At 47.0% G+C, this 140,827-nt stretch overlaps 4 protein-coding genes across 7 annotated transcripts; 2 read left to right on the plus strand and 2 right to left on the minus strand.

Annotated features, from left to right (window-relative positions):
- The first annotated feature begins 20,522 nt into the window (after positions 1-20,522).
- On the plus strand, positions 20,523-45,152 carry LFNG (LFNG O-fucosylpeptide 3-beta-N-acetylglucosaminyltransferase). The gene is given in 9 exon segments (XM_026704356.2): positions 20,523-20,868; positions 20,870-21,032; positions 37,092-37,140; positions 38,611-38,710; positions 39,058-39,211; positions 39,446-39,531; positions 40,041-40,206; positions 40,902-40,987; positions 41,989-45,152. Coding segments are annotated over 9 exon segments (1,146 nt in total). The 5' UTR covers positions 20,523-20,593; the 3' UTR covers positions 42,056-45,152.
- Positions 45,153-46,482: 1,330 nt separating this feature from the next.
- TTYH3 (tweety family member 3) lies at positions 46,483-99,468 on the minus strand. Of its 3 annotated transcripts, XR_015739577.1 has the most exons (16): positions 99,065-99,407; positions 78,234-78,403; positions 74,478-74,589; positions 72,610-72,830; positions 71,638-71,733; positions 70,179-70,251; positions 68,608-68,683; positions 65,762-65,817; positions 63,522-63,614; positions 63,317-63,409; positions 61,567-61,703; positions 59,783-59,959; positions 58,508-58,583; positions 56,203-56,306; positions 48,826-52,985; positions 46,483-48,785 (listed from the first exon to the last, which is right to left on the minus strand). XR_015739577.1 is itself a non-coding variant. In XM_087912899.1 (15 exons), exons 1-14 carry the CDS (start codon positions 99,206-99,208, stop codon positions 56,226-56,228), a joined length of 1,605 nt encoding a protein of 534 aa, XP_087769025.1. In that variant the 5' UTR covers positions 99,209-99,407; the 3' UTR covers positions 46,483-52,985; positions 56,203-56,225. The 3 variants fall into 3 exon arrangements, 2 of the variants coding, with proteins under 2 accessions (XP_087769025.1, XP_087769026.1); XM_087912899.1 differs by having other exon boundaries at positions 46,483-52,985; XM_087912900.1 differs by lacking the exon at positions 56,203-56,306 and having other exon boundaries at positions 46,483-52,985; positions 99,065-99,468.
- An 8,404-nt stretch (positions 99,469-107,872) lies between these two features.
- On the minus strand, positions 107,873-126,864 carry IQCE (IQ motif containing E). Its single transcript, XM_087912902.1, is given in 19 exon segments — positions 107,873-107,980; positions 107,983-108,083; positions 109,563-109,663; positions 111,059-111,258; positions 112,244-112,376; positions 113,287-113,480; positions 114,750-114,805; positions 116,356-116,504; positions 118,986-119,035; positions 119,655-119,727; positions 120,069-120,139; positions 120,266-120,316; positions 120,626-120,739; positions 121,418-121,488; positions 123,046-123,180; positions 123,911-124,051; positions 124,450-124,489; positions 124,830-124,877; positions 126,457-126,864. Coding segments are annotated over 19 exon segments (2,226 nt in total). The 5' UTR covers positions 126,862-126,864; the 3' UTR covers positions 107,873-107,887.
- BRAT1 (BRCA1 associated ATM activator 1) lies at positions 126,852-140,573 on the plus strand. Of its 2 annotated transcripts, none has more exons than XM_026723757.2 (13): positions 126,852-127,530; positions 128,081-128,235; positions 129,309-129,456; positions 130,722-131,094; positions 131,754-131,873; positions 132,950-133,041; positions 133,848-133,930; positions 134,617-134,803; positions 135,597-135,676; positions 136,892-136,994; positions 137,221-137,319; positions 138,701-138,882; positions 139,635-140,573. In XM_026723757.2, exons 1-13 carry the CDS (start codon positions 127,404-127,406, stop codon positions 140,334-140,336), a joined length of 2,451 nt encoding a protein of 816 aa, XP_026579542.1. In that variant the 5' UTR covers positions 126,852-127,403; the 3' UTR covers positions 140,337-140,573. The 2 variants fall into 2 exon arrangements, with proteins under 2 accessions (XP_026579542.1, XP_087769027.1); XM_087912901.1 differs by having other exon boundaries at positions 126,926-127,530; positions 129,305-129,456.
- Positions 140,574-140,827: the final 254 nt, after the last annotated feature.

The following is a 140,827-nucleotide window of genomic DNA, read 5'->3' on the forward strand; positions in this document are numbered from 1 at the left end:
CCTGATGGTCACGGAAAACAAACACAATTCTGCACGATAACAGCACTCCAGCCTGATAGCGAAGTGATAATTATTGGAACCGAGTCAAAAAAAAAAACGAGTCGAGGACTTAGCAAGCGAAATCTTCCCAGCATCCAGTCCAAGCAATTTTATTCGATTATCCCCTTTGTAGCTGGTCCAGTGAGTTGTTGTGGTTTTTATTAAAAAAATCGTTTTTTCAGTTTGCCAACTTACCAGAAATCAGATTTATTCCAGATGCCTCTCTTGTTGAGCGACTCTGGAAACACTTAACTTTTTTTTTTTTCCCCTCTACTTCTTGCACACTGGGTGCAAGCGTGTGCATGTATTTGTACATGGCCCATGTTCAGAATGTGCCATAGTCTGGGGTTGGAGGTTTATTTTGAAGGTGGCTGTGTTATGTTTGTCTAGGTTTTTCTTTGCCTGGAAACGTATTTCTCCACTTTTTGGTGTGTGTTTTAATTGGCCAAAGAGAGGCCAATTGCAGCACAAAATCTTGGAAATGATGATTTCCCAATGTGATGTTCCTTCCTTCATAGAAGCCAATTTCAATTTCCTGCGAAGGTTGTTTAAAATAGAATAGGATAATGGGATTAAAAAGCCAGATTTAAGCTATGATAATGTTACTGGGAATATGATTCACTGTGCAACATCAGCCAAGGGATTTAAGATCTGAGTTCCTTTTCTCCATCTAGTCTTCCCCTTCCTTCCACCTCCCCCAGAAATATTTTTTTTGGGTGCGGGGGGAGGAGTGGAAGTTTAGCCTGGTCACTTCTGCCTTTTGCCACCGAAATGTCACACGTCTCTGAATATCTTACGGTGTTATTCACTGTCCTTCCCTAATGTGGTGACTCGATTTGTAAATCCCCAAAGCCTTGTGTGGAAATTGCTGCGAGTGCCATCACCTTGACTAGCCCTGAGAAACAATGTGCACAGCTAAAGAGCCAGAACTTTGACACTTTGGAAGTTAAAGTCAACAACTCGACACTTTGTAGGTTGACCAACATCTTCTCGCTGGTGTTGACAGAACTGTATGAAGATATGAAGCAGATGGCCCCTTGTGACTTCCAAAGGCGCAGCTCAGGCCTGTAAATGCTCTTTCTCTCTCTCACACACACACATATAAAAAAAGGGGGAGAAATTGGGTGCCAAATATTTGGAGGTCTAAATGTCCAATTTTGACCTTAGAACATTCTACCCCAAGCTCAGGAAAATGTGAACCTAGAACTAAGGAGAAAATTTCCCTGATGGTGGGAACAATTAACTAGTGCAACAACTTGCCACCAGAAGTTGTGGGGTCTCCAACTCCAGAGGCTTTGAAAGGAGGGATTGGACAACCCTTTGTCTGAAATGGTATAGAGTCTACAGCCTCAGCAGGGGGCTGGATTGGAAGACCTCCAAGGTGCCTTCCAAGTCTGTTAGTCTGTTTCTTTTGAGCCTCTTCCCGGGCCCATTATCCAAATCTGGGCCATGCTGTCTCAGATCTAACTGTTCTCTAGACAACGTTAGGAGCCGCAAGGGTTAGAATGTGGTATTGCAGGTTAACTCACTGCTCACTGTCAGCAGTTCAATCCTGACCAGCTCAAGGTTGACTCAGCCTTCCATCCATCCAAGGTGAATAAAATGAGGACTCAGGGGGCAAGGTGCTGACTCTGTAAATCACTTAAAGAGGGCTGTAAAGCCCTCTGAAGTGCTGTATAAGTGCGATTGCTATTGCAGGCAGACTCTGCCTTACTGCTTGGAGTTCGATCCTGACCGGCTCAAAGTCGACTCAGCCTTCCATCCTTCCGAGGTCAGTAAAACGAGGACCCAGATTGTTGGGAAAGATATCTCACTCGGTCTCCCAAGGTCTTTCCCACAGGCCATTAATCTGTCCTATCTGCCAGGAAGGGAAGTTGGCAACCCCAAAAGGTGGCTGGACTTCGTAGGAACTGGGTAGATCCCTCCTGTCCCTTTGAGAGCCGCCTACTCATCATCAGAAGGAGAACAACCCTCATTAGGATGCTAGTCGTGTGCTTCCCTTTGGCAGGTTTCCCTCGTGCACTTGGACGCCACACCAGTTCTCACCATTCTGCCAGTCTCTTCCAGGCGGATGTAACCTTCTATTCTTCTGCCCGGCTTCTCACTGGAGTATCTGTCCCAATTAAGAGCCTCCTGGCACCATTGCCCTGGCAAGGCAGATCTCTGCTGGCCAGCTCCCCCTTCCTCGTCTCCTTGCATGGCTCTCAAGACCAAGGACGCCCGAACAAAGAGGTCTCAGTCCTCCTTTTGTGCAGAGAGTTTCTGGCTGATTAACTGTAACATGGTGGCACTTTCCACTCGACTGGAATGGTGAATACAATAAAGGATTCAGGAGGAATGGGGGTATTCCTCTCCCCAAGTTGTTGTTCTCGGGGTAATTGACCACTTTTGCCCTTCCATGAGAGGGAGATGTTGCTTTGGAAACAGCCTAGGTTCTTAGAGGCCTTGTTTTTGGGGGAGAGCTTTTTCTTCTGTCGGAGGAGATCAACGTTTGGTGTTCTTTCATGGCTAAGACTAATTAGGAATCCTGAAGGCGATGTGGAAATTCCTGACTGATTCATCCAGAAGGAGATTTGCATCAGGGACGGGAAGCAGCCCAACGGAGAAGGAAGAAACTGGGTTCAGGAATCCAGTCCATTGAAGCAGAAAGTTGGGACAATAGTGACTCAGCCCGTTGAGCAGTATTGGTGACATGTTGAGGTCCACCATGTCAGCTTGGAAGCCATTTTTCTTTGGAGGCTGCTGGCCTGCCACATTCAGTGCCTGGGAATTTGGGGAGGGGGATTTCCAAGAGCGATGGAAGAATAGCCGCAACAACATTCCTTTCTCAGAAAGTTAAGGACATGTTACCCTGCACCTGGAGGGGAGTGCTTGGGGATAGTCTCCAGTTGGAATGAAGTAATGATGGGACCATCTGATGAACTATTTAGGGCACAGGGGTTGGATTTTGGATTCTCTTTTTAAAAAATTATTACTTTTTAAATATATACATACAACAAACCATTCCATTTCAATTGTGCATCGACTTGGGTACATATTTCAATTATTTGAGCATTATGAGTAATGTTCTTCTTATCAAATCTAACAATACAACAATAATCATATTCCCATATACATAGTAAGATCACACATGATAACTTTGCTTAAATTTCTCTAATTGCTCTATAAATACATCAAATCTTTTTTAAGTTGTTCTATTCTCCGTCCATTGATAAAACACATTCCATACCATGTAATATTCCGTTTCTTCTTTTTCTTTTACGACTTTTCTTCCCACAGTGTTAAAGTGAATCCCTGCAGTTGTGATGTTAGCAACACGGTTGTACTGTAAAGGGATTTTAGCGTCTCTGTTGACTTTACTGGTCAGAAGGTCGACAAAAAAAAAAAAAAAAGGATCCCTTAACAACCCCACCCCCACCGGGATGCTGCAACCGTCATAAAGGTGAACCAGTTGCCAAGAATCCAAATTTTGATCATGTGATCCTGGGGAAGCTGCAACGAAACGATCGTAAGGGTGAAAAACGGTCATAAGTCACATTTTTTTTCCCAAAGTTTTGTTGCAACTTTCCTCGCTAAACGAAAAGTTGTAAGGGTGAAACCCACTTTGAGCTTAGCTGGGATACCTGCTTTCTCCCTGCAAACTGCAGCCAGGAAGGGTGGGGGGATCCCTTGGGGATCTTTGGATCCCCAAAAAACCCCATCCTTGTTCATGGCACTTTGCAAGGGCAGGAAGTCTGTAGGTGGGTTGCTGGATTCCGCAATTCCGCTGCAATTTTCGGCGGGTATGTTTTCTTTTTAAAAGAGGACAGGAGGGTCATGTCTGTTGACTGTAGTCAGTCTGTTTAATCTGCCATTGGAATCTGTTTCCTGCCTAAAAAACAAGGGGAAAGGACAACACCTATTTCTGGCAGACAACCTGCCCTGTTCCAGCTGGAGGGGGTTTGGGGAATTGGACAGGAAGTTCTTGGCGGGAACATGCAGGGAACCATAGGCTCCCTTTCCCCCCCCATTTTTCGGGTGGGTGGGATGGTAGGAGACCTCAAGCATTCTGAAGATATCCAGAGTTGAAACTTAGAATCATACAGCTGTAGGGCTCGAAGATAGATGATAGATAGATAGATAGATAGATAGATAGATAGATAGATAGATGATAGATAGATGATAGATAGATAGATAGATAGATAGATTGACTGATAGATAGATGATAGATGGATGGATAGATAGATAGATAGATAGATAGATAGATAGATAATAGATAGATGATAGATGGATGGATGGATAGATAGATAGATGATAGATAGATAGATAGATAGATAGATGATAGATGATAGATAGATAGATAGATAGATAGATAGATAGATAGATAGATAGATAGATGATAGATAGATAGAATTCTTTATTGGCCAAGTGTGATTGGACACACAAGGAATTTGTCTTGATGCAAATACTCTCAGTATACATAAAAGAAAAGATACATTCACCAAGAGTCAGGAATCATAAGGTACAACACTTAATGATAATCATAGGGTATCAAGCAAGGGACCTTGGAGGTCTTCTAGTCCAACCTCTGCCCAAGGAAAGAGTCCTGATACAATCCCAGTGCCAGGATTCCAGCAATCGCTCTAATTAAATCATGATTCTCCAGCCAAACTTCCAATAAGCTTCCAAGGATTCATTAGAGGTGACTTACTGGCACTGCCCTTTATGAAATCAACTCTGGCATATATAATTTACTGCCCCCTGTGACCCTGTTTCTCTCATCCCCCCCACCAGGTGTGTCATAAATCAGATTCTCCAATTGAGCACGTTCATGGGCTGGGTGTCACCATTCGCATTCTCCAATTAAATATATTCGTGGGCAAAAGCTCTGGTAGTTTAGTTACAATCTTTTAAAGATAAAGAGTTGGAATATACTTTTGCTCCCCCCCCCCTTTTATGGCACCTACTAAAACAGGCATGGGAATGTTTTATGAGTTGACCCCCCCAGACAAAAGGTTCTCCTGTCTCTTCTTGAAAACCTCCAGGGTTGGAGCGCCCACAACTTCCGAAGGCCTCCACTCATTCATTTTCCTCATTGTCAGGAAATTTCTTCACTCATTCATTTTCCTCATTGTCAGGAAATTTCTTCATTTAAGGTTGGATCTCTCCTGAACAAACTTCCACCCATGATTTCTTCCTTGCCCTCAGAAGCTTTGGCGAAGAAGTCAACCTCTTCATCTCTGTGACGGCCCCTCAAGGACTGGAAGACATCTCTTGTTGTCCAGTCTTTATTTGTGGTGGTCATCGAACATCTCACAGAATAAACAGAGTTGGAAGGGATCTTGGAGGTCTTCTAGTCCAGCCCCCAGCTCAAACAGGAGACCCTGCACCACTTCAGACAAATGGTTCTCTAATATCTCTTTTTGAAAACCTCCAGTGTTGGAGCATTCTCAACTTCTGGAGGCAAGCTATTCCACTGATTAATTGTTCGTCCTTTCAGGAAATGTCTCCTTAATTCCAGGTTGGTTCTCTCCTTGATTAGTTTCCAACTATTACTTCCTGTCCTGCCTTCAGGTGCTTTGGAGTAAAAGTTTACCCTCTCTTTTTTTTGTAGCAACCCTCAAATATTGGAACATTGCTACCACGTCACCCCTAGTCCTAATCATGACCAATTCCTACAACCGTTCTTATATTTTAGCCTCCAGCCCGCTGATCATCTTTGTTGCTCTTCTCTGCACTTTTTCCAGACTCTCAACAACTTCTTTATATTGTGTCCACCAAAATTGCATTTTCCTTTTATTGCATTTTCCTTTATTTATTTCACTTTTATTAGCAATTGCTAATTGACAGACAGGATTCTGTTTAACAGCAACTGAGCTGGGATGGGAGATTGGCTGTCTTTCAAAAACTGGATGCACGGAGAATGCTGCCCTCTCAAACCTTCTGCAACTTCACAGCCTCAACTTACCCGTTGGTGAAAAGCTTCTCTCTGTTGTCTCTCCCTCCCTCTTTAATGCAGCTCTCTGTGTCATCGGAGCATCGTGGAGAAACCGTTGCAATGTGCAACTCGAAGGCTTTTTTTTTTGAAAAAAAACAAACCACGCACCATCAAGAAAGAGTAATGAGCTGTCGCTGCAATTTTTGCAGATTGCGTATTGTTGGGAGAACTTCCACGAGACGAGGCTGAGCTATACGGCTGGTATGTATACATTGTTTATCCTCCCATCAATTGCACATACCAGGCATGGATGAAGGATCTCCAGATGGGGGAAAACCTCTGTAGAGCACATCTGGTCTAAGGCTTGGAGGTCTCCCATCCATGGAAAAGAATGGAGCTCCATTAATGCACCAGTGACATCACTCGGTGTACGGTAACTGCAGATGTGGCAGCTTCGGGGGTGGGTGGGTTTCCCCTCATCCATCTGACAGGGAATAAATTACACATGGCAAGTTGATGGATGATGCCAATCACACATCAGGCATGTTTAAGTCCCAGGGATTGTGTCTGATTTCATCCAAGCTTGCAGGCAGCAAATTGCAGATTGATTCTGGATCAGTTAAGGGGATGGTATTTAACAGAAAGAATTGTCATGTTCTGTATCTGGTTAGGAATAGTGTGAGTAACGTACGGCTGTGGAAATTGGACCATAAGGAAGGCTGAGGGCTGAAGAATGAATGCTTTCAAATTGTGGTGTCGGAGAAAATGCTTGAGAGGAGCCCAACTCATCATCATTCATCATTGTCTATCCACTGCAGGATGTTTTCAACCCAAATGGCCTTGAACTTCCCTTTGCCAGCTAGGCCCACCATACTTGCTTGATGCCATCAATCCACCTTGTTTTAGGCCTCTTTAGGCCTTTTTAATCAAGTGGAATCGATTAAGTTTGTATTGCTTGGATTGGATCGATTGTGAAGACTCTTGAGCGTCCCTTGGCCTGAAAGGAGATCCAACCAGTCGATCCTGAAGGAAACCAACCCCCAATTGTTCTTCAGATGATGAAGCTGAAGCTCAATTAACTTTGGCCACCAAATGAGAAGAGAGGAACTCCTTGGAGGAGACCCAGATGTTGGAGGAGACCCCCCCCCCCGGCTGTGTCATGAATCGGATTCTCCAAAGAAACACTGGCTGGGTGTCATCCATCACACTCTCCAATGAAGGTTTTTCGTGGGCAGAAGATCTGGTAGCCTAGGCTACAATCTCCACAAGATAAGCGTGGAATGTGCTTCTGCCCTTCATCTGCTGCACTGCTCCCTCAGGCCTTTCCGCCCCTCTTTCTTATGGCAACTCGGAAGCAAGTATAGGAATGATTTACGAGTTGACACCTAATGACTTTATGAAACTTTCAAGATTTATTCAGTGGTAAGTCCCACTGAGATCTAAGTGACATGTGGATGGCAGCCTCAGCCAAGTTTTAACCTGAGTTGCTTCGGAGTTTGCTATCCATCTCTATTGTTTTGATTTGATTTTTTGCTAGGGCTCACACAGATAAGCAGAGCCGACATCGATGCGGGCGATTCCTAGACCTCTGAATTGCACATTCTCTACAGAAAACAAAAGTAGGCCCAATTCATTCAGATTCCTTTAAGAGCCAAGAAGCCAAGCTTCTTTTAACCCCAACGGGAAAAACCAAATTGGAAGATTGCTCCACAGGACTCGGTCCTCTCCCAGCAACACGTCGCATGGACACACCGCCTGGGTAACACGCCCGGGTCAAAAAGTGGGGAATATTTTAAACCGGATTAAAAGCCAGCTGGGCCTCTTGAACCCTGAGTTGAAAAGGACTCGGAGAAGAAGAAAACCCGTTTCTCTCTGGCAACGCCTGGATGAGAGATACCCTTTCTCTATTGTTCGTTGACTTGGAGGCCTTTCAATTCCCAGAGCCAGAAGGATAATCGAGGCCCAACTGAGTCCTCGGGGAGAAAACCTAATCTCAGATACCGAGTCCTTTTTGAAAAGCGCCTCCTCCAAACAAGAGAGAAACGGAGAGCCAAAAGAAAGGGAAAAAAAAAAGAAAAGAAAAGAACTCAGTGTAAAAGAGTTTTGGGTCCCCTGAATCGGCGGACACCTGATTCCCATGCTTGGGGCACCGATTGTGAATGTGTCATTTTGTTTCCTGAAAGGCTAATGGAAAGAGAGGGTGCAGGGCTTCGTTTTTGACTCTCTCTCTCTCTCTCTCTCTGTCTCTCTCCAGCAATGCCAAAGTCTTCGCTTTGTTCCAAGCCAGGAAAGACTCAAAAGCAGAGGGGGAAATTAAAAAAAAAACGAACGGCATGGGGGCAGGAGGGAATGAGAGAACAAGAGGCTACGGCTGCCTTTGGCCCCCGGTGGAAGAGAAAATGGGTCAGTGGGTCTAGGATGACCAGGAGGGGTGGCAGCTCATCAGGGCCCGCCATCCCCTTCATCTTTGCCCCAGTAGCTGCAATCCTGTCACTTTGCTCTAAGGGTTCTGGCATTTTGCAACCTGGCTCCTTCCTTCCGCCCGTTTTCCTTTTCAAGAGGAGACATTGGACGCCTTGGTGCTCCCTGAGCCTGGTTGTTTTCTTGCAGATGTTTCGTTACCAAGCTTGATAACGTCATCAGTGCTAGAAGGGAGTGGGGGGTATGAGGAGGAGAAGGAGGAGGAGGAAGAAGACTGTTGGGGTCTTTGGTGCTCTCTGAGCTTAGTTGATTTCTTGTAGATGTTTCATGACCCAACTGGGTAACATCATCCATGCTAGAAGGGAATGGAGTTTGCAAGGGGGAGGAGGGGGAGGAGGAGGAGGAGGAGGAGGAAGAAGAAGGAGGAGGAGGAGAAGGAAGGAATGAAGGAAGAGGAGGAGGAGGAGGAGGGGGAAGAAGAAGAAGAAGAAGAAGAAGAAGAAGAAGAAGAAGAAGAAGAAGAAGAAGAAGAAGAAGAAGAAGAAGAAGAAGAAGAAGAAGAAACAACAACAACAACAACAATAATTAATAATAATAATAATAATAATAATAATAATAATAATAATAATAATAATAATAATAATAATATGGAGTCCCTGGTGCTCTCTGAGCTTGGTTGGTTTCTTGCAGACGTTTCATGACCCAACTAGGTAGCATCATCAGTGCTAGAAGGGAGGGAGGATTGCGAAATGTAGAAGAAAGAGAATGGGGGGAGGAGAAAGAGGACTGTGAGGTCCTTGGGGCTCTCTGAGCTTGGTGGTTTTCTTGCAGACGTTTCATGACCCAACTAGGGAACATCATCAGTGCTAGAAGGCAGTGGGATTTGCAGAGTTAATTTAATTCTTCCACTGCTTTCCTTGGTTTTCCTTTTCAGCATTTATCGAGTCTGAAGCAATTCAGCAGCTTTAGCCTAGCTGAGGCATCCCTTTGCATACTAGGCAGTCAGTCACTGTTTCTAATAATAATAATTATTAGATGATGTGTCCCTTAGAGAGAGAGTTACTTCAGTTTTTAATCCTGAATTCTTCAAGACAGTAACTCAATAATTCTACCAAAGTGGTCTACCTACCATGGGGAATCAGAACCGTTGTCATTTATTTTATAGAGGGCTTTTTTCTTTTTCTGAGGAAAAGACTTTTAAAAAAATTCCTGGGTTTTTACTTCTTTCTTCTTTCAGTGATTTGTCTCCTGCTGTTATACTGCTCTCATTTTTTGGCCTGTTTCTTTGAGTTAATTAGTTGTTATTGGACTGCTAAATTTATTCTTAAATGGAAGACAGATGTTTGTTTATGGAAAAATCTGCTTTCTGTGTTACGTTGGGTGTCGCTTGAAATGCAAAATGCAGATGGCGGGATAGAACTGCATTTCCTTCAATGCTTAGATCAGCAAACAGGGCTTTTTAGAGGAATAAGTTTAGAAAGAAAGCTGTGAGAAGTTCTGGAGGAGGAGGAGGAGGAGGAGGAGGAGGAGGAGGAGGAGAAGGAGAAGGAGAAGAAGAAGAAGAAGAAGAAGAAGAAGAAGAAGAAGAAGAAGAAGAAGAAGAAGAAGAAGAAGAAGAAGAAGAAGAAGAAGAAGAAGAAGAAGAAGTAGTAGTAGTAGTAGTAGTAGTAGTAGTAGTCTGGAAGTATTTTCTCTAAAAAAATTGATGGAAAGGTGGCTATTTTCATGAGCTACAGCTCACTTCATCAAGGTTTGGGAACTGCAGCCAACAAAATGTGGTGCCTTTGATTAAAATTATTTGAATGCAACCGAGGAAATAAACTGCAACTTACAAAAATTGTTACATTTGATTAAAATGTGGATGCATCAGAGGAAGTGAGTCGCAGATCACGAATGTTGTTGCCTTTGATTAAAATTCAGGTGCATCCGAGGAAGTAACCTGCAACTTACAAAAACTTTGGATTGAAACCTGGATGCATTCAAGGATGTAAGTGCATCTTACAAAAACTGATACCTTGGATGAAAATTTGGGTGCATCTGGGGAAGTGAGTTGCGGGTCAGAAACGCTAGTGCCCCCATTAGTTGGAAAAAGTGTGATTTTGATTGTAGAAATCACATACAGACCAAATCTTCTTAATTTACTGGCTATTTGGATTAAAGTGAGTTATAAACCAATTAGGAGTTTTGGAAGATTCCTTGTATCATTGGAAACAGCACCAAATTATTATTATTTAAACGTTTGAATTCTGACCCAATTAAAAGCACACAGATAACTTAGACTGGGTTAGGAATGTTAAGCAAAACAATGTTATAATAGCACTAGCACTTAGTCTTATATACCGCTTCACAGTGCTTTACAGACCCCTCTAAGTGGTTTACAGAGTCAGCCTCTTGCCCCCAACAATCTGGGTCATTATAATGATAATTCTTTATTTTGGAGAGATGGGTAAAATCTTATTTGTTTTCTTCTTTTCAAATATAAGCCGCCCCCTGGTCGCTCTGGGGGTCGGCAGCCTTGAAATCAAATCAAATGGATCAATGAATAAAAATGAAGAAGTCAAATCCCATCCCTTCTTGGAAGCCTGTTTGCTAGACTTTCTTTATCCCTTCCCAATACAGATTTTTTTTTTCCAAGTGTTTATTTGTATGTGGTTAAAAGATTAAATAACCTTTTCCTCAGGGAAAAAGTAGGAGGGATTTTTATCCTTGGTTAGCCCTGAGGGACACATTCCATCACAATGACAAGTTTGTACGCTTGGGGTTTTCTAAATGGTCTTTTCAGCAAAATGTATATATGTAATTATATATATATAAACCTGAAGAAACACTTTTTAGAAAACCAGCCAACCACCATGGCGCTCTACCCACAGCGATGGAGGATTTGAAACTGGTTGTATCTTGGAACGGTCAATTCCATCACGAAATAATTTCAGTTCAGTTCAACAGGCCTCCTGCATCTTTGCAAATCTCAAGGCCTCCCGTTCGCCCAACATGTTAAAGACATATTACTGCTTAGTTAGGGCTTAAGGCATTGAAATGAGAACAACCCTTGTCGCTTGGTTAACAGTCCAGGAGCTAGTTTGGTGTAGTGATTAAGATGTTGGCGGAAAAACCAGGAGACATGAGTTCTAGTCCTTTTCTTAAGCATGAAAGCCAGCTGAGTGACTTTGAGCCAATGACTAGGAGGCGGTGAATTCTAGTTCTGTGCTAGCCATCAACTCTGGCTGGGTATCTTTTGGCCAATGACTAGGAGACAGTGAATTCTAGTTCTCTAAGCCATAAAAGCTGTCTGGGTAACTTTTCGCCAATCATCAGGAGACAGTAAGTTCTAGTTCCTCCTTATATATGAAAGCCGAGTGACTTTGAGCCAGTCACTAGGAGGCGGTGAATTCTAGTTCTGCCCTAGCCATAAAAACTGGCTGGGTAACTTTTGGCCAATCATTAGGAGATAATGAATTCTAGTTCCACCTTAGATGTGAAAACAGGCTGGGTGAGCTTTGGCCAATCACCAGGAGACGGTGAGTTCTAGTCCTTTTCTTAAGTATGAAAGACAGCTGGGTGGCTTTGAGCCAATCAAACGTTTATTGTCAATGCACAACATGCGTATAATGAAATTGAGAATCACTAGGAGATGGTGAATTCTAGTTGTGAAAAGTCAGCTTGGGTGACATGCATGAAAAAGGAATCCCCTCCCACTGCCGGCTTTCACAGACCCTCAAAGCTTTCTCTCTGACACCTTGTGCTCCTGACACCAGGGGTGGGATTCAAATTTTTTAACAACCGGTTCTGTGGGGTGGCTAAGTTGGTGGGCGTGGCTTGGTGGTCATGTGAGTGGCTGGGCATGGCCAACTCCATATCACTCACATCAAGGCACGCATCTCCTCTCCTGGCCTCTCATGACTGTGGGGATGCTGCAACAGTCGTAAGTGTGAAAAATGGTCATAAGTCACTTTTTTTCAGTTCCATTGTAACTTTGAATGGTCCCTCCACACAAGCAAAGTACCAGCAAAGGAGGGGAAAAAAACCTCCAGAGAAGTTTCAGAGACAGGAAGTCTAGTCCTGCCAAGAATGCAATAAGGGTTAACGGAGAGGCAGTTTCTGTGAGCAACACCAGAATGTTTCCTTCCTGCCTTCCTTACAGGATTAGCCCTGTAATTTCTTCTAACAACCAGTTCTCCAAACTGCTTAGGTTAACAACCAGTTCTAGCGAATAGGTGCGAACTGGTAGAATCCCACCCCTGCCTGACACCCATCTCTCTGGGGTTACTAAGAAGTTTGGGGGTGTTGCTGGGGACGGAAGAATACCACAAGGGGAAGAGAGAGAGAAAAAAGAGAGAGAGAGAGAGAGAGAGAGAGAGAAAGAGGGAATTCCTGCAGGAGTTGCCACAAAACTCCATTCAACCGAGCAGAAAAGAAGAAATAAAATCTTTTTAATGGGAAATCAGCTTTTCTGAAAAGAAAACTGCCCCCTTCCTTTGTCCCACGCCTTTGCTGTCTTATAACTGGGCGAAGTGATAAGCCCCCCCCAATGCATTAACCAGCTTTCACTTTGTAGGGCCCACAGTAGGGGTCTTCAGATGAGCTGCCCCCTCCCCGCCTCTTTCTTCTTCAGCAAAGCTCTTTTTTCATTCTTCCTTTCTTGTCCTCTCTCCCTCCATTTTCCCCCGCTGCTCCTTTCAAAGGCCCGATTCAGCTCGAAGAGGCTCTGTCGCCATTGTTCCTGAATTAAAAGCTTAATTTATTTGCTATTTATCTACAACGTATTGGATTCTTTGTATCCTATCTTTATTATTTTTACAAATAACTCAAGGGGGAGGACTTACCCAACTCAATTTCCTCCCATTCAGCCCACAACAACCACCCTGTGAGGTGGGTTGGCTGAGGGAGAGGGACTGGCCTCTAGTTACCCAACTGGCTTTCATGCCTAAAGCAGAACTCGAACTCCTCATCTCCTGGCGATTGGTTATGATTAAGAATGTCAGGACTTCAGAAGACCCTGGTTAGGTCAACCCAAGCTTGCAATCTGGCTGGTCTATGTTCTTCTCAACCAAAGCCTCCCATCCCTGGAGGTTTTTAAGAAGAGACGGGTCAGCCCTGTGTCTGGAACGGTAGAGGGTCTCCTGCTTTGAGCAAGGGGGTTAGACTAGAAGACCTCCAAGGTCCCTTCCAGCTCTATTCTGATTGATGGATTGATTGAAATGGCCAAGTGAAACCCACAGGCCCATTCTGAGCGCCATCATCTTCTACCGACTGCCATGATCCAACGTCCCTCTTTGCTTCGGTCCTGCTGGCCGGGGATCCTGGGCCTGTCTCCAGAACTCCGGAGCTCACCTTGAAGGAAAGAGGTTGTCGTTAAGGGGGAACTTCGAGAAACGTTGACTCATCCCCAAGAACAGAAAGCGTGGGAAGAGAAACTCGGAACAAGCCTGTCCTTGGTTTTATTGAGTGTCAAGAAGAGAGAAACCCAACGGGGGTGTTAAGTGTTATTCTATCCGACGGCAGCGAAAAGCAGAGGTGTCCGCAGAAGGGGGTCAAAGAAAACAGAGGTAGTGCTCAGCTTACAACAGAGTTCGCTTAGTGACTGTTCGAAGTTACAATGACCCTGGAAAAAGGATCGTTTTTTCACACTTTACGACCGTTTTGCAGCATCCTCGGGGCCACAGGGCTTCCATTCAGATGCTTGGCAACTGACTCGCACTTATGACAGTTGCTAAGTTTGTTTTTTTTCTCCAAAAGGGCGAGATTTCAACTGCGTTATTGGGACTCCCCCTGGGGACCCCTGATAAAGACCCCTTCCTTTGGAACCCATGCCTGGCTTCCATCTTGACCAGGGGTGGGGTTCAAATTTCTTTACTGCCAATTCTGTGGGCCTGGCTTGGTGGGCGTAGCAGGGGAAGGACACTGTAAAATCCCTCTTCCTTCCCCACGCCCCACTAGCCTGCTTTCCAGCTCCGTTCTCCTGGGCAGGGCAACCAAAGGAGACCCAGCCGATCCGCAGGGACTCCATGGGAGGCAGAGAAGAGATGGGCTTGGCGGGGCCAGTCGGAGGCGGGATTGGCCGGGTCTCCCAACTACTCAAAATTTCTGCTCCTGGTTCTCCAGAACCGGTCCGAACCGGCTGAAGGCCACCTCTGATCTTGACCTGAAAGGGATCAGCAGATCCAGGCCAGGGTCAAGGAACTGAACGGTGGCCCAGCCAGCAAGCCAAGATCTACCCTGTTGACGTCCCTCAAACCAACTGTACACTTCCATCCTGAGATAGGAGGGGTGGGGGGAAGAGGGGAGAAGAGAAAATAAATAAATAAATACAACAAACCAGGCTTGGCCCATGTCTTGCGAACCTATTGTTCCTTCCTCCCCCTCTTCCCTCCTTTGCATTGTTTCCACACACACACACACACACCCCACACACACACCTGTTCCTCCTAATCCCGGGGTTTGCAAAGTTTCTGAAGTCAGCCGAGCGGCGAGTGGCGCAAGGGATGAAATATGAAATATGCAGCCCCCTTTCCGCCCGTTGAAGAGGGAGGGGGCCACCAGCAGGGCAGAGGGGCTTCCGAGCCAGCCCCAAAAATAACCCCAGGGACACGGGCCTTGGGAGGGAGGGGAGGGGGGTGCTGGAAGGGGAGCACAGAGAAGCGGGTGGGGGCTCCGGGGTGTGAGATTTCGAAGGCCACCGCCGGGTGGGAGAGAGGCCGGCTTGCCCCTTTGACTTGCAAAGCGTGCTTCCCAGGCCCTGCGCGGGCTGCAAAAGGAAGTCCCCCCCCTCCCCGCCCTCCCCCCTCAGTCGCACGTCCTTCATTAAGGCTGCCACCTTCCTGGCCCCACGGGCAGGAGGGCTAATCGCCCGGCGGGTGAAAAGTCTCACCTGAAAGGAGAAGAGGAAGGAGAAGAAGGAGGAGGAGTAGAAGAAGGGCCGTTTGGCTCCTGGGGGATCTGCGGAGGGTTCCCATCGGCACAACTGACAACCCCCCAACCCACCCACCCCGAAAGAAGACAAACGGGCATCTTTACTTCATGGCCCCCATTTCACCCCTCGGCCCTGCTGGGTCGCATTTTCCCAGTGGAATCCACTGGGCCAGTTTGATGGATGACACCCCCTCCCCAAATAATAGAAGTGACCCTCTTTATGTAAGCGACGGTTGTTCGGGGATAGCAATTTTGTTTTGAAGAGATGTTCATGATTCTATATCTCTCTATTTCTATCTATCCATTCGTCCATCCATCTCTGTACATATCTCTACCTCTGTATTTATCATCTATCGATCATCAATCCATCCATCCATCTCTATCTATCTATCTATCTATCTATCTATCTATCTATCTATCTATCTATCTATCTATCTATCTATCATCTCTCTATCTATCTATCTATCTATCTATCTATCTATCATCTCTCTCTCTCTCTCTATCTATCATCTATCATATCTATCTATCTATCTATCTATCTATCTATCTATCTATCTATCAATCTCTCTCTCTCTCTCTCTCTCTCTCATCTCTATCTCTATCTATCTATCTATCTATCTATCTATCTATCTATCTATCTATCTATCTATCTATCTATCTATCTATCTATCTATCTATCTTTCTCTCTCTCTCTCTATCTATCTATCTATCTATCTATCTATCTATCTATCTATCTATCTATCTATCTATCTATCTATCTATCTATCTATCTATCTCTCCTTGATTAGTTTCCACCCGTTTCCTCTTGTCCCGAATTCAGGTGCTTTGGAGGAAGAGCTTGACCCACTTATTCTCGATGGGATCCCTTTAGATATTGCAAGGGGAACCTATATCTCTTCCGAACAAACCCTGCTCGGGAAGGGAACGGGGCAGCCTTTGGCCCCTCGATGCTTTGGCTCTGGGTTCAGCAGACAGTCATATCCCACAGCCCCAGCCAAAATCCCAAAGTGACGCCTGGAGGGGAAGTCTGAGGGGAGGGGACAGCCAGCTGGGATCCAGCGCCTTCTCGGGGGAGCTGTACTCGAATGAAACAATTAGTCCAAGCGGAAGTTTTCTTTCTGTCCCGCTCAAGTGGCGGGCGGCGTGGTTGGCAACCACGCTTTCCTTCCCAAGGCCCGTGCCACCGAGGACTGAATGCCCAACGTCCAGCCCACCCCCGCCCTCCCCCCTTGCAGGATTCTGCCTCCAGCCAAAGGGAAAAGAGAGGGGGGGAGGGCTGTTGTCTGAGATCCATTTTTAGAGAGAGGGAGGCTTTGTGGCGGGGAGAACTCCTCAGGCCTGGATTCCTCAGAGCTTGATAGACCAACCATTGTTGGCAAGCTGGTGCGGCCATGGCTAAGAGCTGGTCAGCGGGACAGGAAATGGGGGAGCAGCTGGCCTGCCGGAGAAGCTAACATCTGCCTGGTGGATCTGCAGGCTCTTGAGAGGAGTCTTGGAGGAGTCAAGGCGCCAAGATATAGCCTGGCCTTACGTTGGGACACACTTGCGTTTAACAGAGTAACAGAGTTGTTGGAAGGTCCCTTGGAGGTCTTCTAGTCCAACCCTCCCCCCTGCACAAGCAGGAGATCCTATACCAGTCTGGACAAATGGCTGTCCAGTCTCTTCTTGAAAGCCTCCAGGGATGAAAGGCCCACCACTTCTGGAGATCAGCCCTTCCACTGTTTAATTGTGCTCTCACTGTCAGGACATTTCTCCGTCGTTCTAAGTTGCTTCTCTCCGTAGATGGTTTCCGTCCGTTGCTTCTCATCCGACATGATAGCAATCTTCCAATGTTTGAGGGGCTGCCCCAAAGAAGAGGGAGTCAAGCTACTCTCCAAAGCACTTGAAAGGCAGGACAAGAAGCAACGGATGGAAACTCATCAAGGAGAGAAGCCACTTAGAACCGAGGAGGAATTTCCTAACATTTAGAACAATAAATTAGTGGAACAACTTGCCTCCAGAACATCAAAGTTGGGTTAGATATTCTACTGTGGTCAAAGGAATCCATCCGATCCTTGCATGGCTTGCAAAGATTTTGCTTGGTACCTTGATGGACCGTGTCCCGGGCACAGCGAGGGGAGCCGACTTCAAGGCCAGCTCAGCTCCTGGCTGAACTTTCGGAGGGGAACCGTGGGAAAATGGCTGGCCAGAAGGCTTTGTGCCAGCTTCCCCCCCCAATTCAGTTTCAGGTGTTTTCAAAACCGTTGACAATAATCCCCCATCAATCTTACGAACTCTCCCACCCGCCGTTATACTACTCCGCGTAACAACCGGCTACCTTAAGGAAGCCGCATCTGTTCATCCAGCTGCTGTATGCAAATGTCTGGCTTTACAAGCGAGCGGCCGGCACTTCAGACAGGATGGCACGGGCTCAGAAGGATGCCAGCTCCAGGGGGGCGGACTGGCAACGCCTCAGGAACCCCCTCCCCTTGCAAGCTGGCCCATGGACAACCTCCTTCTCCAGCAGGCCTGGCGCCACCCTTTCCCATTTGGCATCAGGCCTGATAGACAACACACACTTTCTCTCTTTTTTCCCCCCTCCTTTTCTTTCTCTCTCGCTCTCTCTTTTACTTTCTCTCTCTTTCTCCTTTGTCTTCCTTTCTTTTTCTTTCTTTCTCTTTCTCCCTTTTTTCTCTTTCTTGCTGTCTTTTCTTTCTTTTTCTTTCTCTCTTTCTCCTTTTCTTTCTTGCTCTCGGTCTTTTACTTTCTCTTTCTTCTTTTCTTTGTCTTCCTTTCTTTTTCTTTCTTTTGCTTTCTCTCTCTCTCTTCTTTCTTTTGCTTTCTCTCTTTCTTCCTCTTTCCCCTTTTCTTTCTTGCTCTCTTTTGGTTTCTCTTTTTCTCCCTTTTTCTTCCACTCTTTCTCTCTTTTTCTCTTTTTCTTTCTTTCTTTTTCTTTTCCTCTTCCCCTCTCTTATTCTCTCTCTCTCTCTCTGCCTCTGCCTCTCTCTCTTTCAATCCATCCATCCATCCATCCATCCATCCATCCATCCATCCATCCATCCATCCATCAGAATAGAGCTGGAAGGGACCTTAGAGGTCTTCTAGTCCAACCCCTGCTCAAGCAGGAGACCCTATACCACGGCTGTCCAATCTCTTCTCGAAAGCCTCCAGGGATGGCGCGCCCACAAGGTCTGGTGGCCAACCGTTCCACTGGCTAATGGTTCTCATTATGAAGAAGTGAATCCTTCATTTCTCTTTCATTTCTCCTTTCTCTCTTTCTCTCTCTCAAGGGCAGGTAAGGGAGGGGGGGAGGGACATGCCCCAAAGGCTGGATGGGGAGGGCAGGGAAAGGACAGTTACGGCCACGTTGATTCCCATCCCCCACAGCTGTCCTGCTGGGATGACCAAAGGCCACTGCAATTTTGCAGCCGGCTGGGATAGTGGGGAGGGGGGAACCTCTGGCGTGGGAAACAAACGCTCCTTGACACCTCGGGACCCTCTTCTCTGCGTGCTCAGGTGCCAAACCCCCTTCATGGGGTTACTTGACAGGGGTATGACACCTTCTTGTCCCAGCTGCTCCGGCACCCGGAGCGAGTTTGCATAACAATCCAGGCCCGAGTTTGGCCGGTTGTCTTGCCAATAAACCCCAGTGGCGTCGCACCCCAGAAGGAAGACCAAGTCAAAGGTCCCATTGCTTCCCTCCTCTAGTTAGGACGCTAACTGAAGCTGCGTGATTAACGCGGGTGAAGTGCTTAGGGGTGCTCCTTGCCTGCCCGTTCTTGCTTCACAGGAAGGCAGAAAAAAGCAGCTCTGTGGATTTGGAAGCTGGCTGGGCAGGAGATGGGGGGGGGCAGCATTTTTTTTTTGCATTTCCCGCCCCCCCTGGCCTTGGAATTGGGGTCCACCAGCATCTGGAAGGCTGCAGCCCCCAAACCCTGAGAGGAAGGGAGCCGTGATTGGGTTCTGGGGCTCAGCTCCGAGGGTGGGCTTAGCCAGAGAGGCTCAGCCAGCTCTGGGTCAGGATCAGACCCCCTGGCTAAAATGGGGCCGGTGGGTTTGGGGGCTCCCTGTGCCTTGGAATACAGACGAAGCATATTCCAGCAATGGCAGGTGGGCTCCTAGGAAGGGAACACTCTGGGCGTGAGATGGGAGGATGCCTGGATTTGACCTATGAATAAAAAGGAGGGTTTAGACGAGTGTTTTTCAATCCTGGCAAATGGAAGTTGGTTGGATTGCAATTCCAGGAAGGAAGGAAGGAAGGAAGGAAGGAAGGAAGGAAAAGGGAGCATAGGAAAGGAAAGGAATAGGAGGAAGGAAAGAAAAGGAAGAATAGAAGGAAGGAAGGAAGAAGGAAGGAAGGAAAGAAGGAAGCAAGGAAGGAAGGAAAGAAGAGAGAGAATAGAAGGAAGGAACGAAGGAAAGAAAAGGGAGAATAGGAAGGAGGGAGGGAATAGGAGGAAGGAAAGAAAAGGGAGAATAGAAGGAAGGAAGGAAGGAAAGACGGAAGCAAGGAAGGAAGGAAAGAAGAGGGAGAATAGAAGGAAGGAAGGAAGGAAGGAAGGAAGGAAGGAAGGAAGGAAGGAAGGAAGGAAAAGGGAGAATAGGAAGGAAGGAAAGAAGGAAAGAAGGAAGGAAGGAAAGAAGGAAAGAAGGAAGGAAGGAAAGAAGGAAGCAAGGAAGGAAGGAAGAGGGAGAATAGAAGGAATGAAGGAAGGAAAGAAAAGGGAGAATAGAAGGAAGGAAGGAAGGAAAGAAAGAAAAGGGAGAGTAGGAAGGAGGGAGGGAATAGGAGGAAAGAAAGAAAAGGGAGAATAGAAGGAAGGAAGGGAAAGAGACAGAGAGACAGAGAGAGAAACGAGGAAGGGAGGAAAGTGGAGAAAGGGAGAAAGAAAGAGAGAGAAGGAAGATAGGAAGGAAGAAAAAGAAAGAATGAATGAAAGAAAGAGAAAGAAAGAAAAGACCGTTGCTCTCTTTTCCCCGCCCCTTTCACACTTCCCTCCTTCCACACTCTCCCCCACCCAAGCCAAGCCACGTGGAGACCCGCGGCGAGCCCCAAAGCCGGAGTCCCCCTTCCTCCCTCCTCTTGCCCGGTCCCAAGCCCTCCCCTTCCCTTTTATCTGTGGGCGGGCGGGGGCCTGGCAAACCCTTCCCGGCCTCCTCCCTCTTCCAGCGCGGGCAGGGAGGAGGAGGAGGGGGGCGCGGGCGGAGGGAGGTTTTAAAGCCGGGCGGAGCCGAGCCAGGACGCGGGTCCGGCCGAAACGCGGCGCGGGAGGGACGGGTCCTTTGGAGGCTGAGGCTGAGGCTGCTGAGGCTGCTGCTGCCGCCGCGATGCTGCACGGCTGCGGGCAGAAGCTGCTGCTCTCGCTGGTGGGCTCCACGCTGACCTGCCTGCTGGTGCTGATGGGGAGCCGCCCAAAGGGCCTCAGGGACTCAGCCTGGGGGCGACGGGGGCGACGGCCGGGGCTCCCTCCTGCTCCAGCGGGGACGCAGGGCTGGCTGCGGCGCTGGAGGAACGACCCTCGGCCGGACCTCGGCGGCTCTTTCAGCGGCTACTTCAGCCAGCTCGGCCGGGCTAAGAGAGAAGGCGGCGGCGGGGGCGGGGGCCAGCGAGGAAGCCGGGAAGCAGCGGCGTCCCCAGCAACCGGCCCCCGCCCGGGAAGAGATTTCGCCCCGGGACGTTTTCATCGCCGTCAAGACCACCAAGAAGTTCCATAAGGCGCGGCTGGAGCTGCTCCTGGACACCTGGATCTCGCGCCACAAGGAGATGGTAAGCCGCCTTGGCGGGGTTCCTCCTCCTTTTTTGGGGTGGGGGTGGGGGCTTGGGGGATCAGCGGGGTCTTGCTTTGAAGCCCCCTCTTTGGAAGCCCGCCAGGCCGCTATCCAGGTGCTGGAAGAAGCGGCGCTCGCGGGCCTCCCTTTCCCGGCCAGGCGGGCCCTCTGCACGAGGACAGAGGCACTCTGGCTCGCCTCTCTCCGGGCCCGCCAAGGTGCCCGGGCGCTCGCAAAAGCGCGGGTGCCTGCAGCGATGGGGAGGAGGGCGGAGGGAGGAAGCGGCTGCTTGCGGGCCCGCCGCCGTGCCACGGGGGAGGCGGGCGGCGGTGGGTGGGTGGGCGAGTCGAGGCAGGCTCGGCGCCTTGATCTCCGCCCGCCCCGCCTCTGGCCCCGGGGCTGGAAAGCGAGCAGGCACGCTCCGTCCCGCGCTGCCTGCCTGCCGCCTCTCGGGCCCTTTCTGCGCGGCAGGCACGCCGGCGGGTGTTGGGGAATCCGGCGCTGGCTTTGCACTCTGTGCATGCTCAGAGAGGTCTCCCGGGAAAGACTTTCTTGGCCGGGGGTGGGGAATCGGAGCTTCGCCTTCTGGAGTCCCGTGGAGGGTGGGTGGAGAGGGACTTCTCCTGTAAGAGAGGAGGGGGCGACCTAAACCCCTGGTTGTGGGAATGCAGTTGGAACTCGGGAATGGGGTTGAGGTGTTGTGTGAATGCAGCCAGGGCTGCCTTTAAATCAGGGGTGTCAAAACTCGAGGCCTGTGGGCCTCACCTGGCCCAGCCTGGAAACAGGGAAGGACTGGCCCGCAGTGCCCTAGCCAGAGAAAATTGACTTGGGTCGGGGGTTGCAGGGAGCCATCCTGGCCAAAAACAGAACCCAAGAGCCCCCTTTTCCTAACTCAGGCCACCAGAGGTGTCCCCCCCACCGACACAAGCGATGTCGACTGGCCATGCCCCCCCCAGCCCTCCCCCCCCAAATCCTGATGCATCCCTCAATGAAGTCAAGTTTGACACCCCTGCACTAAATGCATGAATTGGGCAACAGGGACGGGGCCGCTGAACTTGGGCTCGTATCCTCCTCCTGGGCTCTGGAGTGGCTCTTTCCTAATTCTCTTCCTTGCTAGTTGGTAAAAGTTGCTGTATGTTCACACACACCCTCACTGTGCCTAGTGTTATGTCCCCTCCTTAATTCCTAGTGACATTGTAGGGCCGCCTCCCTTGGCTGGTAGCAGCAGGAAAGCTGACTTAAACTCTCTCTCTCTCTCTCTCTCTCTGAATGTGGTTTGCAATATCAAAGCTTTAAACTGGTTTTTAAAATAAAACACACAACCTAACGGCATCTCCTTTAGGACCTCAAAAAGAGGCATTAAAAAAATCACGATAAATCAAATGGACCCTGTTTGCATTTTGCACCAGAAAGCCTTCTGTTTACAAAGTCAGTCTATTGTCATGCAGATTAAAAAAAAGAAAGAAAAGCAACAGGATTTCTGCCCCCACCTTGACTTTTTAACTTGGTCTGATAGTCCTTCCTCCCTCCTTACAGCCGTGAAACCATGCTCCTCCTCCTCCTCCTCCTCCCAAAACGGGGACCATGTGTATTGGAGAAGGAGGGGTCATGTGTGGAAAGGACTCTGATTGACCTCTTGGGGTGCTGATTTAAGATTTGAGATCATGGGTGAAATTTAATCTCAGACTGGTCTTTCTCTCGACCTTAAAATCCACATTTCCACCGCGGGCTAAATAAGCTACATAGTTTGTTTAGCTAAGGTTTAGTCTATCAGCTGCTGTTGTTTAGGTTCAGGTGTTGTACGCTCCACAAGCAAACCGTCTTACGACTGGGCGTGCCCTGGGTTCAACAACTCAGGGTTGCACGCACAAAGCAAACAAACACAGCGGCGCAGGTGCGCTAGTGTTTTATCTGTTTGCGCTGTCCAAGTTGAACAGATGTTCAAGACTCGGCCAGGGCCGTGGATCTGAAATCAGCTGGATTTTATCGCATCCCAACTCTGATAAAAGAAGCTAAAAATTTCACTGTGCTTTTTGCAAGTAGGGTTTGCAGGGAACTGACCTGTTTCAAAGAGGTTTATCAGAAGGAGCAGCGGTTAATAAACCCTTTCCCGGCTGTTTAGCAAACATCACCTAAAGATACAGTGACCTTTATTCTAAAGGACGGCCCTTTAATCGTTTTTATAAAGTTTTGCTTTGGTGTTTTTTTTATGCTCGTGAATTTTTCCTCTGAGAAACAAAAGTTGTAAACAAAAGCGATTCGTTTTTTGTAGCCTTATAAAACTTAGGTCAAATCTGCCCCCTCTTTAAGTTTGTCCTTTATTCCACACACCCCCCCCCCAAAAAAATACAGTCATTGTGACTACAAGACTGTTAAAAAGAACATGGCTGGTTTCTCTTAAGGTAGGAGAATCAGAATAATTGTTTTTTTTAAAAAAAGACAAAAAAAAAACAGAATAAAATGAGGAACAATAAGAATGGGAAGGACATCAGCATCCTCCCCCTCTGTGGCCTGAGCTTTAAGGAGTCACTGAATTGTTTAAAACCAGTTTACCTCGGGATCCCAGCCATGAGAATTACACATTCTCCTTTTGTCTGTGGCCTGTTTTGCAATTCCTCCTGGGCCCCCTCTCCTCCTTTTTCTCCCCAAGGAGACGAGGAGGCTGGGGGACCATGAAATGGCCTTTCGATCGCTAGACTGAGCTTGTCAAATTAGAAACGGGAATTCTTTCTTTAACTTCAAAGAAGAAGAAAAAGTTCTCAGGCTGGTTTAAGGGCAAAGAAGGAGGGTAACTTTTCTAAGCCTACTTTTGATTCACCTTTCGTTGGCCTTCGTCCGTAAAGCGGTTTTGGGGCCTTCTTGTGAGCTCTCAGAAAGGAAGAAATAGATGTTGGCCCACAGTCTGTTCCCTGTGGGATGCTTGGTGCTGTTTGAGCTTGGTGGCTTTCTTGCAGACGTTTCATTATCCAGCTAGGTAACGCCATCAAGTTAGAAAGGAGTACGGTATACAGGGAGGAAGAGGAGGAGGAAGGAGGGAGGGAGGAGAACAACAATGACAGTGGGGCCCTTGTGTTCTCTGACTTGGGTGGTCGTCTTGCAGACGTTTCATTATCCAGCTAGGTAACGCCATCAAGTTAGAAAGGAGTACGGTATACAGGGAGGAAGAGGAGGAGGAGGGTGGGAGGGAGGGAGGAGGAACAACAATGACAGTGGGGCCCTTGTGTTCTCTGAGTTAGCGGGTCGTCTTGCAGACGTTTCATTATCCAGCTAGGTAACGCCGTCAGTGCTAGAAGAGAGTGTAGTTTGAAGTTGCAGAGATGCTCCTAGAAGTACCAATTTTATCGCGCGTCTCCCCTGCCGAATGGTAGGACTACAGACCCGCCATAATGGGGAGAGGTTGAGAATTGGGGGTTTGGTACTCAGAGGAGGCCAACCTGGAGATGTTTCTGAGCCTTGTAGGGTTGCTTTACATCCGTCCCACACCTGATCGGGTTGGTAGACTTGGAGAAAGCTTCGACAGGCCCAGTTCAGTGAAAAAAGCTGGATTTTCGCGGCCAGCCCAGACCTTCAGCTACTACAGTCCTGGGAGGCAGCAATAGGCCCCATCTTGGGCAGGACTCCCCCCCCTTTTTTCCCAGCCATTCTGCCTTGTTTTATGGGGGGGGGAGGGAGTGGGGGGGGGAGAAGGGAGTTTGTTCCACCTCGTTTGTCCTTTGGGCTTCCCAGCGCTTGGTGGCTCCGCTCTCACGCTGTCTCCCTTAGGCAGGCTAACAAAGCCTCTTTTCTCTCGGGGAGCCGAGGAAAGAGTCCCCGGCTGCCGCTTGTGTGGTACTTTGGCCGTGGGAACGCCGGGGTGTGGGGAGGGGGCTGTTGAGGAGTGGCAGGGGGGAGGTAAGCTGGAGCTAGCAGGATCCAGGTCAGGTTGCATGGGGCTGAAGGGAGAGGCTGGGAGTACCGGCGAGCAGACGGCCCCACGTTTATTTATTTTATATTTATTTTATTCATTTTAGTTTGTCAAGCATGTATGAGAAAACAACTGTGGACATAACGTATAAACCTATAGGAATAAACAGGTGTATAAGTGTGCACATAATCAATGAGTACGAATCAATGGGAACTTCAGGACAGGGACAGCAGGCACACTGGTGCCACTTATACACGCTCCCGTACAGACCTCTTAGGAACGGAGTGAGGTCCGTGGTGGACAGTTTAATCTACTAATAAATCTCATGTCCTGGAATATCTCTTACGGGGTAAGCAGGAGAGAGGGGATAAAATGGAGGTCGGTATTCAGCCGGTTTGGACCAGTTCTCTAGAACCGGTAGCAGAAAGTTTGAGTATTTCGGAGATCCGGCCAATCCCACCACTGACTGGCCCTGCCAACCCCATCTCTTCTCTGCCTCCCATGGAGTAACCCAGCTGATCGGCTGGGTCTCCTTTGGTTGCCCTGCACAGGAGAACGGAGCTGGAAAGCAGGCTAGTGGGGTGGGGGAGGGAAGGGGGCTTTTGCAGGATACTTCCCCTGCCACGCCCACCAAGCCACGCCCACAGAACCGGTAGTAAAAAAAAAATTGAATCCCACCACTGGGCTAAACTCCCCCAATAGCATTTGCAGGTAGCCCTCAACTTACAACGTTTTGTTTAGGGACCGTTCGAAGTGACTGGGAAAAGGGGAACTTTTGGACCGCTTTTCACAGGGACAGCCTCTTGCAGCATTCCTGCTATCCACATTCAGATGCTTGGCCACTGGTTCATAGTTATGACGGTCACCTTTTGTGACCTTCTGAGGACCAAAGTCAACGGGGAGGCCAGGTTTACTTCGGCAACGGACGACTAACTTATCCGTGGCGGCAATTCGGTTCACAACAGCAGCAAGCGAGGTCGTAAAATGGGGCACATCGTGTTTCACTTACCAGAAATTTGGGGCTCACTTGTGGTCGTAAGTCGACCTGTATTTTATTTTCTCTCCTGAGGCTGCTGTCCTCATCCTCTAGTGAATTTCCCCTCAACTCATCGCTATGAACCATTTCCCCTCTTCTACTCATTTCCTCCTAAGTGGTGTTAATCGGCTAGACTTTGTCTTTTAGCCCTTTGCGGTGGAGGCAACTTTCCGTAGAAACTGGAGTTGCCAGCTAATGCAAGCTTGGTGCGTAAGGGTTTGTCCCTTATAGCTTTCCCCCATCCCAAAGATGCACACGGTGTGTGTACACACAACAAGCCCTAATCGTGGCTTTCCAAAGCAATGCAGTCGGTGCTTCTCTCCTTGACGGAAGAAATTCTTTGGAAAAAGCATTTGAGGATCGTAGAACCCCACAGCCATTGGGTGAAGAAAGTAGCAGGGTGGGAGGGAGAGGTTGATTAATTGCTTTAATGAAGCTGGGATTTTTAATTATCTCTCTCCAGGCCCCTTAGGTGAATGCCCATCAATGAGAGGCTATCTTTCTTCCCCTTCCTGGTTTTAATTTTCCCCCGGCGACACTGGAAGACAGGTGAATTTCAAATCCCAGATTGGACTGCCATTTGTCAGAAATGGCGTAGGGTCTCCTGCTTTGGCGGGGGGTTGGGCTAGATGACCTACAAGGTCCCTCCCAACTCTATTAATCTAATCTAATCCCAGAATTCCCCAGCCAGCTATGCTGGTTGGAAGTCCAACAATCGTAGCTGGCTGGGGAATTCTGGGAGTTGAATTCCAGTTGTCCTAGCTTGAGAACCAGATCGAGGTGTTTCTCTCAGCACTGGGGGGGCGGGGGGGATAAAAGTTGAAGCATTGCGGGTTATTTTTCACGGCTCCCCAAATCCACGGGTTAAAGGACATCTGAACGCTGCCCAGCCCGTCGCCAATTTTGGGGAAGCAGACAAGCGTGCTGTGCAATCTATCTGTATCCCGGAAAAGCATCATCTCCAGCCAGTTCAAAGATTGCCAAAGAGGACTCAAACTTTTGACCTCTGCTGAATTTTGCAAAGGGCTGAGCAGTTAAGCATCGAAGAACTCATTCTCGTTGAGCTGAGCTGCTTCTTTTTCCGCCCCCGTCCTCTTGTTCTTCCTCTTTTGGGTCCTTTCAGATTGAGAAGGTAGAGATTTTGAGGCGCTTTGGAAATTCCCAAGGCACTGCCATCTGTGACGGGTATCATCTTCCCCCTGGTTTTTCAACCTTTTAAATCAATCTTTCCTCCCCTTCTGTTAAGGCACAGATCATTACCAGGCAGCCATCGTTATTTGGCAGTTAAATATTAAATTGCTTGCCCCGTAGGTTAACACTGTTTCCCACCTGGACTGCACCTCTTTAATCTGTTATCTCACGCTTCATTTATTTGGATCAGCCAACTGGAATTAGGCGTCCTAAACCTTGGATTGTCCTTCTGACTTGTTCTGCAAACCACAAAGAAAACTGAGGCTTTTTAGCCCAACGTGGGAATGCAGCCTCTTTTCTGATCCTTCTGGGGAAACTAACCAACGTCAAGCAAACCTTGCTAGTTTGCAACAGGATCCCCGTTGCAACCTGGTGCAACCATTCAGAACAAACATTGAGTGTTTGTGTGCAGACTTGAGCCTGGGATGGAGGGGAGGGATGAGCCTGTTTTGTGCTGAATTGGTGAAATTAACCAGAGTTTCCTTCCTTTGGCCCACAAAGGCATTAAGCATTAAAGAAAGACGTGCGCTGTGTAAGTTACTAGCAGATGTAGAGGTGAGGGGTGGTCAGAGCAACGACAGACTTTGCCGTTTGCAAGGGTGCAAATGCCAGATGGATTCTGGGCTCAAGGCAAAATGCATTGTGTCTGTTCTGCAACCTTTCCTGTTTAAGTCTTTAAAAGTTATCTTCCTTTTCGGTTGCTCCGAGCACTTTGAAAAACAGTTATTACAAGAAGTGGAACCTCAGCTTACGTTCTTCCTTCCTGTGGTCTTTGCTCGAGCTGTAGGCAGAAGTCTCTGCTGGGAGCAGTTCTGCAAAACCACAAATCAGCAAAACAGATGAAGACTAGCTGCCCAAAATCTTTGGTCAAGTTGACAAAAAAAGGCATTTCTTTTCCTTCTAAGAAGGAAGGCCGATCGTGGATATCTTTCAGGACATCTGGGGAGATTGAATTGATGGGTTAGTTAGGAAGATCCACTCTACTCCTGGGTGGTGGTGGTGTTTTAATTCTTCTTTTTTTAAAAAAAAATCCCTGGCTGGTTTGGAGACCGGCGTTGGCATTTTAGAATTTGAACTGTGCCGTTTAGAAAAGTCAGGTGAGGATGATGGGAAAGATAATGAGGATAGTAAGGATGGAAAGGCAGACCTGAAAATCTCGAACTTTTAAAGGGAGTTTGCAAGAGGATTTTTTTTTTAAAAAAATATTATATAGGGTGATTCACTTAAGAAGCATAACAAAACTTGTAAAATCAAGGTGACTCACTTAAGAACAGAGTTGCTTAGTGATGGGAGATTCTGGTAGATAGATAGAATCTATATCTCTCTATTTCTATCTATCTATCTATCTATCTATCTATCTATCTATCTATCTATCTATCTATCTATCTATCCATCCATCCATCCATCCATCTCTGTATATATATCTCTATCTCTGTATTTATCATCTATCAATCATGCGTCCATCCATATCTATCTATCTATCTATCTATCTATCTATCTATCTATCTATCTATCTATCTATCTATCTATCTATCTATCATCTATCATCCATCCATCCATCTATCTCCTCCTCTCTTTAAAAACAGGGAGAGAATGGTTTCTTTTCCTCCTCCTCCTCCTCCTCCTCCTCCTCCTCCTCGCAGAAATAACTTTCCTCCTCCTCCTCCTCCTCCTCCTCCTCCTCCTCCTCCTCCTCCTCCTCCTCGCAGAAATAACTTCTGACAGCTAACTCAGAGCTCCAAAACTTGGCCAGCCAGAGAGGGGAACTGGGGCAAACGGGGAAAGTGGCGGGAAGCTCCCTTGCCAAATTCCTCATGCAGTGAAAACTTTGCCCCAACAGGATCCCACAAGAAAACCGATCCTCCTCCTGGCATTAGGGAGCATTAAGAGCCGGGAGGTTCTTCCTTCCCAAGGAAGCTGGTGGGTGGCCGGGTGTTTCTGCAGCCTTTCGGTGGCCGAAGCTGCCCGAGGTGCTGGAGGCCCAAATGCCCAGTGCGAAGTTCTGCAGAAACATTTCTTGGGGAGGGAGGGAGGGAGGGAGCGGGCCTCTTTTTCTAAGGGGATCCAAGTGGGATGAGCCCAGGCTTTGCTTTTTGCCTTAGAGAAGGAAGAGCAGAGGAAACTTTTTAAAAATGAGCAGACTTACATCCCTGGAAAGTTCAGGTTTGCTCTCTCTTTCTCTCTCTCTCTCTCTCTCCTCCCTCCCTCCCTCCCTCCTTTCTTTCTTTCTTTCTTTCTTTCTTTCTTTCTTTCTTTCTTTCTTTCTCTTTCTTTTTTCTTTTTCTTTTATCTCTTTTCCTTTTCTTTCTTCCTCTCTCTCTCTCTTAGTCTTTTATCTTTCTTTTCTCTCTTTCTTTCTCTCTCTCTCTCTCTCCTTTCTTTTTGTTCTTCTGTGTTTATTATTTCCTTCCACCCTTCCTCTTTTCCTTGTTTCTTTCTCCCACCTTTATTATTTCTTCCTTTCCTTTCCTTTCCTTTCCTTTCCTTTCCTTTCCTTTCCTTTCCTTTCCTTTCCTTTCCTTTCCTTTCCTTTCCTTTCCTTTCCTTTTCCTTTTCCTTCCCTTCCCTTTCCTTCCCTTCCTCACACCTTTATTATTTTTACAAATAACTCGAGGCATATCCGACCTGCCTTCCTCCTCCTCTTTTCAGGTGCTTGCCAACCGGCCTGTATCTATGACATTTGCAGCATCCCGAGTTCACCTGCCCGTCGTTGGCCCCCTTCCCAGCCGGCTTCCGGCGAGGAAAAGGGAAACAGGAGTCACTTAACGAGACGCATGGTTCGCTTAATGACCGTGGCAAAAAAAGGGGAGGAGGGCTGTGACATCAGGGGCACGCTCGCTTTAACCACCTCTTTGGGGCTGCAGCAGTCTCCCGAAAGATGAGGACTAGGAGCTTGAGCTGAGAAGGACTCGGCTGCCGTGAATGTTTGACACAGGTTCGTTCGCAGGTTAGGTTAGGGTGGCCAACTCATCCTAACGCAACAATCCTTTTGTCCTTGGGGTGTGTGTGTGTGTGTGTGTGTGTCTGGATTTGCAAGCCCCTTTCTTGTCAGACCCCTTGTTTTTTTTTCCCCCTCCTTCTTGGGGAGGGGCTTGGGGGGGCATTTTTTTCAGAGCAGTGCATTCCAACACCCATTTTTTCTGGAATTTCTGCCCTGGGGCAGGCAGGCAGGCAGGCAGGCAGGGGTGCATGTTGCAGTGCAGTCGGTCCATGCCCCCCCACCCCCCCTAAAAAAAAAGGCAGCAGCCCCGGTGGCTTCTGTGTACAGTATAAACACGGCTTGGCTTACTGTTTATACTCCAAACACAGGTGGAGGGCTGGTTTGGGCCACTTGGCTACGGCGGCAGCCGGATTTTGGGTGGGTGCCAGAGTCTTCTGCCTTGGCAAAGATTTGAAGGGGGGAGGCTTATTCCACCCCACCCCACTCATGTTCCTGGGGAGTTCTGGGGCTCACCCCGGAAAAGTGATGGCTGGTGGGGGTTTCTGGATTGGGTGGGGGAGTACTGTGCTCCTCTTCTGAGCCCCCTCCCCACAAAGGGACCTTCTACTTGTTCTTTCAACAGTTCTCAGGGGGAGAGTATGGCAAATGGCGGGGAGGGTTAGCCTCATGCTGGGAAGCCCCACCCCCACCCCCAGGAGGACCCCAACCTCTTCCTGGGATTTTCAACCACTTTTGTAGTACTTCATTGGTCTTCCTTCCTTCGTTCCTTCTTCCTGCATTCTTCCTTCCTTTCTTTCTCTTTCCTTCCTTCCTTCCTTTCTCCCTTCCTTCCTTCCTTCGTTCCTTCTTCCTGCCTTCTTCCTTTCTTTCTTTCTCTTTCCTTCCTTCCTTCCTTCCTTCCTTCCTTCCTTCCTTTCCTTCCTTCCTTCCTTCTTTCTATTTCCTTCCTTCCTGCCTTCTGTCTTTCTTTTTTTCTTCTTTCTTTCTTTCTTTCTTTCTTTCTTTCTTTCTTTCTTTCTTTCTTTCTTTCTTTCTTTCTTTCTATGGGGAAAGCCCAGCCTAATACAGGCAATCCTCAACTTACAACAGTTCGCTTAGTGACCGTTGATAGTTACGACACTGAAAAAAGCGACTTACAGCTATTTTTCACACTTACGACCGTCGCAGCATCCCCACAGTCGTGTGAGTTACATTTGGATTTTTGGCGAGGGGTTGACAAGATCTGTTGAAGGTCCTAAACCTGGGACATCTGGAGCAGAGGTGGGATTCAGCAGGTTCTGACTGGTTCTATAGAACCGGTAGCGGAAATTTTGAGCAGTTCGGAGAACCGGCCCATCCCACTTCTGACTGGCCCCGCCCACCCCACCTCTTCTCTGCCTCCCATTGAGTCCCAGCTGATCGGCTGGGTCTCCTTTGGTTGCCCTGGACAGGAGAACAGAGCTGGAAAGCAGGCTAGTGGGGTAGGGAGGGAAAGGGGGCTTTGCAGTAACCTTCCTCTGCCACGCCATGCCCACCAAGCCACGCCCACAGAACCAGTAGTAAACACTATTGAATCCCACCACTGATTGGAGGACTGCAGACGGAGGAGAAATAACCAAGGTTTAAAAACAAGCAAAAACAAACCAGGTTAGCGAGCAGGAGGAAATAGGAGCTAGCTAGAATAGGAGGTTTCCGGCTCCATTTTTTCCCCAAGAAGACCAACCTTGGGGTGCCACCCGCAAAGTTCTGAGTGGAAGACAAGGGTTAATTGTCTCACCGGTGTTTATGGCAGTTCCTTAAAATCAGATTGCTGTTGGTGCAAAGGTCAGCGGGAGGAGATGTTAGGAGATGTTACGTATTTTTGTGTGTGTGTGGGTGTGTGTGGGTGTTGTACTTGATGCCGAAAGGGCAAACTTGTGCTCTCTGAGGCCAGTTTTCCAGAGGGGTTTCTGCCAAGGGCCACCGGCAGGAAAGGCGGGGAAACTTCTATCCCGGGACTCAACCGGTTTTGGCTTCTTGCTAGGAGGCCCTAAACCCAGCCCCTTGGAGAAAGTTTTGCATTTTACGGGCCCCTTTTGGGGTGAACAGGAAGGGGGAAATGAGTCACCAAAGCGCTGGGGGAATTCAGGGCAGAAAGAGAAGAACTCCTGGTGACCACCAAGGGGGCCTCAGCAACCATCTCATGGTCTTTCTCTGGGGAGGATACGGGGATCCCCGTTTCTACAATCCGAGCCTGGAGAGAACTGCTGGGTTGTTTTCTGATGGGACTGGCTATTGTTCTCCAGGACTCCATACATCCTGTGTTTCTTTCAGCTGCAGCCTTTTTAGAAACAATGAGGTTTCCTGTCTATCCTCCAAGCTGGGCTCTTTGGGCAGAGTCAAGCTTAGAGAGAGAGAGAGAGAAACCGTCTTGTCCCCTCCTTTCATTTGCAAAAGCTCGTTTCGGAAGAGACCAGGAAGCAGGAGCGGCCATGTCTAGTTGTGTCGCTGGTACGGAGCGAACTTCAGCTTCAAAGAGCGCGAGGAGTAGCTCCCGCTTGGAGGGACATCATTGTTCTTCCGAGGAGGGTTAGAAGATCTACAGAAGAAGCGTGGTGTAGGACCGTGATGGTGAACCGATGCCAGTGGGATGCAGAGCCATCTCTCTGGACATGCCAGCCATCGCCCGTGACTCTTCCGGGTTCCGTCACATGCACGCGCACCAGCCAGCTGGTCTTTGCACACATGGGAGCTCCAGAAACCGGAAGAGCAGCTCCCCAGCGTGCATGCGTGCACTGGGAAGCTGAGTTTCTGGTTTCCAGTGCATGCATGCATGCCGGCCAGCTGGTCTTCATGCATGCATGCACACCAGAAACCGGAAGACTAGGTGGCCACCACGCATGTGTACCAGAGAGCTGCTCTTCCCCCTTTCTGGATGCTCACGCACACAGACTCCCATTTTGGCACTGGGCGCCGAAAAGGTTTGCCAACACTGGTGTAGGAGAAGGAGTGACAGAAGCTGCAGGTGGAGTGAAAAGAGCAACCGGCCTAAGGATCCACAAGTGAACTATAAATCTAGCCACCTTGAGTGCCGTCGACTCCTATCTAATCCCAAGCATGTATCTACTGTTAGTTGAGAAGATTCCTGCACGTTGGCTTTTAGCAATAAAGCAGTTTAGCTGAATCTTTGACTGGGACTGGTCTTCAGTGCCGGACCGAGGTTGGCCAAGGGTGTTGACCAGATGTCGACCAAGGGTTGACTCTGGTGTAGCATCTTGGCACATGCGTGGAGAATAACAGAGTTAGAAGGGACCTTGAAGGTGTTCTAATCCAACCTCCTGCTTAAGCATTTCAGACAAATCGTTGTCTAATCTCTTCTTTAAAAACCTCCAGTGACGGAGCATCCACAGCATCTGGAGACAAGTCCCAATTGCCACCATCACGCATCTCCTCAAAAGGAGACGTTTCTGGGGCAGTTCCCTAATTTCAGCGACTTTATAGTTTCGGGGGGAGGGAAGCCCATTTTTCTGGGGGCCTCTCGCCAAGGCGGGCTCTCTTCCTGTCGGAAAAGCTCAGCTGGGCTTCTCCTGCTTCCGAGAAGAGGCGTTGGCTCGATTCTTGGCATCTTCCGGAGAAGCAGCCTGGGTATTAATCAAATAAAAATATAATGCTCTCCCTTTTGGGCTATTTTTAGCAGGCTGTGGATGAGCAAAAGGCTATTTTTGGGTGCGGAGTTGCTAGCGACGGCAGGCCTGATCTAATCTAGTAAATATGATGGGGGTTTTTCCCCCCCTTTCCTCCTTTTTATGACACTCCCTTTCGAGGGTTTCCAGGGTTTCTGACCTTTTCCTTGTTAAGCAGGCCGGCCGCGATTCCAACGAAGTCAGGTTCCTCTCTTGTTCCTTAGTTTCTCGAGGCCTGGTTGCTTCGAGAAACTCTGAAATAACCAGGAAGGTGTAGGGTCTCCTGCTTGGGCAGGGGGTTGGACTAGGTGACCTACAAGGTCCCTTCCAACTCTGATTATCTATTATTTGTTATCAGTTTAATCCTTGACTCGGTATACTGGATTTAGACGCAAAACTCCTGATGACCACAAGGGGAGCTGAGGGGTTCGGTTGCCTTCTGGAGTTGTGTGTAGCCAGGGACGTAGACCTTTCATGGCTTATCTACCTGGCAAAAAAAGAAAAAAAAGCAAAGTTGCAATGAAGCCAGGGATGGGCCAGGATTTTATCCTTTCTTCTTCTTCTTCTTCTTCTTCTTCTTCTTCTTCTTCTTCTTCTTCTTCTTCTTCTTCTTCTTCTTCTTCTTCTTCTTCTTCTTCTTCTTCTTCTTCTTCTTCTTCTTCTTCTTCTTCTTCTTCTTCTTCTTCTTCTTCTTCTTCTTCTTCTTCTTCTTCTTCTCCTCCTCCTCCTCCTCCTCCTCCTCCTCCTCCTCCTCCTCCTCCTCCTCCTCCTCCTCCTCCTTCTCCTTCTCCTTCTCCTTCTTTTGTAAAATAAAGTTTTGTTTTCTTTATACCCCTGAGCTGCTTCTCTGCAAGATGCCAGAGCTCAACCACCAGCCCCAGATATTGGCAAGGGGGTGCAATTGTTTGGGGCAAGAGAGGGAAAGAAGGTTTTTCCTTCTCCCCTGTCTGGACACCCGTCGCAAGTTTGCTGGGTTTGTGGTTTCCTTAAAACATGCAAAACCTGGGATACAGTTTTATGGCTTATTTAAAGACGGTGCAACACAATTATCTCGGTTTGCAGGACAATAGACTTTTCTGTGTTCCTTTTCCTGCACATACTTATGGGTTTTTAAAAAAAATTCTTTTCTTTTTTATGGAAAGACACATTATAAATCATGGTGGTGGGATTGACCTCTGAGTCTGCAGGGCATCGAGGGTCTTCTACAAAGGGCCAGGAGGAGGGGAGAGAGAGGAGGAGGAGGAGGAGGGAAATCTCTGTGCGTCTCCCCCCGGTTTCTCTTCTCTTTGTCTCGGCGATTAAACCAAGTTTTGGCTGTAGACACCCTTCCCAAACATCTCAGGCCTCCCTCTGGTTAACCAATCCAGCTGTATGCTAATTGAGGGCAAGTTTCAGGCTCCCCTCTTGCGTTAAGTTGGCTGCAAGACTATTGTTCAAAATCGCTTTGCTTCCTTGGCGGAAACTTTTTTTTTAATGGAATGGGAATGAGGGGAGAGGGGGAAGAATAGCCCACAGTCCAAGTTAGAGAGAACAGCACTCTTTCTTTCTTTCTTTCTTTCTTTCTTTCTTTCTTTCTTTCTTTCTTTCTTTCTTTCTTTCTTTCTTTCTTTTCTTTCTTTCCTTCTTTCTTCCTTCTGACTTCCTTCCTTCCTTCCCTTTCTTTTTCTCCTTTATTCCTTCCTTCCCTTTTTCTCCTTCCTTTCTTCCTTTTCTTTTTCTCTCTTTTTCTTCCTCCCTTCTTCCTTCCTTCCTTCCTTCCTTTCTTTCCTTCCTTTCTTTCTTTCTTTTCTTTCTTTCTTTCTTTCTTTTCTTTCTTTCCTTCCTTCCTTCCTTCCTTCCTTTCTTTCTTCTTTCTTTCTTCTGCCTTCCTTCCTTCCCTTTCTTTCTCTCCTTTATTCCTTCCTACCCTTTTTCTCCTTCCTTTCTTCCTTTTCTTTTTCTCTCTTTTTCTTCCTCCCTTCCTCCTTCCTTCCTTTCTTTCTTTCCTTTCTTTCTTTCTTTCTTCTGCCTTCCTTCCTTCCCTTTCTTTTTCTCCTTTATTCCTTCCTTCCTTTTTTCTCCTTCCTTTCTTCCTTTTCTTTTTCTCTCTTTTCTTCCTCCCTCCCTCCCTCCCTCCCTTCCTTCCTTCCTTTCCTTTCCTTTCTTTCTTTCTTCTGCCTTCCTTCCTTCCCTTTCTTTTTTTTCCTTTATTCCTTCCTTCCCTTTTTCTCCTTCCTTTCTTCCTTTTCTTTTTCTCTTTCTTCCTCCCTCCCTTCCTCCTCCCTTCCTTTCCTTTCTTTCTTTCTTTTTCTCCTTCCTTTCCCTTTTCTCTTTTTCTTCCTCCATCCCTTCCTCCTCCTCCCTTCCTCTCGCTTTGTCTTGCTTTGGCACGGCCGTCCTCTCTTCTCTCCCAACCAGATCTTGAACAATCTCCCTCCTTGCCACCCTTGCCAGCCCTCCCAGACAGGCAGCAGATGCCAGGCTCTCCCCTCCCTGCCTCTGTCAATAAGAAAGTGCAGCCAGGCAGGTGGTGGAGATGGCAGGGCGGGGCGGCCTTCACCCGTTTTGGCTCCTGTTCAGGTGGCCGTTGGAGGCCAACTACTTCCAGGCAAGGATGGGTGGTGTTCCAGCTGTTATCAGGCAAACCTAAGGGGCAGGTGTGGTCGGGGATGAAGACCGGAGCTGGCAACCCCTGGATTTGTGGTGGTCACAGCAGCTTCCTAGATAGACGGACCCTGAAGACCTTGGGAAAAGGTTGGGGGAACCAGAGCAGGTGTGAAAAATCATTCATGCCAATTCTCAATGCATTATTCCATCGGGCAACAGATGGACAGGTGAACATCACCTGGTGAAGGTGCTCCCCTCTTAGTTTCTCCCCTGACCTTCCCAGGCTCTCGAAATGTTTTTAATCAATAATCTCTTTGCAATGCAAATGAAGCGTTGGCTCCAGGCTGGGTTTATATTTTCGCTTTTATCTTCCTCTTTTTATCTTCCCAAAGTTCTCCTGCGCCTGGTGCAAAAAACTTGAGATCTTCCCTGAAAAAAATCAGCAAACTCAACCTTGTGACCCAATGCTTAGCCCGGAGGTGGGGGCGGGTGGGTGGGTGGGGGCGGGCACCAAACAGGCTTGCTTTTTAAAAGCCCCATGGCATTTGCCAAAAACAAAAGCTAGGCCTCGGTTTGCGCCCTGTTGTAAACTTTGAACCGTGATGCATGCAACGGAATGTTTATGCAAATCTCCATCAAGGGCTGCGATTTGCATGGGGGTTTGAACGAATGCAAATCTAGATTTGCAACCCATCCGGTGGCTTGGCATGATTGAAAAGCAGCACATTCCTAAATATTTCTCCCCCTCTTCTTTCTAGACCTACATCTTCACCGATGGCGAAGACCAAGAGCTCAAACAGAGAATTGGTGAGTTGGTGGGATTTCCTCTTGGACAAGTGTCGAAAATGCCCCTTTCTTACAGACCCCGATGGTGCGATTCGATTCCCAGGGAATGTGGCGATTAACTTTCCCTAGGGGAGGGAGGGAAGGTGGATACTTACTCAGTGAGTGTTTAATGAGAGCCCCCCCTCCTCCTCTCCTCCTCCCAGGCTAGTTCAGACCCTCCTATTCTTCTGATGCTAATGGGCTCTATTCATGCTTTCAATGGATTCCTCTCCAGACAACCAAAAGGAGTAGCAGGTGGCAAATGATGAGAAAAGATTGGCATGAATAGCCAGACAAAGACTGTTAAAAGGGGGGCTGGAAAGATCCAGTTTTCTGTTCCACTTCCCACATTTTCCTTTCTGAGTTAACACTTGGCTGGGTTAAGTCTGGGAACAAAGGAATTTCCTTTTGGTCAGCAAGGAGGAGAGGAGAACGCATCTGCATTTGTCTTGGCTAACAGTTAAACATCTGCAGAAGGTTGCTCCGCGTCCACATTTGGGGTGGGAATATTCAGGGGATTACTTGAAGCTATTATAAAGGCACAGAGATTCTCCATCATCCTGGTCATGGTTGTCCCAAAGCTGCTTTTCCAAAAGACAATTGGTTTTTTTGGTTCTTTGAAAACATTTAGCTTCTCATCCAAGCAGCTCCTTCAGAACTAAAGAAGCTTCTTTGGAGAAGTAAAATGTTTCCAAGGAAGAAACCAAGAAAGTCCAGTTGCCTTTTGGAAAAGCACCTTGGGATGGTTTTCTTGTTGGTTACTCAAGTTATCTTCTGGTCTTGAGGAATTGGGAGATAGGGAAGTGTGACTCTAAAGCAAGGGTCTTCTTGAACTTGGCAAGTTTAAGACTTGTGGACTTCAACTCCCAAAATTCCTGAGCTAACATGACTGGAAGAGGAAGAATTCTGGGAGTTGAAGTCCACAAGTCTTAAAGCTGTCAAGTTTGAAAACCCTTGCTCTAAAGATACCAAAATCCTTGGACAGACATGGTGGTTGTATGTTCCTCCACCGATCTTCTGGGTGAACTTTCCAATTTCAGCCTGCAATTTTCAGAAGGATGTCCTGTGCCTGAATATTGAGCTAATCAGCTCAATACAGTATGAGAACAGGGTATAACCTGAAGTGATCTTGTAGGGTTCTGATTCAGAATCTTGGTCACGGGGCTGGATCAAACCTCTAGCTGAGATCTTAAGCAATGACCTAAGCTGCTCAAGATGGATTGATAGATGTAGGACAATGGAGACCATCATAAACCAAATCGATCCATAGGGGGAAAAATATCCATAGTTGGGCACCACAATGTCATCAAAGAGTATGCAAAACTTTTGGGAAGTATCCCCTTAGCTGGGCCTAATGAAGATCCTTCTCATGTTATGGATTTTTTGAATTCAGTTGTAGTAACTTTGTCTTTTAATGCATTTTGACCATTTTCCCCCCTTGTCTCTCTTCAGGAAATGTCATCAACACCAATTGTTCTTCTGCTCACAGCCGGCAAGCCTTATCCTGCAAGATGGCGGTCGAATATGACCAGTTCATTGAATCCGGACGAAAGTAAGAACAGAGAAAAGAGGGTAGTTGGGGAGGGAGATTCACAGCTGTGTGAATTCACAGCTGTATTTCCAAAGCTGTAGGATCTGGATACTCTCCTTTTGGAAGGGAAGAGAGTTCAGATGTAGAACATCTGGATGTTCTACAACGCTTAAATGGAGAGCTGAATTCTTCTCCTTTGTCTGAATATATCTGAATTCAGATGATCCTGCCCACTGAGGTTCAGCTGAAATGTTTGAAGGCTAGACTTCTTGGGTTGATGTCCTAACAGATCGAAGATCAGTAATCCAAGCACCTTTGAATTCCTCGGTTCCTGACCTAATCCAGTCTTGTTTTCGCTCTTGCGTTAGGTGGTTTTGCCACGTGGACGATGATAATTATGTAAATGTCCAGATGTTGGTCAAACTGCTCTCCAGCTATGCTCACACGCAGGATATCTACATTGGAAAACCCAGTCTGGACAAGCCAATCCAGGCCACCGAGAGAATCAGCGAGAACAAGATGGTAAGCCAGCAAGGAGAACGAGTGGACTTGATGGTGAACATTTGGGGTTGTCCAACTATGCATCTCCTGGTTCAAAGGAGGCATCCCTTTCTTGGAGAAGACCTTGGATGGGATTCCCTCCCTGGGTTCCAACTGTCTCTGGGAAATTGGCCAAACCTTTGACTCCAGGTGCTCTTCTGTGTCAAAAAAAGACCCTTCTTGAGTCTTCATCTCTTGTTTCTTCTCACCCCACAGCATCCGGTCCACTTCTGGTTTGCCACCGGTGGTGCTGGGTTCTGCATCAGTCGTGGTCTGGCACTGAAGATGACCCCTTGGGCCAGGTAAGAGACTTGGTTTTGTTGAGTGTATAGTTGTTGCAATATGAAAACTGGAGGATTAAAAACATAGAGTATACACATCAACCATCCCTGACACATCTCAACGGTGGTTACAGATCAAACTCCATAATATTTATGGGCTACATTTTAGCACCTTTGATGCAGAAGGTCGTTTCTTAAATGTATAAAGCAAGATAGGTATTGGGACTCCAAAATTTTAGCAAACTTACCCCTTAATTTTCCAAATTTCCCTGCTTTTAACCTGCTGGAGACCCAGTCATGACTTATTCAAACCATGCTTAGCACATCTGAATTCGACACATGAATCCATCACCTGACAGTTGGAAAACCACATTAACAAATTGTGTTTTCCCTTACACATAAATGTGAGGGCTTTTAATGTTAGAGTTTAATCCTTTGGGTGTTTTCAAATTGGGAACAGATGGAATAATAACGAAGCCTGCTTTTTTTTTCTTACTCTCTTCCAATTCTCGTCCCTTTCTCTCCTCCAGCGGTGGGCACTTCATGAGCACCGCGGAAAAGATTCGCCTCCCCGATGATTGCACCATTGGGTACATTATAGAATCTGTCCTGGGGGTGAAACTCATCCGAAGTAATCTTTTCCACTCACATCTTGAGAATCTCCATCAAGTACCCAAGTCTGAGATCCACAAACAGGTAAAAACACTGAAGGATTTAAGTCACCCAGGCCCAGAAACAAAGCATTAAAAAATTCAGACTTTATAGGAGGTTGGAAATCTGCATCAAATGTAACCCATCTGGAATCATCCTGGGAGGAAGGTTACAAAGTTAGCCAGGAGACCCCATCTCCCCACTCCCAAAATCAATGTTCTGATGAATTGATATTTGGGAATTGACAAACCCATCTTGGCAGTCACTTGGGGAGAGTTGCCAAAAGAGTAAGAGAGTTGGAAGAAACTTTGATGGTCTTCTAGTCTAATCCCATGCTCAACTAGAGACCTATCCCATTTCAGATAAATGTCTGTCTGCTCTATTCTTAAATACCTCCAGTGTTGGAGCATCCACAACTTCTGGTGGCAAGTTGTTCCACTGGTTAATTCTTCTCACTGGTAGGAAATTCCTCCTTAGTTCTAAGTTGCTTCTCTCCTTGATTAGTTTCCACCCATTGCTTCTTGCCCTGCCTTCAGGTGCTTTGGAGAAGAGCTTGACTCCTTCTTCTTTGGAGCAGCCCCTGAGATACTGGAACACTGCTATCTTGTCTCCCCAGGTCCTTCTTTTCATGAAACTAGACATCGCCAACTCCAGCAACCGTTCTTTGTGTGTGTTTTAAAGAGGAGCATCACTTTGTTGCATTTGTAGCTCAATCTTGCATTTCCCCTTTTTTTCCCAAGGTCACTTTGAGTTATGGGATGTTTGAAAATAAGAGGAATTCCATCCATATGAAGGGGGCTTTCTCAGTGGAGGAAGATCCTTCCAGGTAAGAATCGCATCTGTCTGTCGTCTGAATTAGCTGAAATTTACACTGTGTGAAGGAAAGAAGTTAGAAATGACCGAAAGGAAAGTCTATAATATTTTGGAGTGGGGGAAGAAAAGGGAGAGGGAGATAGATAGATAGATAGATAGATAGATAGATAGATAGATAGATAGATAGATAGATAGATAGATAGATTTTGTCGGAAGTCCCTCTGGCTTCAGAGGATTTACTTCCAAATTGTGAGATGTAATTCTGCAACCTTAAACAGTTGGGCATCCACAGGTATTTGCAGAGTCATTTCACACAACACAGGCAGTATTTACCTTACGGCTGCAACTGAGCCCATTTCCATGGTTGACCTAGATGGTTGTTAAGCAAGACTTGCCCCATTCTGCAACCTTCCTTGCTGCCGTTGTTAAGCTAGTAACGTGGCCCTTAAGCGAATGTGGCTTCCCTTCGTTGACTCTGCTTGTCAGAAGATCCCACCCAGGCATCACATCATCCCGACACGTTGCAATTTAGATCACAAATTGTACGCTGATGGTGATCTGCTTGTGTCTTCCTTGACCTTCATCCCAACCCTTGTGTCAGGATTCCACCACTTAACCCCATTTAAATCATCTCGAGCCAAATTTCCAAAACTTCAGAAGGATTTATTGGGAGTTAACACGCCAGCACTGCCTGGGTGGTAGCCGACTCTGAGACACGTCATTCATTGTCACCCTTAACCCTGGTTTTCCCTCCACCCCTTGGGTGCATCATAATTCATATTCTCCAGTGGGACACATCCATAGCCCAGAGTCATCAATCATGCTGTCCTGTGAGAATTTTTTGCTGTAGAAACTTCAGTCACCTAGTTACTATCTTTGAAAACATTTATGGAATGCACTTTCAGTTTGCAAGCTGCTGCATTGCTCCCCACTCCCTTTCTGTTGGTCACTCTAAAAAGACCATAGAAATATTTTATGAGTTGACACCTTGTTTTCTTCTTCTTCTTCTTCTAGGTTTCGCTCCATCCATTGCTTGCTCTACCCGGATACGCCTTGGTGTCCTTCCAACATCGCCTACTAAAAATCTCGACGTCCCTTTAACCTCGTCCCGAGTTCTCCGGTATCCGAAGAGCTTTCGGGACCCGTAGTTTTATTAGCGTGTCTGTATGCGTGCGTCCTTCGCTTGCTGTGAAGCAATGAGATCCTAATTACTGTGGTTAGTTCACAGTGTGTTGTGTATGTTTCCACCAGCTGCGGTGTGGTCTTGTGCGCCTCGCTGTGTCCCTCTCCCGGTGACGATCAGGGTATAGATATTTTAGAAGCTCCCAATGCGAGAACAATTGCGATATTTTTTCTCTCTCTCTCCAGCCTTCCCTTCCTTTGCAAGGGTTTCAAGGCTGGTGGTGATGACAAAGACCTTTGTCTACCTGCCACCTGCTGAAGGCAATGCTGCAGGTCTTCCTTGCTCCAGAATATTTTGAGAGGTGGACCCTTTGCTGCTTCTTCTTCATCCATTTCTGCAAAGCCCAAAACACTTCTGCAAACTGCCAAATCTTAAGCACTTTTAAAACCATGCGTTGTGGCAGATGCTAAGCTGGTATGGGATTGCCCCCATTTTAACCGGTCAAAAGAAAGATCCAGTAAGCATTGCTCAAACTCGCAACTTTAAGGTGGGTGGATTTCGATTCCCAGAATTCCCCAGTCAGCTTCCACATCAAGCATGCTGGCTGGGGAATTCTGGGAGTTGAAGTCCAGCCGTTGTAATTTGGGGGAATTTGGTGAGCGGAAGTCCACTCGTCTTAAAGTTGCCCACTTTGAGAAACACTGGATTAAAGCTTAGCCTGGTTGTGTCGTGGTTTGGGCTGTTTGAGGCTATCAACACTTCCAAGATCACGTTCACAGCATTGTAATTAAAGCCAGGATGCCATTTTACAGATTTTTTTTCACCCCCCTCAAAAACCTGGTCTTTTTTTCAGCTGGAGTCTTTTAACTTTGTGGTGTTCCAGTTCCAATCATTTTTCTGGCTGGGAACTATTGGAGTTTGAATCTAAAATAGCTAGAAAAAAAAAAAAAGCTACTTTTGGCCACTGGCTGTCTTTCTTCCTATTTTTGACATATCTTTTCCCCGCTCCTTCCTTCCTGCTTTTTCAGGCTCCGCATAATTTTTCAGATGAAGGTTTACATAGGAAACAAGTTTTTTTTTTGCTGATTTGCTCTGTGTGTGTTTTTGTAAAAAATTTTGTTGATGTTGTTTCGGGGTTGTTCCTTTCCCTCGTGCTATATGTAGACTTTCCTCTGAGACAGAAAGCCTTTTTCTCCCCTAAATTCATTTAGAGCTGGTCTCTTGTTGAACACTCACGTTTTGCAGTTGCACTGAAGGAAGACTCAAACGATAGGGGATTTTTTTTTTGGCACGGAGATATTATCTAATCCTTTTCATCCCGGCCTCCTTGCCTTTACAGAAGTTTGGTGGGCTTCTTATGAGTAAACAGGCAAAGGGTTGTAAAACTGCACCTAAGTCCAGAATTGTGGAATGCACCTGTAGTTGCGTAGCTGCATTTAATTCTGATTTAATTAAATTAAATCAATATTCAATACCAAATGTAAGCAAAGAGTTGATAGCAGATTGGCTGGCTACAGCTCCAGAAATCCTCAATTCCAATATATATATATAATATGTATATATATATACATATATACATATACACATATACACACACACATATATATATATGTATGTATGTGTATATATATATATATATAGGCAAAATGTTATATGTATGTGTATATATATATATGTATATATATAACATTCTGCCTTGTTGTATTCTTAGATCTGTTTTGTTGCCCGAATGTTGGTAAGAATGACAACAGAAGCCTATGTAGGTTCAGAATTTTAGACCCTTTGAAGATGCAATTATTTTGATTCTACTAAATATAATTTATAAATATATATATATAATAAGCAATCCTCTGTGGAGTTTACTCAGGAGGAAATCCTACCCTATTAAATGGGATTTGTTCCCAGCAAAGCACAAAATGTTGGCTCACGACTTTGGGCCCCACCTGAATTAATATTTAAGTAAGTAATTTAAGTAATATTTAATTTTACTTACTGTAAGTAAGTCTTTTAATTTTATGGACCAATTGGGAGGAACCAGTGTCCGTTAAAGCCAAATGTTAATTAAATCCAACTTTATGTAACACCCGTGAATGTTACATGATGTTCATAATATTTATGTCATACACCCATGTACTTTACAAAAAAATATGTATCCACATGGTCTGATTTACCACGCTGTTTGCTGAAGCCACCCAAATTCAGATATTGTCTGTTAAATCCAAAGTCTGTTGAATCAGGGTCTGTAAAATCGAGATGGGATCGTAGCAACATCCAGACTCAAATTTTTGCAGTTGGTAGGAATGACTTGTGTATTAATTTAAAAGGGGTTTAAAGATGTTGGAAGCAATGAGGGATCCTTGTATTTCTCTTATAAGTTGGACATGGTGTTGATTCGCCATCTCCCGTCGCTGCAACCTCTCAGTCTCTGGGCCAGGGAGATTTGGCTGTAGCATTTTCACCCCAAGAGTTGAATTTCATTCTCCTGCAAAATGCCGAATGGCTTTTTCTTCCTAAGTCCCAGAGGCAGAGACGGAGAGGCGAATGCTTCCCTCGCAAACAAAAATAAAAGTAAAAACAAAAAACCAACAACAACAAGGCCCATAGTGGGTAGTGTTTGTAAATATTTTATTGCAACAGTGTTATTTACTGTGCCTTTTGTGTGTGTGTGAAAAATGTCAAGTCCTGTGTGATTTTTGTCGAGGGTGGGTTTAAAAGTGAAGAGCAAAAAAAAAAAGAAAAAAAAAGGAAAAACTATTTTTTTTTCCTGATCTCGGGAAACAACAAGAAAAATGGAAAAAGTTTTGTGTCGTTTGTTACTTATCTGTAATTTATAAATCCCAGTATCTGGGATGTGGCTTTCTGTAAAGTAGTGTACATATATATATATATATAATGTGACTCTCGCTATAAATATATATATATATTAAAGAAGAAAAATGTGTGGGAGGGAAATAATGATTTAATATTCTCAGGGAATTAAACCTGATCTGCCACAGACTGCCTGTGGCCCGTGTCTTCTCTGTGCTTTCAATAAAAGAATTTGTTGGCTAATTAATTACTGGAAGCTCTTTTTTTGGGGGGGGGGGTATTTATTGCTTTCTTGGCTTTCCTGGGGGGATTCTGGGAGTTGAAGTCCACACGTCTTCAAGTTGTCAAGGCCCCTTCTAACTTTGTTACTCGTTCTAAATTAGAACTAACCTAGAGGGACATGGTGGCTCAGTGGCTAAGATGCTGAGCTTATCGATCAGAAAGGCCGGCAGTTCGGCAGTTCGAATCCCCAGCACCGCGTAACGGAGTGAGCTCCCATCACTTGTCCCGGCTTCTGCCAACGTAGCAGTTTGAAAGCAGGTAAAAAAAATGCAAGTAGGAAAAGAGGGACCCCTTTGGTGGGAAGGTAAACTGCATTCCATACGCCTTCAAAGGCATTTAGTCCTGCCAGCCACATGACCACGGAGACGTCTTTGGACAGCGCTGGCTCTTCTTCGGCTTTGTCATGGAGATGAGCACCGGCGCCCCCTAGAGCCAGAAACAACTAGCACGGATGTGCGAGAGGGAACCTTTAGCTTTTTTTAGCTTGTGTGTAGAGCCTTGAGATCCAGGAAGACCAGCGGGTTGGACTAGAAGACCTCTAAGGTCCCTTCCAGGCTCCAGCCCTGTGATTTGATGAGTCTGAAAGCTAGGGGGTCCTCGACTTAGGACCACAAACGAGCCCCAAAATTATGGGTGCTAAGGCAGACATTTGTGAAGCAAACTTTGTCCCATTTTACAACCTCTCTTGCTTCAGCTGTTAAATGAATCACCACACTAATGTTAGTAGGACAGTTGTTAAATGAATCCTGCTCACCCCGTTGACTTGGCTTGTCGTAAGGTCGCAAAACGCAACCATCATAAATACGAGGCAAGTTGCCAAAGCATCTGAATTTTGACCACATGGCAGCAGGAAGGGTGCAGGGGTCACCAGTGTGAAAAACGAGCATGCCGTGTGTTTTTTTTTCCCCAATGCTGTTGTAATTTGGAACCGTCACTAAAGGAACGGTCGTAAATCAAGGAATACCTGTATGCTAATTCGATCTGATTTTTTAAGGGAAACAATTCTCCCTTTGTCCATGGAAAATGCAGACAGGTGCTGCCCCCTTGTGGAAGGAGTAGGTACAACCCGCCAGGCAAATTTTCAATCTCGGGTAAAGCCACTAAGTCGGGGGTCCCCAAACTTGGCAACTTTTAAAGATTTCAACTCCCAGAATTCCTCAGCCAGCTATGAATTCTGGGAGTTGACATCCACACGTCTTAAAAGTTGCCAAGTTTGGAGACCTCTGTGCTAAATGGTGAATAATGAAATCGATGAAATCTTATCCGTATATAAACCATTCATTACTCGGAGCGGAGCCTTTTCAAAGTTGTTTATTTTAAAACATAAAACCCAAGCGGAATAGAAACCACAGGAATTACACTTAGAATCGTTTCTGCAGAACAGAAAGAACACAAACCAATAAAAAAAAAAGGGGGAAAAACAAGCTACAGTACAATGTCGTAAAATCAACCAAAAGTCCAAAGAAAAGTTTTACAAAAATAATCATCATCAGGCTGACACCCCCCCCCCTCCGTTTAAACCCCCGTGAAATTTCAAAAATGGGTTTTTTTTGGGGGGGGGGGTCCAGTGGAGAACTTTGAAAGAAGCTAGTCACGTCTAAAGGCTTAAAAAAATTATATTTATATATATATTTCATATACATATATTATATATGTATACATAAAAGTAGAAGGCTGTTATTAACCATTGTGGTTTGAAGCAAAACCCGGTTTGAAAACGCCAGTTCAGAGTTTGACTTGGTAGAGTTTGCCACATCTCTCAAAACAATAACAATAAAAATAATAAAATTGGGAGATGGGACAAAATTAAAGTCACAAACAGGTTTGTGTCTCTAATGAATGGAGGAGAAGGGAATACAAATTGCTGGTTGCCAACCGACCACAGCGCCAAACTCCACCGAGGCTCGTGTGCCTTTCCTAGTCACAGGCAGGCAGAAATTCAGAAGGTGAAGCTTGGCCCTGTGTCATAAGAGGTGGCATTACCTGCCCAATTTAGGCTGTGTGTTGGATGGGTAATAAATGGGTGGGATTCAACCGCGATCGCTGGAACTACCGGTTCGCCCGAACCAGTCCAAAACGGATGAATACCACCCTTGGTAATAAACCAGGATTCTTTGTAACTGGGTTTTTAATGGACTTGCTTGTTTTGGGGGGCGAAGTGTGGGTCATGAAAGATGCACCCACAATACTGGCAACTCTTGCATTGAAACTTCAACGCAAAATTGTTTGAAGGGTGGAGAAGAGAATAAACAGGCCCAGTTCTTGACCACAACATCAATACTCCTGGGAATCAATCAGGAAGTTCCAAGGGACTACAATTCCCAGAATCCCCATCCAACCTCCCTGGGAAGCTGGGTTGATTCAGGGGGGATGCAAGTCCAACCCCCAACTAGACTGGGGAAGCCTGAGAGATGGATCTGGGTTATCAGAGAGGGAGGAGTGAAAACAGGAGGAATCTCCACCTTGCATAGAGACAAAAGTGTGGTTGTTGAATACACAAAGCACCAAGAACTAGCCTGATGCTAGTCCAGCAGCTGCCACTGGTGGCTGTGGTTGTTGTTGTTGTGTTGTTGAAAGGTAAGAACATGTTTGTCCCTGCTTACTGCGGTCCAAGGTACAGACGGCTCTGCTAAAACAGATTCTACGGTTGGCCTCTGAGCGTGTCGGTGGGTAGCTGTGTCTGTTTGGTCCCAGGTGCACCGTTTTCTCTCTCTCAGAAGCTCCTTGAGGTTGGGACATGGTCTACAGGGGTAATCCGAGGACTAACTGACAAGGATTGGGTGGTCTCCCACCACTGCACCTTAGCTGATGGTGGAGAGAAGTCCCATCAGTTTCTTAGCACCTCTCCTTAGTGGCAAAAGGAGTCACCTCTCTCAACTAGAACTCATTAGCTACAAGCAGGAGAATCTGCCGTAGATTGAACCAAAGCACTTAGTCCTCTTAACATAGTCCTCTTACTAACAGCTGGTGGTAACATTTTCTGCTCCATTTGGAAATAATAAAGACTGGATCCCTTGCCTCCAAGGCATATGCCAATCCACTGAGCAGTGGGGACCATAAGTCCTGGCCAACAACCTGCCTTATTACGTGGAAGAGCTGGTTCCACCTACCAATGCTCCAAGGATCTCAAAGCTAGCTACGCATCACCATGACATACTCACAACACCTAGGACCTAGGGATCTAACACTGGGCCTGTCTCAATTCCTTCAGCTCTGAGAGGTTCACGCTTAAAGAACCTTGGTGATCATGCATGGTCTGAAGCACCTCTCTTGAGGAACACGCCTCAAAAATGAGACCTACGTGGGGTTGGTTTTTTTTTTTGAGTCCTTGTCTACCTACTTGGCCATCAGTTACAGGATGAAGCAGGACAGAAACAGAAGGCTGAAAGCTCAATTTTTTTCTCCTGAAGAAAAGGGTTTTTTAACCCAACGTGGTCTACGCCAAGGACTCTTGAAGACAACAGCTTGCAAGCTGCAGGAAGCTGCGATCCACATTTCTCTATTGTCCCTCATCAGAGATGCCTGTACTGGTTTGATACTTCAAACTTCACACTTCCCGGAGGAAGATGGACGGGGGAGGCAGCCAATAGAGCACTTCCTCTTAAACAACAAGCTCAGGAAAAGGTGGGATAAAGGACCAAAGCTACACAACAGCAGCCTTGTTTCATCGCTATGGCTTTTAAAAGACTTATTATTTTTGGCACAGATATGGTTGAACAATGTCCAGAACCTTCACCGCAAGAAGCTTTTGGCATGGCCTGATGTACTTAAGTCCTAGGTCTTTCAAAGAAGAAATGGGCACAGTTGGTCAAGGGTGCGTCAACGCAGACGTACCCAAAAGCCACGTTCCTTCTGCCCCAGTGGCCTCCATCCACAGTCAAAACTGAACTATGGACCGGACCCATCATTCAACCTTCTCTTGGCCTTGCGCACCCCACATATACCTTCCTCTCTGCTCAAGCTGATAACACAGAGACCACAAGAACACGTCTTAGCATCTTCTCAAACACATTAAGCACCCTAAGAGAAACACCAATCAATATTTCCAACTACTCAACTTTCCGGTAGATCTTGGGAAGCACCAGCATGCTTTGGTGGAAAATATAGGTCTTGGGTCCTCGATGGGCCACAGATAGGACAAGCACAACAGATCTACGCGGCAAGTGTGCTGGATCGGAGCAGCAACTGAATTTAACACACGCGTGCGAGTTGCGCAAAGTTTTTGCGATGCTCCAGGAATTTGCCCTCAGTAAAATTATTCCAAGTTTAGGCCAGGTTTAAGCTACTCGTTCCTCTTTCTTCCAGTTAAACTGGCCACACCTGAGGTATTTAATTCACACATACCCATCAGATTTGCTTTTTTTTTTTTTTTTTTTTAAAGGAGGCTAGCTGAGAAGAATCTAACCTTCAAGTCTTGGATACATGGAGGAACGTCAATTTTTCCTCCCCACCTTAAAACCTTTTCTCATCTTAAGAAGCCAAAGAAAATTCAAAAACGAAGTGAGCTAATATTATACATACAGGATACAAAACACAACACATTTTTTTGTTTGTTTTTTTGGACAGCACACACAAAAATAAATTCACATCCAAGTCTTGATTCGATATTTTTTTTTTTTTTAAACAATTACAATGCAGTCTTCAACATCGGACGGGAGAAATTCCATCCCCATGCTGCTATATACAGGTCACATTGTGGAGATGCCTGGTGAACTGGAATGGTCCCTAGTTTCCTTTCGGATTGTTTTTCAGGAAAGGGCGTGTGATGGTTGTCGCGGGAAAAAACCCAATCCCCTTGCAAATGGCTCTCAGGAAGGAAGGGTTTTAGGGCTCCATTTTTCCACGCCAACCTAAGGTCCCCTTACTTCAGGTTCTGGCTAAGAGATCTTAGCGACCTGCCACTCAACGTCTCTTGAATTTCTTAGGCCAAAAAATCCACAGGGATGGTGGCCGGAAAAGTCTACCGCGCCCGTCCTGAGACGTTCTTGACTTGCAAAAATAAACCAAAGAGAGAGAGAGAGAGAAAGCTAAGAGAACAGGAAATTATAATATTTCGTGGGGTTTGCCTGCTATGCCAACGAAGCTGGTGCAGAAGCCCTAATGAAGACACCAAGCCAGCCAAACGTCAACACTCTTGCCAGCCAATAATTGAGGGAGGAGGGGGGAAAAAACTTGGGACAAGCTGTTTTGGGAAGAGAGGACAGCCAGCGGTGAACAGCCCTTAGCAGTCGAAATGGTTGCCACGGATGCTTGGCACGAAGGAGAAGGCGGGGAAAGTGACCCCTGCTTCTCTTTGAAGGCAAACAAGTGACCATGCAAACACTCACATTTTCTGAAAGAGAGCCATTCAGACATGCCCCACGAGAACTGCACGTGCTCTTGGCGTCCCCAACAATCCATATTTACATGGGGCGGGTGCCTGGGTGCGTAGACACACACCCGGTTGGCTCTTGAGATAGAAGCATGCACCATAGTTTGAGATGATTCTGTATCTCGGTTAGTTGAAAAGCCGAGCCGAGTTCAAAGTCCCCGGAGAAGATTCACCCTGCGCCAAACTCTGGTCTGATAGCTTGGTCTTCTCCACCAGGTTGTCTTCTGCTGGTTGGAAAAGGCAGAGGACCTCTTCGATTTGTGCAGGACACCCCAAGCTGAAGCTCCATCACCATCTAAGCAATGGCGACTTCTCAGGAGAAAGTCAAGTTTCTATAGTGGCTATTACAACGTACGTTGCTGGTCCCTTCCTTAAGATGATCATACCCAAGTTTTCTTCTGCCTGGAGAAGACTGAGCAGGACAGGGTTGTCTTCCTGCTCTTGGCAAACTAAGCTACCAAGAATGTTCTTCTGAAGATCTGTGATTATCTGCAGATGTTTCAGAGGGCTGAATTTTGTTTTTAAGGGCACACTTCAAAAGGTGGTCTGTGAAGGAATGTATTTTTTTTGGGGGGGGAGGTGTCACTTTTGTACAAATATCTCCATGGTTGGAAGCAGGTCCAATGCCTCTCCCAACACCACTGATTGCTGAGCTGTGTTTTTGGGGAATCTAGAGATAAGATTGCAAAGCTGAGTAGGCTCCCTGCACTTCCACACAAACAATGGCTTACTGATGCTCAAGAAAGACCTAACAGTGGTTTTAGTATCTACTCATTCTGCTGCAAGCTGCACCTCAGGACCTCAGAGCCTTCTGATAGTCTAGGTTTTCAAAGCAAGCAAGCAACTATGGTGGAGGGATGTGTGGGTGTGGATCTCGCAAGAGCGAAAGCAAGCAAGACTTCCTCTCAAATGTGCAAAACTTGAAAAGGAAATCTCTGTGCTTTCAAAATGAGGAGACCCAAGAATTCAACAAGAATAGGGTGCAACTATTCAATATTCTAATCATCTCACATAGCAGGAACACCAGTAGATGTCCTACAGCAATTGTTCTTCCTCCCAATTTGCTGTTGACCTTTACTGTCAACAAGTTAAGAAGCAACTGATCCACAGGTGGCCTTCAAATTAAGAGGAGAGCCTATCCATTTCAAAAATGTCTTCCCATAAGAGTATTTTATCTTTGCTTCCTGGTTTAAGGATACAGGACCAGTGACAATCCTCCCTTCTCCATCTAATATCCACACTTCCAGGGATTCGTCTGTCCTAACTCCCCAAAGGAGCCCAAATGAGACATTGAGAAGTCTAACCTAGGAGGACACTTTGGGAAGAAGCTCAGTTTTACTGGTGTTTCCTTGACCTGTCCAATCCTTCTCCCAAAATTTGATATTTCACAGCCCTCCCCTCTAATCTACAATGCTCCTTAAATATTTTCCTGGAATATTTTGGCACCGAAAGAGTGGTAGTTTCCAGTTTGATGACTTCACATCAACTCAAGAGATGTTTGGTGAGAGCTAGTAGGAAGTACAGATATAAAGGAGGAAGGCAGAGATAGAGCGCAAACACACAAGTATGTGTTCATATAAGGCTGTGTTTGTATGTGTGTGCAAACAAGCACATACATCCAACCACATATAAGCTGGTGCAGGAAGCCTTCCCCTTCTCTCCAGGACTTTAAACCCAGATAGTAAAAGAGAGGAGTAAACTTGTAGTAGAGGTATCCAAGATATCACAAAGGGTTAAATTGGCAGACCACGTTGTAACAGGCAAGGAACCTAGGACTCGCCAAGATCCCAAGTTGGAGATCCACCAATGCTGGCAGGAGAACCAAGGATGCCCCTATGGCAACTCCAAGAGATCTTCAGGCAAAGCTTGGAGATATCTGAGCTTCATGGCAGAGTGGACATTCAAGATGGCTTTTGTTTCGGTGTGCCACATCAAGAGCACTTCCACCCCACGATCCAGTTTGAAGTCATCTGGTTCATCCAATCATTGGACAGAAGACTTGGGGAGGAGGTGGTCCACTTGACAATTTATGGGCATCCAAAGCGTATTCCCCGTACAGCGAAGGAACACATGAGGACCAGTACGTGGACATGAGCATGTGGAGATGTTGCCCCTCTCTGTAGAGAGAGAACCGCAAGGGAACGGAGCCTGGAACTGCAATAAGCTTCTACGGAGGTGTCTTCACGTGGACATGGGCCGGGTCAAGCTGGGGAGGAAGCAGCAGGAAATGCAACACTGAGCTGGATCCCTGGACTTGGGGAGAAAAGCAGGATAGGCCTGCGAGGACAACAGAGGCTCACAGCATTGGCCCATTTCGTTCCGTTGTTTTTTTTCCGCTTCCAGGTGTCCTCGTTTTCAGTGCACGCTTCCAGAATCCGGCCGAGGCTGGTTGGTGGCGAGGTATTTGGCTCTCATGCTGGAGGTGTACTAGAGGGACAACAGAAAGCAAAAGAAGAAAACAAGAGGACCATCAACTCGCAGGCCTGTGACAAGAGATAGTTCAGAAGCACTTCAGAGTTGAAAGGGATCTTGGAGACCTTCTAGCCTCTAGTTCAACCCACCCGTCCATTTCAGACAAATGGAATCTCCTGTGTCTTCCTGAAGGCCTCCGGTGATGGAGCACCCCAATCACTTCTGAAGGCAAAACGTTACCCTGGTTAATTGTTCTCACTGTTGGGAAAGTTCTGCTTACTTCAGAGATACAGTGATGGTCTGATGGACCTTTGGAGAACTTAGGTTTGGACAGAGTTACAAATTAGGGAGCTGACACTCAACCGGAGATCACAAACCCAAGAAAACATTGGCTTTGCAGGTGGGCTAAAGAGTCTTGATGAAGGGTTTGGGGGCAGAACTGCTAAGATCCCATTCCAAAGGTTCGGAGAAACCCAGGGCAGAAAAATATCATCCTACAGATTCCGGTCCCACAGAGCAGAGAACACAGCCTTAAAATGTGATTCTAAGTTCTCAACTTACGACCTCTTCTGAGTTATGATCCGCCTCCCCAAAGCTCCTTACGACCCATTTTTGGTGTTATGATGGCCGTACGCGCATACACACCCATGGTGACATGATCACATTTGAGTGCTTGGCTACTGGCTCACGTTTACGGACGTCTGCGGCATCCTAAGTCACCTGGCCTTGACTGGTGATATATTTTTTTTCCCCTCTCTGGTGTTTATTTCCAGTTTCCAGCAAAAAACATCCAGACTTTAGTAAATGTATCACGAATTTGAAAAGACTGTCCCCGTGTAGGTTTCATCCCTCTGATACAATTTCTGGGTTCTACAGATACCTCTTCATCTTTCGTTTTATGTGGTTTAGTCATGAGGGTGAACCTTGCATCGCCATGCTAAGGAACCACCTCTGGTGTGTCCTTCCCCTTGAAGCCACACGGGCCACCTGGCCCTCCCAACCCCAAAATATAACTGGTCTTGGCTTCCCTGCTTTTCAAGAGGCGTTGGCACTCCTTGTCTCCACATGGAGCAGACAAATTAAGGTGGAGAACATCTGCTGGCACTTCAGACCCTAGCAAAAAATGGTTTGGTCTTAAGACTACATTCCGCCCCTGTCAAGTTCTCTTCCAGAGGGGGGGAAAAAAAAGAGAGAGAGATGTCTGAAAAACAAAGTTTATAATACAGAACATTGAGAAAGAAACGAGAACGCAGTGAACCAACAGCCACGGGAGCCTGGAATTCCTGCCCCACAGTGGGACCAAGCGATGCACAAATAGGCACCATCCCAGGAGCAAAAAAGGACGAACCCTTGGAAGAGCACAGGCAAGCATGCACCCGGTCACATACGCAGCTCCTCCTCATGCGCTTGGCCCATGCACCCCAAGCAAAGCACGTGTCTTTTTGACAATTCACGCTAGAGCAGGTTTGCCAAGAAGCAGGGGGAAAAAAAACCCCAAACTCTTAAAAGAGATTCTCAAAGCATACGATGAAGCAAGAAAGCCAGGATGGAGAAATTGGGCAAATGGCAACAAGCAAGAAGCCAGGATGGAGAAACCAAGCAAATGGCGGCAGAGATAAGGTAGGTGTAGCCTGTTCTTGGGGTGGGTGTGGGGGGGTGGTTGTGTACTGAACGCTTCACAAAAGTTAGGATACGTCTCTTCCCAGTCCTCTAGATGTTCATCAGCTCAGAGATATTTTTGCACCAGTCTGGTTTAACCAGGTTTGAGCAGAAGGCTAGCAAAGCTAGCCTTTGCTGGTTGAAGACTACTGTTTTCTGGTAGGGGCCTGGAGGTTTATTGCTATGGGATCCTGAACTCATCTGGATTGAGGGGTATAGCTGAAGGACTACGTCTAACTCTTGGTGGAATTCCCCAGCATCTGGGTGCATTGAGGGGATGTTACTTGCTGTATTGTGGAGGTCCACCACAATCCAGGGAGCTGTGTCCTATTATCAGTGGTGGAGCTTGGAGGTTTAGCAAGCTGTTGGTAGCTCCCATATTCAAGGTTTACTTCTACTTTACTGGAAGGTGGAGCTAGGAGGCAGCATCCACCCGAGAGAGATGGAATTGGTCAGCTTCATGAACAAAACCAGGATAGAATTAGACCAGCCCAGACCAATAACTGCTATCTATTCCACGTTAGAAATAGGGGGGGTTGTTTTTATTCCCTTAGCTACTATTCTTAAATAAATAAGAACAGAGGTTAACTTTGCCAATAGGTTAGCTAGTTTCTTTAAAGCGGGTGCGGTGGGGTGAAACCTGAGCCTGATTAAACTCTATCCCAGTTTAACCTAGGGATGAGATTCAAAATGACAAGCAGCAATATCTCAACGTTGCCGCACGTGAAGCTGGCTCGCCCACAGCCAAATCAGGTGGCCGGAAAAAGCTGTTTCGAAGCTTATGAAACTCTGCTTGCAAACAAAAAGAGGGGATTTCAACTCAGCTGGCTGAATCTCAAGGCCTCTGGGTTGACAATCTGTCCGGAGGCGCTTCGGTTAGCAACTTCACGGCACCCGCTCCGGCATCCTGGGGTCCTGGTTTAACAGGGGTCGTTTTTCAGCTTTGCACGCTGTGCAGAATCTCTTGTTACGAGATGGGCAGCTACAGACACGCCATCCATTTTCTTAAAAACCAACCAACCAACCCCCCCAAAACACAGAAACTGCGACACGAAGGGAAAGAGAAATGGAGGGAGACAAAAAAAAACGGGTTTGGCGAGAGAGATCTGCTTATCTGTGTATGTTTCAGTGAGCTCAGCTAGCTAAAACTCCACTGGGTGGGATGGGGGAATTCGAAAGAAGGACATGCCTATCCAATCTGGTTTCAGATCCTTGGTGGCGGTCTCCATCTTGACGTTCCCAGAAGCGCTAAAGAGAGAGGTCCTTTCTCGATTCCGAAACTTCCTGGGGTGGGGAGGCTCTGTTTTGGGAGTTTGGCTGGAGACTCATGATTTAACGGGAATAATTGTTGAAATCCTGACAGCCTACGAGGATTGCCGGAAAGCGTCGCCATGAAAAGATGGAGGTGCCTCCGCGACGGAGGAGCGGGGCGTAGAGGGAGCCTGGTTGGGAGAAGGACGGGGGTGGGGGAAGTGCAGGGAGAGGATACGTGGAGTCTCGGGCCTTAAGTGCAGGATGGCAGGATCGGGTGGGTGAGTGGGGCGTTCAGCGAGAAGGACCTTCGTTTCAGTACCTGTTCCGTTTGTGCGGGCGCTGCTACCAGTACGTCCGAGCACTGTCCGAGGGCTTAAACTGCCAGCTCATATGGCTGCTACTGTCCATGGCAGCCAAATACAACTGTGATGATGCAGGAAAAGAGAGAGAGAAAAAGAGAGAGAGAGAGAAGAGTGCAGCCTCAACGTGCATGAAAAAAAAACACACCACAAACTGCAAGCATGTGAACCGTTGTGGTAGGGATGTCAATGATTGGATGGGGGGGGTCATCCTTGGGAGAACAGACCTCGGAGCCAGGGAGGGGAGGGAAACGAAAGAAGGGATGACTCGGGGAGACAAAAAAAAAAAAAGAGAGAGAGAGAGAGACAAACGATGAAGAAGACAACTCTTGCCCTACTGGAGAAGTTGACTCGGTTTCTACCAGTGTTGAGCCCAAAAGGAACGAATCTTGAGAGCACTACTGGATTCTGCTTTGGTTCAGAGCCCTCTCATGACTTGGGATTGTTGTCAGCCAACACCAACTTGGATCTGAGTCCAGTTCTCTGGGTTTTGGGGCAGCCTTAGCCAACTCTGATCTCATCAGAGACTCTGGCGGGACATGGTTTGGCCAAGTCACCCGTTGATTACTCTTGACAAGGTAGAGTGGTGTGAAACAGGTAGACACCATTAAAAAAATGGGACTGGAATCTCCTTTCTTAGTAGGCAACCCTTTGCCTTGTGGAAAGTAGCCTTGTCAAGAGTAATCATGGGGTGACTTGGCCAAACCATGTCCCACCAGGTCTCTGATGAGATCAGAGTTGGCTAAGACTGCCCCAAAACCCAGAGAATTGGACCCAAATCCAAGTTGGTGTTGGCTGGACATTTCCATTTTTATAAGCAGTGAGTGCTCTTCCCCTCAACTTCCAAAGCATGGACCATCCTAACTCCTAAGATAAAACCCAAACATGCTGGTGTTACACCTTCTATCCTGGTGGCAGTGCCTGCCTTGTTCAATGTTGAGGTAGGACACCAAATGTAACTCTACATTCCAGGTCCTGAACTAAGACACGGCGTTCCCATTATATCAAATTGAAGCTCCTTTGTCTTTTGAAATCCAGATCTCTACCCTTCCAGATCTAGAACACAACACTGCTAGAGATATCTTGAAGGCCACAACTGCTTCTTTTCAATCTTCTGAGAATTAGGTTTTTTGTCAAAGGAAAAAAGTAGAAAAAAACTCTACCACTATGTTCTGCCCATAAGGAACCGTGATACTTAATAATAGGTTGTATTGAAGGTGTCCAAACACCTGTAAGCAACAGATTCCATCACCAGATGCATAGTCAGAAGAATAAACATTTTCCCCCCAAAAGAATTTGCTCTAAAAATCTAACAGCTTGAATCTTTCTGAAATCAAAACATTTTGGAATAACTACACATATTTCTAATTACGGCTTCAAATGCTGGTATAAGCATCTGTTTTCTCTTAACAACGCTAAAATCTCTTCTACAAGACCAGCCATTTTTTCCCTTTAAAAAAAACACTGTTTTTTGTTCTTTTAATATACTGAAGACATAAAATATAACCGATCCCTTTGAAGATATTCCATGCTGGCAGAAGACTATTGTATCGAGACCAGCAATACACAGACTAGAATAAATCGAGATGTAAGATTGCAACTCAGGAAATTAAAGAAATAAACCCAGGATTTTTTTTTTTTAAAAAATATAAAATAGCTTCTTGTTCAAAGAGATTCTTCCATAAAATGCATAGTTTTCTTTCTGGAAATCAGATTCTCCCTTCCCTCCCAAAGAAGGAAATTATGAATATTAAAGACCCAAATTGAGAACAGAACACATTGGTATCTTTCCTTCAAGGTGGATTTTGGTGTCACCATAATCAGGGTGTGATTCAACCGGTGCAACAACCGGTTCGGTGAGTGCGCAGGGGCAGGTGGATGGGGCGAAGTGATCACCGGAACTACCGGTTCACCTGAATCAGTAGGAACCGGCAGAATCCCACCACTGACCCTAATGACCCATGGTCAACCATTACCATCTCTTTCCAGGATATGAGACCTCTGCAGGAGTTTGCTCGTGGTCCACAACTCCCTGATGCCCTGTTGTCACAATAATGTATGTTTTCTGGGTGTGTTTTTGCAGGTGACTTAATGCCAGCCTGCCCCGCCATAAGACTCCATACTTAATGAGGAGAATTGGGCGGGTGGGCTTGTCTCTTCGATGGATTTGTGACTGGGGGTGAGAAGGACCCCCGCAGCTCTTTGTCAAGATCTTCAGAGCAAATTGTGGCTTTACCCTTTCAAAAAAGGAAGACCAGAACTTACAGAAGGAGGAGGGGATTCGCGGCCGATCAAAGGGGTGTTCTCGCAACGGGGATTCTGGAAATTGGCATTCTGGGTCCTGGGGTCAAAAGTAAAAAAATATATATATTGAGAACTTGGAGATGTGATGATATACAAAATCTCTTTATTTATTTTTTTAAATAATTTTTAATACTTTATTGTCATCGTACATATATACACAGTATACACATATAACGAAATTCACATAACACCCAGAGACCAGATTCAACATGCATACACACACGACAATCCCCAAACACACACACCCTACCCAAGGTTCCCCACCCGCTAAAAACACACAAGCATCCACACAACAGACCGAGTAACCCTGTCCAACAGCTCACTGATGGTGGTCTTTAAGTTCATTGTTAAAAGGACAATTATAGCTCTGGGATCAAAAACGTGTGATCTGAGTTTTAATGGTTCTGTATCTTCTGCCAGAAGGCAGCAGTTCACAAAGATTGTGAGCAGGATGGGAAGAGTCTTTGAGGATGTTGTGCATCTTCCTCAAACAACAAGACGCGAAAATGTCGTCCAGGGCTGGTAGCTGGAGCCCAATGATATTCTGGGAGTTTGAATGATTCTCTGGGAAAACCCGAATCTGAAAGGTTCCCTCCAATAAGTAAAATATTAAAAATCTGCCCCCTTAAACCCATCATTCCATCACATGCCCCAATCCACCATCCATTCCAACCTGAGACATCCCTTCAACCACTCCTCACCCAGGTGCAGAAATAACATGACCTTGACTCTGAAGAAGAATGCTATTATGTCTAACCATATACGCTCCATGAAATTCCCCCCTCCCAACTTCCCAGACTCAAGATTGTGGCAGCACGGAAGATCCTGGTGCTAATATGGCTTCCAAAACTGACACACCTAATATCCGCTGATGTTCTTGTCCTATTTTTTTGGAGTCGGTGGACGGTGGCAGCCACAAATGAGGCTGAGGATTCTGAGGATCCGCAAACCACTCAGAATAATTTAGATCGGGGTGTCCAACCATGGCAACTTTTAAGAACCTCTGTGGACTTCAACTCCCAGAATTCCCCAGCCAGCATGAAGTCCGCAGGTCTTAGAAAGTGCCAAGGTTGGGCACCCCCGATCTGGATCGAGAAAGATGCTAACCGGCGGGAATCGGGGGGTCTTCTGATGCGGTTCATTTGCTCTGCATGCTGCATTGGGGGTCAACCCCAGCCAGATGCCACTTTCTAAGGCTGGGACCTCAGCTGCCAAACCCCACATGCTCCCACTCACATGTATTCCGTGACGGGCGCATTGCTGACGGTATGTGCAGCTGCCGGGATGCTGGTTTCGCTGCCGTAACTGCTCCCACAGCTGTAGAGACTTGGCATGTGGACTCGGTACAAGTTGTCATGAGTTTGCCGGCTCCCTTGGGCCGTCGATTCTTCCTCTCCATCCTCTTCGGTGTTCCTGGTGGAGAAGAAATGGGGGGGAAAACATCCTGACGGTGAAAGCAATTAACCGGTAGAACCGCTTGCCTTCAGAAGTTGTGCGTTGCTCCATCACTGGAGGCTTTTAAGAAGAGATTGGACCACCACTTGTCTGAAATGTGGTACAGGGGGTTGGACTAGAAGACCTCCAAGGTCCCTTCCAACTTTGGTATTCTGTTATTCTGAACAGGGGGTTGGACTAGAAGACCTCCAAGGTCCCTTGTCCCTTCCAAGTCTGGTGTTGTATATTTCAAACTTGGTCCCTTCCAAGTCTGTCATTCTGTTACCCTGTCAATCAATCAATGGAACGGAAGTGGCTTCCAGAAGTTGTGGTTTGCTCCAACACTGCAATTTTTAAAGAAGAAGTTGGACAACCATTTGGTAGAGGGTTCCTTTCCTGAGCAGCGGGTTGGACTAGATGACCTCCAAGGTCCCTTCCCCGCTCTGTTCCCGTCGTTTTTTGTTTTTTTCCCCTGTTATTTAAGGAACATACCAAAAAAAAAAAAAAAAAGTTCTGGATTCTGGACACAATGGCAACCAAGGCCACAAGGGGGCAGTCCACCGTTGCTGTAGAAGGCAAAGTTGTGAGTCAAGGGTGACACATCCATCACACAAAACGGCAATTAGGGCGTGCAGTCAAGAAGCTAAAGCAGTCAAGAAGGCAGCTGCGATTGTACGATTGAAGTCCGGGCCCTTTTTAAACACACGCGGACTCCTCCCTAATCCGGGGAAGAGGAGGGGTTTTTTTAAAAAAAAAAAATTGTGAGTGCAACACAACCATCTTGGCCTTCCTTGGGACTCATTCATTCCTCCTTAAACTTTTGTTATTTCTATTTAAATGTCCTTTTCTTTTTTCCCCCCAACCTGCAGAGATCAGGAAAAGGATGATAAAACATATCATCCACTAGCTCGATACCTGTGCTTCGCTACGAAACTAGGTGGTCAGGCTTAGTTTTGGGGGGGGAGGAAAATAAGGGGAAAAAAATATCTGCCGCCGCCTACCAGCATCCATCGGTATTCACCTGGCCAGTGTGTGAGAGAGTTGAGGCCTGTTTGGAAACTGAAAGGGTATTTGCTGTGTGAGCAAGGAGGAGACAGCAAGGAGCCTGGGCGTGGCTTAGCTCAACAGTTTCTGTACTAAAGCTGCTTGGTGCTGTGAAACTAAAACTGAAACTTCTCTCCTCTGCTTGTGTTTTGCATTTGGAAGAGATTTCTTTTCAGGTGCAGAGGGGGAGTAGAACTCCTGAGCATCAGAGCGTGTTAATAATAATATTAATATAAGAAATATTAAAGCTCTGATGGTCATTTTGAAAAATCCTTTCTTAGTGAGCCCCTAGAAGCCAAGAGGAACATAGGGGACAAATTTCAAGTTTGTAGACTTTACGGTCCTGGAGATTTTGTGATGATGCATGAGGGGCATTTCGCTTTTTATATCTATGGATGTGGTCAGTTAGGATAGTTCAGTAAGTAGATTAAACCTACAAAACCAGCATTCACGAATCCTTCATAACACGGGACGCTGTCTGTCTGTCTGTCTCTCTCTCTCTCTCTCACACACACACACTTTTATTTTTTTTGCACACCTACCTCTTCTGCTGCCAGGTGTGTGGGACGCTACACACAATGGAGCTGAACATCAGGGCCGTCACAAAGGAGAACAGCACCAGGTAGATGAGTCCTTCTACACCATCATAACAGAAGCCAGTCAGAGCTTGGACATAATCCTAAAAGGAGATGTAAATACATCACAGGGAGCCCTCGGATTACAATGGTCCTGCTTAGTGACCATTCAAAGCGACAAGGGCACCGTGAAAAGTGACTTGCGACTGTTTTTTCACACTTAACGACCGTCGCTGCCCGTGATCGAAATTCAAACGCTTGGCAATGAACTCGCATTTATGACGGTTCAGTGACATGAGGAAGGTATGATGAACTGGTTCAGCAAATAATATTGTTATTGTTACTACTATTGTAATGAATATCAATATAATGAATATGGTGGTAAACATTTTGATGAGGATTTCCTAAAACTATTTGAACTCAGACCACATTACTGTTCAGTTGAAATGGGAATGTTTACATGCTATTAAAATTAAAAATTTGCATTAAGAAGAAGAGGACGAGGAGGGGGAGAGGAAGAAAAGGAGGAGGAAGAAGAGGAAGAGGAAGAAGAGGAGGAGGAAGAAGAGGAGGAGGAGGAAGAAGAGGAGGAAGAAGGATGAAGAGGAGGAGGAGGAGGAAAAAGAGGAGGAGGAGGAAGAAGAGGAAGAGGAGGAGGAGGAAGAAGAGGAAGAGGAAGAAGAGGAGGAGGAGGAGGAAGAAGAAGAAGAGGAGGAGGAAGAAGAGGAAGAAGAAGAGGAGGAGGAGGAGGAAAAAGAAGAGGAGGAAGAGGAAGAAGCGGAGGAGGAGGAGGAAGAAGAAGAAGAAGAGGAAGAAGGAAAGGGAGGAGGAGGAGGAGGAAGAAGAAGAAGAAGAAGAAGTGTGTGGTTATGTAGCCACTTCTGGTCCCTTTGAAGGGCTTCTTCGTTCTCCTGAAAATCCAGAGATAATGCCACTTTATCGCGTAAAGGAGCCGTTGCCTGGCAACGAGGAGGTTAAAAACCGCATCGCTGATCCCACTCTTGGTTTTCCTCCCAGGCAACCTCTCGATAACAACATCAAGATCTTAGAGGACTTGTCAGAACAGAACATGCCCAAGGCATCCCGACATCGTTTCCTTCAAGACTTTGAACGCGGACGTGTCTGGGTTAGGCTACGATGGTCCTCTCCTCCCAAGCTTCTGCTTCTCCACAGCTTCCTCCTCCAATCCTGCAGAGCGGAGTTCTCCACGGACAAGGAAGAGGAGAAGAAAGACATGGTTGGCTGAGGGCGGGGACGGGGGACTATTTTTTTGAAGGCCACCAGACTGGTTGCAGGAGATAAGACCGACCACAAAAGAGGTTTCGGTTCCTCTGTTGAAGGAGGATGTTCAGAAGAGGAGGAACCAGCTGGCGTCCTTCCATGAGGTACATGCTGTCTTATCATGGTTCAAGACTTTGGTGGGTTGGTTTTTTGTTTTTCATGAAAGCAGAACTGTAAATGGTCTTGGTTGACCTTCTCCAGTCAACATGCTCTTCAGCTCCCAACGCCCATTTCTTGATGTCCTTCAAACGCAGCTCTGCAGCCACCCGTGCCCTACATCGGTAACTGGAAAGTCGGTGGACTTCAACTCCCAGAATTCCCCAGCCAGCCTGGCTGGCTGGGGAATTCTGGGAGTTGAAGCCCACCCATCTTAAAGCCGGCGAGGTTGAGAGACACCTCAACCTCACGTTCCCCACATCCTTCCGGCAAGACTCACCAAATGAAGACTTCGACAGTCAACCAAAGCGGTCAAATGTTGCAAGTTGACCTCCGTGGAGTTCAGCACGGCTTGGATTCGAATCAGGTGCTCCTGTGAGTTGAGGGGACAGGAAGAAGCTTAGCATCGTTGCTGGCTTTTTCCTAGCGAGATGATGGCGCGAAAATGAAACATGGAAGCGAACGAAGACTGGATCCAGCGTTACCTTAGAGGTAGGATGTTCCTTAACCGCCAACTTCAACAGCTCCAAAACGTCATCCTGCATTTCGACCAGAGCTTTGTGGCTCCCTGACAGCTTCTGTTCAAACAGAAGAAATATCATTTCGGTCTTTCAAGTCAAATCCGGTTAGTCTCTGCAAGTCCTTGGAGCTCACTGAGCGTGGTGGCTTTCTTGCAGACGTTTCATGACCCAACGAGGTTAACATCATCAAGGCTAGAACTTCGCCCCTACTTCCTTCTAGCACTGATGATGTTACCTCATTGGATCATGGAACGTCTGCAAGAAAACAGCTGAATTCAGAGAGCACCAAGGACCCATAGTTCTTCCCTTCCTCCTCCACTCTGCAAACCCACTCCCTTCTAGCACTGATAATATTCCCTAGTTGGGTCATGAAACGTCTGCAAGGAAACCACCAAGCTCAGAGAGCACCAAGGACCCCATAGTCTTCTTCCTCCACTTCTCCTCCTCTCCTCCTTCTCTTCCTCCCCTTCTCCTCCTCATCTTTTCTCTTCCTTTTCTCCTTCTCCACCCACAAAACCCACTTCTTTCTAGCACTGATAATATTCCCTAGTTGGGTCATGAAACGTCTGCAAGAAAACCACCAAGCTCAGAGAGCAACAAGGACCCCATAGTCTTCTTCCTCCTCTTCCTCCTCTTCTCCTCCTTCTCTTCCTCCCCTTCTCCTCCTCATCTTTTCTCTTCCTTTTCTCCTTCTCCACCCACAAAACCCACTCCTTTCTAGCACTGATAATATTCCCTAGTTGGGTCATGAAACGTCTGCAAGAAAACCACAGATACACATACTCCCACAACTACAAATACTCCCTTCTTCTATTGATTCATGCCTGCACACACTGGATACATTACAACGCTGTTCTCCTAAATTCTCGCAACATCAGCGACCGCGTATTATTAACTGTTCCAGAAAACATCAGGTTTTGCAAGTTAGACTCATCAGACCCAAAATACAAGAAGGAGAACTTGGGGTTCCAAATTCTCCTCCGGAAACAAAGCAGAAACCAGGCCCTTCTCACCCACCTCTAGGGATTGCAACCCAGCCAAGCATCTGTCCCTGAATAGAAGCTCTAATCGATCCTTAGAAATGGTTTTTATTCTTCCTATTTACCTGCCTCTTAGATCTTTCATCCAACAAGAAGATTGGGAGAGTTTTTGAGCAGAGTCAAAGAGGGTGTTTTTTTATGGTGTCCTGCCAAGGAAGACAGCTGTGCAACCACCTCAAAAGCTTCCACTTAATTTGCAGGGCCCACTCCCTTGCCTTGCCTTTTATCTCATCATACTAGTATGGCATTCCTTTTGACAGCCAACCCTTCTGTTACCCATCACTTTCATTCCAGCTGGCAGGATGTTCCTTTTGATAAGATTAAAACACACACACACACACACACACACACACACACAACTGCTCTGGCATTTAGGAGAACGGCAGCCGTGTGGGCTTCTGCAAAGACTTCCGGTTATGAAGAGTGCAGTGGTTAGAATGCAGAACTGCAGGCTAATTCTGCTTGACTGCCCGCAGTTCGATCCTGACTGGCTTAAGGTTGACTCAGCCTTCCCTCCTTCCAAGGTGCGTAAAATGAGGACTCAAGACTGTTGTGGGCAAGAGGCTGGCTCTGTAAACAGCTCAAGAGAGGGCTGTAAAAGCACCGGGAAGCAATATATAGAGTCACAGTGTTCTTGCTAGTGATATTGCTATGTCAAAGCACAGCTTAATGAAAGCATCTCAGATTAACAAATGACCAGCGTTGGAATGGACCTTGGACGTCTTCATATCCAACCCTCTACTTGAGCAAGATCTCCTAAATCATTTCTGGTTACCCAGTCTCTTCTTCAAAACCTCCAGGGATGGGAGCACCCATAACTTCTAGAGGAAAGCCCTTCCTTTAATTAATCGTTCTCACTATCAGAAAATATCTCCTTATTTCTTGGTTGCTTCGCTCTCCATCCGTTGCTTCTTGTCCTGCCTTACAGATGCTTTGGAGAATAGCTTGACTTCAAATATTGGCAGACTGCTATCATGACAGCCCTAGTCTTTCTTTTCATTACACAGGACGTAATCAAATCCCTGCAATATGTTTTAGTCTCCGGTCCCCTCACCATCTTGGTTGCTCTTCTCCGCCCTCTTTCTAGAGTCTCGACATCTTTCTTATAGCATGGTGACCAAAATTGGATGCCATATGCCAAGCGTGTAACCTGAAGACACTCACCTGCTGAAATGGATTGGGGTAGCCAGCACTACAGACCAGGTAATAGTTCAAAGTGTCTATCAAAAAAAGATCAACAAGACCATCATCAATCAAGGCTTGTAGGTAACCTGGTTACATTAGGCTACTCTTGAAGAAGTGAGTGAATTTTCTGTTGTGGACAACCTGCCGCGGAATACTTCACAAAACGGCATTTCAAACATTTCCCACGTATTTTATCAAGGGTAAGGCAAGCATGAAAAGTCAGCGCCCTCCCAAGCATATTGACGTGCTACCAATTCGGGAGCGATGTCCATTTTTCTCTCCCGAAAAGGTGCAAAGAGCCACGATCAATGTGCCAAAATAATGAGCCCCACGGGGGGCGGGGGGGTTTCACACCTCCCTTCATCTGATAACGATAAAGCCCAAGTCCAAGGTGGCGGCGATGGGCTCTTTGAATTATATTTCCACCAACTGTGTTTTTGTCCTTCTTATCAGAGAGAACTTGGGGTGTTCTAAGGAAGAGAAGCTTCGTGATGAAAACCTGGGCAGGTTGCAGTTTCTTGGAATTTAGCCTCATGCATGCAGACAGATAAAAATAGAAGCTTGTGAGAAAAGGAAGTCGCATTCTTCCTCTTCTCCTTCTTCCCCTCCTTCTCCTCTACCACATCCTTCTTCTCCCTCTCCTTCTCCTCTTTTCACCTCCTCCTCCATCATTCCTTCTCCTTCTCTGTCTCCCTCCCCTTCTCCCTCTCCTCTTTCCTCCTCCTCCTTCACCTCCTCCTCCTTTTTTTCCACCTTTCTTCTCCCTCTCCCTCCCTTTCCTTCTCCTCCTTCTCCTTCTCTTCCTCCTCCTCCTCCATGATTTCTTCTCCTTCTCTGTCTCACTCCCCTTCTCCCTCACCTTATCTTTCCTCCTCCTCCTTCACATCCTCCTCCTTTTTTTCCACCTTTCTTCTCCCTCTCCTTCTCCCTTTCCTTCTCCTCCCCCTCCTTCTCTTTCCTCCTCCTCCTCCTCCTCTTCTATCATTCCTTCTCCTTCTCTGTCTCACTCCCCTTCTCCCTCTCCTCCTCTTACTCCACCATTCCTTCTCTTTTGAAGAAGACAGAAATAATCATCCATCTCTGAGTAGGCCCTTTTTTTTTTTTTTTTGCAACCCACATTTTTCAAAATGTCTTTTAGGATCATCAGCAGATAAAAAGTCACTAAAATGTGGTTTCCAAGCTCAGGCAACTTTGAGACTTGTGGACTTCAACTCCCAGAATCCCACAGACAAAAAAAAAAAGGGGGGGGGGAGTTGAAGTCCACAGGTCTTCCCCAGAATTCCTTGGGAGTTGGAAGTCTACAAAGTCTTAAAATTCGCCAAGCTTGGATACCCCTGAACTAAAGCATGAGGAATTAAGACAAGAGTAGATAGAATAGAGAGAGAGAGAGATAGGAGAGAGAGAGAGAGAGAGAGAGAGAGAGAGAGAGGAAGGAAAAATCAAGGGTCCTTAAACTTGGCAAGTTTAAGATTTGTGGTCTTCAACTCCCACAATTCCTGAGCTATCATGACTGGAGGAGGAGGAGGAGGAGGAATTCTGGGAGTTGAAGTCCACAAGTCTTAAAGCTGTCAAGTCTGAAGACCCCTGAACTAAGACAATACAAGTGTGAATTTCAAGACATCGCCCTTCTTAAGAAAGAAGACAAAACAACAACCCAAAACCACAGGCTTGGAAGTTGGCCAAAACTCATGGTTAGCATTAGATCTTCCCTTCTTGTCTTTTGTTGGCTTTGCAAAGTCTGCATCCACGTGATTTCTTTGAAAGAGGCTTGCAAATGGAGAGCTACGGTTGGCTGAAACTCAAAACGCCTCTTTAAGATACCGATGGTTCGTTTTGTTGGGGGGAACTTGAAACAGCTGCTTTCACTTCTTCCTTCCCAAATTCAAAAACTCAGAATTTGCCCAACAAGAAGTAGAAGCAGGAAAGGCCTACGTCGGCACAAAACTTACACATTAATTGAGTTTTCATGCAAAGAAATACTTGTCATTAAACATCCAAAGCATATTTCTGGATACTGCTAGTTCTCCACTTACAACCATTCGTGTAGCAACGGTTAGAAGGGACAATGGCATTGAAAAAAGGGACTTGCAACCTTACAATGGCTCAGGTCATATAATCCCTGTCAGGAGCTTGGCAATCGGCACGTATTTATGCTGCTTGCAGCATCCTGGGGTCGTATGATCACCACTTTCCAAACATTTCAAGTTGCAAGAAACAAACGAACATGTCACAATCCTCCCCTACTCCCTGCAATCCTTGGTCAGATACAATTAACAGACTTGGAGGTCATCTAGTCCAACCCCCCCGCCCCCCCAAAGCAGGAGACCCTGCACTTTTTCTGACCCATGGTAGTTCAATCTCTTCTTGAAACCTTCCAGGGATGAAGCTCCCACAACTTCTGAAGGCAACTTCTGTTCCATGGGTCAATTGTTCACACTGTCAGAAAAATTTCTCCTTATTTCCAGATTGAATCTCTCCTTGTTCAGTTTCCATCTATTATTCCTTGTCTGGCCTTCGAGTGCCTTGGAAAACAGCATGACCCCTTCCTCCTCTCTGGGGGAGCCCCTCAAATATTGGAAGACCGCTATCCTGTCACCCTGGTCCTTCTCTTCACTAGACTAGACAGGCCCAGTTCCTACAACCGTTCATCGTTCATCATGGTCTTTTGAGAAACTCACTCTCTGGCCTGTAACATCGTTCTCTTTCTTCACCCAGTCCTCTACTTTTTGACTTCGTGCAAAACCACCTTCCAATGTCTGTCCAGGTCTCTTAAAATCCCAAAGCCGCCCGTTTCTTAGGATTTCTTTATCAGCAACAACTCATACCTGCATTCAGCACTTGGTAAGATTCCACCGTTCTGGACACGAAAGCATTTGGGTTAATGCAAAAGTCGCTGGAACCCTAAAAGAGCAAAGGGAACCCCAGGTAACTCACAAAAGTCCCTTTTCAGCCCACGCACCCGGCAAAACCCTCTGGAGTTCCCCGTGGAAAAAGAGCAAACAGGAAGGAGGAATCCATATTCTATTTAATAATTCTGTAATTCTGTGATTCTATAATTCTGTAATTCTATAATTCTATAATTCTGTAATTCTGTGATTCTATGATTCTATAATTATAATTATAATTATAATTATAATCCTATCCTATCCTATCCTATCCTATCCTATCCTATCCTATCCTATCCTAGCCACACTTGTGAGTCTGGGGAGTTGTGAAGAGTAAGACAAGCTGCAAAATGGAAGGCAGGATTTTGGTGAAAAACCTGTCCGCTCAGAGGTGGTATTCAGCCAGTTCTGACCGGCCATAGAGAACCGGTAGCGGGAATTTGGAGTAGTTTGGAGAACCGGCCAATCCCGCCTCTGACTGGCCCTGCCAAGCCCATCTCTTCTCTGCCTCCCATTGAGTCCCAGCTGATTGGCTGGGTCTCCTTGGGTTGCCCTGCACAGGAGAACGGAGCTGGAAAGCAGGTTAGCGGGATGGGGAAGGAATGGGGATTTTGTGGTAACCTTCCCATGCCACCCCCATAAAGCCACCCCCACCTAGCCACACCATGCCCACTGAGCCACGCCCACAGAACCGGAAGTAAAAAAATTTGAAACCCCACCACTACCCATGGCCCTTTCTCCATCCCCAAATCTGAAACCTGCCCTACAGGTAGTGTCATGCCCCTGTCGGAATCTGATTCGGAGGGGGAGTCCAAGCAGCTGACAGGAAGTGGGAGTGTGGCTCCATTGACTGTGGAAGAAACTGGGGAAGGGCAAAGTCCGGCTGGGCAGAGGAGGGGAGAGGTAGAACAAGGGAGAGGGAGTTCAGAGGAAGACCCAGGCCCACCCCCACTTCGTCCTAGGGCACGCAGGGAGGAATGGAGAAGGGAGCAACGTGAGTTGTGTGGCTTACAAGGGAGGAAAGGGCCCTGATTCCCTTCATTAGCTGCAGCTGAGAAAACAGTGTTGAAAAAGGAAAGTTGCGCACAGCAAGTTGTTGGGAACAAATTTGTGAGTTATCTTTTATGGTCGTGTGCGTTTTGTTGGCCTTTCAAGCCTGCAATTCCTTCTCCTACCCTGTCAAGCTAATTACTGCAGCGTGGTTTGTTTGGATTTTAAGTTACAGTTTGTATGTACTTTATTTTCAGACTGAATTTCCTCCACTTAAAGGCTGTTCCTGGGGGAGTTTTTTCTCCAGCCAGAAGGTAACCTGGACACTGAGGGCAAAGTTGGAGATAATAAAGGGACTCTTAGTGCTTATTTGATTGTGTTGCCTTTGGGCCACGCCCCGGGTTAACACATTTTGTCTGGTTACTTGGAGACAAGTCATGCCAGTAAGCTAATTCTTGGCCTCAACATCTACCAGCACAGGGAGAGCTGCTTTTTTTCCCTGGGGAAATTAAAATACTCACCACAGCCACCGCCAGTTCAAGCCCCAGGGACCCCCAGCTCACAGTGAGGGCCAGCACCCCAAGAAGACACACACTGCAGAAGAAAAAGAAACAGAGTCAACGGCCAGACACATGTTGGCTCCAGTTCTGATGGCTTAATCTTCCCTGTCGATTGTAATTCAGAGTTCAAACGGATTGGGGCCAAAAAGAAAGAATCACCCACGGTGAACAACGCCCTGCATTCTTAAGGCAACACTCCTTATCAGCCCCAGAAACAGAAACTTCAGTTATCTGGCAGAAGCTGTGAGAATCCCAACCTCCTACTCTGCTCCTCAACCAAACAAGGAATATCTTTTGTGGCCTTCAGATTTTCTGGATCCATGACGCTCAGATGGCCAGAATCCCGACGTCAAAGTCTCCCAGCCTTGGCCAAAGAGGAGGAGGATCTTTCAGCACTTTTGAACCAAACATTTGGAATCAGGTCAGCTGAAATGATGCGGTAAAGGCTGGGCTGCCAACTGGGGGAAAGAGCTTTTATGAATCCTGCAACTGTCACACAATCATTTTGTGGTCTCTCAAGGCACAACCGAAGTCAAATCTCTTTCCAGAGCAAGTGGAAAGAAGATCTCCACTGGTCAAAGCAAAGCCGTTTCACTAAGATGACAATTTGCATGGCTGGCTATATTAAGAAAACCTCATACTCCTTTTTCCCCCCCCCTGGATACTGGAAATCAAACGGAGAATTTCCATGGATTGTTATTATTTTTTGAATGAGGACAATATACAAGGCACTGCACCTTACCTAAACACACATCAAAGGTACCTCTTGCTTCCTTTAGCAGTTCCGCTGCCTAAATTCATTTAGCCATTTGTCCATTTGGTGCCATGGAATGTAATATTTACTGCAATAAATTTATACTCTGAAATGCTCAATTTACAGCCCTGCCTTCATTAAAAGCTCAATTCTAAAGAGAGAGCCAAGCTCAGCTCCTCCTTCCTAGACTTATAAAGCTAGAAACTGACACAACTTGGATGTTCTTGGAATACAACTATGTTATCCTTCAAATCAGGGCTCTCCAAACTTGCCAACTTTAAGACTTGCGGACTTCAACTCCCAGAATTCCCCAGCCAGCCGTGGGGAATTCTGGGAATTTAAGTCCCAAAGCCTTAAAAGTTGGCAGGTTTGGAGATTCCCAGCTTCAATTGATCAGCGTCCAATGACTTATGACCTGTAGTCTGCAATCTTGGACATATTAAATAGGTTTATTACCTTAGCCTACAACCCCTCTATCAAAACAAGAACAGGAAGTTTGCAAATATTACATCGTTTAAATCTCTGGCAGTGCACACTAGAAAGTTATCACGGCAGCAAACGATCTTCCTGCATTTCTTCTAAAATAACCTTCCCAAATAAAGACCATCTTGTACAATGGAAGAATAATTGATTTTAAGGACCTTTAAGTTTCTTTTCCTGACTTACCCAATGAGAATGGCCTTGGAGTTTCGGATCAGTCCAAACAGCACCAGCAAACATATCACCACATGGAACATAAGCAGGCCCAGATAACCCAACCACCTATGGCGAAACCAGTACATCGATGGTTAAGACATAAAACTGTATGTAAAAAGGTTGTAGGCAAGGAAGTCATAGGACCATGGATTTCTGGAGTCAGTACATAATTATCTTCGGCTTTTGAGAAGTCAACGCCGTTACACTGGTCCAAAAATTTGATGTGCTTTCAAACTATCTGTTTTAGCATCATTTTCAAGGCAATGCAGATCTTAATGATTATTTTTTTAATCAATGTTCCCAAACATTTTCCACCCCAAGGAAAAGAAAACCAACTATCTTGGCCTGTAGGTTACATAAGAAGCCACATTTTTTTATGCCTCACACTGTCCTGTTGGCATCCTCAGCCAAAGAAACTCCTGGGATGTTTTTTTTATTACCAGGAATAAAACTTTACTGACAGATCCACAGAAGAAGCAAAGCCAATTCTGAGGTTTTAGTGTGAACCCCAGTATAATGCAACCCTCTTTTCCTCCCCCCGTCCCCCCCCCACTGGGGCCAAACAGTGTCCATTGTCCGCCATTTTATTTTGGGGAAAACGGTCTGCACCTTTGGAAAGTCTTCAGCTCGTGACCTTGGGCTTGCGAGATTTTTAGATTTCTTCTCTTCCACACAATCACACTCCTCCCCCTTCCCTTAGTTTCTCTGTCAAGCTGTCAGCGGCAAGAGGTGTTTTGTGTATCACCTTGACACACACACACACACATTCACGCATAGGTCATACGCTCACACAGGTCGCACATTCAACGGCGCCCTCAGCAAACCACTGTTAAGACCAAAAGTGACTCCATTCGTGCAACGACATCCTCATTTGTCCACCATCTTCGTGGACCACCATGCCCCGATGGAGATAAAATAAAAGCCAGGTGACATTCTACTCACCTGTACCAGTCGTACAGGTCGATACGAATGGCCAACTCTTCCAAGGAAACCTGGTGGTTCTTCCAGAAAGGAATCTCTGTGGTTTGTCTTACCAGGTCATCCAAAAGCCCCTGGATCTTCTGAACCACATGCAGATACTGCGTCTGCTTGCTGAATATTACCTCCAGGTGGCCTAGATTGGGCTCCGCCGTTTTGTTTAGGGCAATGGCTGTGTCATAAACCTGGAGGTGCAGATAGATTCAGGTTCAGGTTAGCATTCTTTGAAGGACAAGTGGAAGAAGATGAGCTTCAAGAGAGGATAGCTTCAAGGAAATAACATTCAATAGGCTTACTCGGCTTCTTCAATGGGTAGAATTGTGCAACGGATGGAGACTCATCCAGGAGAGAAGCAACCTAGAACTCAGGAGGAATTTCCTAACCGGGAGGACAATTAATCAATGGAACAACCTGCCTTCAGAAGTTGTGGGTGCTTCATCACTGGAGGCTTTCAAGAAGAGACTGGACAACCGCTTGTCTGAAAGGGTATAGGTTCTCTTGCTTGAGCAGGGGGTTGGACTAGAAGACCTCCAAGGTCCCTTCCAGCCCTCTTAGTCTGTTCAAACAATGTTCATTTGTTTGCCAAGGTTCATCTACAACGCTAATCTATGATTATGGTTGTATGTGGCTGACTTCAGAGTTTCATGAACAGAACCAGCGAAGGTGGTTCTCCTGCGTCACCATGCACTATTCAAACACAACCACCGTTGGTTTGCTTTTTCATGCTTTGCCAAATACATGATGGGCTGGAAGGACCACGAGAACCTGGACCGCCTCCTGAAGGTGCTCGGATTAGCAATCACAAACAAATATCTTGATGTACATTCTCGGGTCTTCATTTTCGGGGACCGCTCTCCATCCTGGAATGTTATCTACCAAGTGAGGGGTTATTATTGCGTCAGCCCCGGACCGCCAAATGGGCTGGGGCCGTCATTCAGGCGGGGTTGGAATGCCCAGCTGAGAGGCGCGCACATGCACGCTGCTAGCCACGTTGGAATCTGTCTGCCATGCTGCACGCTCAGCAGTTCCCAGGACCCAGCCCTGAGCCAGCTGACTGCTAGGAAACAGCTGATTGTCGGAGAAGCCACGGGCTGTCAGAGAGCTGCTGATTGGAAACGTTGAATGCCGGCTACTGGAGACACTGGGAAGCTGAGGAACTGGGAAGGGCTGAATGTGCCGAACAGAGTGGGGTGGCTGGGCGTGGCTAGGCTGCAAGGACTGGATTGACAGGCCGCCAGTGGAAGGGCGTGGGGATCACGGGTGGGACCACACACAATATAAGTGTAAGACATCCAGAAATTATCCATGATATCCATCCCTCCGAGACATTTTCTCTCCAATTGATTTATTTAGAAAACAGATCTGGTATGTCTAAAGCCATTTCCCAAAATGAAATTATTTTCGCCCGCTACACAGAATCCACCTTCTCTCCTCCCACTTCTACACTTCGTAAATCACGAGAACCAATTAACTGCAACTGGAATTTCTTAATACGGCATACAGCATAACCTTGAAGTTTTCAACTCCTCCAACCCCCTTCAAATAAAATGTGGCAGCTGAATGTCAAAGCTGACAATAAGTGGGACACCGGAACGTGGCATATTGCTTGTCTACAAAATTAGCGTGCTTGGACTCTCTCTTCATGGGGAGGACAACCGAGAGTTAAAGGAGCGTGACTGAAAAAAGCCAACTTCCTTCTGCTAATGGCTGCTGAGAATTAGTTGAAGGTCAAGATCACAACACAAGGACAGACTGACAAGGGAATGAGAGTCTGAGGACAGCCGTTTATCACTTCTGGACCCGTCCCTCGTCCTCGGGGACAGCTCACTCACCCGGTCTTGGACACCGGCCACCGTGCGATTGGCATGCCGCAGGGAATACGTTACTCGATGGATGCCGTCGCTGGTCTCTCCATTTCCGTAGAAGCCCACTGCGATGCCAGCACTGCAAAGAGACAGAAGGCCACAAGGAGAGATGATCTCTTCCAACCGACGGCCAATTGACTTAACCGGCTTCAGGCTCACGACAGTGCGATTGGCTTAACAACTGGGGCGACCCACTTCACGGGGTGCAAAAATGGGCGTAAAATCAAGTTCCCCTCATGTGAGGATGCCACTTATAAACCTCGGTGCCTTATGACCAACATGTCAGGCTCAATTCTGGCCGTATGTTGAGGACTATGTGTAGGGTGGGCTTCATTTTTTTTTTAGCAAGGGGCTCTCTGCCCTAATGACTGTCTGGGTGGGTGTGGCTGGGTGGTCATGTGATTGGGTGGGTGTGGCCAACTCAATGTTGCTTCTTTGCCCTAATTATCTATCTATCTATCTATCTATCTATCTATCTATCTATCTATCTATCTACCAAAAAGTTGTTTATTATTTTGTGCATTTAATACTTAAATAAAAGACTGGGTGAAACCAGGCTTAATAGCAGTGACTGTGAGAGGGATCTTGGAGCCTTAGTGGAGTTTCTGGTGAGTTGCGTGATTCTTATTCCTTGGGAATTAATCCCCGCAGAGGCTAGTGGCTCTGTTATTTGGTTTTTCTCAGTGGCTCTCCCTCAAAAGCGCCGAGTGGATTGTTTATCTAGCTTGCCACACTTTTACCAGCTGTGAAATGCTCTTGGCTGAATGCCCGGAAGTTCAATTAAGCCTATGAAGAGCTTTCCCTTGCTGCTTGTCTTTCTGAAGTTATTGGTGGCTCTCCGAGCCCTGCACAGTCTTAAGACAGAGAATCTCTACAGACTTTAGCTACACAATTTGTGATGAACATCCTTAGAACGGTGTGAGAGTAGGAATGGATTTTCAGAGAAAAATTAGACTACAGCAACCATTTGCACTACTCGGGGTGACCCTGAAAACACAGAAAAATCTCCGAGTGGCCTCAATGACCCTCTAAAAGGAAGCAAATGACCAGCTGTCTGCAAGGAATATAAATCCTTTCATTCCCCACCATTCAGTCAAGAACTGAAGAAGCTTCTTAAAGGAGAAGTGAAATGTCTTCGAAGGGAAAAAAGAAAAAAAAGTCCAGTTTCCTCTTGAAAAAAAAAAAAAACCACCTTCAGGACATCCTTGAGACACAACGCAAGAAGAAAAGAGGAGAAAAAGGCTGGCAACAGAGCACTAAATATAGTCTTCTCCAGGCCTGGAAGAGTTAAACAAAAACACACACTTCCTCTCCTTCTGCTTCTTGCTATCCGACTGGAAGAGCTGCGACGAAAATATGGCCCTGATGATTAATTCCTTATATACCCACAAGCTAAAAATATCAGCCTCGGAGATGTTCTGGGTTATATTAAGTCTCCAGCTAGTAAGTGGGGGCTTGGGTACCCAAAAGAGGGTGGGTGTGTGGGCCGGAATGGCCAGGCAGGGAGTTGAGGATTAAGGAAGGAGGAGGAGGAGGAGGAGGAGAGGAGGAGGAGGAGGAGGAGGAGAAGAAGAAGAAGAAGAAGAAGAAGAAGAAGAAGAAGAAGAAGAAGAAGAAGAAGAAGAAGAAGAAGAAGAAGAAGAAGAAGAAGAAGAAGAAGAAGAAGAAGAAGAAGAAGAAGAAGAAGAAGAAGAAGAAGAAGAAGAAGAAGAAGAAAGAGGGGAAGTGGGAGGAGAGGAGGAGGAGGAGGAGGAGGAGGAGGAGGAGGAGGAGGAGAAGAAGAAGAAGAAGAAGAAGAAGAAGAAGAAGAAGAAGAAGAAGAAGAAGAAGAAGAAGAAGAAGAAGAAGAAGAAGAAGAAGAAGAAGAAGAAGAAAGAGGGGAAGGGGGAGGAGGAGGAGGAGGAGGAGGAGGAGGAGGAGGAGGAGAAGAAGAAGAAGAAGAAGAAGAAGAAGAAGAAGAAGAAGAAGAAGAAGAAGAAGAAGAAGAAGAAGAAGAAGAAGAAGAAGTTGTTGTTAATATCTAGGATGCTGACAGCAACCCGTATCAACCAACAGTGCCAGTCAATGATATTTGGGATACATTTTTAAATGTTCATTGACTGAGTTTCATGTTTAATGAATAAAAGAGATAATAATAATAATAATAATAATAATAATAATAATAATAATAATAATAATGTGTCTTTAATTAAAAGGGGTTTCACAAGCTGAAATCCTCTGAACGCAGCCCACACCTTAAAAATCTCTCTCGAGGCCCAAGCTAATTTTCACATTTCATTGCCACCTTCTTCTTCAGCGCCAGGAGAAGGTGCTATTTGGGGGCGTGATGGAAAAGCCTCCCTTTCCACATCCAACATGCTGGCACCTTAAAGATACAGACAGAAGCCTACAGTTCGAATCAAGCCCCACTTCCCCATCTCACGGTGTCTGCTTCCGGCCCTCTTGTTCCTCTCTTCTTAAGTTCCGCTGTCCCTTACTATTTCCGGAGAGCTGAAAAAATTTCAAAACCTAGCAAGGACATGCTGACAACATTGCAAAGGACGAAGTGTTTCCTTCTCTCCCGGTTAACCCCACGAGTTCAAACTCAGTTAGCAAAGTTGACGGAAATGTGTGCCAATAACAGAGAGTCTTCGTAGCTCAAGGGCTGAAAGTGAAGGGTTCTAAGCGCATCGCCGAGCTTGGTGTATCTTCTTGCAGATGTTTTGTTACCCAACCAGGTCACATCATCAGTGCTAGAAGGGAGTGGGGTTTGCAGAGAGGAGGAGGAGGAGGAGTGTGAGGAAGAAGAGGAGGAATAGAAGAATTGTGGGGCCCTTGGTGCTCTCTAGAGCTTGGTTGTTTTCTTGCAGATGTTTCATTACCCAACCAGATAACACCATCCGTGCTAGTTAGGAGAGTAACTAGTTTGTTTTGGGGGTTTTTTTTGCAGGTATTTCTTGGGTGATGAAATGTCTGCAAGAAAACAACCAGGACTGACCCCTCGTGGAGTCATGTTTGGGCCAACCCAACCCAGGACAGGGTTGGTGTGCGACGCTTTGAGTTCAAATGTGGAGAGAAGTCTTCTGAAGTTGGAAAAAGGCACAGCTGCTTTCAAAGGACAGCAGGAAGTGGCTACGTTAACGCTCCTGCACATTTTGAAGTCCAGTTTGGGAAATGAATTTGAAGCATTGCACAACTCTTGATATAAATCTATCCAATGATAATCAAGTGGAAATAGTTAAGATCTCCTTCGCTGCACTACAAATATTCAGAGGCAGAATTTGATAGAAGATGATAACAATATTTCAGTATTTGAGGGGCTGCCACAAGGAAGAAGGGGTCAAGCTACTCTCCAAAGCCCCAGAGGGCAGGACAAGAAGCAAAGGATGGAAACGAATCAAGGAGAGAAGCAACCTGGAATTAAGGAGAAACTTCCCAATTGTGAGGACAATTAACCAGTGGAACAGAAGTTGCCTTCAGAAGTTGTGGGTGCTTCATCGCTGGAGGTTTTCAGGAAGACACTGGGCAGTCAGTTGTCTGAAATAGTAGAGGTTCTCCTGCTTGAGGTAGGGGGTTGGACTAGAAGATCTCCCAGGTCTCTTCCAGCTCTATTCTGAATTAATTTGAGAAATCCTAGAGGAGCAAAGCTGCCATTCTGGAATTCCTCAGATCCCAACCGTTGGGTTACCTGGCCTGGGCCCTGCTCCTTGTAGGAAAGGCAACTTCAGATGGGGCAAAACTCACCTGCACACTAGGGTTGCAATGATGACGCACCATGCCGTACAGCAACAATCCGCATTCAGTTGTTCTTCGCTCTTCCGATGGTGGCAACACAACCAGAAGGAGTAAAAGAGGAGGAACAGGAGATCCAGAGCGAGGCACATCAAAGAGACCGCTCCCAACAGCAACAAGGCCTGAAGAATTAAGAAGAAATCGAGTTAAGCAACAGGAGCTTCCACAATGCAAGCTGGACAATGATTGATAGCCATCCTGAACAAGGAACGACTAGGGAGGACCTTGCCGATAATGGAGGAAACCTCTGTCTGCGTATAATCTCATTAAACCAGTTAGCGATGCTCAAATCCCTTCCCTTAATGCCCAGAAGAAGATTGTTTTAGGTTGCATATGAATTCCTATTCAGGGTCATCCCTGAGAAGGAGAGAAAAGCAATGAAAAGGATTAGGGGACCGGAGGCTAAAATGTATGAAGAATGGTTGCAGGACTTGGGTATGTCTAGTTTCATGAAAAGAAGGACGAGGGGAGACGTGAATGGCAGTCTTCCAGTATTGGAGGGGCTCCCCTCCAAAGAAGAGGGGGTCAAGCTACTTTCCAAAGCACCCAAAGGTAGGACAAGAAGCAATGGGTGGAAACTAATCAAGGAGAGAAGGTCCATCAGGGAGTGGACTGCTGCCTTCAGGGATTGTGGGGGCCGGCAGCAATGATGAGGAGGTTCCCGAGGAGCCTGTGCCAATGTGCGCGTGAACGCAGGATGATTCGTAGAACAGCTGGAACAGCACAGGCGACTGGGGAGTAAGGATGCAATGTAATGGCCCCTCCCTCCAGGGAATATAAGCCTGGTTTCAAAAGGTTTTTTGCCTTTGTAAAAGGCAAAAACGCTCTGAGGACCCAGCATTGTGTGTAGAGACGCCAGCTTATCTGAAGAATTCTGTCAAGGCTTTTCTGGTTGGACTAATTGTCTGCAAGCCATTTTTATCTACAAAGAAGTTATTTGTGGATTAAAGCTGTGAAGGTTTGAGCTGCTACCGTTTGTTTGAGATTTTCTTGCTGGTAACAGGGTTGGGTCAGAACAGTGAAGCAACCTAGAACTAGGGAGAAATTTCCTGACAGTTAGAACAATTAATCAGTGGAACAACTTGCCTCCAGAAGTTGTTGGATGCTCCAACACTGGAAGTTTTTAAAAATGTTGTCTGAAATGATGTAGGTTTCCTACTTGAGCAGGGGGTTGGACTAGAAGACCTCCAAAGTCCCTCCCAACTCTGTTATTCTATTAAACTCTTGATTTTTTAAAAAAACAGGGATCACATCTGCAGCACCGTACAAAAGGGGCATCTACTGCACACTCGTGGCTTACCTTTTTTTAAACTCTATTCCCCATATTTATTTTTTTCCTTAGATGGTAGGTGAGAGCGTATGTTCTACACCCAGAAAGCAAGCAGGAAAATCAGACCTGACAGCAAAATTCAAATATTAACTCCTTGGTTCTAAGACTTTGACAAGAATGATACATCTCTGGAAATGGTTAGCCTCGGGATAGGAAGAGATTGCTTTTTAATCTGTGTTTAGGCTGGGTTATTATTGGGTTACTGTTTTCCTATACAGAGGAAAAAGAGAGAGACTGGCTTTTGTTCTCATGCAAATAACTGAGAACTTGAATGAGAGAGAAAAAGAGAGAAAGCAAAATAAAGAGAGAAAGAGAAATAAACAGAAAGGGAGAAAGAAAGAGAAAGAAAGAGAGAAGAGAAAGAGGGAGAGAGAAAGAGAAAGAAAAAGAGAGAGAAAAAGAAAGGGAGAGAAGAGAGAGAGAGGGAGAAAGAGAAAGAAAAATAAAGAGAAAGAGAAAAGGAGAAAGAGAGAGAGAAGAGAGAAAGGGAGAAAGAAAAATAAAGAGAGAAAGAGAAAAAGAGAAAGGGAGAAAGAGAAGAGAGAGAAAGAGGGAGAGAGAAAGAGAGAGAGGGGGACAGACACCAATGAATAGACAACTTATTTTTTTACAATGCAGTAGAAGCTCTCTAAGAATTTACACCTTCTACTCAGGATTAATCCCCAGAGATCTTCTCAGGATGATCCACTAGATTTCCTGACTAGCCAGCCAGCCTCTCATACCATTTCGAGGGGCAAATCCATTGCCCCAAATATCTAGGCAGAAGATAAAAAGAGTCAAATATATTGAAGAGTTTTTCGCCTCCAAGAGAAAGTGCCAGAAAGCACATTCCCCGCATCCCTGCTGGCAACTCAAAACCACAACCTTGTTTGAAAATTAATATAAAAATGAAAAATAGCACATTATTCCTTTCCTGGCATCATTTGAGCTGGGTTTTTGGAACCAGGCGGTTGGACAATCTGCTGCTCTCGATTGTGCCCAAGAACTGCTTAATTTCACAGCGATTCTGTGTTGATGGATAGCTTTTATGTCAATATTATAGTATTCATTCTATTTTGCTAGTTTTTGATTTTTGATTGCATCTTTCTACGCTGATATCATCATCGTTGTTATTACGAGCCACCCGGAAGTAAAGAAGGAGGGAGTCACATACAAATCCTATAAAATAAGTAAGTAAATAAACATAGAAAAGCACCTTTTCGGGCAAGAACCTGCTCTGAAAATTATTATCTGTTTCTGCAGGGATGATCCTCTTTTCTATTACCTCTGTAATGGGCCGATTGCACCTCCACAGAACAATAATTTAGAAAAATATCTGTCACACTTTGAATGACATTTGTAGTGACATCTCCCCAAAGACTAAGCCATGATTAAATGAAGCTTAGCTTCTGACAGCTTGTCAGGTTAACACACTTGCTGAAAAGATGGATTTTCTGGTAGAGGTGGGGGTTTTTCCTTCCCTTCCTTCCTTCTTCCCTCCCTCATTCCTTCTTCTCTCCTTTTTTTCCTTCCTACTCTCTTCCTCCCTCCCTCCTTCCTTTCCTTCCCTCCCTCATTCCTTCTTCTCCCTTTTTTTCTTCCTACTCTCTTCCTCCTTCCTTCCTTCCTTCCCTCCCTCTTTTTCCTTCCTACGCTCTTCCTCCCTCTTTCCTTCTTCTCCTTTTTTCCTTCCTCTCTTCCTCCCTTTCTCCTTCTTTCCTTCCTTCACTCCCTCTTTTTCCTTCCAATTCCTTCTTCCTCCTCCCTCCCTCCCTAAGCTCCCCTTCTCCTTCCTACTCTCTTCTTCCCTCCTTCCTTCCCTCCCTTGTTCCTTTTTCTGCCTTTTTTCTTTCCTACTCTCTTCCTCCCTTCCTTCTTTTTCCTTCCTCTCTTCCTTCCTTCTTCCTTCTCCCTCTTTTTTCCTCCCTCCCTCCTTCTGCCTCCTCTTCCTTCCTCTCTTCCTCCCTCCCTCCTTCTTTCCTTCCTTCACTCCCTCTTTTTCCCTCCTAGTCTTCCTCCCTCCTTCCCTTCCCTCCCTCCTTCCTTCTTCCACCTTTTTTTCTTTCCTATTCTCTTCCTCCCTCCACCCTCCCTTCCTTCCCTCCCTCTTTTTCCTTCCTACTCTCTTCCTCCCTGCCTCCTTCCTTCCTTCTTTTCAAAACGAACAATATGCTTCCTGATTCAAAGCGCCACACCAAATCCACGTAACCCAAAGGTTTATCACTGCAGGAGACGCTGCCTCTTCAAGGCTTGAAGGCATTTTATAAACACAGACAGGTGAGATAACCTCCTGGAGCGGATCCAAAGGCAACTGAAAGAAGGACTTTTGAGGATCCCCAACTCAGGGAAGTGCAGAAACAAAAGAGCCAAAAAAAAAGAGAGGGGGGAATGCCTCAAACAAGAACTGGAAATGTGGACATCCTTAAGACCTCATTTTCACCTGGCTCTGGATCCAGGAAAGACGTCCATTCTTTGAATGGAGTGAATGGAACAGAGTGTTTACTGGCCAGATGCCCTTCTTATTGCCAGTGTGGAGTTTTGTTCAGCTTTTTTGTTGTTGTTGTTGTTGTTCAGTTGTGTTCATTAACCACAATGCTCCATCCTTGTTGTTAGGCGGAAGAAAACTTCTGTTCTTTTAATAACAAGGAAATGAAGAATCGGGCTGTTCGCACAGCTCAGTCACACATCTCTCTTGAAAGGCTCTAAATTAAGGACAAGGCAGTATTTATTTCAGCCTCAGAGAAAGTTAAAAAGAAAAATCCACAGCTCCTGAACGGAAAGCCTGACGTCTCCTCTCTTTATACAGTCATTAAGATGTAAGCAGGACCCTAAGTATTTGCTGGGGAGCAGAAAGAGTCCAGAATTCAGCCACAAAGAGGATCCAGCATCACGGGGCCTTTGGCCTTTTCATTTCATGTCATTATTTTCCATTGCTTTTTCCTCCAACTTGCAACATTAAGGAAGAATGACGAGTCAAAAAGTGATTTCGCCCTAGAAAATCCCTTAAGAGGTAGGAACATCTTTTTGGGAATCGTATTTTGAACTGGGCTGCCCGTAATTTTCTCCTTTTATTTATATATAAAAAAAAAACATGCTTAGGTTGATCCTGATGTTGACACAGCAAAATATTTGGAGCTTTAAGGGACATTAGAAGGAAATATCTCTCTTTCTCATCTATCTATCTATCTATCTATCTATCTATCTATCTATCTATCTATCTATCATCTATCTATCTATCTATTTATCCTATCTATCTATCTATCTATCTATCTATCTATCTATCTATCTATCTATCTATCATCTATCTATCTATCTATTTATCCTATCTATCTATCTATCTATCTATCTATCTATCTATCTATCTATCTACCTACCTACCTACCTACCTACCTACCTACCTACCTATCTATCATCCATCTACCCACCAACCAACCCACCTATCCATCTGTCTCTATCATCCTTCTATCCATCATCTATCCAATCCAATCCATCTATCCATCTATCTATCCATCCATCTATCTATCTTGGGAATTTTCAGAGTTATAGATCCAAAACACACCTAGAGACCAGGAAGTTCAGGTAGGACTGAGTTGTGTATATAGGCTGGAAAGGACATTGTTACCTGAAATGTGCAATACAAGTGTGATTTTTCCTGCAACACACCCTTAAATCACGCCACATTCCTGCACGAAACTGAGCACTGACCCATCAATTCTCCAGGTTAAGAAGAAGCCCAGATGCCATCCTGCAGGGATGCTCGATATTTTACACAGCCAGGAAAAACAAACCTCCTCTCTTTAATTTATGGCAACGCAAATCACAATTCACTGCCCTGGCATGAAAGCTATTGATCTCCCTTGAGAAACTCAGTCATGTATTAAAACTGGTCAGGTAGGCGAGAAAAGAGCTGGATGTGAATCTTTCTTGACCTGGCGGAATATCGAACACCCCAAGAAGGAAAAAGAACCCAGGAAATGAAGGGTGAAAATACTCACTAATTACAGGGATTGATTTGGTGGGACTGAAGGTTTAACCCTAACGGAATGCAGGTGTGAGTTGTGGCTGATAAAGAAATCCTAAGAAACAGGCCGCTTTGGGATTTTAAGAGACCTGGACAAACGTTAGAAGGTGGTTTTGCACAAAGTCAAAAAATAGAGGACTGGGTGAAGAAAGAGAGCAATGTTATAGGCCAGAGAGTGAGTTTCTCAAAAGACCATGATGAACGATGAACGGTTGCAGGAACTGGGCCTGGCTAGTCTAGTGAAGGACCAGGGTGACAGGATAGCGGTCTTCCAATATTTGAGGGTCTGCCACAGAGAGGACGAAGGGATCAAGCTATTCTCCAAAGCACCTGAAGTCCAGATAAGGAATAATGGATGGAAACTGACCAAGGAGAGATTCAATCTTGAAATAAGGAGAAACTTTCTGGCAGGGAGAACCATCAACCAACAAAACAGAAGTTGCCTTCAGAAGTTGTGGGAGCTTCATCCCTGGAAGCTTCCAAGAAGAGACTGGACTTCCATTGGTCAGAAATGGTGTAGGATCTCCTGCTTGGGCGGGGGGTTGGACTAGATGACCTACAGTCCTACAAGGTCCCTTCCAACTCTGTTTATCTGTATCTGACCAAGCTTTACAGAGTTAGGAGACCAAAGATAAATCGTATTTTCTCTTCTATCATTTGTCACTTGGAGAGAGGCCAGTTGGATCCATCCTAAACTGAACCATCAAAGCTTCCCTTTGTCAGGCGTACATACAGAAGTACCTGACTCCAGCAAATATTTTTAGAAACGCAACTCATGCATCTCAAAATACTTTTTTTCCCCCCCCTGCACCACACGAATAATTCACAACTGGGCGCAGGTGCAAAGAAATCTGTCGTCGTGCAGAGTTGCAAGAAGAGCATGTCGGTGTGGCATCTCTCAAACGGTGTGCCCCGAGTCGCATCTCTGATACCCAAAGAGAAGGCCTGAAGTCCATCCTGGGTTCCGTTTCTGGTTACGGGTGCAGGGTAGACCTCGACTTACGACCCCCAATGGAGCCCGGGATTTCATGCGGCTAAGCAAGACACGGCTAAGTGAGTTTTGCCCCATTTTAACCACTTTTGGGGGCAGAGTTGTTAAACGAATCACTGTGGTTTCTCAGTTAGTGACCGGCTGTTAAGTGAATCTAGCTTCCCCATTGACTTTGCCTGTCGGAAGGTCGCAAAGGGGGATCATCTGACCCCAGGGACACTGTGACTGTCTGTTCTGACCCAGGCTTCGTCCAACGTACTTAATCACAAACTTGTTTTAAAAGCAAAACCTATTTTATTGCAATGCTGGGAACTGTTTTCATTCCCAGCCAGAACTAATCTTAAACAGTCCCCCCAAGATAAGCACCCACCTCTCAGTGCTGTGAAATGCGGCCAAAAACAGAAGTATCAAATGAACTAGAAAAGAAACCAGCCAAAGTACAAAGAGCTTCAAGAATGAATCTGAACTAAATGAACGACTTTGCTTCCTGCAAAGGTTTCGTCATCTTTGCCTGTCTTTTATAACGCATGGGAGGGCCAATCACCTTCAAGCCTTACTCCCGAGTTGCCCCTTTTGTTTCAGCTGCTCTCACCTTCTAGCAGCTCTGAGCAAGCACGCACTGGGAACAGGCTCCCCTTGTTCCTTTGCCTCGCTGCTGCCAGACTCCGGAGGCTCCAGAGGCAGCACCCCACTCCCCGATGGTCCTGGCCCCATCCCTGCATGGGATGCAGGACCCTTGTCCAACTCCTCTCCAGACTCCCTGCCTGGTCCCTGTTCTTCCTCACTGTCCAATTCCGCTGCCGTCTGCAACAACTGCCGGCGAACCACAACACCATCATAAATATGAGTTGGTTGCCAAGAGTTTTGATCACCCGACTGTGGGGATGCTGCAATGGTCGTTAAGTGTGAAAAATAAGTCACTTTCAGTGCTATTGTAATTCTGAACGGTCACTAAATGAACTTGCTGTAAGTTGAGAACTACCTACACAGCCGATTCAAGTATAAGATTTGTATATTAAATGAGCAGTCCGTTATTCTTCAATTTTACGCTGGGGTTAATCTTTTCACCAGACACCAAGTTTCAATTCTTTCTGTTTATTGATTTGATATCCACCTTTATTATTTTTACGAATAACTCAAGGAGGCAAACTCCCACAATACTTCTTCCTCTTCTTATTTCATTTATTTCTTTATTTAGAAAAGTTCTATGGCCGCCCAGTCACCCTCAGTGACTCTGGGCAGCTTAAAAAATAAAAAGCCAATATACAAAAATTAAAAATAAATCAATAACCCCAGCCCTCTGGCAACAGCAATCGGTCAAACAAGCCAAATATTTTCCTATTTTCACTTATTTCTCTCTCTATGGGGAGGGCATATTATCTACGTGCTTTCAAAGTGGGTTTTTGACATCCAAACACTATTTAGGTCTTGTTTCCTAAACATGAGCTTTTCTGATCAAATGATTTTCTTTCTTCAGGCCTGAATTCTAGTCTATTCCAACCCGTGGAGAGAGAGAGAGAGAGAGGGAGGGAGAGAGAGAAAGGTGAAAAAACCAAAACGCCAAGGCAAACCTTTGAAATTACATAGAATTATCTCTGATCATATGCAACTGTAATTTCAGAGGATATTATCTCAATCCAGCCATTTTCTCTGTAGCAATCCCGTCCTCCTTTCTAGGATGAGCCAGTGGAATTCACCGCCAGGACTTAGAATGCAAAAATCAAAAACTTTTGCCTGCTTCAAACAGCCTCGTGCAAAAAAAAATTTTTTTTTAGTTTAGTTATGAATTAATACTATAGGATACAAAAATATCGATAAAGGAGAATATTTGTAGCCCTGACCTTGTTTTCTTGCAGACGTCGGGTACAAAAATAAGACACGAAAATACAAAAGAAAATAGTAGGAAAGACAGGGAGGAAAAAGAGAAGGAAAAAGTGTGGAAAACGAAAGAAAAGGGGTTGATTTCCGCTTCCCTTTGCTGCAGTAGAATAAAATAACAACATCAAAGCTCAACTTTTTTTCTTTGATGTCATAGTACAAACCAAGCCATTTCTACAGCAACAAACCTATCTAACTACTTACAACCAACCGTCATAGCAACTCCAGAATCATGGAATTCAAATTTGGGCATTTGGCAACCCAAATAGGCGTTTACAACAGTTGCATGCAAGCTCAGACCATTCCCTCCATCTTCCAACAAGCAAAGTCATGGAAGGATTGCGATTCACTTAATGACTGCAGAGATCTGCTTAATGACCATTACAAAAAGGCTCACCAAAACAAGAAGGGAGGGAAGAAGAGAGAGCAGATACAAAAATACAAGTCTGAAATAGAGAGAAGGGGAAAAAAAAAAAACCCGGAATATGGAAATTGTTCAGAAGCTTGCTTTCATATTCCGCACAAATCCATTTATTAAATCCTGAAAAAGGCCTCTTGTTCCATTTTTATATCGGCTCAGTGAAACAGTCCACATTTCTTTTCCACCCCACCACCAACCCCCATTCACCATGAATTCCACTGTTGACAGCAAAAATCTGGTTGAATAGCTTTTTATTTCCTCGCTGGTCCTTCCACAACTGCGCACAAATCTTCGTTCCTCTTTTGTTGGTCCACAACTTCATGCCACAGAGAGTAGGAATTCTCCACTGGAGACACCAAGGCTACTTTGCCCAGTTATTGCAAAATTATGTATTTATTTTTGGGATGGTTCTATTCAGTGGTGGGACTCAATTTTGGTTTTACTACCGGTTCTGTGGGCGTGGCTTGGTGGGCGTGGCAGGGGAAGGAGCCTGTAAAATCTCCAGTCAGAGGCGGGATTGGCTGGTTCTCCGACCTACTCAAACTTTCCGCTACCGGTTCTCCAGAAGTTGTGAATACCACCTCTGGTTCTATTTTAAATCAGGGACGCGGTGGCTCCGTGGCTAAGACACTGAGCTCGTCGATCAGGAAGGTCGGCAGTTCGGCGGTTCGAATCCCTAGCGCTGCGTCACGGAGTGAGCTCCGGTTCCTTGTACCAGCTTCTGCCAACCTAGCAGCTCGAAAGCACGTAAAAAAATGCAAGTAGAAAAATAGGGACTCCTTTGGTGGGAAGGGAACAGCATTCCTCCGTGCGCCTTCGGCGTTTAGTCCTGCCGGCCACATGACCACGGAGACGTCTTCGGATAGCGCTGGCTCTTCGGCTTTGAAACGGAGATGAGCACCGGCCCCCTGGAGCCAGAAATGACTAGCACAGATTCCTAAGTTGTAGGAAGTTTGTGTCTTTCTCTAGTTGGCTTTCTTTCTTTCTTTCTTTCTTTCTTTCTTTCTTTCTTTCTTTCTTTCTTTCTTTCTTTCTTTCTTTCTTTCTTGTGTGTGTTTCACTCAGGCTTGGCGTGCAGAGGACTTTGAATCATCATGTGATTCATCCGTGTTCAAGGCTCTGCACAATATTTATTTTTTCCCCCTCGGATGATTAAGCAGCTTAAAAATAAACTTGGAAGCCTTGAGAAGAGCGATGAGGGGGGGTCCATCTGTATCGCAGATGGCCACCTCTGTCCTGCCAGATGTGGATCGCTTGGGAGCCCAAACAAACCAATGGTGAGCCACCCTGGGAAATCCAGGATGTCCCTCTTTTATTTTATTTTACTTTAATTTTATTTTGGGGATTTACACAACAGGCTGTGAAGCCAAGAATTCAACATGGAAATAAGGAGAAATTTTTCTGACAGTGAGAACAATCAACCCATGTAACTGAAGTTTTCTGTTGAAGGATTTCTGCTGTTTTAAGATGATCCGGCAGCTACGACGAACAAGGTCCACATTTTCAGAAATCGGAGGAGAGCAGAACAATTGTGTTGTGAACTTTCGAAAAAGGCATTGTGGAGTTTCTTGGAAGGAAGGAAGTCTACGAAGAGGGGCAAAAAAAAAAAAAACTAATAGAAAAACAAGGGCACCTCTGTCCAGCAAAGAAAAAAAAAATTTTTTGCACCCGAAAGCTTCCGTTTTGCAAATTAGTTTTTCCTTAAATTGTCTGGGTCGAAATTCACATTGTTCCATGATTTTCAAAGCAAAACTACTGAGATGGTTCCAGATTTCTTGTTTTTGAGGCATGGAAGAAGTCCCAACATAAAACAGCTCCAAGGAAATGGGATCCCCGCTGGGACTGCATTTTCCTTTTCACCCCAAAGGATTTACCGGATCCAACACTTCCTTGGATTAAAATTTCAATGGAACAACAACAACAAACAAACAAAAAAGGTTAAAAAACACATCACAATAAAATGTAAAGTCTCCAAAGTAGTACATGAATCGGCCTGTGCTTGCAACGACACATACAGGTAGTCCTTGACTTACAACAAAACCGTTTGAAATTTCGGTGGCACCGCTCGCACTTACAACCATTGTAATATCCTAAGTCACAGGATCAAAATTCAGGGTTTTTTGGCAACTGACACTTTTTTTGTTGTTGATGGTTGCAGCATCCTGGGGACACAGGTTTGCCAATTGGATTCGTTTAACGACTGCATAATTCATTTAACAACTATGGCAATTCAAAGGCCTTGCTTAGCGACAACACATTTTGGACTCCATTGTGGTCATAAGCCAAGGACTAGCTCTACTGTAGTCACTTTAACTAGCCCTGGTTAGCAGAGATTGTGTGGCCACCCAGTGCCACATCAGGAGACAAACCAGTTTGAATGCCGTTCATCGAAAATTAACCCTGAATATCATTGCAAAACACAGCAACTCCCAGCGAAAAGGTGGAAATTTCCAGAAATGTCTTTTAATACCTTTCCACAGTGCAAAAACAAACAACAACAACAGATTTTATCAGCAGTAATAGAAATGGGCTCTGATTTCTGGAAAGCTATTTTTAATTTTTTTTTTAAATGTGTAAAAATTTTCCCCTGGTTCAAACTGAGAGAAACAGTAAAAACAGATGCTTGGAAAATTCAACTTCCTGCTGAGATATCGCTTTCCTGTCCACATTACACAGCCCCAAAACAATTCAATACGAAGAGTAACCAGAGAATACATTAAGTGGTTTCCCTTTCTCGAAATATGCATTTGTTCGCATGCATCACACAGGGAACCGAAAATAAGACAAATGAGATTACATCATATACTTTTTTTTTTCCCTTCAAGGCCTCTTAAATTGCTATAGAAATAAAGGCCAGAAGCTATTAGAAAGAATAACGCCGTTTATTGCTAGCAACAATTGACTCTACTATGTAATTACTTCGTTGGAGTTTGAGCGACTCACAACTCTTCAGGCGCTTTGCCTTCAGCTCCATGACACAATAATTGGTATTATTGGCTCTAAAAATATCTCGTGCTATAAAGGCTGGATCCAAAAGAGCTACCCAAGATTCAGATATGGGTCCTCTGGAGATAATCCTGGATCACAAATATTCCTCCCTGACTTTAGTACTTTACAACTGCTTCTTCTTCTCTCCCCCAAAACCAGTAAGAAGGAATTGGAGCTACCAAGAAATAAATATAATAATAATAATAATAATAATAATAATAATAATAATAATAATAATAATAATAATAATAATAATAATAATAATAATAATAATAATACAACCACTAGTCTGAAGATGGCTTGTATTGCAGATTTCATGGCTCTGATAAATGTTTTGGGTCCTACAAGCCCAGATGTTTGCCTTCAACCAACTTTTGTTGGTGAGAACATTTTTTGGGTGAGAAGACAAGAGATGAAGATAGCAACATGGGCCAAACTATTCCAAGTGAAGCTTTGAGAAACTCTTCCTTCCAAGGTGACCCATTTGGAAAAGGTTATGGGAAAAGGACACACACACACAGAGAGAGAGAGAGAGAGAGAGAGAGAGAGAGAGAGAGAGAGAGAGAGAGAGAGAGATGGTATTACAGTAGAAGTTGCACCCAATACAAAGTTCACAGGAATATGACAAACGTTTATTGCACCAGCTGTTTGTTGACCTGGAGATATGAAGACACTCCCAAGCCAGACCAAAGAAAGCAAATACAAGTCGTATAGAAAGATTTGTGTGTGTGTCAGAGCTGCAACTGATCAGAGCAACTCATTGGGTTGAGGACTGAAGTCTTGCCCATCTAGGGAGAGAAAGGTTTGGGGTGACTGCCCTACGGGGTGGCGACCTGGGTTGGGAAAGTCCCTGCCTGCAGAAGATCTGACACCAATTCCTGGTGAAGTCCCCACTGCAGAAAAACACGCATTGCTTAATTCTGGGGTCCTTGGTTGCTTGGAGCTTGGCTGTTTTCTTGCATGACCCAACTAGGTAACATCAACAGCGCTAGAAGTTTGCTCAGAGAGAAAAGTCCATTCTCTTCTAGCACTGATGATGTTACCTAGTTGGGTCATGAAACATCTGTAAGAAAATAAAAGCCAAGCTTGGAGAGCACCAAGGACCCTTCAGTTCTCCTCCTCCTCCTCCTCCTCCTCCCTGAATCCCCTCTCCCTTCTAGCACTGATGATGCTACCTAGTTAGGTCATGAAATATCTGCAAGAAAACCACCAAGCTTAGAGAGCACCAAGGACCCCACAGTTCTCCTCCCCCTCTCCACAAAACCCCCACTCCCTTCTAGCACTGATGATGTTATCTAGTTGGGTCACAAAATCTTTGGTTTCTAAGAAAAGAAACCAAACTCAAAAGCACAGTTATCTTCCCTATTCATGTCCAAAACCTGAAATAGTCCTCCTTTGAAATAAATAAATAAATAGATTCAGTAACAGTCTCCTTACAACTGGGCTAATTTTGTGAGCCATTGTGATAAATGCTAACAAGCAAGATATCAGCCAATGGAATCCCTAAAGCTTCTGTGTCTGTGCCTGTAATTTTAATTATAGCCAGCATGTATTCTTGTGCAACTGAGCTTGATCTTAAATATTTCCCCTCGCTCTCTTTTTCGGTTTTTTTTAACGGGAACCTGGTGATTCACTGTAGTTTTATGCTGAGACAGATGCTCCCGTGACAGGACGGGAACCAAGTGTGCACCATTGCTTAACTAACCGAGGTTCCTAACCAAGATGAGCAATCTATCAAGAAGCTGGCCAGCCTTTCACCCATGCAATAGAATAGGATAGGATAGGATAGGATAGGATAGAATAGAATAGAAGAGAAGAGAAGAGAAGAGAAGAGAAGAGAAGAGAAGAGAAGAATAGAATAGAATGGAGAATAAAAAAGAAAATAGAGAACAGAATAGAGAATAGAATAGAATATAGAGAAGAGAGAATACTATTTCAGACAGGTAGCTGTCCAGTCTCTTCTTAAAACCTCCAATGATAAACAGAATTAAAATTAGAAGAATCGAATAGAATAGAAAAGAATAGAATATAGAATAGAATAGAATATAGAGAAGAATAGGAATAGAATAGAATAGAATATAGAAAAGAATAGAATATAGAGAAGAATAGAATAGGAATAGAATAGAATTATAGAGTTGGAAGGGACCTTGGAGGTCTTCTAGTCCAACCCCTGCTCAGGCAGGAAACCCTATCCCATTTCAGACAATTGGCTATCCAATCTCTTCTTAAAAACGTCCAGTGTCGGAGCATTGTATAGAGCAAGTCTAGCGATGGAGAAATCAGGGCTAAACAATGTTAAGAACACACAAACAGGGATGTCCTTCACTTACAACAGAGTTGGAAGACACAGAATTTCCATGGCTATACAAGGAGGTGGTTATGGGAGTTGGCTCCAATTTTACCACCTTGTTGTTGTTTTTTTGACAAGGTTTATAAGCAAATCACAAGAGTCGTTATACCAAATCACACTGATAAATTCTGAGCAAATCTGGCTTCCCGCATTGACTTCGTTTGTGGGAACCTGGTTAAGGGAATTTTGCCCCATTTAATGAACTTTCTTTCTGCCGTTGGTAAGTGAATCTCCATGGTTGTTAAATTTAGTAACATGTTCGTTAAGTAAATCTGGCTTCCCATTTGACTTTGCTCATCAGAGGGTGGCAACCGTCCTAAGTACATGTCAGTTGCCAAGCCTCTGAATTTTGATCTCATGACCACGGGGATGCCATAACGATTGTAAGTACGGAAAACAGCCATCAGTCACTTTTTCAATGCCACTGTAACTTTGGTCACTAAGTGAACTGTCATAAATCAAGAACTGCCTGTATTTGGGAGGGATGCGAATTCCAAATCAAACCGGAACCCGAATAAATTGCCCAAATATATAATATTAAAGCGAAAAATGGTGCAAGAGAAACTTCAGATTATGCATTCCAGCGTGCTTTGTTCACATTTTCCCCCACCCACCCCAAAAAGTTGGAATCTTTTTTATCAGCTACCACCACATTCAAATTGTCGACAGTAGCAGATTGATAAAAGTCCTTCCCCCGGAAAATTGGAGGTTGGGGAAAAAAACATAGGAAAGTTGAATTTTCCATCCCCTTAAAAGGGAGGAACAAGGGAGGTTGGAAGAGTCGACATAAAGAAATGGATCTCCCAATTATTAAATTGCAAAAATTGCTAATTATTACATTGCAAAAATTGCTAAAAAGGCAATTTTTCTAACATTTGGCAACTTTTAAGACCGGTGGACTTCAACTCCCAGAATTCCCCAGCCAACTATGCCTGCTTTTTCTCTCACTTAATCTCCTAAAGTGGAGAGAGATTGCAGAGGAAGGGATTACAAGAGAGTAAGCTATGCTGGCTGGAGAATTCTGGGAGTTGAAGTCCACCAGTCTTAAAGTTGCCAAGTTTGGAGATCTCTGTTGTAAGGGGATAAGCTTGTTGAAGCAAGATGGGGGTCATTTGAGTAAAGGTTTTTTAAAAAAAAACTTTTATAAATTTGTTTTTTTAAAAAAACATCCAGGTTCGTAACAGCTTTTCCTTAATAATCCAACTATTGCTTATCCAGGGACAATTTTAAAGTCTCTCTTCGAGATCTGGCCAATATTTCGAACTTTTCCAGCTACCCTCAGTGATTCTCAGGAACTGTCAAGGGTGCTGAAAAGATTCCTTAAAACGCCTGGAACACAACTGCAATTCCCAGGATCGTTTGCAACCAAGGACCGGCGGCGGCGACGAAATAAACCTGAAAATAAGTCAAATGTATAAATCCACGCAACCCGCCGCAATGATAAAAACAGATTCAGCTGGAACAGATGTAATCTAATTCCAACTTTTGCAGGACCAGCGAAATCCACCAATGAAAATTCCAGAAGCAGGAACAGACAAACCGTGCCAAGAATTATTCTGTGCCTGAGGGTCTCTCAAGCGAAGTGAGGAAAAAGACACAGCTTGGCGGGAATTTTTATGCTGAAGTTTCCATACCCAGAACTAGGAAAAGATTACAAGGGTGGAAAAAAAAAAAAAACAGGCCATTTTGGGCTTTTGCAAAATAATGTCCTGGTTTGTTTATTTCGTTTCATTTGCCTTGTCCCACATTTCTACAAATACTAACAACACATCCAACAACACATCAGTCCTAACAACACATCCAACTCAGAAGTATGCTGACTTACCTTAAAAGAGATATCCTTAGTGGTCTCTGAGCTTGGTTGTTTTCTTGCAGACATCTCATGACCAAATTAAGTAACATCATCAATGCTAGAACAGGTTTGTATATAAGTAGGGAGCAAATTCTTCCCTCTTCTAGCACTGATGATGTTACTTAGGTGGGTCATGCCAACGTCTGTTAGGAAAACAACCAAGCTCAGAGACCCCTAAGGACCCAACAGTCCTCCTCATCTTCCTCCTCCCTGCAAACCCCCCTCCCTTCTAGCACTGATGATGTTATCTAGTTGGGTCATGAAACGTCTGCAAGAAAACAACCAAGCTCTGAGACCACTAAGGACCACGCAGTCCTCCTCCTCCTCCTCCTTGCTAAGCCCCTCCCTTCTAACATCCTTCATTTTCCACCCCAGTTACAAATATTCTCCTCTATTGCTACCCCAAAGATAAAGAAACCAGGTCTCTTGTGTTGACACACACCCAGAGAGCCCGTGTGTACTTTAACCTCTCCAGCGTGTGGTCACAAGGACGGGTTAATAAAAAGAGAAAGTGGTTATGATTAACTCTCCTGTTCCGAATGGTTTTGCCTGCATTCTCAGTGACCTCTTTGCTAAATGAGGCTTTCTGTTGTCTGGTGCTCGGAGCACGGAAGGACACAAAACTGGAACAAAGAGAGACCTGAATGCAACATAGCAAAAGTCAGGCAATCACCCCAAGGGGCGACACGGTCCTAAATCAAGAACTAGTATCTCACTACTGAATACAAGAAGGAGGGAGGGAGAAAGGGAGGCAAAAGAAAGAGAATAGGGAGGGAGAAAGGGAGGAAGGAAAAAGAATAGGGAAGAAGGAGGGAAGGAAAAAGAATAGGAAGGGAGAAAGGATGGATGGAAGGAAGGAGGGATGGATGGAAGGACGGAAGGATGGAAGGAAGTAGGGAAGGAAGGAAGGAAGGAAGGAAGGAAGGAAGGAAGGAAGGAAGGAAGGAAGGAAGGAAGGAAGGAAGGAAGGATGGAAGGAAGAAGAGCAGGAAGGGAGGAAGGGGGAGGGAGGGGAGGAAGGAAGGAAGGAAAAAGAATAGGAAGGGAGGAAGGATGGAAGGAAGGAGGGAAGGAAGGAAGGATGGAAGGAAGTAGGGATGGAAGGAAGGATGGATGGAAGGAAGGAAGGATGGAAGGAAGAAGAGCAGGAAGGGAGGAAGGGGGAAGGGAGGGGAGGAAGGAAGGAAGGAAAAAGAATAGGAAGGGAGGAAGGATGGAAGGAAGGAAGGATGGAAGGAAGTAGGGATGGAAGGAAGGATGGATGGAAGGAAGGAAGGATGGAAGGAAGAAGAGCAGGAAGGGAGGAAGGGGAAGGGAGGGAGGAAGGAAGAAAGGAAGGAAGGAAAAAGAATCAGGAAGGAGGGTGGGAGGGAGGAAGGAAGGAAGGAAGGATGGAAGGAAGAAGAGCAGGAAGGGAGGAAGGGGGAAGGGAGGGGAGGAAGGAAGGAAGGAAAAAGAATAGGAAGGGAGGAAGGATGGAAGGAAGGAAGGATGGAAGGAAGTAGGGATGGAAGGAAGGATGGATGGAAGGAAGGAAGGATGGAAGGAAGAAGAGCAGGAAGGGAGGAAGGGGGGAGGGAGGGAGGAAGGATGGAAGAAAGGAAGGAAAAAGAATCAGGAGGGAGGAAGGAAGGAAGGAAGGAAGGAAGGAAGGAAGGAAGGAAGGAAGGAAAAAGAATCAGGAGGGAGGGAGGAAGGAAGGAAGGAAGGAAGGAAGGAAGGAAGGAAGGAAGGAAGGAAGGAAGGAAAAAGTGACTAGAAATCGGAGTTTGCGTTTGCAGTCGGAGAAGGAAGGAAATGACTTGGGTTGCAGGAGGAATAGGATGATGTAATTTATTTAGCCCTTCACATCGGCAAGCAATAACTCCAACCTCCATGATTTACAGGGGCTTCACGAGTCCTTCAAAGGGTCTACAGAAACCTTTACCAGAGCTGGACAAACAGACAAACCTTAATTAGGGAGGGACACCTAGAAAGGGGATTTTTGAAACAACATTTGGGGGGCTTTAAGCCAATCCCGTTCACCCAGAGGTTGAATGGGGCTAAAATAAAGATGCTGGAGGCCAGAAGCGGCACCAAGGAAAGGGGGGTTATTCCCCAAAGGGGGAAGACCTCGGAGGACCCACACACACACACACTACAGCTCCCTACCTTTTGGGATATTTTCATTTGAGGGAAGAGAAGATCTCTATCGATCTCTACCCCCCCCCCTACACTGAAACCGTTGCAAGGCTGAGCAAAGGGGAAGGAAGGATGAAAGAGAAAACGGGATACTGGAGGAGAATAAATAAAATAAAATCAAATAAAATGGCTCATCGTCGTCGTGAATCCGTTAGGAGGGAAGGAAGAGGCAAAGCACGCAGGGAAAAGGGAAGCCCCCCTTCCCGCCTATCCTGCCCTCAAGCCTCCAACTCTGCAATATTCTTTGGAGGGGGGGGGGGTCGGAGGAGGGATCCTTCCAGCCATTTTTAAGCACCAAATTCCACCAAGGAACCAATTTTTTTTTTGCAATTCTGTTGGAGATGCGGCTGGCTTAGGAGGCAGAGTAAAGCCCCTTCCCACTCTCCAGCCCCTTCTCCATTTTTTTTGAGGGGGGGGGAGCAGGCGGTGCTGGAAGGCCTGGCTGGAGCTGGGGGGGGGAGGGGGGGAGGGAGGGATGGAGGCAAAGGCTGGCAGGGCAGGTAGGCAGCCATGGGCGCCCCTGCTGCCCCCTTGGCCGATTTGCCTGCCGGCCTGCGATGACGTCCATCATGACGTCATTTGCAACACACACACACACACCACCCCCCAAATTCTGCACGTGTTCCCACAGGCCGCTTGCTGCAGACTTGGCTTGGGGATGCAGCCAAAAGAGGAAGCGAGGCGGAAAGGAAGGCCAGGAAGGGGGTTCAGCAAGCAGGATTTGCTCTCCTCCTTCCTCCCTTCTTCTATTTCTAGCTCTCTCTTTCCTTCCTTCCTCTCTTTCTTTCTCTCTCTCTCCCTTCCTTCCCCTTTTCCCTCCTTCCCCTTCTCTTTATTTATATTTCCTCCCTCCCTCCCTTTATCTATATTTTCTTCCTTCTACTTCTCCCTCTTCCTCCTTTCCTCTTTCTTTTCTTTCTCTCTCCCTCCCTCTTTCCATCTCTATTTCCTTCCTCTCTTCCTCTATTTCTTTCTCTTTCTCTCCTCCTCCCTTCCTTCCCCTTCTCTTTATTTATATTTCCTCCCTCCCTTTATCTATATTTTCTTCCTTCTACTTCTCACTCTTCCTCCTTTCCTCTTTCTTCTTTTTCTCTCTCTCCCCCTCCCTCTTTCCATCTCTATTTCCTTCCTCTCTTCCTCTATTTCTTTCTCTTTCTCTCCCCCTCCCTTCCTTCCCCTTTTCCCTCCTTCCCCTTCTCTTTATTTATATTTCCTCCCTCCCTTTATCTATATTTTCTTCCTTCTATTTCTCCCTCTTCCTCCTTTCCTCTTTCTTCCTTTTCTTCCCCTCTTTCTATCTGTATTTCCTTCCTTCTCTCTTTTCCCCTCTTCTTTCCATTTCTTTCTTTTCTCTCTCTCTCTCCCTCTTTCTACATTTCCTTCTTTCTCTTTCTCCCTCTTCTTTCCCTCTTTCTTCCTTTTCTTCCTCCTTCCCTCTTTCTGTCTATATTCCCTTCCTTCTCTCTTTCCCCCTCTTTCTTCCTTTTCTCCCTCCCTCCCTCTTTCTATCTATATTTCCTTCCTTCCTTCCTTCCTTCATAGAATAACAACAGGACCTCAGGTTCCCTCCAGGCAGACTAACAATGGCAGCTCTCAGAGACCCTCCCCCACCCACTCCCCCTCCTCAAACCCCAAGGCCTCCCTCTCTAAGGGGGGGGGGGGTTCTTGGGAATGCTACAGGAAGGCGGCTCTTCCAGGGAAGCAGAACCAAGCGGGGAATTCACACACAGGGACTGGCCATGCTCCAATTCAACCTTGGAACTGGGGGAGGGAGGCAAACCAGGATGCAACTAACCACCCCTGGGCTTTGGGGATGGGTCCTCTCACCAGCCGCTATTTCCGGAAGGGGGGGGGGAGAAATAGGCGGCTTTCAGAATTCAGAGACCCCCTTCAGTTTCCCCTCCTCCCCCTCCCCTCCTTCCTAGGGAAAGACTAGCCAGGAATCGAGGTTAAAGCAGCGCTTGGGAGCGGGAGGGGGAGGGGGGGCTCCCGGGCAGAGATGAAAGGGAAAGCAGCAGATCAGGAAAGGCTTGGGGGAGGGGGCTCCAGGGGAGGGGAGGAAACCCCCGACCCAGTTGCTTCTCGGGTCCCCCTCCCCGCGAAAAGCAGCTTTGGAAAGATCCGCGGGGGCCGGGAGAAAAGTTTGGGGAGGGAAAGGAAAGAGGGGGGCGAAGGGAGAATCGGGGCGCCGCACGTAACACCGGGCGGCGGGAACCACGCAAGACGGCGAAGGCTTCACACACCCCCAAATAGAAAGAATCCCCCCCACACCCAGGAAGCCCCCCACCAGGCCCCATCGCTCCCAGCCACGGACCAAGGGGGTTGGGGGAGGAGAGCCGAAAGTCATCCGGCTGAGCTGGCAGCTGCAAAGGAGGCTGGCTGGGGAGGATGGGTCTGCAGCTCGGCTGGGGAGGATGGGTCTCCCTCGCTGCTGGGGAGGATGGGTCTCCCCGTTCAGTTGCAATGATGGGTCCCCGCTTAGCTGGGGAGGATGGGTCTACCCGCTTAGCTGGGGAGGATGGGTCTCCCCGCTCAGTTGCAATGATGGGTCCCCGCTTAGCTGGGGAGGATGGGTCTCCCGCTTAGCTGGGGAGGATGGGTCTCCCCGCTCAGTTGCAATGATGGGTCCCCGCTTAGCTGGGGAGGATGGGTCTCCCCGCTCAGATGGGAATGATGGGTCTCCCCGCTCAGTTGGGAATGCTGGGTCCCCCGCTCAGCTGGGGAGGATGGGTCTGCCGGCCCTCGCAGGAGGGGCCGAGCGAGGGGAGCCGCCGCGACCCCGCCGGGCTGACCTGCTGGTACTGGGCGTCCTCAGGCCGGAACTCGTCGGGTGCGGCCTCCCAGCTCAGGCTGAAGTGCGGCAGGCGATGCAGCAGGTTGACCCACCAGGGCGGCGAGTAGCTCACCCCCGCCGCCGCCGCCGCCGCCGCCGCCATCCCCTCCCGGCCTGGCAAGAGGAGCGAGCGCCCGTGGCCCGCAGCTGGCAGCGCCGCCGCTTCACGCCCGCCCGCCGCCGCCGCCGCTCCCTGCGCCTCCTCTTCCTCCTCCGGCTGCTACTCCGGCCATGCGCCCGGCTGAGCTCCGGCCGCCCCGGCCGCCGCCCCGCATGGCCCGAGCGCCCCTCCGCCCCGGCCGGCCGGCGCTCTTTGTTCGCCCGGAGCCTCGCCTGCTCCGCCTCGGCCGACGCGCCGCCCCCGCCGCCTGGCACCGCCCGGGAAGCGGCAAGAGGAGGAGGAGGAGGAGGAGCCGGGCAGCCCGGCTGAGCCCAGCGGCGGCGGCGGGGAGGGAGGGAGAGACCCGGACGCCCCCCGCTCGCCTGCCCGGCCTGCCCTGCCTTGCCCGCCCGCGGGGTCTGCGCCCGTAGCCGGCGGGGGTGGGGGGGAGGATGGCCAGGAAAGAACCGGGGCGCCTTTATGGGGGGTGGGGGGGAGGAGAGGCTCCTCGTGGCCCGGTCGCGGGTGCCCGAATGCCTTGCCGGACTTGGGTAGGAGGGCGGAAGAGACGATCTCTTAAGGTCCCTTCTTCTTCTTCTTTCCCTCCTTCCTCAATGAATTGATGCGCCAGTGATGCCCACTGATGCTTCCTCCGGGTCATTATGCGGCCCGACCTGTGCCAGCTACTGAACCTGGGCAGGAGGACGGAGGAGATGATCTTTTAAGGTCTCCTCCTCCTGCCTCTTCTTCCTCCCTCCTCCCCCTTCCTCTGAATTCCATGATTTGAGGGGCCAGTCAAGCCCATTGATGCTGCTTCCCCCCCACATAAGGGGCCCGATCTGTGCCAGCTACTGAACCTGGGCAGGAGGACGGAGGAGATGATCTTTTAAGGTCTCCTCCTCCTCCTCCTGCCTCTTCTTCCTCCCTCCTCCCCCTTCCTCTTAATTCCATGATTTGAGGGGCCAGTCAAGCCCATTGATGCTGCTTCCCCCCACATAAGGGGCCCGATCTGTGCCAGCTACTGAACCTGGGCAGGAGGACGGAGGAGATGATCTTTTAAGGTCTCCTCCTCCTCCTTCTGCCTCTTCTTCCTCCCTCCTCCCCCTTCCTCTTAATTCCATGATTTGAGGGGCCAGTCAAGCCCATTGATGCTGCTTCCCCCCACATAAGGGGCCCGATCTGTGCCAGCTACTGAACCTGGGCAGGAGGACGGAGGAGATTATCTTTTAAGGTCTCCTCCTCCTCCCCCTTCTTCCTCTTAGTTCAATGATTTGATGGCCCACTGATGCTGCTTCCCTGACACCAAGGGCTGTGATGCACAGATGCCCTCTTAAGGTCCCTTCTCCTCCTCCCCTTCCCTCTTGGGCTGAACGATTTGATGCCAGAGTGTCAAAAAGCGGGTAGGAGCTCTCCAACCCAGAGCAACCTGGCCAGAGAGAATCCCTTCGCTTTTAGTACCCACCTGTCTGAAAACGTGGCAGCTGTTGACTACAACTCCCAGGATTCCCCAGCCGGCATTGCTAGCCAGCCACAAAGGGGAAGAGCGTTGCTCCCCCGGCCCCCCATAGTCTACTTGGGTTCCTCCGATTAAACCATCAACGGCCAGCCAAACTGACCCGGTTCCAGGCAATGCAGAAATGACAGAATAAACAAGAGTTGAAAGGGATCTACTGAGTGGCGGGATTCAGCCGGTTCGTACCAGTTCGAGAGAACTGGTTGTTAGCTTCCTGAGCAGTTTGGTGAACTGGTTGTTGAAGGAAATCATGAGGGCAGAGAACCGGTGGTTAAACCGGTGGTTATCCCACCACCGGGCCTAGTCCAACCCCCGCTTTTCAAGCAAGACACCCTCTACCATTTCAGACAAGGGGTTATCCAAGTTTCTTCTTAAAAATCCTCCCCCGATGCGAAGGCTAGTAAGTCCCTCTCACTCCTTGTAAAGGCAGAGCTAACCTTGTGCAAACGTTACTCTCTCGTTTCCTTCATTTGCAGCGGATTTTCGACAATTTGCCTTCCTTCTGGTACTAGGGCCCTGATTCTGTTTGGCTGCTTTGCTCCATGCAAAAATAAATAAATAAAAATGCCTTCCCCCCACCCCTTCCTCCTTTCATACAAGCTCACGCCAAAGGCTCAAACGTTATTCAGTTACTCCAAGCCTTAGATGCAGTTTGGAAACGGCCTTCCTTCGTTTCCCTGGCTCGAATTAAACACTCGTCACGTGGCGATCTGTGGATGTGCTGCCTATTATGCTCCGCGCAGCGTAAAACTGGGCCTGGGCCAGCCCCATATTGGAATAATTTAGCACCAATCTTGCCTGGATGAAATTAAACACATACACCCCCCCTTTTTTTTTTCAGAAGGCAAAGCAAATAAATCCTTTTTAAGACGAGGAAGAAGTTTGTTCCGATTTTGGCTTCAAGGCGGTGCCAAGAAAGGGAACATGATCACAAGTAGCCATTGTTTTAAATATACATATATATATATCTTGGATTTATTGCCAGGCCTCCTGCGAAGATTGCAAATGGTTTGCATTAGGGAGGAATGCGCCCCAATGAGAAATACAAACTTGTGGTGTGCTTTCCAGGAATCATTCAAGGAGGACCCTCCATTTTAATTCAAAAGTCCATCCTGTGGATTATATACTGTTCGCTCCACCTCTTTGTTATGGATCTTTTGCTTAATTATTACTGAAATCCAGTATTTAAGAAAAGATGGGTGTCAATATTTCGGATGGTTTCACCCGAGAGTAGAGCAGCCTTGTGAAGCGGGCTTAACAGGGAGCCCCTTCAAATCTTCTCCACCCCCAAATGATAATGTCCTAACGCAATTAAAACGGTCTTTTAAAAAAGCAGCCCACCGACTCACACGGCTCGTATGCCGACTGTGGGAATTTTTTTTTTTTTAAAGGCTGGTCCGAATGAGTGCCCGCACGCTTTTTCTTGCTTCTGAAGCTTTCCTGGAGTTTCTTTCTCGTCTCGAAGGGTTACAGCCACCGAGGAAATCTTTTGGATGCTGGCTCGCGTGCATAATAAGCGCCCCAACGTGCCTACCGTCCCTGTCCTATTGTTGCTTTTTATTTTTCTTATAGGTATCCTTGTATTCATAACTATGTTTATACTTGTACCTATTATCTTCTAAGCGATTGACAAACCAAATAAAATACAACATAAAAAATAAATGCAGGAGTATGCAAAAGGTTTAAATTTTAAAGGTAGTCCTTTCCTAGGAGCGATAAAAGGTCATTTGTTTGCTCACTTAGGACAAGCCAAAATGGCTTGCAAAAGGAAGTGATTCCTTCCTTCCTTCCTTCCTTCTTTCCTTCCTTCTTTCCTTCCTTCCTTCCTTCCTTCCTCTCTCCTTCCGTCTCTCTTTTGCAAGTGTGGGAGCCTGCTGTGGGTTTTGTAAGCCTGTCTCTGTCTGCCTTTCTTGAGCAGCGAAAAGACGACACCCTGATCAGAATAGCACCACCAGGCCCCCTTCCCAAACCTCCGGCCTTCCCAGCGGATCAGCCTTGTGCCTCCAGATAAGCTCTGAAGCTCCCAACTCAGCATCTCCGCCCCCTTCCTTTTGCACCTCCTCAATTACATCATTGCAATGGCAGGTCATCAGTGCTGGGAGGGAGAGGAGGAGGAGGAGGAGGAGGAGGAGGAGGAGGAGGAGGAGGATAATAATGAGGAGGAGGAAGGAGGAAGGAGGAGGAAGGAGGAAGAAGGAGGAGGAAGATAATAATGAGGAGGAGGAGGAGGAGGAGGAGGAGGAGAAGGAGAAGAAGAAGAAGAAGAAGAAGAAGAAGAAGAAGAAGAAGAAGAAGAAGAAGAAGAAGAAGAAGAAGAAGAAGAAGAAGAAGAAGAAGAAGAAGAAGAAGAAGAAGAAGAAGAAGAAAGGAGGAATTGTGGGGTCCTTGGTGCTCTCTGAGCTTGGTAGTTTTCTTGCAGATGTTTCATTACCCAACTAGATAGCATCATCAATGCTAGAAGGGAAAGGGGTTTGCAGAGAGGAGGAGGAGGAGGAAGAGGAGGAGGAGGAGGAGGAAGAAAAAGAAGAAGAGGACTATGGGGTCCTTGGTGCTCTCTGAGCTTGTTTTCTTACAGACATTTCCTGACCCAGCTAGGCAACATCATCAGTACTGGAAGGGTTTGCTCTCTGGCCTGGCTGTGGATTAACCAAGATGCCGCCCTTCAGTAGCCTTGGCCTTGGTGCCCGTACCCCAATACTTTTATCTGGCATTATCTTGGCAGATTAACCACAGTTCCCTGCCTTGTTGCTTGCAAGCGGCCAGCCTAAAACCGGAGTGGAAATGCAGGCAGAATATTTGCCCTGCTGAACGAAGGGACGAACCTGGCTTCAACCCAAAAGCCAACATCAGAAACCCCGTTCTCCGTCCCTGCTCTCGCGGGGGAAGGTGGCCTTTTGAACGATGAAATTGTGCCCTGCGCTTATCCTGGCCCTGGTGAAGATCTTGCAATCCGTGAGATCCCGTTTGATCCTATTTAGGAGCTGCGCCTTACAAGGAAGCAGATGGTGAGCAATCCCTTCACAATTGTGGCTCACTTTGCCTGGGCTGCCGTCTATAATTTTTGAGGCGCTTCCTACGCCGCTTTGCCTAATACCCTTCTCCACCCACGCCTTCTGTTCCTTTGTTTGAGAGAACAACATGGGAAAACGCAAAGAGGGGGTAACAAGACGCTCGGTGGCTGCTTTGACAAAGCAGCCAGCCTGTTTCCTCGGGCGGAATTGGCCAAGTGAAAACTTACTTATTGGAAAAGGCTTTTAGGGGAAGGAGGAGGAGGAAGAGGAGGAAATGTCCTGTTTTCAATGTGCATCTTGCTCCCTTTGACCTTGGCTGCCTCCATCGCGACCGGGCCGCTTGCAATGCTGCAAGGGACCAACGCACATGCCTTGAAGATGCTCCAAACAGAGTCTGAAGGTACAACGTCATTGTTGTTCTTCGCAACTTTTCTGGATGGTTGGCGGTGCTGGCGGTGACGATTTGCAATTCTGGGATCCATAAATCCCTGCAGGACACCAGAATGAAGAAAGCTAACTCCATTTTTCCATACCGGGCTGTTCATATGCCATTTTTTTATGAATTCGGATCTTCGGTGGTTAAAAGTAATTCTCTAAAAGAACAGCTAGTGAGATGGAACCTTCGAGAGCTTGAAAAATGATGTCTGCTTTTAATTAGATGCTTCGTTTATGTCATTGTAAACCGAGGAAGGAAGCGAGGAAGGAAGGAAGGAGGGAGGGGAAGGAAGGAAGAAAGAAGGAAAATGAAGATAGAGGAAGGCAGATGAGGGAAGGAGGGAGAAGGGAAGGAAGAAGGAAAAGAAGTGAAGGAAGGAAGATGGAGAAGACAGATAAAGAAGTGGAAGGAAGGAGGAAGGGACGGAGGGATGGAGGGAAGTCAAATGTTAGGTTAAAAAACAAATCCATTTTTCCCACTGCTGTCAAATACCAGAAGGTCAGTCCTTGACCTTAGTTAAGTTTAGGGATTTGACAACAGGAAGTCAGCAAGAAGTCAACAGACCAGATGTGTTCAGCTCTGCTTTTGGCACTGCTCCTCCCATTTTCCTAAAAATGCAAAGGAGTTGTGAACCTTGAGCTGTGCGGCTTAATGCAAAATATCCTTTAGCTCCCTCTACCCATAACCTCGACCTTTTCGCTCATCTCTCCCCGTTGTGCAAAGCAATGCTGCTTGTGGTTGCTGGGCTGATACCAGATAAGATTCCACCTCTCCCATTTCTTTCCCCAAGACCAGATCCATCTTTATCGCTGTATTCCGCACCACCTAAAGGCAACACAGTCACCTAAGTAAGAAATGTCCCTTTAGTATCTCCAACTTTGCCCCCAATGTCCAGGTTACCTTCGGGCTGGAGAAAAACTCTCCCAAGAACAGTCTTTAAGTGGAGGAAATTCCGTCCAAAAACAAAGTACATACAAACTGTAACTAAAAATCCAAACAAACCAAACTTGACAGGGCAGGAGAAGGAATTGCAGACTTGAAAGGCAAGCAAAACACAGTTGGGAAGACGCCAGGAACCCAGATAAGCCACGATGATACCAGAGAAATTCATGTTTGTTCCCAACATGTTGCTGTGCGCAACTTTCCTTTTTAAACGCTCTGTTCCCAGCTGCAGCTAATGAAGGGCATCAGGGCCCTTTCCTCCCCCGTAAGCCATGCAACTCACATTGCTCCCTTCTCCATTCCTCCCTGCGTGCCCTAGGATGAAGAGAGGGTGGGCCTGGGTCTTCCTCTGAATTCTCTCTCCCTTGCTCTCCCTTTCCCCTGCTCTGTGCCCTTCCCCAGTTTCTTCCACAGCCAATGGAGCCCACTCCCACTTCCTGTCAGCTGCTCAGCCTCCCCCTCCGAATCAGATTCCGACAGGGGCGTGGCACCTGTTCTTTTCCAAACCAACCTCTTCCAATAGGACTGTCCTCAAACTCTTGTCTATAAGACTGTAGCTCACTGAGCTTATCTCCGAGATAGGCCATCGCTTCACACTTGGCATCCAGAACGCCGCTGTTCCGCTCCTCTCCACAAAGCATTGAAGAGCAACTCATTCTTGACTACGAATGGCTTGCAAATATTCGGATGTCTGGCTGCTGAGGAAGGAAACCCAGCTGTTGCTCTCTCTTGAAACACAACAAGCATTTGATCTGCTTTTTCTCATCTTTGTGTCGAGGGATTCAATTGAGCTGTCTTCCCGGGTCTTGTTCAACCAAGGACAGAGAAAGACCTTGCATTTTTCAAAAGATCTTGCCCGAGTATGCTTTTTGTGGTTTCTCCTGCTGGATATCCCAGTCCATTATTTTTTTGGGGGGGGAAAAAATGGGCTAATTTCATTAAATAAGCTGCCTGAAAGCATTCCCCAAGCCGCAGAAGCACATTTCACAAGGGTGTGAAACAAACTGGCTCTCACACACAGCCAGACCTCCCAACAGGCAGCCTTGTGCCAAACAAGTGATGTAACACGTTACTGTCACTCTGGACAGCGGAAGCCAAACTAGAAGCAAGCCAGTTTCTTGGGTTGGGTTGGGTTGGGTTGGGTTGAGGGGTTTTACGTAGACTTCCCTTGTCAAGAACCCCCTTAGATTAAGGAAGGCTCAATCCCGTCGGAAACGCAACTCTCTCCCTTCCTTGCCTCCTGTTTGCAAGAGCTTTTGTTACGTTGCTGCTCGCTGTTGTGAGAAAGAGGATCTGGTGCCATCAAATGACTCATCCCGGGTTAGCTTTCCCCCACCCCTGAGGAATAAAGTCTGGGAAATATTTTGCTCCTGTCTTGGCTTGACTGATCTAATGAAGTCCAAGAATTCCCCCAGCCCTGCTAAGACAAGCTTCTTGGAGGTTAATTACAGCTCGCTCACCCTGCCTCCAAATTAATAAGACACCAGCTGAGCCAATGTTGTTAGCAAGTGAACCATGGACAGTCTCGTCCCGGGAAAAAACCGACGGGATTAGAAAGCGTGCCGTGGTTCCCTTTGGTGGGGACGATCACCGTGCTAATAGAAAGAGCAGCTGGATTTTATCTGCCAGGCTCAGCAAATGGTGAAACCGCCATTCCTCCTCCTCCTTCCTCCTCCTCCTCCTCCATTGCCTCTGCTCTGGATGGCTTCCAGCACCTGCCTCTCGGGGAATCCTATATCTGGGAAGGTTTCCACTGTTGGATTCCGCAGGTCTCGCCTGGTGGGGCTCTCCTTCTCGACTGCAGAGAAGGACGGTCAGCCAGAGATAAAGACCCGGCCCTGTTCTGTGACTGGACGAGCATTCGGGGTCAGGAGAGAGACCAACATCTTTAGGCTGAACGGGGAAAGAGGCTGTCTGGAAGGCAAACAAGCAACTTTCTCCATGCTCGGGAAAACAACATTTTAACTTCTGTCTCCTGCAGGAGGGAGAACAGAGATTGCAGAAGGACTATTTTTTTTCTTTTCTTTCTGATTTTTAAAAAATAAATACATGGAAAAAGCTAACGGCCAGACATGACTTAAACTCCTTTATCTTTTATTGCTTACAGAAAATTGTCCCCATCTTGCTGGACACAGCTTGGCCTCTTGACTTTCTTTCCAAAGGCCTCTGCGACCCTTAAAAAGGCTTGTGAGGCGCTTGCCCAGCCAACAGCAGTGACACACAACGGGCTCTTTCAGCGCGCCAGTTTTCTCTGACGCCACCGGGATGGGAGCAGCAGAGGAAGACCTGAATATTTGGGGGTCATGTTGGGGTGGTGGTGGTGAACAATGGAAGTTGGACATTTAAAGAACTGCATTGCGGGGGGCAGGAATAAATACAGCTGCGAATGGCAGCCGAATTCAACACAAATTAAATAAAAGAGAAGTTTGGCCTGAGTGACTTGCTTCCGACCATGTCATAGGTAGTCCTTGACTTTCAACTATCTGTTTAGCGACCGTCCCAATGGCCAAAGGCGCACAGAACGCTGTTCCCTTCCCACCCAAGGGGTCCCTGTTTCCCTACTTGCATTTTTTAACGTCCTTTCGAACTGCTAAGTTGGCAGAAGCCGGGACAAGGAACGGGAGCTCATTCTGTCACGCGGCGCTGGGGATTCGAACCGCCGACCTTTCTGATCGACAAGCTCAGCATCTTAGCCACTGAGCCACCACATCCCTCATGGCTACATTTATGGGTCCCACTACTTCTATTTTTGAGGGGTGGGGGGGTGGGGTGGGCGCAAACTAAGATGCCTTTGGTTCACCAACCGGGAGCGAGCGCCCCAGAGGACGTGACACAGAACTGCCAGAGCCGGGCGATGAGGTGTCCTTCACGGGAAGGAAGACATAACAGTGATGATCTCATCTGAGTCGTCTGACTCAGCCCCGGGGTGGTTGAGGTTTGTGGAGGAAGCTTGCTGCTGATCGTGGGAGGCCGTAGCTGGGAAGAAAGAAAGAAAGAAAGGAGAAGCGGAGCTCATCGAAAGGAACAGAGACACGATGCCTTTTGTGGGGGGAGGAGGGAACAAGAACGGCCATTTTTAGACCGGGAGATTCTCAGAGGAGCTTGCAGACATTACCGACGACAACCCGACCACTAAACCACCATCTCTGGCTTCTCTGCTACTGGCTTCTTGTTCTCAGATGGGAAACGTTCCTTAGGACGAATGAGGAAGCCACCTATGACAAGCCGACTGGCTTAATTCACCGGCCAATTTCCTGTCTGAATAAAAGGCCTGGTCTACTAGAGTTGGCATCTTCAGAGATGGGTCTCCACTGATCTCTTAGGGGGGAATTTCTTTCCCCAGCTGGACACAAGATTAGAAGATAGGGGTTCTGATGGTAAGGGGGAGATCCCCTGGCCAGGATCTACTGTTTTTCCCTAACTTGCCCTTCACCTTTCCAATAGTTTGTCCTTCCTCCTTTCCTTCTCGGATACTTTTACTTTATTTTGGCAACCTTAAGCTTTCTCTGGCTAGCTAGGGTTTCTGGGAGTTGAAGTCCTTCCCAAGCTTAATGTTGCCAACATTGAGAAACACGGCTTCAAATCGTGAGCTTCAAAGGGAAGATCTGGTCCTGTATTGCCCTCCCCAAGCCAAGCAAACAAGAGAAGTTAACCCTCCCATTTCTGTATCCAGGTTTCAAATGAAATCAGCTTTGTACCGAAGATCCAAGGGAGGAAACCGGCCATTGTGAAACAGAAGAGAATAGAATTCTTTATTGGCCAAGTGTGGTTGGACACACAAGGAATTTGTCTTTGGTGCAAATGCTCTCAGTGTACACAAAATAAAAGAGTCAAGAATCATCAGGTACAACAACACTTAATGATAGTCATGGGGTACAATAAGCAATCAAATTAAATCATACTAGGAAACAGTCAGATAGGATATTGGAATATAGAATAGAACAGAAACAGAATAGAATAAGAATAGGAGTAGGAGTAAGAATAGAATAGAATAGAATAGAATAGAATAGAATAGAATAGAATAGAATAGAATAGAATAGAATAGAATAGAATAGAACAAAACAGGATTCTTTATTGGCCAAGTATGGCTGGACACACAAGGAATTTGTCTTTGGTGCAAATGCTCTCAGTGTCCATAAAAGAAAAATAAAATACATTCATCAAGAATCATAAGATTCACCACTTAATGAGAGTCATAGGTTACTAACAAGCAATCAAAATCCTACTAAGGAACAAATAAAACAGCATAAACGGTAAAGATACAAGCAACACGGTTGCAAGCCAGTGGGAAGAGATAGATACTAGGAAGGATGAGAAGAACAGCAACGCGGTCTTAGTAAATAAGGTGACGGTGCTGTGGGAATTAGTCAATCCAACGTGTCAAAAGAAACGTGCAAAATAAGAAATCAAGCAAAGGTTTTCAAAAAACATCTAAGGGGAAGTCAGCGGAATTACCAGAATTGGAAGTGAAGACCAGAGGGGAGAATTTGAACAGAGACCAGCCCACTTTTTCTTCCTCGGAGGCTTTCTCCTTCTCAGGACTGGAGGGGAGAGGCCTGAAAAAGATAAAGTGGTAGGGGGCAAAAGTCATAAAAGCTCAGATTCCAAAGGGGTGAGTCAGAGAGAGAGAGAGAGGAGATCTGCATAAGAATTCTCTCCAGCCTTCCGGGCTCAAGGTCAAGCGAGCTCTTTCTGACCTCAGATTAGCTTCTGGGTGCAGAACATATAATGGAAGAGAGATGGTCCCTGGGAAGGGGAGGGAGGGGGCAATACATCACTGGTGGGGGGAGGGAAGGGAAGGGAGGAGAGCAAATCCATTTGCTGCCCTACAGAAACGCACCACAATCGAAACCCTTTGAAGCTGTGCTAGGGGAGAATGCTCAGGCTGGGGGAAAGGCGAACCTGATGGATCTCTACCAAGGAGGTGAGGCCTCCGGGCCTGGCTTGGGATGCCAGGGTAGGCAGCCTCTAAACCAGGGGTGGGGGAGAACAACGGCCCTTTTATGACTTATGGACTTCAACTCCCAGAATTCCTGGCCCAGCAAGTCAATAAAAAGCCATCAATTCCATCCCTGCCTCCGATCCAAATCCACGCACTTGCTGCAGAGCTGAGCCACCGCCGGCTGCTGCGGGTATGTGTGTGTTTGTGTAGCTGCAACAGCTGGTGAGCAACTCGGCCTGGGGGTTGGGTGGAGGAATGCCTTCTGGCTGGAATGATTTGGATTCCACTTCTTGGTAATATATAAAGGACGCAGACCAACTTGCGTCTAGACAAGGAGTGTCCAACCTTGGCAACTTTGAATTCAGACTTGTGGACTTCAACTCCCAGAATTCCCCAGCCAGTGTGGGAGTTTAAAAGTCCCCGGGCCTTAAAGTTGCCAAGGTTGGGACGCCTCTGATCGGATAACTCCTCGGGGAAAGCTCAGATCCAAAAATCAAGGGGATTTTCAATGTTTCCCACCCTGCAGCGCGTGAAAATGAGCTTGATTCTGAAATGCGAGCTCCGCTTCGAAAGTTACGCATTCCTGCTAAATTGCAAAAGTGTTTTTCTTTTCAAGAGGCACCTGGACTTCCTTGGTTTTTCTTTGAAGACGTTTCGCTTCTCATCCAAGGAGCTTCTTCGGCTCTGACCGGATGGTGAGGAATGGAAGGATTTATACTCCTTGCAGGCAGCTGGTCGTTGGCATCCTTTTTAGAGAGCCCTTGAGGCCACTGGGAGGTTTATCCGTGTCTTCGGGGTCACCTGAGTGCTCCAACGAGTGTGGAGCTTTCCAGGTCCAAGTGGCCTCAACGACCCTCTGAAAAGATGCAAAGGACCAGCTGTCCGCAAGGAATACAAATCCTTCCGTTCCTCACCATCCGGCGAGAGCTGAAGAAGCTTCTTGGACAAGGAGCGAAACATCTTCGAGAGAAAAACCAAAAAGCCCCGTTGCCTTTGGGGCAACCATCACCTGGAAGGCTGTGAATCTCCATGGACATTCAGCCTGAAGGACAAGCCGGGCTGGGTTGCTGCTCCATTAAAACCATCAGATCGAACGAGTCTCGCGGCTGCTGTCTTCTCTTCCTCCTCTTCCTCCTCCTCCTCTTCCTCCCCTGTTTTGCAGTCAACAACTCCAGGCAAAGGGCAGAGCCCGGGAGATGGATCTGGAGCCTAGGAGTGGAACAAGCAGGGGGATCAGGACCTGAATTGAAATTGCTGGGATGCTTCTGTGCTCAGTTGTAGACATTCCTTAAGTCTTCGGCGGAGAGACCACAATTGACGTACCAGCAATCTGGCGCAGGATTTGAGGTTTGGAAAAGTCGTCGTAACAACCCCAAAGCCTGCAGTGATTCAGGAGCTGGGTCTACCGAGAGTCCTCAGTTAATGACAGTAAATGGGACCAGACTTCTGTCGCAAAGCGATGTGGTTGTAAAGCACGTACCACGTGACTAGCAACAGCAGTTCTGACTGTCCCGATATATTGTCATTAAGTGATGACCGCGTAAGTCAGAAACTCTGGGAGTTGCAGTCCACATTAGATGAATGTTGCTAAGGGTGGGAAAGACCGAATTTGTAACAGTTCACAGAACCTGAGGGGGTGGTGGAGTTAAAAGAGGGGTCAGCCTAGAATCCTTATGTTACCACAAACAAGCCCAACCTTCCTTGAATCCCGCTGACCCTTCTCTTAACTCCTAGCAGGTTGCTAACCGTGAGTTGAGAAGATTCTTGTACGCAGGCATCAACAACTTTTAACGACCCCCCATAATCCCTTGCAGGGTAGCGCCTGGGCAACTGAGTGGAGCTGTTTACAGGCCGGATGCCCTTCCTGTCACCAATGAGGAGTTTTATTCAGCAGATACGTTCTCATTATGCCCGGGGAGAGAAATATCTACTCTTCCTAGGACCTTGTACACAGGCATGAATGACAGTCAATCAGTTAAACTGGACCTTCACGTGTGGACCTGACCTTTTGCTACGAACAGAGCCATAATGTCAGCCTTCAAGATTCCTTCTTCTGGTTTCAGCTTGTCTTTCCAGCTGCCATAGTAACGGGGGGAGGATACTTGGGCTATGTGCGGGGGTGTGGGGGGAAGAGTGCTGGAGGCTTGAGAGGGTGAGCTGTAAAACTTGGAAGAACTTTCCTGTTGATGCTTACTTGCTTACTGCGCAAGATCTTCTTTTTCACCTGATTTGGAGGTTGTGTCCCATCAATCCCAGCCTGTCTGCAGGGGGCCTCGTGGTCTCCTTCCAGTTCTCTCAACTTCCCTCTGAGCTGCTGGATTTCTGCCCTGCAGAAGGACGGCACGGATCATTTGCACAGCCAGCCTTTCAGACCGAAGAATCAAACCCGGGTGGTGATATTCTGAAGGACTGTGATTCGACAGACGCTCCCCGGGGCGTGTTGTATAGCGGTTCTCGCTTAGAGACCGTTAGAAATTGCAACCTGCCCGAGAAAGGGGACTTACAACCCGGATCTGGAATCCTGGTTTAGATCTTAGAAAGGGGGGTTCACATCCCCCGCACCTCCAGAGACACCCAGCTACTCTTCGACCCCAAATCTCTAGTGCAGTTAAGAGTTCAGCTAACCTTTTCGTCGCCGTGTGCCGAAAGTGTGCGCGCACGCACGTGTGCCTACACCTATAATGCAATGCTTGTGCAACACCCCGCTCCCCTGCACAGAGGCTGGCTGGCGGGAGGCACGCGTGCATGCTCAGGGGGTCTGGCGGAAACGGCTGTGTGCGCCACTTCCTGCACCATGCATAGGTTCACCATCGCAGCTCTAGCGCGTACTGATTAGGGGAGGTCAGACTTTACCAATAAATTTGGGCTGCCTGCTGGATTCTTTCTTTCTTTTTTTTTAAAAAAAATCCATTTTAAGGCCAGGCTCACGTTTCTTCCTTCAGTGCAGTTCTTGCCAGGGCTCATCTGGGCTTCTTAGCAGGCTGAAGGAACTCACAAATTCCACTAACTTGGTGAGGAGAAGGAGAAGGAGGGAGGAATAACTAGGGGAAAAGACAGCTCTGGCATGTCCTTGCTGAATTCAAAGCAGCTTTTTCTGGGCTGGGCATCCTATTCGCTTTTGACTGGTGGAAAAAGTGGGGTGGAGGGGGGGGGGGAAAGGAAAAGTGGGGTGGTTTCTCCCCCAAATCTTCAATAAATGGGATCTGGGCTGTGTTGGTTGAGCCTCAGAAACGTAACTCTTTAACTGCCAGCTGGTTCTGAAGGACGAGAATATGGTCTCTCAGCCCCGCAAGGACCGTCTTGCCGTGAGTTTCACCCACTTCTGGGAGATCGGATTCCTTAGCAACCGAGTGATCCACTTCTTCAGAAGCTGTGGGAGAGAGCAACAGCGCCCTGCTGGCCTCTGAAGGCCGCAACCCATCCTCCATTTCCTGGGGGAAAACAAGAGAGAGAGAGAGGGGGAGAGAGAGAGAGAGAGGGAGGGAGGGAGGGAGGGAGAGAAAGAGAGAGAAGAAATAGTTACCACCTGGAACATAACTCTGCAAGTTACCTCCTTCTCCACTTATCTATTGAGCTGGAAGCACAAGAAAAATAAAATGTGCTTTAATGGGAAGCAGTTCAGCTGGGCCCCCCCAAAAAAAGATCTAAGCAGCCTTCTACAATATGCAGCCTTTCCTATCTTTTACCTGCCTCTGGGGATGCTGGGCATTGTAGTCCAAAGAGGTGAAAGGGAGAGATTGGAAAACAGAGCCAATTACTAGCGGTTGCTCTTAAGTTTGACGGCTTTCTGGAGTTAGGAACAAGCTGGAAGCAGCGTGGAATTTCTCCTTTCCGGTGGCCCCCCCCCACCCCCCCAAAAAAACCAATCCTGGTCAGCAGCTTCTGACCTTTGTCTGTAATTCACAGGCAAACCGTGATCCAGGCCATCTCGCAAAAGATGGCACGGTGGACCCTGAAACCATCATCTCTCACTTGATAAACATCATGCTGTATTTAAGAAAGTGAAATCCTGGACTTCTGGTTCTTCATCAAGGCTCGTGCTGTTGTGGATCGGTGGCAGCCTGTGCAGATGGCAGCAAAATCGGGCAGTGTGGGGAAGAACAGGGAAGTTTGGAGAGGACTTGGATGAGGGTGCTGCAGAGATGGAGCCAGGACCACCTGGGAGCAGGGTGCTGCCTCCGGAGCCTCTGGACTCTGGCAGCAGCGAGGCAGAGGACCCATGGGAGCCTGTTCCCAGTGCGCGCTTGCTCAGAGCTGCCAGAAGGTGGGAGCAACTGAACCAAAAGGGGAGACTCGGGAGTAAGGCTGGGAGGTGACTGCCTCTCCCCTAAGGTATAAAGGATAGGCAAAGGTGATGGAACCTTTGCAGGAAGCAAAGTCGTTCATTGTGTTCGTATTAAACCTTGAAGCTCTGTGGGGACTTTGTACTTCGGTCGGGTTTTTTTTTCCAGTTAATTTGGCACTTTAGATTGTTGGCAGCAATTCAGAGGAGAGAAAGGCGGGTGCTTATCTCGAGGGGCTGTTTGGGACTCATTACGAGCTGGGAATGAACTTAATTCCCAGCCGTTGAAATAAAAAGAGAGCTGTTTTAATAAGCGTGCGCTTAATTACGGTCTCTGGAAGCCTTGGTCAGAACACGTGCAAGTGTCCCGCTGAACATGGTTAGCAGCCAATTTGCTCAGGAAGTAACTCTCACTTACTTTTTCCCCAGTAGAAATCAGCTGGATCAGTTTCTGCCTCTGGCGAGCAACGTAATCTAAAGGAAAAGGAAGAGAGTTTTCAAAATGGGAGAGAAACAAAGGACCAAGGCCCATCAGCCATCAGAAGGGTGCTGGTTGTAAAAGCTAGAAGTGCATATTCCCTTGTTAGAGTTTGAGCACCGTTCAAGTGCCTGCGATGTGCACAAGGATGAGAGCAGGGTGAGACAAAGAAGGAGGGATAGGAAGAAGGTCTATCATCATCTTTGAACAACCCCGTAATCCCTTGCAGGGTGGCGTCTGGGCAACCGAAAGGAGGTGAGTGTTTCCTGGCCGGATGCCCTTCCTGTTGCCAGCGCCGAGTTATATTCAGCAGATTAATTCTCATCTCATATCTGCCTCTACCTAGGATCGAACTCACAGCCTCCTAATTGTGAGGCAAGAGCTCCACCTCTAGTCCACCACACCACACAATAGGATAGGTGTCAGGATTCCAGCTATCGCCCTAATTAAATCATGGTGTAAGGCATCCAGAAAGTATCCATGATGTCAATCACTCCAAGACACATTCTCTCCAATTGATTTATTTAGGAACAGATCTGGTACGTCTAAGGCAATTTCCCAAAGTGAAAGTATTTTCGCGCCGTTACACAGAATCCACCTTCTCTCCTCCCACTTCTACACTTCATAAATCATGAGAACCAATTAACTGCAACTGGAATTTCTTAGTACGACATACAGAATAACCTTGAACTTTTCAACTCCTCCACCCCCCTTGAATTATGTGGCAGCTGAATTTAAAAGCTGACACATGATTCTTGAGCCAAACTTCAAAAAACTTCAAAGGATTCACTAGAGGCGACCTACTGGCCCTGCCCTGTATGAAGCCAACTCTGGCCTATGTCGTTCACAGTCCCCTCTGACCCTGTTTCCCTCCTCCCCTCTGGGTGTCTCATAAACCAGATTCCCCCATTGAACGTGAGTGTCATCAATCATGTTCTCCAATGAAATATATTCGCAGGCAAAAGCTCTGGTACTTTAGTTACAATCTTTTAAAGAGAAGAGTTGGAATATACTATTGATTTCAAACTGCTGCACTGTTCTCCCAGATTTCCTTCCTCTACCCCCTCCCCCATTTTTTGTTTATGGCAACTACGAAAAGAGGCCTAGGAATGTGTTATGAGTTGACCACAGGAGGTCTATAAATGAGAAATTTTCAGACAATGACATCAGCTATAGGGAGAGGGAAGTCCTGCCTTGCTTCCTCCTGAGCAAGGAAGTTTTTCACCAGGCTTTGCGAGAGACGCAGGAATCCCTTCATGTGGCAAATCCCCGATTCTTTCTGGATCTCCCGCAGCTTTCTGCTCCCACAAACGTTTTGTGTCTTTTAGAGTGTTCGTCCACGCCATAGTAGACCTCCTGGTGAAGTCTCGTTAAACCACGCCTGGTTCCCTCTGAGCAGCGTTTCCCAACCCTGGTCGCTTGAAGGTGGGTGGACTTCGAGACCCAGAATTCCCCAGCCAGCAGAGCTGAAGTCCACCCACCTTAAAAGGGGCCGAGGTTGAGAAACGCCGCTTTGGGGACTTGTTAGAGCGGTCAGGGTGCTTACTTTTGGCTTGGCTGGAGGAGAGGAAGCTGCTCAGAGCGTGGTCCATCTCTGCTTTCAGCCTTTCGTTCTGCTCCTGCAGCTCCTTCATCCTTTCGGACAGCTGGAAGACGACCGTGCTGAGCACCTTCTGGGGTGAACGCTCAGAAGTTCTAGGCTCGAAAAAAAGAGGGTGGGTGGGTGGGAGAAACAGCTGCCATGGCAATATAAAACACGGCAGGGTCTTGCTCCCTCCTTTACTCTGAGTTTGACCCCCTGCCTTTGGTTAAAACATGGACATTTCTAAGCTTTCTGACGATCAAGCAAAGGAGAATCAGCCTTAATTTTGATCTCCCTCCCCTGAAATCAAGATGGCAGCTTCTGTTTGAAATCAGGATGCTTCCCTGGTTTACTGTGCCTTACATAGTCCTCCTGGGTTGAATTTTAGATAAGTTTCTAAATTTGGTTCCTTGGGACAATGCCTGGGTTTTGCATGGCTCATTGGGAGCACTGTGTAACAATAGACATGTTAATAATTTGTAATATTATTAAGAAAGAAAGAAAGAAAGAAAGAAAGAAAGAAAGAAAGAAAGAAAGAAAGAAAGAAAGAAAGAAAGAAAGAAAGAAGGAAGGAAGGAAGGAAAAAAGAGAAAGAAAGAAAGAAAGAAAGAAAGAAAGAAAGAAAGAAAGAAAGAAAGAAAGAGGAAGGAAGGTGGAAGGCAGGCAGGCAGGCAGGGAGAAGGAAGGGAGAAGGGAGAAAGGAAGGAAGGAAGGAAGGAAGGAAGGAAGGAAGGAAGGAAGGAAGGAAGGAAGGAAGGAATGTCCTTCCTTCTTTTTTTCTCCCTTCTTTCTCCCTCCCTCCTTCCTTCTTTCCTTCCTTCCTTCCTCCTTTCCTTCAACCCCCACGATGCTGTTTACTATTTTGCAAACTAATATTTAGAATTGCTTGCGGCCACATGTGAGACTAAGGTATCACGTGCCTTGTTTATTTCTGTTTCAGGCAACATCTGAATGAAGCCAATTGTAGTTCAGTGCAAACAGGGTCCCAGGTCAGGAGCTGAACTTGCAAAGCTCCCACCTGGCCCTTCGTATTCATTTCACTAAGTTTTTTGAGAGGGTGCGGGGTGCGAGTGACATTCGGGGAGCAAAAATGAAGTCTTACTCTACATTTCCACAAAACTACCTTGAGCGCCACAATCCGCCAATCGTCCTTGGATTGCACAGACCCTTTTCTATCTTCTTCTTTCTGAGCTGCCATCAATTTCTTCCTCCTCTGAATCTTTCATCTGATCTTATAGAAACTTTTAGCATTCAGTTTTTATTTATTTATTTATTTTAGTAACCGGGAGCCCGCAGAGAAAACATCTGTTTGGACTACCCAAATGTTAACGAAGCACATCTATTAACCAACTTCCCGGATTTAAGGGAGGAAAAATGTATATTTTTAACTGTGAAAATGAACTCAAAATAAAATCCTTCCCATGGTTTGCCGCCTCGGCATTGGAACAGTGGACGCTGGCAATTTTCAACCTTGAGGCGTTTTGCGTAAAAATGAAACATTTGAATTGCGGGTTTTCCTAGAGGTTATCAAAAGAGGGAGAATTGTTAGGATGTGCTAACCGCTCTTGAAGCTACGTTATTCACTCAGCTTCCTCCTTCAAACAGTGAGGAAGGAGTCAGCCGAGAATTGCAACTCAACTCTCAGCCTCAAATTCAGGAAAATGCTGATGGCTTTTGCGGGGTTTGTGGGTTACGGGCGGGATTTAAACGCAAGATAGAAGGGGCCAAGGAAAGAAAGATTGGGAGGAATCGCCCAAAGCTCACAATTTGCAACCAGTGCTTCACTTAACAACTGTGGCAAACCAGGCACAACTTGCTTAATAACCGCCTTGCTTAGCAATAGAAATTCTGGCCAAAATTGTGATCGTAAGTCGGGGACTAGCTGCGCTCTAAAATGTAGTTCTGGCCTTTAATACCGTTGTGTCCCTAATTGCAGTGCAGCAGAAATGAAGTAACTGCGTTTATGAAGATTTAACTTCGACGGACACAAAATTCAACAGGTTTTTATAGGGTTAGAGAGAGCTCACTTCAGCAAAACGTTAAAGGCGAATTCTACAGGTAGTGTCATGCCCCTGTTGGAGTCTGAGTCAGAGGGAGAGGAGGAACAGCTGACAGGGAGTAGGAGTGTGGCTTAGGAGGTTGTGGAGGAAACTGGGGAAGGGCACAGGCCGGCTGGGCATTCAGAGGAGGACCCAGGCCCATCCCCTCTTCCTCCTAGGGCACACAGGGAGGAGCGGATAAAGGAGAAACGTGAGTGGCATGGCCTATGGGGGGGGAAAGGGCCCTGATCCCCTTCATGGGCTGCAGCTGTGAGGACTGTTTAAAAGGACAAACTGCACATGGACAAACACACACACACACACACACACACACACACACACATATAACCACTCTTTTAGGCAAAATGACAGCTACTTATGGGAATTACAAGAACAGAGTCCGCTAACTCAGCTAAACAAAGAGAATGACACTTAGCCAATGGCCTTTTAAAGAAAAAGTTTAAATTTCTCTTCCTGCACAGCATTTAGTGAAGAATAGAAACTAGCCACCAAAAAGTTAAGCACAGGCAGAAAGCCCCAAAGTAATACACGTACTTCTGTTGCACGGCTTTTGAGTGCGTCAGCAGGTTCTGGAGGCGCCGGATCTGAAAAGGGAAGAGATTATCTACCAACCTAGCAAGGACCACCGAAGAGGATGCCATTTCATAAATATGCAAAACTGGTAGCTCTTTCTCTTAACTAACGAGTTTCATTCAAAGGCAAAATCCTTCTGGGTTTGGGCTATGGCAGGTGATCCCGAGCAAAGGTGGTTCTCTATTTGCAAAAAAATGCACCAGAGGAACCAACAGGAGTGACAAGAGAAAAGACAGAAGAAAATATTTTGGGTGATCAATAGATGGTCTCGCATGATCCAAAAGATGTAACGACTACAAGGGTTCCTAACAGTTGTAAAAAGGTTTTGTTTATTCCTAGAGATCTGTGGGTTGTGCCTTCCTGGGAATAATCTCTTACTTTTGCAGAATCTGGTTGGTCAAATTAGGATCTGGAGAATACCTTTGTGAGGTGGCTCACATTGGTATCTCTGATTGCGGCATCAATTGGGTTAAAATAGCAGAATAAGAGTTGGAAGGGAACTTGGAGCTCAAGGGCGCGAGTCCTTATACCGTTCTGGACAAATTCTTCCACGATCAACAGAACTGCAGCAAACACCGTTTAACCGAATGTTTTTAACGATGTTTCTCTCTTTCAAATCATTTTTCATACCTCTTGGTAGGAAGTCCGCAGAGCGATGGTCATTTCTTCCACGTCGGTATTCCTCGTGTCTGCCTGGAGTTGGCTTTGGGGGAAACAAGACAGAGAAGGAAGACTGGTACAATCCAAAGAGACAGAGGTTAAAACGCCCCTAAAGATTTCTGAGGTATACAGATGGATCGCTATCAATGTTAAGCGATGACCAGAGATTCTACTCTCAGATCCTTATGGATGGGAGACGGGTATAAGTCAAAATAAATACATGAAGGGAACACATTGCTTATTTTCCTATTCTGCCCTCCCAGCCTGTGTTCGGTTTTCACGAGCGCAAGGAGAAACCCGTGGCCAGGTGGTTGTTGGAAAACTTGGGTCTTCTGCAAGAAGGAAGAGGCAAGGGGAAGAAAGTATTTGACGGCTTCCCCGTACTTAATGGTGTTGTCTTTCTCCTTGCACTGCTGTTCTAGCCTGAGAATCTTCTGCTTCAAACCGTTTATCATCTATTCCAAGAGGGGGAAAAGAAAAGAAGAGGTTGCCTCTTTATTTTATGTTCCTGGTTCTGGAAAGCTATAAATGCAGAACAGAAAAGCGGGGCGGGGAGAAGAGGACGGAAAAGGTGCATTTACCAAGCTGTTCTCATTTTTCTGTTCTGTCCGCACCCAGCTAAATTCAGAATACTGAAAAAGAAAAACACGAAACACTTGAGCGTCCCTCGTTAAGTGAACTGGAGAACGGTCAGTAGTATATTTTTTTTTAAAATTATTTATACCTCTTTCTTTAACATATATTAAGTATTTAACAGACCGTGTATCGTGTCTCCACCGTGGAGAGAGAACGTGCGTCGCTTGGCTTTGCGGTTGGCTGAGTCCGGGCTAGCCCAGGGGTCCAGGCTCAGCCCCAGAAAGGCCAAAGCGACAGGCGTCCCCGCTCGGTCAGAAGACGAAAGGGCTGTGGGGGCCCCTCGGAGTAGGGAACCCTCCGCTTACTTTGAAGGGCTCCAAAAGGTGCTCAATTTGCTTGTCCTTCCGCGTGTTGTCTTCTTCCACCCGCCGAAGTTTGGTTTTCATCCGATCCGCTTCGCACTTCTGGGCTTGGATTGTCTACCGCGGAAAAGGGGGCGGGGGAGGAAAGAAACCTTTCAGGATCTTTGAGCAAAGGGATGGTAAACAGAAACAAGAGGACGGGAGCAGAGGTGGCTTCCAAAATGTTAGCAAAGTGACCCCGGACTCCGGAGGCTTTCCTTGAGCCCCTGGGAGGGAGAAAATTGCCTCCCCAGACTCCGGAGGCTCTAAGGAAGCCAGAAACGGCCCTGTTTTTGCCCTTCCTGACCTTCTGAGGCCCGTTTTTTTGACCTCTCTAAGCCTCCCTACGTGCCCTGAACTTATCTGCATCCCTCCCCCCCAACATGGGGACTCCTGGGAGGGGCGGGTGGGGCCAGACAGGAGTAGGATTTGCGGGTTCTCCAAACTGCACAGATTCTTAAGTAGAGGGTCTCCCCCGAACCCCCAGCAGCCCCCACCCCCGGATAGGAGAAAATTTATCTTGCAAGGGGTGGCATCAGAGAAATCTCATTTCCTTTTCCTTCCCAGGAATCTTGCCTAGGACATCTTTAGGTCCTCAGCAGCTGCCCTCCCACCCTGTTGCTTTTACACATTTCCCAGAAAGCAGGAAGACCAGCCTTCAGAGGGAGAAAAGAGTATGAACTACGGTGAAATTCTCCCCAAAGTATGTTCTGTTTATTCCACGGAAAAGAAGGAAATATAAACGCTCGCTCTAACCTTTTTTAGCTCGATGATCTCGTCGTACATATCCTCCTTCTCCTTATAGTCTGGAGTCCCAGGGATGTAGCCTAGAAAAGAAGGGCATGGATAAAATATTTTAACACCCTAAAAATTCTATCTGTTGCCAAGCTTTCACGCGTGTCCGTTCCTCGTCTTCTTGAAAGCTGCTGGAATCTATTCCAGAATAAAAATTCTGAGATTAGTGTTGGCGCTGAGGTGGAGAATATCACCCAGAAGCCTGAATGCAACTCAGATGTGAGGTTTGTGATCTATTCTTAGAGATGCATGTAAATTTTACTTTTTAATTTTTCTTCTTGAGAGGGAAGCAGCCCCGTGCAAGAACTGAGGACGAGAGCAACGTCACAGAGCATTTTGACAACAAGTTATCTATACTATACATCTGTCATCTCTGCTACAGCCATCTTTTTTCCAAGGAGTTCTGTGGCATTGTGCCCGTTTGGAAAAAAGGGTGTTGAAGGCAGACTGAAAAACAGGGGCTTGCTTGAGACTACTTAGCAGATGACATAGAATGATTGTCTCTCTTATTTATTTATGAAATTTACACTGCCTAGAGCAGGGATCTCCAACCTGGTCAAGTTTAAGACCTGTGGACTTCCATTCCCAGAATTCCCCAGCCAGCACTGGAGGAATTCTGGGAGTTGAAGTCCACGGGTTTTAAAGTCGACCAGGTTGGAGACCCTTGGCCTAGAGTCTACTCAATTTAAATTAACTTCCTGGCAGTTTATGTGTCCCTTGTTGACTATTATTTCCTGTGGGTTGAAGAAGCAAAAAAACAACACCTTCAGTGTTTCACAGAAGCAGGATGTTTACGAATGAGGGTAGAGGTTCGTTCTTTGAGCTTTAGGATTTCCCCTAAATTCCACTGAAGATGTTACCCAGCCTGATAACCAAATGTTCAAAAAAACAACCCAGAACCTCCGAGAAAGAAGCTCTGCCCTCATCCTCCACCCAAGCCACTGTTGTGGTTAGCCAGCAGCAGGTGCAGATGGTTGAGGAGAGCGAGGACTCAGATGAGGGGCCAGGACCATTAGGGAGTGGACTGCTGCCTTCAGAGATTGTGGGGGTTGGCAGCAGCAATGAGGAGGTTCCCGAGGAGCCTGTGCCAAGTACGTGTGCATGCAGGATTGCTCGGAGGAAAGAGCAGCTGCAACAGCACGGGCGAATCAGGAGTAAGGCTGCAAGGTAATGGCCTCTCCTTCAAGAAGATAAAAGCCAGGTTTGAAGAAGCGTTCTTTGCAGAAGGCAAAGATGCTATGAAACTCAGCCTCATGGACATTATAGTTAGTATTTGAAAACTCTTGTAAACTATTTCTTATCTGTGAGGTTTTGGTAGCCTTGAAGAACAAGGTTCTTTCTTGTCGGAGCTAATTAGTTGGAAGCAGGCTTTTATCTGTGAAGAAACAGAAGTTGTGGATTAAACCTTAAAAGGTGGGTGTTGCTGCCTTTGTTTTGTGTTTGCTCTCTTGAAACCCGGTTGGGTCAGAACAGCCAGAGATTATTTGCCACCATGTTTACAAATCTTCGTTTCCAAGTTTTAACTTCCCAAAGTATGTGCCCAGCCTGCCTCGCCTTCGAGAGGCAAAGTTCCGTGCCTCCAAACTCACCACGGCTGGCAGAGCGAGCGTGTTTTGGTTTCTTCATCCCCAAAGCTTCCTTGAGATACTCAGGTGTGCTGCCGGCAAGAGGGGAGAAAGCAGTTCTGATGCCAATGTCGGACTTGGAGTGGCTCATCCAGGTACCTAGTGAAGAGGGGAATGGGGCTGTCAGCTGTCAGCTCAACGCTTGCTTGCATTCCGGGGCTATTCGCTGACAGATTGCCATGAACTGGGGGTGTGGGGGGAGGCAAACAAGGAGGAAAACGAAAGTAAGCACTGTCATCTCTATGCTGGGTGACCTTGAAGATGCGGCTTCAAGGTCACCCAGCATATCAGCTGCATACCATCCTGCAAGCTTGAACCGACTGTCACGAAAACATCCTGCCTGAACCTGACTGATTGCCTAGGGGTGGGCAACAGGAGGGAACCAAGGGAGGGGAAAAAATTGAACCTAGGGATTTTGGCCTCCGATCCTCAGTTCTGGCTATGCTTGCTCGCAATATACTTTTGTGCCTTCCTTCGCAATATAATTGCGGGTGAGTGGTGGCAGGTCTGACAGAGGCGCCAAGAAAAATAACAATAGCAACAGCACTTAGACTTTTACTACAGTCCTCTCTAAGAGGTTTGCAGAGTCAGCCTATGGCAGGGTCTCCCACCTTGTCAACTTTAAAGCTGGCTGAGGAATTCTGGGAGTTGAAGTCCACAAGTCTTAAAGTTGCCAAGTTTGGGGACCCCTGATCCAGAAAAATGCACCCCCTTTGTGTGCAAATTCAGCTCCTGGCTACACGTTGACCAGACCATTTAATCTGGATTTTAAGCCCAGTTCTACTGGGCTCTGGAATGCTCTGTTAAAGGAAGAGCCAAGATTTCACACCTTGCTTCAGAGACCCACGCCAATACTGCCTTGAGGCTTTCACTAAGGGGCTCTCAAAGCGTTTACTCTCTGCGCTTTTAAACGTCCGCAGAAATCCAGTCCGTTTAGAATGGAGGCAGGTGTGAGAGGTGTACGGAGACCCTGCAGGAAGGACAAAAGAAAAAAAGAAAAAACAAGATGAAACATTTTAAAAAGCAAGCAAGATACTAACATTTCATTTTGTTATGAGGTGAGCGGGCTCTTTAGGATCTCGTAAAAAAGCAAAAAATAATTCATAATCGTGTGCATGCAGGTACAGAAAGCGCTGCATAACTCGTAGCCGAGTGGGCCTTTCGTAATCAGGTAGCAAAAAGGTGACATGTTTTAAAAGAACTGGGTAAGTTTTTGGAAGAAAAGATTGTACTTAAGCTAGCAGCGAGTTCTCTCTCTCAATCCCTTTCCATAAAAAGGGGAACTTGTACCATGAAAACTCGCCAATTTTTATTAAGTTCTCTCAAAGGAAAGGACACCAGGTGAAACCAACGCGGTGTGACACTTACTTGATTTTGCAGGCCTGCGAGACATTTTTTTCTTTAGTGTCTGTAAAACAAAAAAGACTTTGTGTTGTAATTTGTTAGCAGGGCATCTTCCTTAGTGAATTCCCTATTGGTGTTCCATTTTCTGAGCAGAATTCTCTTGCAATTACAGATTTATTGGAATCCGATGGCTACGAGAGCACCCTGTGTTTTAAAGTCACATCGATTCCAAAGTGTTTTAAAAGGTAGAAAATGCTCAGGAGAGTTTAGAATCTGAAAACAAACAGACGTAGACCAGATTACTGTGGTTTGATTAACAAATTATTTTTTAGTGTGACATCTGAATCCATTCCGGATCAACTTATAGAACATGAGAGAATGGAATGATATCTAACCCAACTTACTGTTTCTGTATCAGAATCATAGGTCAGAGCAAGAGAATTATCTTCTGCCTGTAAAAGACATAATTATTAAAAAATTCCATCCTGAAGCGTGGTATCAAAATAACTTCATGAGGTTGGCATTCACTGAGATGGAGCAGGGGTCCATCAGTAGAGTCAATTCTGACTGTCAGCTGCTTCTCTGAGGCTTTTTTACCTTCTTATCCTAGTACCGTTAGCCTGAGCTGGCTGGAACATGGCCAATCCGAATTTCTCAGAAAGCTTAGAAAAATAATAATTGTTCATCCACCATCAGCCAACTGTGATGGCTGGCCAGCTCAAGAGACCAGTGACAGAATCCAGGTTACTGTCTGGAACAACCACCTATAAAACATCTAATGTATGGGGGTCCTTGGTACTCTCTAAGATTGGTGGTTTTGTCACAGATGTTTCATTACCAACTACGTAACATCATAAGTACTAGTAAGGAATGGGGTTTGCTCTCTGTTTATATACTAGTGACTTGATCTGTCAAGTGTTGGTGGGAGCGTTCCTTGGTTGGGCTACTTGATTGTTGGACTACTTGGCTATTGGTCTAGTATTTAGATAGAAGGATGGATGGATGGATGGATATAAAGATATAGATAGATGATATAGATGACAAAGAGATAGATGATACTGTAGAAAATGATAGATAAGATAAAGGTATAAGACACAAAGATGGATGGATGGATGGATGGATAGATAAGACAGATATAAAAATATATTATCTATAGATGATATAGTTAATAGAGATAGATGATGCTATAGAAAATGATAGATAACATAAAGGTATAAGACAGACATAGATAGATAGATGGATGGATGGATGGATGGATGGATGGATAGATAGATAGGGCAACTCAGTGGTGAACTGTGGGTGCTGTCCTTGGTGCTGATATCTGACCTTGATTGTTTTCTTGCAAACATTTCTTTACCCAACTAGGTAGTATCATCAACGCTGGGAAGGAGTGGGCTTTATAGAGTTGAGGAGGGAGAGGACGAGAAGAACAAAGACTGCAGGATCTTTGTTCCTTTCTGATCTGGGTCCTTTTCTCACAGACGTTCCACGACCCAACCAGGTAACATCATCCGTTCTGCTGAGGTTTGCTCTGTTTTATATAAAACCACTTGTACTAATAAAACAGAGAGCGAACCCCTCTCCTGGCCTCCCCTGCCAGTGTGGGCAGAAGGGGGCGTCCTTGGGAGATGCCTCCCCCACCCAGCAGCCCAGAATGCAGTGCAGCATGGGACTCCCGATACGAAGCCTCGGGAGAAGCGGACGAGGAAGGGGGGCCGTTTCTGCAGCGGATTTCCAACCCCGCTTTCCTTGAGACCCCGAGTCCGGGTGGGGGGGCAGACCCGGATCTTCAGGACCCCGCCTGGGCAGCCCCGTAACGTGGGAATGGGCACAGTTCACGTCTCCTCGCAGCCCCCCACCCCGTCCTCCCCTACCCCACCCCGGGCTTTGCAGGGGGGAGGGAGACCTTCCCCAATAACGCTTCGTATCCCCCTCCCAGCCCTTCCCTGCAAGCCGCCCCCACCCACCCACCCTCTGGCTGGGTGGGTGGGGATGATGGGACCTGTAGTACCCCTCCCCTCCGGCCCTCACCGACTCCCGCTCCTCCGCGGCCTCGCTGGGGCTCCGCGACATGCCGGCGACGCGACGAGACTCTACAGGCGGAGAAGCCCACCCACCACAATCGCCCCCGCCGCGCTGGGCCCGCCTCCGAACTTCCGGCCGGGCTCCATGGCAACCGCCCCGGCAACCACCGGCAGGGGACCCGGATGGACGCGGGAGCGGCCGCGCCTGCGCAGAGGCGCTGTCTTCCTTTCGCCAGGGAAGAAGGCCGCAGCCTCTCGGCCCAACCCGGCGTACCACCCTAGAAGCCCCGCGCCCAATCCTCCGGGACTGTCGGCTGTGGACGATGGGGAGATCAGAGCTCAACGTGTCTAAAAGGCTCCCCGGCGGGAGGAGAAGCCAAATCTTTGCGCCTTCGGGGTGTAGAGAGAGCATCCCTCGCCCTTCTGCGCATGCCCGGACCAGGAGGGCGGGAACGAGGCCGCGCCTGCGCAGAGAAGACGAGCCCCCTGTAGTTCGCAAGCACGGGATTTGCACCGGGAAGGTTACGTTGCTCTGGTCGCTTGCAAGCGGAGTCTGCTCGGGATTGCATCCGCGGCCGCCGGGCTGCTGCCGGGAGGCTGTCTCCCCTGCCTCTCTTTGGAAATCCCCATAGGGACCCTATATTGGGGCTGGGCTCGTCTCTTCCTGCCCCTTGCCCAGCCACGCTGCTTGCATTGGGACCAGCCGATTCAATTCCCCGGTAGAGAAAGACGGGATGGCATTCAGATGACCGCGGCAGACGCGTGTCTGCACTAAACAAGGGGCGTCAACGGAGCTTGCAGTGGGAGCTTTAGTTTCAAAAAGTTTTAAAATGTTTCCCACCCGGGCAGTAAGGAGCCTCTCTTATCAATTGTGAATATATAGCTTTGTTTTCTGGGGCTTCGCTTCCTTTTTTATTTTTTGCAAGAACACCCCCGCGAGGCTTCTTGCTCCCCATGGATGCAAAATGTTCCCAGCTTTTGCCTTCCGTTTGCACCATCCTGGCCGATCCCGGGCACCCCGTGGCGGATGATACTTGTCTGGAAAAACTTCTGGACTGGTTCAAGGCTCTGGCCAGCGCTGGTGAGTTGGCACTTGGTTTTGCATTTTGGGGAAGGCTTTCTTTCTTTCTTTTTTTGTGAGGGCTCAGGTAGGAAAATAACGGGGCACGGGGTGGTGGTAGTGCTGCCATAAGATACCTTAAGGAGTGGCTGGGCGGGGGAGGACGCAGTCAGCGATGCTGTGCATGCGCGCAATGTTGTGCATGCACGATAAGGACTTACTGGATGGAGAGGGACGGGGCCAGCCAGGGGCACGATTTGCCGGTTCTCTGAACTGCACAGAATCGTAACAACCGGTTCTATAGAACCAATCCAAACCGAATCCCACCCCTGCTTCGGTGTTAAGTGAAACGTGGTGGTTAAAATGAGTCCATTTTATAGCCCATGGGTGTTTTCTGCCGGAGACTGGAAGCAGACACCATTTTCTGGCGAAATAATGCCAAAAATGGTGGTCAAAGAAGGGCTGTGGGACCCCTGAAACCGCCGTAAATGCAAGCTGGTTACCAAGCTGTTCTTGGTCTGGTCATAAATTTAGGACTTCCTGTATTTTTTTTCTCTCCTTCCCCTTCTAGGGCCTAGTGTGCTGGTGTTAAAAGAGAACCCGTGTCTGATCGAGTTGATCCTGGCGGTGCTCAAACAAGGGGAACCGGATCCCATCCTTCTGTCTTTCATCCTGAGGCTCACGGGAATCTTTGCCGCTTCCGAAAGCAGCTTCCAGTATTTGCAGGTTAGTCCGTCAGAGCCGCAGGAATCGATTCGAAGGTCGGCGTATTGACTGAAAAAATATCATACCATTCTCTCCTTTCTTCTGCATTATTTTAAAAAATCTAGATTTACTTTAATGGGGTGGGGTGGGGGGTTTGAATGTTTACAGTAGAGCCCGGATGGATGGGTCAGGATTCCTAAGCCATTGTTTTTGTAGTTCCACAGCTGTGAAGCCTCCTTCAGAGCAGCAAGAGGCTGATCTGGCAATGCAACTGGCTTGCTTGCTTTCCTCTTTCCTCCCTCCCTCTTCCCTTCCTTCCTTTCCCTTCCCTTTCCCTCTTCCTTCCTTGCTTGCTTGCTTTCTTTCTTCTTTCCTCCCTCCCTCTTCCCTTCCTTTCCCTTCCTTTTCCCTCTTCCTTCCCCTCTTCTTTCCTTCCTTGCTTGCTTGCTTTCCTCTTTCCTTCCCCTCTTCCTTCCCTTCCCCCTTCCTTTCATTTCCTTTCCCTTCCTTTCCCTCTTCCTTCCCCTCTTCCTTCCTTCCTTGCTTGCTTGCTTTCTTCTTTCCTCCCTCCCTCCCTCTTTCCTTCCCCTCTTCCTTTCATTTCCTTTCCCTTCCTTTCCCTCATCCTTCCCTTCTCCCTTTCCTTTCCTTTCCCCTTTCCTTTCCTTTCCTTTCCTTTCCTTTCCTTTCCTTTCCTTTCCTTTCCTTTCCTTTCCTTTCCTTTCCTTTCTTTTCCTTCCCTTCCTTCCCTTCCTTCCCTTCCCTTCATCCTTCCCTTTCCCTCATCCTTCCCTTTTCCTTTCCTTTCCTTTCCCTTCCCCTCATCTTTCCCTTCTCCTTTTCCTTTCCTTTCCTTTCCTTTCCCTTCCTTTCCCAAATTATTAAGATGTCTACTGTTACCCAGTGTCCTCCCCAATGACCCCTGCAAAATCCAGGCGTTGCCCCCAAGGAACAAAATTTAGAATTTCGTTTAAAATGTAGATAAATTTAACCCAGGAGGAAAACCGTAAAGCGACAGTAAACCAGGGAAGCCTGGCGATTCCAGACAGAAGCCGCCCCCTTGATTTCCTTCTCTTTCCTTTCTCTCGAGTCAGCAGCAGGAGGTGGTGTTTGGAGCCTTCGGAGAGGCAGGTCCCCTGGGCAGCCCCCTCTGGGAAGACATGACCATTCGGAGCGGCTGGGTGCAAGGGGCCTACACCATGCTGCGACATTACAGCGCCTTCCAGTTCCTCTGCAACTCTGGCAAGTGCTTTGCCTCCCCTCCTGAGTTCAGGTTGGACAGACTTTGGCCCAGAGGCCTCCAAACTTGGGAACTTTTAAGACAAATGGATTTCAATTCCCAGAATTGCTGGCTGGAGAATTCTGGGAGTTGAAGTCCACAAGTCTTAAAGTTGCCAAGTTTTGCGGGGAGGCCTGCTTTGGCCCATACGGGCGGTCCTCAGTTTACGGCTGTAATTGAATCCAGAATTAACAGTCGTAAGCCTTGCCTCTCCTTAAGCATAGGCCTCGGCCCGATTTTACAACGTTTATGCTTTACAGCAGTCTGTGACTTCCTAACCGTTGCTAAGCAACCAGTCACTGAAGGCAAGGACTACCTTTGCATCAATTTCTGCTCCTGTAAGTGACAGGTTGGAGGCTGCCTACGACAAAGAATTGGGGCCTGAGAGTTTTCTATGTATTAACGAAAATGGATTGTCCATGGTTAACAAGTCTCATGTCGGACATGTTATTTTTTGTCCCATGCAACAACGATGATGCCGCGGAATCAAAGGATTAAAAAAGAAAAGAAATATTGTTTGCCATTTAGCCAAAGTCCTAATCATTGCAATGTTGTTTTCACTCCTGAATCCAGACATCTTGCTTATGTTCATGATTAACAGGAAGACTAATAAGAGTTGAAAGGGACCTTGTAGGTCATCTAGTCCAACTCCCGCCCAAGCATTTCTGACAGATGGCAGTCCAGCCTCTTCTTGAAAGCCTCCAGGGATGAATATCCTACAACTTCCGAGGGCAACTTCTGTTCCATGGGTTGAGTGTTCTCACTGTCAGAAAGTTTCTCCTTATTTCCGGGTTGAATCTCTCCTTGATCAGTTTCCATCCATTATTTCTCGTCTGGCCTTCAAAGGTGCTTTGGAAAATAGCTTGACCCCTTCCTCTTCTCTGTGGCAGCCCCTCAAATATTGGAAGGCTGCTATCCTGTCTCCCCTCGTCCTTCTCTTCCCTAGACTAGCCTGGCCCAGTTCCTGCAACCGTTCATTGTATGTTTTAGCTTCCAGTCCCCTCATCATTTTTGTTGCACTCTTTCTAGAGTCTCAACATCTTTTTTATAGTGTGGTGACCAAAACTGGATGCAGGACTCTAGGTGTGGCCTTACTAAGGCTTTATAGAGTAGTGTTAGTACCGCACTTGATCTTGATTGTATCCCTCTGTTAATCCCCAAGAGAGTTTTCTTAAGAAATGGCTGCTTTCTCCTGAAATTTTCAACGTCGCTTATCGCTGCTCCACAGGAGCTCTAGATATGATCTTCACTCTTCAAGAAGACCCCAGCCTCTTCATCGCTGCAGCAGCCAACCGGCTTCTTGCCCGCCTGCTCATTTTCTCTGTAGAGTCCGAGCCGTCTCGTCTTCTCAGCTCAAAGGACTGCGATTGGCCGGCCTGTGCTCGGATGATGGTCGCCCGTGTTGAGGAGGCTCTCACGTCCCGCTCTTCGTCCCGGATCAAGCATTCCCTGAAGCTCTTAATGACGCTATTTGAACACAGCCAGGATGCCTGGACCGAAATCTTGTGGTCACGCCTAGCAGAAACGGTGGAAGCCCTCCTGATGGAAGATTCTGTCCATGTAGGACCCTGGTTTGTTGATTTGTTCCTTAGCATGGCGAGGTAAGAGAGGGTCCATCAGTTACTCTTTTAAGGGCCCTGAATTGGTTAAGATGGTGGGACAGGGCTTGTATGTAGGGTTCTTGCATTGTTCTTGTCATGCCCCTGATTTGAAGAGGGAGGCCGAACAGCTGACAGGGAGTGGGAGTGTGGCTCTGTTGGCTTTGGAGGAAACTGGGGAAGGGCATAGTCCGGCTGGGCAGAGCAGGAAGAGGAAGAACAAGGGAGAGGGAGTTCAGAGGGAAGACCCAGGCCCACCTCCTCTTCATCCTAGGGCACACAGGGAGGAACGGAGAAAAGAGCAACGTGGTTGCATGGCTTACGGGGGAGGAAAGGGCCCTGATTCCCTTCATTGGCTGCAGCTGGGAACAGAGTGTTTAAAAAAGGGAAACCGCGCACAGCAAGTTGTTGGGAGCAAGTCGTGAATTTATCTGGTATTGTCGTGGCTTATCTGTGTTCCTGGCGTCTTCCCAACTGTGTGAATTTTGCCACGCTTTCAAGTCTGCAATTCCTTCTCCTGCCCTGCCAAAGCAAAAAAAAAATGGGGCATGTAGGGAAACATTTGAGCACTTCGTTGCATTTGAGGGAGATGAAGTGGGTGCTTTAAGTCTGCCAGTTGCTTAAACAGCCAGCTCTTTAACGGGTCGCTCTTCCTCCAATAGGTCTCCTGCATTTAGCTCTCATGAATGCAGCCTTTGGAAGCTGGTGGCCCTTGCCCTGAAGAATATCAGCCTGGCTCATGTCGGCCCTCTAGCACATGGACTTTTGAAGCTGGAGGCATGGTAGGAACGGATGCCGTGAACTAATGCAGTTGGGAACTTTAAGAGATATGGACTTCAACTCCCAGAATTCCCAGAGTAGTAATATTCAGTGAGCCTCATTGAGGGGCTGGCTAAGTATTTTGCTTGTTTAGCTGCAGATTCCAATTCCACTTTTCTTCCAGTGTCACACTTAAGCCCTTTTTTAAGCATGATAAAAGTCTGGGGGGAGGGGGTGGAAACTGGGTTTGACAAACAAGCGTTCAATAAGGCGAGCCTAGACAATCGTGGCTTATTGCAAAAACGTGGCTTAGAGTGATATATGAACTCAGGTCATAAAAACCAGAGGCCCTTTCTGCACTTGACTCTTCCATTTTCTCCATTGTGAAGTTTTTAACGTCTTTTTCATGGTTCTAAAAACGGTGGCATTTTGTAGAAGGCAACAAATTAAAACCAAAGTAACTCCTATAATTTGAAGCACGGTGGTGTGTGAAGGCATGTTGTGTGGTTTGATGTTGAAGGGGTTTTGATTTGCGAAACAAACTTCTGACACACGTAAAACCAAGGGAAAGCCCTCATCTCGTGCCCGCAAAGCAATCTTGACCTATGGAACAATTACAATTACCAGCGTCAACGTATAGCAATACCACAGACAGTAGAATATTGTTAACTTGCCTGCTTGTATTTATTATTAATTGCATTTACTACAATTCATCATTAAGGAGAACCATATGGATTGTTAAATTTGATTTGAGTTTTGTAAAAAGAAAAAAAAAAGTACAATAGAAATATTCAAAACAAAACAAAGTAATTCATATAATTCAATTTAAAGTTTTGTTTTTACACATCTCTTCACGTGAGCAACGTGATTCCAGATTACAATATTTATATACATCGTCATAGTTACACTTTCAACTTTCTTAATGTCACTTCAAATCATTAGTAATTTATATCATTGGAAGCACGGCGTGTGTAGGTAGGCATGTTGTGTGGTTGGATGTTGAAGGGTTCAGATTTGCAAAGCAAACTTTCGACACATGTGAAACCAAGGGAAAGCGCCCACCTCGTCCCCGCAAAGCGACCGTTTCCTCTTCTTCCAGCCCGCAGGCCCTCCAAGCCCAGAGCCTGGCTGTTTTGCTCCAGCCGATGGATGGCATCTTGCGAGCCACTTCGCCTCACGCAGCCTCCCCAAGTGAGTGGTACAACACAGTCTTATTAACGCCCGTATCCATTAGACCGGAGTTCCCCCATGATTCTGGCTTTGCGGACCGATGGGGAGAAGGGGACGGTTTCAGACAAGCGGCCGGCAAGCGTGTGTGTGTGTGTGTGTGTGTGTGTGCAGCTCCCTTTGTGGGAGTGGCGTGCGTGCGTGCCTGCCACTCCCTTAAATCGAGCAAGCACTTGCCCGTTGCTCGCGCATGTGAGGATGTGTGTCTGAACGTCGGCTGGCTGATTTCCGCAGCCCGGTTGCAAATATTCTCCTGCCGCGCTCGTGGGGCGCAGCCAGGGGCGGGATTCAGCCCATTCAGACCGGTTGGCACGGACCGGACGTTACATTTTCATCCGGTCCATCGAACTGGTAGTTGAACCGACCGGCTGGCCCTCTCCCAGGATTCTCCACGTGGTCCGTTTCAGATGCGGGTAGGTTCAGGGTCCGCGTGGAGGCTCTGGGAGTGGGAGAAATGGGCCGAACCAGAAGTTCTGGAAGTCCAAAAACAGCCCTCCTGGAAGTTCCGGTAAGCTACGCCCACCCAGCGACCAGGTAGAGAAACGGTTGTTGGGATTTTTGAATCTCACCCCTGGTCACAGCCCACAGGTGGACGGAGGGGGGACCCCCCTGCATTAGGCCAAATGGGCAGGTAGAGATAAGGGGCCCTTGGATTATCCGGAACCTGGGTTAGAACAGCCCTGGTGCGATGAACGCGTGGGAATTCTCCAGTTTGCAGGTCCGAAATGCCTTCTTGTCTGAAAAGGATCATTTCCCTCCTTTGCTTGCAGATGCTTCCTCTGCAGAGACTCGACTCTTCTCTACCGGTCTCCTGTGTCAGACGATGGCTCACCTCAAGGAGATCCAGGAGTTGGTATGAAAAAGAGCGGGCTTTCTTGACGCCCCTGTGAAGGTTGTCCATCGTCCAGGTCACGGTGGCTTCAAGAATGCTTTTTTCGAAAGGCAGCTGGGCAGCTCCTCTGAATTTTTTTTGGCCTGGAAAACGTTTCACAGGTTCTCATCCAAGAAGCTTCTTCCGTGTCTCCGTAACACGGAGAAAAAATAGGCTTGTGGGTGCTTCTATCCCAGGGCAGTAGCTATATGGAATTCTACTGAATAGCGCCGTATTTGTGCAATATCAGGTTTTCAATTCAATTGCATAGAAAGTGAAGGATGCATGTTTGTGTTTTATTTTTATAGTTATAACGTACACTGAAGATGGCATTTAATTTCGTTGTACGAGGTGAAATGACAATAAAGTAAACTGAGCTGAGCTAAACTAAACTAAACTAAAAACTAAACTAAACTAAACTATTCTGCAAGTTCAGAGTTTCCCAAGAGACTCCCTCATCCTTTTCCAGATTTGAAACCTGGAAATTTCTAAGCGTGCTGGCTGGGGAATTCTAGGATTTGAAGTCCGTAAATGGTTTGCTCTCTGGAATTCTGGGAATTGAAGTCCACAGAGCTTAAAAGTTGCCACGGTTGAGAACCCCTGCTCTGCAAAATTAGAGCTCTGATTAAACTAGGTTCTGATTCAACCCCTATCTGTTGCTTCCCCAGTCCTGCTTCCCAGTAGAGTTTCCGCATCAGCCTTTGATATGCTCCGTGGTGACCATACTACAGTTTTGCGCTGGCCAGGCTGTGTCGTCCTCCTCCTTTGGAGCTACACTAGGCCACCTCTTGATTGGCAGCTTTCGAGTCCAGAGGGCAGCGCTCAGCCTCCTGGGAGCCCTCTCACGATGGGCTGGTAAGTGAGGCTTGTGGTCTGTGTTGGATACCCAATTCCAGAAAGATTGCAGCCGTGCCAGAAATTCTGTCCATAAGTGTTTCTCACTTGCCCTTTTCAGGATTCTTTGCCGTTTTAACTGTCAAGATTAGAAGTTTCATAAACCAGGGCTGGAAAAGTGGCTTTATTATCCCACTTTTCATTGTAGGTCCTGCCAAATATTTCAATTCGTTGTAGCATTGACTTAAAGGGGCAGGATTATAAATAACGGAGCAACACTTGATTGTTCGGATGGCTTCCGAGCTTCTATGGAAATTGTCGTATTTTGTCTGTACGGTGTAGTTCAATAAATTAACCCGTGGAACAACTTGCCTCCAGAAGTGGAAAATGCTCCAACGCTGGAAGTTTTTAAGAAGAGATTGGACAACCTTTTGTCTGAAGTGGTGGAGGGTTTCCTGCCTAGGCAGGGGGTTGGGCTAGAAGACCTCCCAGGGTCCCTTCTGTTTATGCTGTTCTAACAATAGAGCACTTTGCAAAACAAAACAAAAATCCCATTCTGCCATGCAATCCAGCACCAACAAATAACCGATAGGAATAAAAAGCAGAAGAGTTTCTCTCGCTCCCCAAAACCGACTCATTGGGGGCAAATTGAACACGAGTCTTTTTGTCGGGCCCATGTTAGTTCGCTATCCTTCCTGCAGAGCAACTTTTGAAATTTTAAACTCCCAAGAAGTAGCCTTGGGGATGAAATCCGGGCTGAATTGGAAGTGTAAAGGAGACCCCCGTGATTAAAACGTTCGTTCTCTAAATTTAGCCTCTGTCCAGGACGAAGAAAGGCTGCAAGTGTTTGACGTCTTCCTGACGTACTTACGGAGTCCAGACAGCAGTCCTGTGGTGAGTGCAGAATTGTACCAAGAATTGCTTTGTCTTCTGCAAGGAAGTCTCTCGTTTACTAAGATTGTTGCTTAGAGGGGGGATGTCTGTCATTTGGACCAGAAGTGGGCATAAAAGCTGGACAGATCTATCAACTCTGCTGGGAGACCAGCAGCTGCTGGGTTCTGCCCTAGCTCCCCAAACACGACCAACCCTGTGACGTGAACTCAGACGATTCCCTTTTTTAGGAGCGCCGGCATTCCTGGCAAAACGTTTCTCTCTCAATGCAGGCTAATAAATCCATCTGGCCGGGAGATGAATACCTGTCTGCCACACCTACTCCTCTCCTCCCTCTGCCTTTTCACCCCCTGAGCTAGGGTGGGGCTTCGCTGGCGGTGTTGGCTCTTCCGGCCCAAGGACCGGTCCATAGATTTCCACTTCTCTCCTCTGCTTTCGGCACATCTGTACGTCAGGCACTGGGCCCAGCTGTTCTTCCTCTTCCACATTAGCCACCTCCAGACCTGAAGGCTGTTGACTCTCCAGCTAAGGGCTGACGGATGGCCCAGACTCAGTCTCTCTCTCTCTCTCAGTTCCATTCCCCCTTGGAGCTCCCGTCCCGAGGGCCGGCCCTTAGATTTCCACTGCTCTCCTCTCCTCTGCCTTCTGCGCCAGGCACTAGACCCAGCTGTTCCTCCTCTTCCTCATCAGCCATCTCCAGACCTGAAGGCTGTTGACTCTCCAGCTAAGGGCTGATGAACGGCCCAGGCTCCATCTCTGTCTCTGTTTCTGTCTCTCTCTCTCTCTCTCTCTCAGTTCCATTCCCCCTTGGAGCTCCCGTCCCGAGGGCTGGCCCCTAGATTTCCACTGCTCTCCTCTCCTCTCTACCTTCTGCACCAGGCACTGGGCCCAGCTGTTCCTCCTCTTCCTCATCAGCCACTTCCAGACCTGGGGGCTGTTGGCTCACCATCTAAGGGCTGACAGACGGCCTAAGCTCTGGCTCTGTCTCTCTGCCGGCTCCATTCCCTCCTCCCCCTCGCAGCTCTCAGGTTGCCTTGATCCTGACCCCTGACTCCCACGCCGCCGCTGCCTCCTCTGATTCAGCTGCTGGAGAGGCCGGCGGCCGACAGGCCACAACATGCTGGAGTTAGTTATACCCTGCCTTTCCTATTTTTACAAATAACTCAAGGCTGCGGCCATACCCGTTGCAATAATATTTATTATTCTGCTTCCTTCCAGATTTTTAAGAAAGCCCTTCAAGGAACCCTAAAGTGGCTTCGGAGTGCCTTGCGACCTTCCGTCTCCCTTGCCGATGTCCAGCAACGCCAAAAGTTTCTCAGAGGTGTAAACAGCACCTGATCTACGTTGATCTATTCTAATGGCCCAATATTGCGGTGTGGGGTTTTCCCTCGCCCCATTTCTGGTCCAGAGATTTAATTTTTTGAGCCGGAAGGCTTCAGATTTTAAAGCCGGTTGTCATTTCCTCCGTTCAACTTGCGTCGAGTCAGCCGGGGAGAAAGGATGGCCAAGTTCTCCAGTCTACAATTTTCTCTCCTTTTCTTTTGAAGATACGCTGCGGGTGTTACGGAAACATCTGTGCAGTCCAAGCTGGGAAGTACGCGATTCCTCCCTGGAGTTTCTCAGCCTGGCGATGAAGCATTTGAGAGGTAGGGGGAGCACCAAGATAGCAATGGCTCTAAAGACTTATATGCCGCTTTCCAGCGCTTTACAATTTCTCTAAAGCGGTTTACAGACCCAGCCTCTTGACCCCAGTAATCTGGGTCCTCATTTTATCCACCGCGGAAGGACGGAAGGCGGAGTCAACCTTGAGCCCGGTGAGATTCAAACTTCTGACAGCCTGAAATATTCTAATCATTGTGCCACCGTGGTGAGGGAAGGAGGAAAAAAAGGGTGGGAGAGAAAGAAAGGAGAAAAAGCAAGAGCACTTAGAGTTATATACCGTTTCACAGGGCTTTCCAGTTCCCTCTAAGCGTTTTAGAGAGTCAGCCTCTCGCCCCCAACAATTTGGATCCTCATTTTACCCACCTCGGGAGGACGGAAGGTTGAGTCAACCTTGAGCCGGTCAGGATCAAACTCCTGGCAATGGGCAGAGTCAGCAATACTGCATTCTAACCACTGTGCCACAGTGGCCCTTCCCTCTCTCCCTCCCTTTCCTTCCTTCCCTCCCTCCCTCCCTTCCCAAGCAATAGCAGACTTACATACCGCTTCACAGTGCTTTACTCTCTAAGCAGTTTACAGAGTCAGCATATTTGCCCCCAACAATCTGGGTCCTCATTTTACCCCCCTCCCCCTCGGAAGGACGGAAGGCTGAGTCAATTTCTTGAGCCTGTTGAGATTCGAACTGCCAAACTGCAGGCAGCCGGCCGTCAGCAGAAGTAGCCCTGCAGTACGGCACTCTGACCACTGCACCACCACGGCTCAGATACAGATTAACAGAGTTGGAAGGGACCGCACTAAATGGACCATTGTAAGTTCAGAACTACCTGTGTTTTAACACTGCCGTTTTGTTCCGACCCAACCAGAGCAAACACAAAGTCAGCAGCCCTCACCTTTTAAGGTTTAATAAAGAATTCTGTTCTGAAGGCTGCTTTCCACTAATTAGCTCCGACAAAAAAGAGCCTTGCCAAATTGTTTATCAAAGTTGCCAAACACCCAGAGATAAAAATTTACAAAATTCTCCAAACACAAACTAAGATGTCCACCAGTTGAGCTTCAGAGCTTCTTTGCTGTCTGCAAAGAACGCTTTTCCAAACCTGGCTTTTATCCTCTTGAGGGAGGGGCCATCACCTTGCAGCCTTACTCCTGAGTCGCCTGTGCTGCTGTAATTGTTCTTTCTTCCAAGCAATCCTTCGTGAATGTGCACTTGGCACAGGCTCCTCGGGAATCTCTTCATAGCTGCTGCTAGCCCCCACAATCTCTGATGGCAGCAGTCCACTCCTTGATGGTCCTGGCCCCTCATCTGAGTCCTCACTCTCCTCAGCCATCTGCACTTGCTGCCGGCTAACCACAACACATTTCCCTGCACAGGACTCGACTGGTTTTGGCAAGAGCTGCTCTCCTCAGAGGTGCCCAGGCTTCTGGAAGATCTCCTGGGTGATCCCGAGAGCTATGTGCGTGCCAGCGCCGTGAGGACTTGGGGCCGTTTCTCCCTCATGGCCTACTCTGGCCCAGAAGTGCCTGTTTGCAAAAGCAATGAAAACCCCAAAGAGGTACGACACTTGTTGTGATGACCCTGGGTGTAACACAAAGGCAACGCAGCCAGAGAATAAGTAGGAGTCCCTTTATTAGCTCCAACTTTGCCCCCAATGTCCCGGTTACTCTCCAGTCTGGAGAAAAAAAACTCCCACAAACCTGCAACAGCCTTTGGCTGCAGATATTCCAATCCAAATATTGTAAACAGAAAACTTTAAATTATAAATCCAACAAGGCAAAATAAGGTAATAAATCCGGCAGGGCAAGGTAAGGTGTTCAGAAGTGAAGTAACACAGTAGTAAATCCAACCAGTTGGGAGAATGCCAGGAACTCAGATAACCGTAGCCCACACAAGATAAACTCAGCAATTATTCGCAACAACCGCCCCTCCCAACTGCCTCTCCTTTAAATTCCCTCCCCAGCTGTGCCTTGTGAAGGGAATCAGGGCCCTTTCCTCCCCCGTAAGCCACACAACCCACGTTACTCCCTTCTCTGTTACTGCGTGCCTGAGGATGAAGAGGGAGGTGGGACTGGGTCTTCCTCTGAACTCCCTTCCCTTGTTCTGCCTCTCCCCTGCTCTGCCCAGCTGGACTTTGCCCTTCCCCAGATTCCTCCACAGCCAGTAGAGCCACACTCCCGCTCCCTGTCGGCTGTTCGTCTTCAGGCTCGAAGGGGGCATGTGTGCAACCTGGGGCTCCAACTCCTCTTTTCTCCACGCAGAGATGCCAAGTTTCCCTTTTGAGATTCCCTCTGTCTCCTTGTTCCCCAGCTCTGCGTCGGCGGCGTTCGCTTGCTGGAAATCTTGTCTTCAGACGCCGAAGGTTTCCCTCGCCGAGCTGCCATCGGCGTCTTCCTTGACTGGCTGAAGGAAGGACACCCCGAGGCCTCGGCAAGCCCCGCCGAGTTTGTTTCCCGAGCTCTTCAAGCCGTGGATGGAGACCTAGATTGGGAAGTCAAAATGGCCGCTCTGGACCTGGTGGGAGTTTTCATCGGCCAGACGTTCGGCCAGCTCGAGCAGAGCTCCACTTCAGCTGGTTCTTCGCTTGCCAATCTTGCCGACGTGCTGCGGCTCTTTGGCCAAATGAAAATGTTGGGCTTCCTTTTCAGGGCCCTCCAAGACTGCGACAGGCCAGTGGCGGTCAAGGCCTGCGAGGTCCTTTTGGCTCTGAAATCTTCCGTTTGCAAACACCGGTCGAAATCATCACCGTCAGGAGATGCTTCCGGGCTAAAGAAAGTTCCCACGGAGAGCTCCTCCTCTCCTCTCTCCAGCCTTCCTGCCGGGGAGGCCGCTGAAAAGGACTGCCAGGATCCCGAAAGGCTGCGCCAGATCCTAGAATTCACCAACCTGGAGGGTTTGCGAAGGGCTTTGGACGTGAGCAGCGATCACTTGGAGAGGAGCCCGCAGTCCCTCCTGCAGGACCTCCTGGCTGCGGCAGGCGACGCGGAGGAGAACCGAGTAGATTGCTATTGAAAGGAGGGGCTGGAGAGCTCGCTGGCCGGCTTGGAAAAGGGCCCGCTTTCAGAACGGAGGGACTGCGAGCGCGTTTCTTTTTTCCAGGCACCTCCTGAAAGCGGGCCTGGCAGAGCGAATTAAAACTGAAACTCGGGTACAGGGAGAATAAGCACCAAAGAAGAGCGAACGAACAAAAGGCAAAACTCACGCGGAGTGAATGCAAGGGGTAAAAATAAATAAAATAAATATCCGATATTCCTTTCGTCTCCTATTTTCCTCACAACAACAGTCTTTAACCACTAAATCCAACTCTCTCTCCCTCCTCTCTCCCTCTCTCTCCTTCCCTCCTCTCTCTCCTCTCTCTCTCCTCTCTTCCTCCCTCTCTCTCCCTCTCCCTCCTTCCTCTCCCTCCTTTTCTTTCCTCTCCCTCCTTCCTCTCCTCTCTTCCTCTCTCTCTCCCACTCCCTCCTTCCTCTCCCTCCTTCTCTCTCCTCCCTCTCCATCCTCCT

This window comes from Pseudonaja textilis, chromosome 14, assembly GCF_049901715.1.
Source record: "Pseudonaja textilis isolate UNSWEBS1 chromosome 14, rPseTex1.2, whole genome shotgun sequence".
Taxonomy (NCBI): Eukaryota; Metazoa; Chordata; class Lepidosauria; order Squamata; family Elapidae; genus Pseudonaja; species Pseudonaja textilis.

What these genes read in the sequence shown, in the direction of transcription:
- TTYH3 (XM_087912899.1), bottom strand. Translation starts at nt 99,208, where the DNA reads ATGGCGGCGGCGGCGGCGGCGGCGGCGGGGGTGAGCTACTCGCCGCCC. An exon ending in ACCCCAATCCATTTCAGCAG is followed by an intron (nt 63,615 to 65,761) that starts GTGAGTGTCTTC and finishes CTGTTTGAACAG; the next exon opens with AAGCTGTCAGGGAGCCACAA. An exon ending in GCGCCCGTCACGGAATACAT is followed by an intron (nt 58,584 to 59,782) that starts GTGAGTGGGAGC and finishes TTTTGACCCCAG; the next exon opens with GACCCAGAATGCCAATTTCC.
- BRAT1 (XM_026723757.2), top strand. Translation starts at nt 127,404, where the DNA reads ATGGATGCAAAATGTTCCCAGCTTTTGCCTTCCGTTTGCACCATCCTG. An exon ending in CTTTTGAAGCTGGAGGCATG is followed by an intron (nt 131,874 to 132,949) that starts GTAGGAACGGAT and finishes CTCTTCTTCCAG; the next exon opens with CCCGCAGGCCCTCCAAGCCC. An exon ending in TCAAGGAGATCCAGGAGTTG is followed by an intron (nt 133,931 to 134,616) that starts GTATGAAAAAGA and finishes TTGCTTCCCCAG; the next exon opens with TCCTGCTTCCCAGTAGAGTT.